This window comes from Coregonus clupeaformis, chromosome 19 (genome assembly GCF_020615455.1).
Source record: "Coregonus clupeaformis isolate EN_2021a chromosome 19, ASM2061545v1, whole genome shotgun sequence".
NCBI lineage: Eukaryota > Metazoa > Chordata > Actinopteri > Salmoniformes > Salmonidae > Coregonus > Coregonus clupeaformis.
Genome location: NC_059210.1, coordinates 50618288 through 50752305, shown reverse-complemented (window position 1 = coordinate 50752305; position 134018 = coordinate 50618288). Strand labels below are relative to the sequence as shown.

Here is a 134018-nt window from a genome sequence, read left to right as displayed (position 1 = left end):
TCAGAGCATCCCAAACATGCTCAATGGGTGACATGTCTAGTGAGTATGCAGCCAATGGAAGAACTGGGACATTTTCAGCTTCCAGGAATTGTCTACAGATCCTTGCGACATGGGGCCGTGCATTATCATGCTGAAACACGAGGTGATGGCGGCGGATGAATGACACTACAATGGGCCTCAGGATCTCGTCATGGTATCTCTGTGCATTCAAATTGCCCTGTTCACAACGTTGACATCAGCAAACGGCTCACCCAACCGACGCCATACACGTGGTTGGACGTACTGCCAAATTCTCTAAAACGACATTGGAGGAGGCTTATGGTAGAGAAATGAACATTCAATTATCTGGCAACAGCTCTGGTGGAAATTCCTGCAGTCAGCATGCCAATTGCACGCTCTCTCAAAACTTGAGACATCTGTGGCATTGTGTTGTGTGACAAAACTTTTTAGAGTCGCTTTTATTGTCCCCAGCACAAGGTGCACCTGTGTAATGATCATGCTGTTTAATCAGCTTTTTGATATGCCACACCTGTTAGGTGGATGGATTAATTTGGCTAAGGAGAAATGCTCACTAACAGAGATGTAAACTAATTTGTGCACAACATTTTTGAGAAATAAGCTTTTGTGCATATGGAACATTTCTGGGATCTTTAATTTCAGCTCATGAAACATGGGACCAACACTTTACATGTTTTGTTTATATTTTTGTTCAGTGTAGTTGACTTTCTCCTGCACTCTCTCTCCTCATTCATAAGTTTATTATTGAAAAAGTGTCTGTCATGACATTGTAATACATTTGGTCTCCAGTCTATGGCTACAGAAAAAACACATAAGCAACTTCTCTTTCTACCGTCTCTCCAACAGCACCCTGGAGAGGGGCAGTGGGCATGGACAAGCTAAATATTTTGCGCCCCTGCCTTTGGCAAAGTGGGCGCTGCTGATCATGGGGCGGCATTAGCGCTCACCTAAATAGCCCTCATGCCACTGGGTGAGAGAAGTTATAATTGTTTTTAGGCGGAATAATGTGAGGTGTTATGTGTTGTTGGAGGTGTGTCTTGGTCAGTTTAGCTTGGAAAATGCCGCCCTTGTCAAACTGCCGCTCAAGGCTGCTGATTAATCCTGCCTAATGGGCGGGCCAGCCTTGGGGCCTAATCATAGAATTATATTTAGAATCCCTATGAATTCAATAGCATCTCTGTGGGCCTAGTCATAAAGATTTATCATTTAACTTGTATTGTCATTTAATGTATTTCCTTTTATTGTGGCATAAACACAACTAGTCATGATGTTTTCATCTGATTGTCAAACAATCACTTCAAAGGGCTCCTTTACTACGCTGTTAAAAATAGCTGTAATTTTACAATAAAATCGTACAATAATGTACTGTATTCATGTTTTTACTGTAAATGGCTATGCCTGTTGGGTAATTTTTTGACTGTTCTGTAAATATGACTGTAAATTCAAATCAAAGCGGGATTTTACAGCCATCGCGCAGCATTCTAGGATTGCCACTGCCAGCCAGCCATCTATTTTGAATTCGTAAATTTTACAGCGATCGACAACCTACCAACAAGGGCATCAACGAACAAGGTATGGATTTTAGGGCCCAGATAGTGGGCGCACAGGAGCAGGCGTTTATGTTCCTGAATATGATGTGCAGATATGTAGAAGACTAACAGATGAACTGTCAGTATATTCAGTTGAACTGTTGACGATAATAGTTGCCCTCCAGTGGGTGGAGGACGTACAACCTGTTATAATTATAGTATGCTCAGATTCTCTGTCTGTATTGAATAGTTAATAATCTGATAAATCTAATAGGAGTGACCTACTATTGGAGGTATTAATGTTATTATGGCGAATTGAGAGAATGGGTTTAGTAGTGAGATTCTGCTGGGTCCCAGCACATTCGGATGTGGAAGAGAATGAAATTGTAGATCAGTTAGCCAAAAGAGCTTTGAAACAAGATATAATTGATATTAATGTTCCAATGGGTAGAAGTGAGGCCAAATGTATGATCAGAGCCATTTTGATAGATGTGTGGCAGAAGAGATGTCTGAGCAAAAGGGCTGGCATTTATGTGCCCTCCAAAGAAAGTTCGGTGGACCAAGATTCAAAGGTCAGATTAGGAAGGAAGAGGTGGTGTTTGCTCGATTGCGCTTAGGACATTGTATATTGAACTCGTCATTACATCTGGTTGGCAAGCAGTGTATGGTTGATGAAACGGTGGAGCATGTGTTGTTATATTGTTGTAAGTATGTTGAAGAAAGGGAAAGATTGAAGTGTAGGGTCATAGAAGTTGGACGGGGTTGGTGGGGGCATTGGAAGGGATTTTGGGGATTGGGGAGGGTCTATTATAAGTTAGTAGGGCTCTTTTTTATTTTCTCAGAAGTACTGAGTTAGGTAGGATGATTTAGAAATGTTGTAAACTGTGATTGACCACACATTCCAGCACAGTAGGTGGCAGCATGCACCTTTAACGTTGGTTTGCAGACCGCCATTATATCATAGAAGAAGAAGGTATGGGTTTTTGCATACTTTTATGTGAACATAATATACTGAATGTGTGCCTGTCCCATCCTTTCAGGCTGTTGGTCTGAAGTAGGAATAAATAGATTTAAACAGTGGAGTATGGTAGTTATTATTATTATTATTGTTATTGTTTTTTGTGAGTTTAGTGTTAGATGGTAGGGTATTTGTGGTATTTTTTATTTTTTAAAGCAAAGTATAATGGAGTTCAACTCCAGTCTAGTAGGTGGCGGTAATGCAACATTTATTGGATGCCAACCACCGTTAGGCTGTAACGTAACAAAATGTGGAAAAAGGGAAGGGGTCTGAATACTTTCAGAATGCACTCTAGGCAGCATGCTCGACTTCCTATTCACTAACTTGCAGATAGTGGGGTTTAGTACTGTGATTCAGAAGTGTGCAGGATTTGTGCAGCGGTGTACACTCCATGGATGGTGTTGATATGTGATATATTGTTTTAGGCATTTCATTGGTTTTAGGCATTATGGTTGTAGCTCCACCTTGCTCTCCGATAGGCCAGACAGACATTAATTCCGTACATTAATTAAACCTACCCAGGCCTCTTACACCTACTCGACCTCTACTTAGAGGCTGTTTCTGACGGTGCCTCTGATGAAGGCACACGCACACATCTATTGCTTACATCTATTCAATTGTTCTCCCTCTTTCTCTCTGTTTTATTGTTTTAGAGGCTTCATGGGCATCAACCCACACATGGGCTCCAAGGTGGGTTCTGGGAAGGTGATGAGCAGAAATTCTGGAAAAGTTGTGGAGAAAAAACGAGCCACTTGTAGTGTATTAAGATTATGTCTTTGTTAAATGTTTTTCATGAAGAAATGGAATGTTGGTTATGTTAGTATCAAAAGGCAATGTTTAGTGTAACGTCACATACAACAGACAGGAAGTGTGTGTTGTAGACACGGGGATTGGACAGTAGAGGGAGCCACCCACATCTTGGAAGGTTATATATACTGGGGGAACAACGACGGAGGGGTAGAAAGCATTAAGATTCATTTGGGACTGCTTCTCCGGATCCGCGGGTCTGTTAACTTATGCTGTAACCTCGTGGTATTAATAAAAGCCTCTAAAACACGATACAGCTTAAGTGGATTCTTTGATCGACAGCAATACCCACCAGCATTCGACGCGATACCACACACTATTAATCTACGTGTTAACCCTTTTGAAGAAGACGACAGACTGTGAACCAATGGGAACAGTTCAAGGAGCTGTCAGGAACAGTTCCGGCACCAATTCTTTTGTTTTACCACTGCCGTTCCTATTCCTCGATTTGTTTGTAAAATTGTTTTGTGCAATATTAGGCTTTATTCATTGTGTGACAGCCTATGTAATTTGCTAGGTTATTTATTGTTATCAAATGTGATGTTGATAATGGTGTTTTACCGGAATAAAAGTAGCTTAAGCTACCGCCGGAGACAACTCTCATCTGGATATACCTGCTGATCAGGTCTTATATTAGATGGAATTTGATTGTTCAGGTTCACCATCAGCAATAGTTTTGGTAGTTTTGCTTTAAACAATCAGTGTATATGGTAATTTTTTTATATACAGGGTAAAGTTGATAATTTCATAACGATAACTGTTTTTTCACAGAATTTCAATGTTTTGAAGTGAGTCAAAAATCTGCATTAGTACTTCAATGCACATACACTCACACACACTTAGGAATTACGTAGTTAATACACTTTTGTTTCATATTCATAATTAAGCAATAAGGCCCGAGGAGGTGTGATATATATGTGTGGTGCCTTCGGAAAGTATTCAGACCCCTTGACTTTTTCCACATTTTGTTATGTTACAGCCTTATTCTATAATGGATTAAATTTGTTTTTTCCCTCATCAATCTACACACAATACCCCATAATGACAAAGCAAAAACAGGTTTTTAGAATTTTTTGCTAATTTATTAAAAATAAAAACGGAAATATCATATTTACATAAGTATTCAGACCTTTTACTCAGTACTTTGTTGAAGTACCTTTGGCAGCGATTACAGCCTTGAGTCTTCTTGGGTATGACGCTACAAGCGTGGCACACCTGTATTTGGGGAGTTTCTCCCATTCTTCTCTGCAGATCCTCTCAAGCTCTGTCAGGTTGGATGGGGAGCATTGCTGCTCAGCTTTTTTCAGGTCTCTCCAGAGATGTTCGATCAGGTTCAAGTCTGGGCTCTGGCTGGGCCACTCAAGGACATTCAGAGACTTGTCCCGAAGCCACTCCTGCGTTGTCTTGGTTGTGTGCTTAGGGTCGTTGTCCTGTTGGAAGGTGAACCGTAACCCCAGTCTGAGGTCCTGAGCGCTCTGGAGCAGGTTTTCCTCAAGGATCTCTCTGTACTTTGCTCTGTTCATCTTTGCCTCGATCCTGACTAGTCTCCCAGTCCCTGCTGATGAATAACATACCCACAGTATGATGCTGCCACCACCATGCTTCACCGTAGGGATGGTGCCAGGTTTCCTCCAGACGTGACGCTTGGCATTCTGGCCAAAGAGTTCAATCTTGGTTTCATCAGACCGGAGAATCTTGTTTCTCATGGTCTGAGAGTCTTTAGGTGCCTTTTTGGCAAACTCCAAGCGAGCTGTCATGTGCCTTTTACTGAGGAGTGGCTTCCGTCTGGCCACTCTACCATAAAGGCCTAATTGATGGAGTGTTGCAGAGATGGTTGTCCTTCTGGAAGGTTCTCCCATCTCCTCAGAGGAACTCTAGAGCTCTGTCAGAATGACCATCGGGTTCTTGGTCACCTCCCTGACCAAGGCCCTTCTCCCCCGATTGCTCAGTTTGGCCGGGCAGCCAGCTCTAGGAAGTGTCTTGGTGGTACCAAACTTCTTTCATTTAAGAATGATGGAGGCCACTGTGTTCTTGGGGACCTTCAATGCTGCAGAAATGTTTTGGTACCCTTCCCCAGATCTGTGCCTCGACACAATCCTGTCTCGGAGCTCAACGGACAATTCCTTCGACCTCATGGCTTGGTTTTTGCTCTGACATGCACTGTTAACTATGGGACCTTATATAGACAGGTGTGTGCCTTTCCAAATCATGTCCAATCAATTGAATTTACCACAGGTGGACTCCAATCAAGTTGTAGAAACATCTCAAGGATGATCAATGGAAACAGGATGCACCTGAGCTTAATTTCGAGTCTCATAGCAAAGGGTCTGAATACTTATGTAAATAAGGTATTTCTGTTTTTTGTTTTTAATACATTGTGTCCTCCTCCCAGAGTGCAAAGAACCTTGGCGTGACCCTGGACAACACCCTGTCGTTCTCCGCTAACATCAAAGCGGTGACCCGATCCTGCAGGTTCATGCTCTACAACATTCGCAGAGTACGACCCTACCTTACACAGAAAGCGGCACAGGTCCTAATCCAGGCACTTGTCATCTCCCGTCTGTATTACTGCAACTTGCTGTTGGCTGGGCTCCCTGCCTGTGCCATTAAACCCCTACAACTCATCCAGAACGCTGCAGCCCGTCTGGTGTTCAACCTTCCCAAGTTCTCTCATGTCACCCCACTCCTCTGCACACTCCACTGGCTTCCAGTTGAGGCTCGCATCTACTACAAGACCATGGTGCTTGCCTACGGAGCTGTGAGGGGAACGGCACCTCCTTACCTTCAGGCTCTGATCAGACCCTACACCCAAACGAGGGCACTACGTTCATCCACCTCTGGCCTGCTAGCTCCCCTACCTCTACGGAAGCACAGTTCCCGCTCAGCCCAGTCAAAGCTATTCGCTGCTCTGGCACCCCAATGGTGGAACAAGCTCCTCCATGACGCCAGGACAGCGGAGTCACTGACCACCTTCCGGAGACACTTGAAACCCTACCTCTTTAAGGAATACCTGGAATAGTATAAAGTAATCCTTCTTCCCCCACCCATCATAAAAAATTAATTTAAAAAAGGTGGTTGTCCCACTGGCTATCCTAAGTTGAATGCACCAATTTGTAAGTCGCTCTGGATAAGAGCGTCTGCTAAATGATGTAAATGTAAATGTTATTCGGTTTAACACTGTCTCAATCTGTTTTGAATGGACTTGTTAACAGTCTTCTAAAAGTTTACTTCAGAGATGCATATGGAAAAAATAAATGTTCTACAATATGGTCAGTAAATGTGTGAATCTCATTTGGTTTAATTTGTGTTTAATTTTCACAGAACAATAAAATGTTCAGTTTAGAAATACACTGTAGGTGAATAAAGACAGAAAAATAGATTTGCACCTTCAATTTCTTTCCATTCATGTTCACTGTCTTAATGTTACAAATGTAACTTAATGTATTTACTGAAATAATTATCTTGTAAAATTACAATATTTTATTGTCAACAGAGTAGCCGGGAAAATATGGTAAATATAACTATTTACAAGATTTTACTGTATTATTTATCCTGTGAATTTACAGTAACTTACTGGCAGCTAGGTTGAGATTTTTGCAGTTCGTTCCAGTCATTAGCAGCAGAGAACTGGAAGGAATGGCGGCCAAAGGAGGTGTTGGCTTTGGGGATGACCAGTGAGATATACCTGCTGGAGCGCATACTACGGGTGGGTGTTGCTATGGTGACCAATGAGCTAAGATAAGGCAGGGATTTGCCTAGCAGAGATTTATAGATGACCTGGAGCCAGTGGGATTGGCGACGAATATGTAGTGAGGGCCAGCCAACGAGGTCACAATGGTGGGTAGTATATGAGGCTTTGGTGACAAAACGGATGGCACTGTGATAGACTACATCCAATTTGCTGAGTAGAGTGTTGGAGGCTATTTTGTAAATGACATCGCCGAAGTCAAGGATCGGTAGGATAGTCAGTTTTACGAGGGCTTGTTTGGCAGCATGAGTGAAGGAGGCTTTGTTGCGAAATAGGAAACCAATTCTAGATTTAACTTTGAATTGGAGATGCTTAATGTGGAAGGAGAGTTTACGGTCTAACCAGACACCTAGGTATTTGTAGTTGTCCACATATTCTAAGTCAGACCCGCCGAGGGTAGTGATTCTAGTCGGGCGGGCGGGTGCAAGCAGCGTTCGATTGAAGAGCATGCATTTAGTTTTATTAGCGTTTAAGAGCAGTTGGAGGATACGGAAGGAGTGTTGTATGGCATTGAAGCTCGTTTGGAGGTTTGTTAACACAGTGTCCAATGAAGGGCCAGATGTATAGAAAATGGTGTTGTCTGCATAGAGGTGGATCTGAGAGTCACCAGCAGCAAGAGCGACATCACTGACATACACAGAGAATAGAGTCGGCCCGATAATTGAACCCTGTGGCACCCCCATAGAGACTGCCAGAGGTCCAGACAACAGGCCCTCCGATTTGACACATTTAACTCTATCTGAGAAGTAGTTGGTGAACCAGGCGAGGTAGTCATTTGAGAAACCAAGGCTATTTAGTCTGCCAATAAGAATGCGGTGATTGACAGATTCGAAAGCCTTGGCCAGGTCGATGAAGACGGCTGCACAGTACTGTCTTTTATCGATCGCGGTTATAATATCGTTTAGGACCTTGAGCGTGGCTGAGGAGCACCCATGACCAGCTCGGAAACCAGATTGCATAGCGGAGAAGGTACGGTGGGATTCTAAATGGTCGGTGATATGTTTGTTAACTTGGCTTTGAAATACTTTCGAAAGGCAGGGCAGGATGGATATAGGTTTATAACAGTTTGGATCTAGAGTGTCACCCCCTTCGAAGAGGGGGATGACTGTGGCAGCTTTCCGATCTCTGGGGATCTCAGATGATACGAAAGAGAGGTTGAACAGGCTAGTAACAGGGGTTACTAAAATTTCAGCGGCTAATTTTTAGAAAGAAAGGGTCCAGATTGTTTAGCCCAGCTGATTTGTAGGGGTCCACATTTTTCAGCTCTTTCAGAACATCAGCTATCTGAATTTGGGTGAAGGATAAGCGGGGGGGGCAAGGGCAAGTTGCAGCGGAGGGTGCAGAGCTGGTGGCCGGGGTAGGGGTAGCCAGGTGGAAAGGACGGCCAGCCGTAGCAAAATGCTTATTGAAATTCTCGATTATCGTAGATTTATTGGTGGTGACAGTATTTCCTAGCCTCAGTGCAGTGGGCAGCTGGGAGGAGGTGCTCTTATTCTCAATGAACTTTACAGTGTCCCAAAACTTTTTGGAGTTAGTGCTACAGGATGCAAATTTCTGTTTGAAAAAGCTAGCCTTTGCTTTCCTAACTGATTGTGTATATTTGTTCCTGACTTCCCTGAAAAGTTGCATATCGCGGGGGCTGTTCGATGCTAATGCAGTACGCCACAGGATGTTTTTGTGCTGGTCAAGGGCAGTCAAGTCTGGGGTGAACCAGGGGCTATATCTATTAAAGGGGGGGGTGTAGAAGCTGGGGGTAGAAGCTGTTAAGAAGCCTTTTGGACCTAGACTTGGCGCTCCGGTACCGCTTGCCGTGCGGTAGCAGAGAGAACAGTCTATGTGGCTGGAGACAATTTTTAGGGCCTTTCTTTGACTGCCTGGTATAGAGGTCCTGGATGGCAGGAAGCTTGGCACTAGGGATGTACTGGGCTGTACGCACTACCCTCTGTAGTGCCTTACGGTCGGAGGCCGAGTAATTGCCATACCAGGCAGTGATGCAACCAGTCAGGATGTCTCGATGGTACAGCTGTATAACGTTTTGAGGAACTGAGGACCCATGCCAAATCTTTTCAGTCTCCTGAGGGGGAATAGGCTTTGCCGTGCCCTCTTCATGACTGTCTTGGTGTGTTTGGACCATGATAGTTTGTTGGTGATGTGGACACCAAGGAACTTGAAGCTCTCAACCAGCTCCACTACAGCTCTGTCAATGAGAATGGGGGCGTGCTCGGTCCTCCTTTTCCTGTAGTCCACAATCATCTCCTTTGTCTTGATCACGTTAAGGGAGAGGTTGTTATCCTGGCACCACACGGCCAGGTCTCTGACCTCCTCCCTATAGGCTGTCTCATGGTTGTCGGTGATCAGGCCTACCACTGTTGTGTTGTCGGCAACCTTAATGATGGTGTTGGAGTCGTGCCTGGCCATGCAGTCATGGGTGAACAGGGAGTACAGGAGGGGACTGAGCACGCACCCCTGAGGGGCCCCCGTGTTGAGGATCAGCATGCCAGATGTGTTGTTACCTACCCTTAACACCTGGGGGCAGTCCGTCAGGAAGTCCAGGATCCAGTTGCAGAGGGAGGTGTTTAGTCCCAGGGTCCTTAGCTTAGTGATGAGCTTTGAGGGCATTATGGTGTTGAACGCTGAGCTGTAGTCAATGAATAGCATTCTCACGTAGGTGTTCCTTTTGTCCAGCTGGGAAAGGGCAGTGTGGAGTGCAATAGAGATTGCATCATCTGTGGATCTGTTGGGGCGGTATGCAAATTGGAGTGGGTCTAGGGTTTCTGGGATAATGGTGTTGATGTGAGCCATGACCAGCCTTTCAAAGCACTTCATGGCTACAGACGTGAGTGCTACGGGTCTGTAGTCTAGGCAGGTTACCTAAGTGTTCTTGGGCACAGGGACTATGGTGGTCTGCTTGAAACATGTTGGTAATACAGACTCGTTCAGGGACAGGTTGAAAATGTCAGTGAAGACACTTGGTCAGCGCATGCTCGGCGTACACGTCCTGGTAATCCGTCTGGCCCTGCGGCCTTGTGAATGTTGACCTGTTTAAAGGTCTTACTCACATCGGCTACGGAGAGCGTGATCACACAGTCGTCCGGAACAGCTGATCATCTCATGCGTGCTTCAGTGTTGCTTGCCTCTAAGCGAGTATAGAAGTAATTTAGCTTGTCTGGTAGGCTCGTGTCACTGGGCAGCTCGTGGCTGTGCTTCCCTTTGTAGTCCATAATAGTTTGCAAGCCCTGTCACATCCGACTAGCGTCGGAGCTGGTATAGTAGGATTCAATCTTAGTCCTTTATTGACGCTTTGCCTGTTTGATGGTTCGTCGGAGAGCATAGCGGGATTTCTTATAAGCGTCCGGGTTAGAGTCCCGCTCCTTGAAAGCGGCAGCTCTACCCTTTAGCTCAGTGCGGATATTGCTTGTAATCCATGGCTTCTGGTTGGGGTATGTACGTACTGTCACTGTGGGGACGATGTCATCGATGCACTTATTGATGAAGCCAGTGACTGATGTGGTGTACTCCTCAATGCCATCGGAAGAATCCCAAAACATATTCCAGTCTGTGGTAGCAAAACAGTTCTGTAGCTTAGCACCTGCATCATCTGACCACTTCCGTATTGAGCGAGTCACTGGTACCTCCTGCTTTAGTTTTTGCTTGTAAGCAGGAATCAGGAGGAAATAGATATGGTCAGATTTGCCAAATGGAGGGCGAGAGAGAGCTTTGTACGCGTCTCTGTGTGTGGAGTAAAGGTGGTCTAGAGTTTTTTTCCCTCTGGTTGCACATGTAACATGCTGGTAGAAATTAGGTAAAACGGAATTAAGTTTCCCTGCATTAAAGTCCCCGGCCTCTGGATGAGCATTTTCTTGTTTGCTTATGGCCTTATACAGCTTGTTGAGTGCAGTCTTAGTGCGAGCATCGGTTTGTGGTGATAAATAGACAGCTACGAAAAATATATATGAAAACTCTCTTGGTAAATAGTGTGGTCTACAGCTTATCATGAGATACTCTACCTCAGGGGAGCAAAACCTTGAGACTTCCTTAATATTAGACTTCATGCACCAGCTGTTATTAACAAATAGACACAGACCACCAACCCCTTGTGTTATCGGAGGCAGCTGTTCTATCTTGCCGATGCACGGAAAACCCAGCCAGCTGTATGTTATCCATGTCGTCGTTCAGCCACGACTCAGTGAAACATAAGATATTACAGTTTTTAATGTCCCGTTGGTAGGATAGGCTAATAGGACTAATAGGACTGATGGTAGAGGCGGGTTACCCACTCGCCGTCGGAGTCTTACAAGGCACCCCGACCTACTTGCATAAAAAGGTTGGATAGAAACCTGGTTATAGAGATAGAGGACTCATCATGGATATAACTGCTTTTAGCATAGACATTGCCATTGAGGGCTTCCACCATTTTAAAGTAGTCAACTGGGTGGGGATTCCTATGAGTTTGGAGCAATCAGCAAATAAAGAAGTAGAAATTGACTACTTTAAAATGGAGATCACCTCAATAGCTCTACCCATGCTGTCACAGATGCTATCATGGCAGATACAAAGATGAGTCCTCTATCTATCTCTATATGTTACAGGCTTTTCCATTTTGTATTTCAAGGTTGGACGTTAGCATGTTGGGCGCACCAATTGGTGTCACCTTGTTAGTCAGTCTGTATTACACCTGTGCTGGTTGGTCATCTCGTTAGAGGGAAGGTGTTTCACCTGTGCTGGCCCAGGTGCTATTTAAGAGTGGCTGGCCCGGTACTCCAGTTGTCTTGAGAGAAGGAGGGGTGAAACTTTTCATTGGCGCTCCCGATTTGTTTTCTAGACAAGCAATCCTATATTTGATTGTTTTTGTTTTGCTCCACTTTTTGGTTTGCTTTATGTCTTTAAGTTTTGTGTGGATGTTTCTTTTGTTTGCTTATTCTTGGGCAAATTTAGTGGGCGCTCATGCTGGGCATCTTTTAAGTCCCAGTTGTTGTTGCTAGTTAACTTTCAGTGGAAACCCCCATGAGTGTCTTTCTGAACCCCTCCTAAAACCCCATGTGTTTCGTTTTGGTTGTGGTAAGTGACTCTTTGTTAGTTTTCTTTTCTGTTTGAGTGACAATTTTTGGTTTTCTTGCTGGAGAACGTAACAAAATTGGGGCTAGTCCAGGATTTTGTTCCCATGAGTATGGTAATCACCTATTCTGAAGCTCTGCTGTGCCCAGATATTTGTGTTTTGAAAGACACTTTTGTGGTAGAATTCCTGTCACTTACATAAGATTGGTGGAATAATTTTGAAAGTTGCATAAACACAGGTTTATAAAATAAAAACCATGGACTTTAAGCTGGAAGCATTTGTGGAAAACCCTATATGGGAGATGTTAGATAAATGTACAAAGGTGAATCTGTTCATCATTGCAAAGCATTATGACGTCAAGGTGGCATCTGATGATCCAAAAGCAGTAGTCAGAGTTATTCTATACTGCTTTGGTGGAGGAGGAAATCCTTCCAGAGAGGGAGGATGATTAGAAGGGTCCTACGGGTGGTAGAGTACACCCCATAGACATGTAACTGTGAGCGGTAGAACTAAAGGAAAAATGTTAACAGAAATTAGAGCTTGAGCACAGGGAAAGACAAGATGAGTGTGCAGCCAAACAACAAGAAAGTGCAGCCAGACTAGAACAAGAAGAATGTGTGCATGCCATTCGATTAAAAGAGTTGGAGCTGGAAGCGCGACAAAGGGAGATAGATCTGGAAGTACTCCAAATCAAGTCAGGCCATCCTGCACCCTCAGAGTTTGATCTTGGTCGGAACAGTCGGCTTGTACCGCCTTTCATCAAAAAGGAGGTGAATGTATATTTTACTCTGTTTGAGCGGATTGCCACATCCCTAAAATGGCCACGAGATATTTGGTCACTGCTCCTCCAAAGTGTTCTTGTGGGAAAAGCTAAAAGTGTACGCCGCTTTATCTCTTGACCAAAGTTCAGATTATGGCACTGTTAAAGCAGCTATCTTTCGGATTTACGAGTTGGTCCCAGAGGCATACAGACAACAGTTCTGTAAATTACAAAAGACAGAATCACAAAGCCATGTTGAGTTCGCAAGGGAACAAGCATGTCTTTTTGATCAGTGGTGTGGTTCTCAGGAGGTCAAGGACCTTGAGGTTTAAAGACTCTCATACTTCTCGAGCGGCTCAATAATTGCCTTCACGAAAGGGTTGCTACCTACATTTTATGAGCACAAGGATCTCACTCTTGAGAAAGCTGCAGTGCTGGCAGATGAGTTTGTGTTGACACATAAAACTACCTTCACAAACAAAGCACCCAGTAGTTATCCATACGCAAAAAGCAATCGAGAGAAGGCACCTCCTACTGCGAGGTCTCAGTCCATTTCTACAGTGCCCAAAGATAAAGATTGGCAGAAAACTGGTTTTACGTATCCACCAGTTTGTCATTACTGCGGTGAGAAAGGAGACATTGTCTCTCAGTGTCCTTAGTTGAAACAGAAAAATGAGAGAGAGAAAAGCTGTTTCTTCTAGTGGTAGCACTCCAGCCCATTAAGTCTCTGTTTGGGCAAACAAGATTTTGGATCAGATGTGTATGAACCCTTTGCTTCAGATGGGTTTGTGTCTCTGCAGAGTGGCGATGCTGTTAAGCAGCCAGTGAAGATACTGCGAGACACTGGGGCAGCCCAGTCCTTCATTTTGGAGGGTGTTTTGCCTTTGACACTTCAGCAACTGGTTACAGTGTGTTCGTACAAGGCATGGAGATGGGTTGCATGGAAATTCCTTTGTATGATGTGGAACTCGAGTCTGATCTTATTTCTGGTTCCGTTGCCGTGAGGCCTAGCCTAACGGTGAACGGGGTCTCATTCATTTTGGGAAACGATTTGGCTGGAGGGAAGGTTGTACCAAATCCTGTTGTTTGAAAGGAACCCAGAGTAGAAGAACCTGATGGGTTATCAGAAAAGTATTCTAGAGTGTTCCCAGTGTGTGCCGTTACACATGCTTGATCCAAGATGGCGTAGTAGTGCAGTCCTGTTTTTGTTGTGTGTCTGTAAATAGCCTGTTTTTTTTGTATTTTTCGTACATATTTCCCTATCAGACTTTTCATCCTTCTACAAAATATACTTTCCTGCAACCCGCCTCACTCAATGTGGAACGGATTCTACTATTGACTTACCTTTTATCTAGAATCTCCAGTTGAAACTAGCTAGCCAGCTAACTAGCTACTTGCTATTAGCCACAGTTAGCGGTATTTCACCCAGAACATTGGATTTTTCTGCGGGAATAATTTAATCACTGGACATTAATCACCGGATCGCAACTAGCTAGCCGCAACCGAATGGATGTTGCTGTCTGGCTAATCACCACTGCCCCCGATGCAAGCACCAGTTAGCCTCGAGCTAGCCTAGAGCCAGGCTCATATCTACCTCTAGGTCTACCGGACGGGAGTAGCCAGCTAACTAGCTGCTTGCTATCAGCTACCGTTAGCGGTTTTTCACCATTGTCCGTGGCCTGCACCACCCACCAGCCAGCTCTAGTCTGGACTATTATTCGGCCAGTCTGCACTGTCTGCACAGAGCGTTATCGACCCAGAACATATCAGTTTTTCTGCCGGAATCACTGAATCACTGGACCTTTAACTCCGGATTCATCGCTACCAGCTAGCTGCAACAAAATGGACGTTGTGGTCTGGCTAATCATCCTGAGCTAGGCCCATCTCCCGGCTATCTACCTCTCTGTCAACCGGACGGGACCACCTAGTGTTGACACGGAGCCCCGCCGATCCTACACGACTGGTCTGCCGACGAAATCGTCTGATGTGATTACAACAGGCTTCCCGTTACGACGTCGACCACGAAGATTCCATCTGCTAGCCCCGGCCCGCTAGCACACACTAGCCGTGGCCTCTTGCTCGCTAGTGCTTTAGCAGCCCCCAAACTACCTCCGAACCATCCTATTGCTGTTCACTGGACCTTATGACAACTCAGCTATACAGCTGATGTCTGCTGGACTGTTCCTTTTTACGGTACCGCATCCTGTTTATGTTTAGCCTCAGCCCAAACTGTGTTGTCATTACCAGCTGTTGTCTTAGCTCTCTCAAATTACACCTGTGATTGCTTTATGCCTCTCTCCCATCTCAATATGGTTAGCTTATTGTTGTTTCGGTTATTTCTAATTGTACTATCTCACTGTAGATCCCCCAGCCCAGCTAAACCTGCCTTAGATAGCTCCTTTGTCCCACCCCCCATACACGCGGAGACCGACTCAATTGGTGCCTCCAGTGATGCTATCTCTTTCATTGTTACCCAACGCTTAGGTTTACCTCCACTTTACTCATATCCTTCCATATCGTTGTCTGTACATAATGCCCTGAATCTTTTCTACAACGGCCGGAAATCTGCCCCCTTTATTCTATGTACCCAACGCACTAGAAGACCAGTTCTTAAAGCCTTTAGCCGTATCCTTATTCTAGTCCTCCTCTGTTCCTCCGGTGATGTAGAGGCTAACCCAGGCCCTGCAGCCCTCAGTATCACTCCTACTCCCCAGGCGCTATCATTTGCTGACTTCTGTAATCGCAAAATCCTTGGTTTCCTGCATGTAAATATCAGAAGTCTACTTCCTAAGTTTGAGTTATTCACTGCGTTAGCACACTCCGCCAACCCTGATGTTCTAGCAGTGTCTGAATCCTGGCTTAGGAAGGCCACCAAAAATTCTGAAATTTCCATCCCCAACTATAACATTTTCCGTCTAGATAGAACTGCCAAAGGGGGTGGAGTTGCAATCTACTGTAGAGATAGCCTGCAGACCTCTATCATACTATCCAGGTCTGTGCCCAAACAGTTTGAGCTTCTACTTCTAAAAATCCACCTTCCCAGAAATAAGTCTCTCACTGTTGCCGCTTGCTACAGACCCCCCTCAGCCCCCAGCTGTACCCTGGACACCATATGTGAATTGATTGCCCCCCATTTATCCTCAGAGTTCGTACTGCTTGGTGACCTAAATTGGGATATGCTTAATACCCCGGCCATCCTACAATCCAAACTAGATGCCCTCAATCTCACGCAAATTATCAACGAACCTACCAGGTACAACCCTAAATCCGTAAACATGGGCACCCTCATAGATATCATCCTGACTAACTTACCCTCTAAATACACCTCCGCTGTCTTCAACCAGGATCTCAGCGATCACTGCCTTATTGCCTGCGTCCGTAACGGGTCCGCGGTCAAACGACCACCCTCATCACTGTCAAACGCTCCCTAAAACACTTTAGCGAGCAGGCCTTCCTAATTGACCTGGCTCAGGTATCCTGGATGGATATAGATCTCATTCCGTCAGTAGAGGATGCCTGGTTGTTCTTTAAAAGTAATTTCCTCTCAATCTTAAATAAACATGCCCCATTCAAAAAAATACAGAACTAAGAACAGATATAGCCCCTGGTTCTCCTCAGACTTGACTGCCCTTGACCAGCACAAAAACATCCTGTGGCGTACTGCATTAGCATCAAATAGCCCCCGCGATATGCAACTTTTCAGGGAAGTTAGGAACCAATATACACAAGCAGTCAGGAAAGCAAAGGCTAACTTTTTCAAACAGAAATTTGCATCCTGTAGCACTAACTCCAAAAAGTTTTGGGACACTGTAAAGTCCATGGAGAATAAGAGCACTTCCTCCCAGCTGCCCACTACACTGAGGCTAGGAAACACTATCACCACCGATAAATCTACAATAATCGAGAATTTCAACAAGCATTTTGCTACGGCTGGCCATGCTTTCCACCTGGCTACCACTACCCCGGCCACCAACTCTGCACCCTCCGCTGCAACTTGCCCATGCCCCCCCCCCGCTTCTCCCTTCACACAAATTCAGACAGCTGATGTTCTGAAAGAGCTGCAAAATCTGGACCCCTACAAATCAGCTGGGCTAGACAATCTGGACCCTTTCTTTCTAAAACTAGCCGCCAAATTGTCGCAACCCCTATTACTAGTCTGTTCAACCTCTCTTTCGTAACGTCTGAGATCCCCAGAGATTGGAAAGCTGCCGCGGTCATCCCCCTCTTCAAAGGGGGTGACACTCTAGATCCAAACTGTTACAGACCTATATCCATCCTGCCCTGCCTTTCGAAAGTATTTGAAAGCCAAGTTAACAAACAGATCACCGACCATTTCGAATCCCACCGTACCTTCTCCGCAATGCAATCCGGTTTCCGAGCTGATCATGGGAGCACTTCAGCCACGCTCAAGGTCCTAAACGATATAATAACCGCGATCGATAATAGACAGTACTGTGCAGCCGTCTTCATCGACCTGGCCAAGGCTTTCGACTCTGTCAACCACCGCATTCTTATTGGCAGACTAAATAGCCTTGGTTTCTCAAATGACTGCCTCGCCTGGTTCACCAAATACTTCTCAGCTAGAGTTCAGTGTGTCAAATCGGAGGGCCTGTTGTCTCGACCTCTGGCAGTCTCTATGGGGGTGCCACAGGGTTCAATTCTTGGGCCGACTCTTTTCTCCGTGTATATCAATGATGTCGCTCTTGCTGCTGGTGACTCTCAGATCCACCTCTACGCAGACGACACCATTTTGTATACATCTGGCCCTTCATTGGACACTGTGTTAACAAACCTCCACGAGCTTCAATGCCATACAACACTCCTTCAGTAGCCTCCAACTGCTCTTAAACACTAGTCAAACTAAATGCATGCTCTTCAATCGAACGCTGCTGGCACCCGCCCACCCGACTAGAATCACCACTCTGACGCGGGTCTGACCTAGAGTATGTGGACAACTACAAATACCTAGGTGTCTGGTTAGACTGTAAACTCTCCTTCCAGACTCACATTAAGAATCTCCAATCCAAAGTTAAATCTAGAATTGGCTTCCTATTTCGCAACAAAGCCTCCTTCACTCATGCTGCCAAACATGCCCTCGTAAAACTGACTATCCTACCGATCCTTGACTTCGGCGATGTCATTTACAAAATAGCCTCCAACACTCTACTCAGCAAATTGGATGTAGTCTATCACAGTGCCATCCGTTTTGTCTCCAAAGCCCCATACACTACCCACCACTGTGACCTGTACGCTCTTGTTGGCTGGTCCTCACTACATGTTCGTCGTCAAACCCACTGGCTCCAGGCCATCTATAAATCACTGCTAGGCAAATCCCCGCCTTATCTTAGCTCATTGGTCACCATAGCAGCACCCACCCGTAGTCTGCGCTCCAGCAGGTATATCTCACTGGTCATTCCCAAAGCCAACACCTCCTTTGGCCGCCATTCCTTCCAGTTCTCTGCTGCCAATGACTGGAACGAATTGCAAAAATCTCTGAAGCTGGAGACTCTTATCTCCCTCACTAACTTTAAGCGTCAGTTGTCAGAGCAGCTTACCAATCACTGCACCTGTACACAGCCTTTCTGAAATTAGCCCACCCAACTACCTCATCCCTATATTGTTATTTATTTTGCTCTTTTGCACACCAGTATCTCTATTTGCACATTAATCTCTTGCACATCTAGCATTCCAGTGTTAATACTAATTGTAATTATTTTGCACTATAGCCTATTTATTGCCTTACCTCCATAACTTGCTACATTTGCACACACTGTATATATATTTTCTGTTGTATTTTTTGACTTTGTTTTTTTACCCCATATGTAACTCTGTGTTGTTGTTTTTAATCGCACTGCTTTGCTTTATCTTGGCCAGGTCGCAGTTGTAAATGAGAACTTGTTCTCAACTGGCTTACCTGGTTAAATAAAGGTGAAATAAATATGCTATGTATAAGAAAGTCAGCGGGAGCAAGTCTAATGTTGAGGAGGATGTCAGCAATCCCACCATGGTTGATCTGTCCGTGACGTTTATGGGTGATCCTGATTTCGCTAAACCTCCTGAGTTGACTTCTCCTTTGAAAACCCCAAAGGTGAGCAAGTTTGTAGGACCACTGAAGGAAGTGAGGGTCCTTACAGTTGATACTTCGATGTCTAAAGTAAAGATGTTTCCCTCTCCCCTCTTTTTGCTGAGATACATCCAGACGAGGAGTTTGATGAAATTGTGTGGGTTACTTTGACAGAGATGGCATTCTGATGAGGAAATGGCATTCTTGCGCCATTTCTGGGCAAGACGATTGGCCCAGTGTATCTCAAATTGTCGTTCCAGTTACACTTCCACAAGAGATACTGAGGTTGGCTCACAATGGTAGTATGGCAAGCCATCTTGGGGTCAACAAGACGTATGACCGTATCTTGTGAAACTTCTTCTGTCCTGGTCTGAAACAGGATGTTGTGGCTTGCTGTAAATCCTGTCGCGTTTTCCAGCGGACGGTTAAACCGAACCAAGCTGTACCGGTTGCCCCTTTGCAGCCTATTCCTGCCTTTGACAAACCTTTCAGCAGGATTCTGGTGGACTGTGTTGGTCCTTTGCCCAAAGATAAGAGTGGTAACCAGTTTCTCTTGAGTTTGAGAGACTGGGATGAAGGGGTCCCTCTTGTGCTGTTTGCAGTGAGAATCTGGAGAAGGCGCAAACATAAATGAAAGTTTGGTACGATCGAAAGGCCTGAAACCGCACTTTCGATGTGGGAGACACAGTCCTGGTTTTGTTGCCCATCCTGGGGTCACTGTTGCAAGGTCGCTTTTCAGGCCCTTACCCTACAGTGCAAAAAATTGGTAATCTGAATTACATCACCACACCGGAGTGCAGGAAAAAAAACCTGGCTGTGTCATGTCAACATGTTGAAACCACTCTTCACCCGCTACGATTGGGCGGCGAAGTCGGTGGAAACTGGAAGTGATGTTCTGCCTGTGGACACGGCTGTCACCATTGACTATAGTCTTCCTCAAGAGTATGAGGAAAGCCCAATACACCCTGTGCCAGTTGGACGGTTGAGTAACTCAGATATGTCTTTTTGGCACACTTGTCTCCGGAGGAAAAAGGCTACATTGTTGCACTGCATTTAGAATATCAGGATTTATTCTCAGATGTGCCAACTCAGACAAATGTACTAGAGCATGACATTAACGTTGGACTCTGACCCAATCAAACAAATTCCACTGAGGAAAATCACGAGAGGAAAGTTACTACGGATATTTCAGAAGTTTCCTCTTTAAATCAGACATGTCTGTGGTAAGGGCCTCCTGTAGCTCAGTTGGTAGAGCATGGCGCTTGCAACGCCAGGGTTGTGGGTTCGATTCCCACGGGGGGCCAGTATGAAAAATGTATGCACTCACTCACTGGAAAAACGCGTCTGCTAAATTACTAAAATGTAAATGTCAGGACAACTTGGTTGCTGATTGTCTCTCAAGGGTGGACAGTCAATAAGTTTTGCGTTTAGCCAGTGTGTAGCCCTGGCTCACAATTTATTTTGACTCCACATTTTGCAGTTTTGGAAATGAGTATTGTTTTGGTTGGGCTCGTTCCAAGGGGATGAGAGTTATAGAAGCGTACGTGAAAAAATATATACAGCAGTCAAAAGTTTGGACACACCTACTCATTCAAGGGTTTTTCTTTATTTTTACTATTTTCTACATTGTAGAATAATAGTGAAGACATCAAAACTATGAAATAATACATATGGAATCATGTAGTAACCAAAAAAGTGTTAAACAAATCAAATTATATTTGAGATTTGAGATTCTTCAAAGTAGCCACCCTTTGCCTTGATGACAGCTTTGCACACTCTTGGCATTCTCTAAACCAGCGTCATGAGGTAGCCACCTGGAATGCATTTCAATTAACAGGTGTACCTTGTTAACAGTTCATTTGTGGAATTTCTTTCCTTCTTAATGCGTTTGAGCAAATCAGTTGTGTTGTGACGCGGTAGGGGTGGTATACAGAACATAGCCCTATGTGGTAAAAGACCAAGTCCATATTATGGCAAGTACAGCTCAAATAAGCAAAGAGAAACGCAGTCCATCATTACTTTAAGACATGAAGGTCAGTCAATCCTGAAAATGTCAACTTTGAAAGTTTCTTCAAGTGCAGTCGCAAAAACCATCAAACGCTATGATGAAACTGGCTCTCATGAGGACCGCCACAGGAAAGGAAGACCCAGAGTTACCTCTGCTGCAGAGGATATGTTCATTAGAGTTAACTGCAACTCAGATTGTAGCCCAAATATATGCTTCACAGAGTTCAAGTAACAGACACATCTCAACATCAACTGTTCAGAGGAGACTGCGTGAATCAGGCCTTCATGGTCGAATTGCTGCAAAGAAACCACTACTAAAGGACACCAATAAGAAGAAGACTTCGCATGTGTGGTTCCCACCATGAAGCATGATAGTCCCACCATGAAGGCACACTTAACCAGCATGGCTACCACAGCATTCTGCAGCGATACGCCATCCCATCTGGTTTTGGGCTTAGTGGGACTATCATTTGTTTTTCAACAGGACAATGACCCAACACACCTCTAGGCTGTGTAAGGGCTATTTGACCAACAAGGAGGGTGATGGAGTGCTGCATCAGATGACCTGGCCTCCACAATCACCCGACCTCAACCCAATTGAGATGGTTTGGGATGAGTTGGACCGCAGAGTGAAGGAAAAGCAGCCAACAAGTGCTCAGCATGTGGGAACTCCTTCAAGACTGTTGGAAAAGCATTCCAGGTGAAGCTGGTTGAGAGAATGCCAAGAGTGTGCAAAGCTGTCATCAAGGCAAAGGGTGGCTACTTTGAAGAATCTAAAATATATTTTGATTTGTTTAACACTTTTTTGGTTTCTACATGATTCCATATGTGTTACTCCTCGGCCAGAGCATCCAGGTGCGCTCTGAACGAATGGACAATCTGATAATGCTCTGAATTACAGGAACAGTCTGCAGGAAACTACCGTAACGCCCATGACGTGCTGTTCAGTATGTACACTGAGCTGCAGACACAGAAGATCAGAATCCCTGCTGAGATGAACACCAACCTCATGATCCTCCACTCATACATCCTGGTTAAGGTAGAACTACACCACCAGCATCCTCTACTGTTATACCACTACACTACCCAGCATCCTCTGCTGCTATACCACTACACTACCCAGCATCCTCTACTGCTATACCACTACGCTACCCAGCATTCTCCATTCATACATCCTGGTTATGGTAGAACTACACTACCCAGCATCCTCCAGGGGCCTAGCCCGAACCATGAAAAACAGCCTGAGACCATTCGTCCTCCTCCACCAAACTTTACAGTTGGCACTATGCATTCGGGCAGGTAGCGTTCTTCTAGCATCCGCCAAACCCAGATTAGTCCGTCAGACTGCCAGATGGTGAAGCGTGATACATCATTCCAGAGAACGCGTTTCCACTGCTCCAGAGTCCAATGGCGGCGAGCTTTACACCACTCCAGCCGACGCTTGGCATTGCGTATGGTGATCTTAGGCTTGTGTGTGGCTGCTCGGCCATGGAAACCCATTTCATGAAGCTCCCAACTTCTTGTGCTGTTGCTTCCAGAGGCAGTTTGGAACTCGGTAGTGAGTGTTGCAACCGAAGACAGACAGTTTTTATGCGCTACATGCTTCAGCGGTCCAGTTCTGTGAGCTTGTGTGGCCTACTACTTCACGGCTGAGCCGTTGTTGCCCGTAGATGTTTCCACTTCACAATAACAGCACTTACAGTTGACCAGGGCAGCTCTAGCAGGGCAGAAATTTTACGAACTGACTTGTTGGAAAGGTGGCATCCTATGAATGTGCCACGTTGAAAGTCACTGAGCTCTTCAGTAAGGCCATTCTACTGCCAATGTTTGTCTATGGAGATTGCATGGCTGTGCTCGATTTTATACACCTGTCAGCAACAGGTGTGGCTGAAATAGCCAAATCCACTAATTTGAAGGAGTGTCCACATACTTTCGTATATATAGTGTACAACTACACTACGGAACATCCTCCACTCATACATCCTGGTTAAGGTAGAACTACACTACCCCGCATCCTCCACTCATGCATCCTGGTTATGGTAGAACTACACTACTGGGGGCCAGTTGATGATACCTGATGCTGTGATTATGGATTGATTGATGTATGGATTGATGTATTGACTGGTTGATGTATTGGTTGATTAATGTATGGTTTGGTTGATGTATTGGTTGATTGATGTATTGACTGGTTGATGTATTGACTGGTTGATGTATTGGTTGATTGATGTATTGGTTGATTTATGTATTGACTGGTTGATCTATTGACTGGTTGATTGATTGATGCATTGGTTGATGTATGGACTGGTTTATGTATTGTTTGATTGATGTATTGTTTTATTGATTGATTGATGTCTATGAAAATGTATGCACTCACTAACTGTAAGTCGCTCTGGATAAGAGCGTCTGCTAAATGACTAAAATGAAAATGTAAAATTTAGGAGCGCACTCCAGTTTGATTTTACAAACACACCCTTTGTCACTCACACTTGGCACTTTTGGTGAATGAGTTGGTTCCACCAGTAGCTTTCCTGCGGATATTGGTTGAAAATCTCTTGGTATGGACAAAAACATGTAGCACTGGTCAAGCATTTAAACTAAAGGCGGCCGCATGCTTCCCATCCGAAACAGTTCGTGCATATATTATGACATTTTGTGCCGGTTTTTGTTCTTTTTGGAGTTCTGTTTTGTGGCTGTTCGGCATACGACTGTTTTTTATCGGAAGCCGAAATATACGCCTCTTCGTCCGTGATTGGTCAACTGTAGGAGTGACGCGAGTTTCTGCTTCTTGTAGATTCTGGGCGAAATTCAGTGTGGATTCAACATGGCGAACGACAACATCGAGCATCGATTGACCGAGGATGTACAAAAGTACTTTCACCAGTACGATTCTAGCCATGCATTATAGAAAGACCAGCATGCAAATTCCAATTAATGGAGGGAGATTGCGGAGACGTTGGGGTCGGACCCAACCACTCGTTGGAAAAAGTAGGGGTAGGGTTCACGACAAGTTCGTCAAGGCAAAGAAACAAGGGCGCAGTGGAGATGCCGGTGGAAGCGCTAATTCAGAAATGTTGCTGCTGTCTTGTTCAGCATGTGAAGACTTAAAGCAACATGCCGTCTTCACCAAAGAATGGGGTATGTTGTATTTTCTATTGTATTCGACGAAAAGAGTAGCTATGTTTTGCTAACAATAGTTAGCCAGCGGCAAGCTGCATACTCATGCAGGGAAAGCAAGCAAGCCAACCAACTAAACTAAAGATCTTTACAACTTGATCAAACATCATGTCATAGAAAGAAAATCATAAGCTTCCCATATTGGTAACGTCAAAGTTTGGTAGTAAGGTCCAAATAGTCATAATGCTGCAAACGTTTGAGCACAGTTGAGTAACTACGGCAGGCCTACTGAACTCAAACGTTTGCAACATAGTCTATTGAAGTCTCGGTTAATGATTTGATGTTCATTAATGTTTTGGATATGTGTACTAAATAGGACTCAACTTTTATTTAAGGCACAAACGCCAGTGAATGGAGACAGAGCCTGGTTTTGTTCTCTACGCCCCAGCACTGCCTGTTCACCGGCCCCAAGCACTACCTCTGCCCCCAGTACTGACTGGTGATCGGCCCCCAGCCCATCTCCCGCACTAAAGTGCAGTGTAGAATTAGAAACTATCTCCATGCAGGACCTGGGAAGCTCTATCCTGAGCCAACCTCCAAGACCTACTCCACTGGCTTGCTCCTCACAGATGCCACAGAGCAGCAGCAGTAACAGGGTTGTGAGGAAAGAACTGCAGACACAGTCCTTGACACATCACTTAAAGGCATTGCAAATGATTGAAGACTTATCAAGATCTGGAGACCTTCATGCACCAAGCCACCAGCTTGTCCCAGAAGTAAAGAAAAAATAATTTCAGACTTTACTTTGATACCCTTTTCACTTGTTGTCCTTTTTCTTCCTCTCCTCACCCTGCACACTGCTCTCCAGACATGCCTAATTTCCCCCTTCTTCTCATCCTCTCCACAGGGTCCTGGCACCTATAGCTGATTTAATGGATAAACTTGCGTTGCTCATAAATATGTATCTACACTCTTGACCCTTCTGTTGTTTACATGTCTGGTCATAGCAGACACTTTTGTATTGGGGTTTCCTTTTAGAAGCAAGAAAATGTTTATTTGTGTGCTGAAAAAGCTGTTGGCATTTAATCTCAATACAATGCGTTCTATTTGTACATCAAGTGTTGACAATGTGCTAGGTACACCAAATTTAGTAGATCCCTGGAAATTCACACAAATTCCATTTGACAGTCAAGTGTTTGTGTACACTTATTCTAGCCGACTGCCGAACTGAAGCATGCTGACGCCTTAATTCTAGGGACACAGTTATCCAAGGGCAGAGGTCTTTTATGTATCCCTATAGTTCCTCATATGGGACAAAAATACAGGTAGCCTAATCATGGAACACTAAACATCAAGTAGTGCTCAGACTGGCCTCATTACCATAAACTAAAAAGTCTATGGCAGAATCGCCAACAGTTTGACAATAACGATCTAGTGCCATCTACTGGTATGTAGCGATTACCCATAAAAGGAATATTAACAAATCAGGGCATGAGTTCAGAAGTTACTGGGCCTGCAGGGAATCCACTGATGCAAATGCTACGGTTACCATCAAGCCATTTCTATAACAGAATTGATGTGGAACCCAGATGCACAGGATATCAAACTGCTATTTTGTTTGAGACCCTACAGAAAATATTGGAAACAGGAAGAGTAATTGAATTTAAGCGCTTCTCACCCCAGGCACAGAATAAAATTAAAAACAATCCAACACAGAACACTGTATGCAGACAACAATCAAGGCACAGGTGTCATCAGATACAGTGGACAGGAGAACAGAATGAACACGTCTGTAGCTGTGCCTTAAACAAGGCCAGAGACTCTACAGCCCTGACAATGACTAGAGGTGCACTCCACAGCAGAGGAGCCGTACAACTGAAAGCCATGTCACCCATAGTTTAGTCTGAAGGCAGCTGGACCTGGAGGAGTAAAGGGCATGTGTGGGGTAGGAAGAGGTCAGACAGGTACTGGGGTCCAGAGTTGTGGATAGCTTGGTAGGTGTGAACCGGGATTTTAAAGTCAATGCGTGAGCATATGGAGAGCCATTGGAGGTTGAACAGCACAGATTTTGTGCGCTCACAGGGGGTGTGGGTGAGGACACGTGTTGCACAGTTCTGGACATATTGTAGCCTTCTTAGGCACTTGGCAGATGCGCCAACAAACAAGGCATTACAATAGGCCAGACTGGATGAAAAAGGCGTGGATGAGTCTCTCACCTGCAGATTGTGACAGCATAGGTCGAACTCTGGCAATGTTCTGTAGATTGAAAGATTAGACTTCGGTCACACTTGATGTGGGCCTCAAACGAGAGCGGACAATCAAATATCGCCCAGGTTGTGACAAAACATTATGGAATCATGCTTATTAAAAAAAAGTTTATTAAACGTCTGTACAAAACATGAATTAATCAATTATATACAAAGATATACCCATCCCATTCAAGTATTAGAGGCAATGGTTTTCAATTGGGGCACCATTGGCTAAACTCATTCACCATCCTCATCTTCAGCAGGCAGTGGTCTGGATCTGAAAGGCGAGTGATTGACATTAGTTAGGACAGCAAATATGGCATCAATGCTGTTTTGCCCATAATTACATTTTAACTGGCTCTGCAGTGCACTGAAAATCGTACAGATGCATCCTGAAAATGTGAAACCTGGCTCATCACCTGAACTTGCATACATGCTTACAAACTGTTTGCTAGATGTACATCCAAACTTGGTTCAATACATTTCCAGAAACAGCAGGACTGTACTTGTAACCCATTGATTCTGCTTTGGCAAATACCTCCACTAGGCACAGGTATGTAAAAAAAAAAAAAACTTCCGGATCTGTTCCCAAAACGTTGCATTTAACAATCAGAACGTGTTCTTTGTATTGGCAACGTTTTTGGAACAGATTAAATAAATTATGAGTATAACTTCTGCAAGCACTCAAGTGGTACGCATTTTGGGGCCACTTTTAGACTAGTCCTAAAAACGAAGCTTAATAGAATGAACGTACTTCCTGGATGACTTGGACACTCCACTGACTCCAGCCTCTTCATCAACTGACTGGGGGAGGTGGTTCTCCTTCTCAGGCTTCCTGCTGGGCCCACCAAAGAAATCCCCAATTCCCTTCTGCCAAGTTGGGGTGGGCCGAGGACACACAGGATTACCACCAGCAAATTTACTCTTTGCTGCAAAACAATGCCAGCATTACATCACAATTTAGACATTTGCCATGAGTCCTCACCACTGATGAAAATATGAGCAAGAAACTCATCTGGAGGCAATACATTTACTTCATTTAGCAGACGCTCTTAGCCAGAGCGACTTACAATAGTTGTTTGTCATCTACCAAAGACTACATTGAAATATGGGGTTATTAGCTAGTCAACGTTACTTTTTTAGGGTGAATGAAATGTTGACTCACCAGGTGTGCCTGCTTGAGAGCTGCTTGATGCATTAGTAGAACTCGAGGCACCCAATGACTTCCTGGGTGCAGATGCAGCCACAGCTGAAAATGTATAAATGAGTTAGCTAACAAGTAATTTTAACAAGCAAAGTATTAGCTATATTGCAATGCAGAGTTTAATCTGATCTGGCAATGTTTTGCAAAGTAATCGACACCGCCATATGTATTGCTGGCTTCCTTAGTTTGGGCGGCGAAATTGCCGCCAGATTGAGGATAATGATTTCCAATAGTTTGCCAACGTTAGCGAACCAAAGACGCTAATAAAGACATGTTACGTCAATTCTTTATCCAATCTTTAGTTGTACAGTAACGATCAAAAACGTTTAACTTATTGATGCAGGTGAAGTTTAGGGTAACAATCCAATCCTGCACAAATGATGAGACGTGAGAACATAGCTAGCTAGATAATGCAACATCCGGCTGGGATGCGTGCAATCTGTGTTCACGATTCTATTGAAATGGCGGGAGACCGGCATCTAACCCGGTCAATGAAGTTAGCAAAATCACTGAAATCGAACATCAAGTTAATTAAAGATAGAATAAATGTAGGAGTGGCAATTATGTTCGCAAAACTTCAGTTGACTACGGTAATTAAGTAGTTAACGTTAGCGATTCCAGTTTCGCACTCAGAATAACCAGCAAGCTAATTACATATTCATCAGGTTTTGATTGCAGAACATTACCTTTTCTGTAAGTTCCGGGGACACTGTCTGCCTTCGTCCTCACCATGTTCTAATTTTCACCAATAAACCTGATACAAACGGGACGTGGACCTTCACTGGCGACTCCACGAAAGCCCAATGTTAATTCTGCTTTCCCGCCTAGGTTTAAATCACGAGTGTGTGTGTGTTTTGGCTCCTCTGACGTCATTGGTTAGTAACTATTTCCCTCCCCTTCACGAAAGCCTCGCAGAGTTTCTAAACCCAGAGGCGCAACATCGCAAGACTTCCGGGAACACTTACGAAACAGAGCAAGCAGACCAGGCCGGGGTTTGTGAAGTCAATGAGAGAAGCAAACATTTTACATTTACATTTTACACATTTAGCAGACGCTCTTAACCAGAGCGACTTACAGTTAGTGCATACATTTTTTTTCTTCATACTGGCCACCCGTGGCAATCGAACCCACAACCCTGGCGTTGCAAGCGCCATGCTCTACCAACTGAGCTACACGGGACCACAAAAATGTCTTCGTTAGTTGTTGATTTTCTCGAAATCTAAAGGCACAACCTAGATTCGAGACAATGTCTTAAGTAGTTGAACATGTTATTACTCCAACCTCGTGAAAGTGACACGTTTTAATTTTCGTCAACAGATACTTTATATTGAAAGAGTGCCGTATTTGACGGACTGCATATGCGCAGTTTGGCGCGAGACGATCCTTAGACCACAGATAGTTTAAAAATGTTTTGCTTAGACCCGATGACATGTTTCTGCGCATGAGCTTCGCTAGCCAACGTCGCCATGACATCGCCTACAGGTGTGATCGGGGATTTATATTGGAGAAGCAGTTTTAGCATATCTTCTTACTGTACTATCTTTGGCTTCGCCTCTGGCAGCTTAACACACACACCCCACTAATCGACTAATGCAGTGGTTCCCAACCAGGTTCTAGGGGGTAACTGCCCCACCCCCTTTTTGAGTAAAGTAGTAATATGTTGGATGAGTGTGTTGGGGCCAACTGCCTTTCTACCTGTCATTTAGACAATGACTAGCCCAGTTACCACTAGTTTATGCTAACTTGCTAGCTAGCAACTTCACTAGCAGGAAATGCTAGCCAGCTAGCTAGTTAGCATAAGCTGCTAGGAGTGCTAGCTAGCAACCATACTACCAGATCGTCTGAGGTAAAATACATTAAAAAGATAACGTAACTTAATTGCAGTTGTAAATGTTTCCACTAGTGACTGATAGCTTTACAGTTGTTACTTTATAGCCTTTTAGCTATTTTACACAGCATTTTATGTCATATTGCTGGATCGCTAGCTACGTTTTTAAGAGAGAGTTTTTCAATTGGCATCTCTCCCTCTGTTTTAAGTCACAGATGGGGACTGGATTAGGTGTGAGCAGTGCAGGAGGTGGGCTGATGAGTTGTGCTCCAATTTGATTGGGGATAGCTTTATTTGTGACCTATGTACAAATTAGAATTGTGCAATTTGGGCTCCCGAGTGGCGCAGCGTTCTAAGGCACTGCATCTCAGTGCTTGAGGCGTCACTACAGACTCCCTGGTTCGATTCCAGGCTGTATCACAACCGGCTGTGATTGGGAGTCCCATAGGGCGGCGCACAATTGGCCCAGCGTCGTCCGGGTTTGGCCGGTGTAGGCCGTCATTGTAAATCATAATTTGTTCTTAACTGACTTGCCTAGTTAAATAAAGGTTACATAAAAATGGTGCAATAGAGCTTCTGGATATCAGGACAGTGATTGCTCACCTCGTATTGGACAAATATTTTTTTCTTCAACAAGTCGGATGCGAAGGATATCCTACAGACACCCGACAAGGCCCAAATCCCCGTCATTCGCATGAGAAAGAGACAGAGATATCGTGGACGTAGGTCGGGGTGCCTTGTAAGGATCCGACGGCGAGCAAGTAAACTGCCTCTTCCATCAATCCTATTAGCCAATGTTCAATCATTTGAAAATAAATGAGACAACCTAAGATTAAGGTTATCCTACCAACGGGACATTAAAAACTGTAATATCTTATGTTTCACCGAGTCGTGGCTGAACGACGAAATGGACAACATACAGCTGACGGGATATACGCTACATCGGCAGGATAGAACGGCTGACTCCGGTAAGACAAGGGGGGCGGTCTGTGTATATTTGTAAACAACAGCTAGTGTATAAAATCTAATACTAAGGAAGTCTCTAGGTCTTGCTCGCCAGAGGTAGAGTATCTCATGATAAGCTGTAGACCACACTATTTACCAAGAGAGTTTTCATATATGTTTTTCGTAGCTGTCTATTTATCACCACAAACCGATGCTGGCACTAAGACTGCACTCAACAAGCTGTATAAGGCCATAAGCAAACAAGAAAATGCTCATCCAGAGGCCGGGGACTTTAATGCAGGGAAACTTAAATCTGTTCTACCTAATTTCTACCAGCATGTTAAATGTGCAACCAGAGGAAAAAAAACTCTAGACCACCTTTACTCCACACACAGAGACGCATACAAAGCTCTCCCTTGCCCTCCATTTGGCAAATCTGACCATCTCTATCCTCCTGATTCCTGCTTTATAAGCAAAAACTAAAGCAGGAGGTACCAGTGACTCGCTCAATACGGAAGTGGTCAGATGATGCAGGTGCTAAGCTACAGAACTGTTTTGCTACCACAGACTGGAATATGTTTTGGGATTCTTCCGATGGCATTGAGGAGTACACCACATCAGTCACTGGCTTCATCAATAAGTGCATCGATGACGTTGTCCCCACAGTGACAGTACGTACATACCCCAACCAGAGGCCATGGATTACAGGCAACATCCGCACTGAGCTAAAGGGTAGAGCTGCCGCTTTCAAGGAGCGGGACTCTAACCCGGACGCTTATAAGAAATCCCGCTATGCCCTCCGACGAACCATCGAACAGGCAAAGAGTCAATACAGGACTAAGATTGAATCGTACTACACCGGCTCTGACGCTCGTCGGATGTGGCAGGGCTTGAAAACTATTACAGACTACAAAGGGACGCACAGCTGCGAGCTGCCCAGTGACACAAGCCTACCAGACAAGCTAAATCACTTCTATGCTCGCTTCGAGGCAAGCAACACTGAAGCATGCATGAGAGCACCAGCTGTTCCGGATTACTATGTGATCACGCTCTCCGTAGCCGATGTGAGTAAGACTTTTAAGCAGGTCAACATTCACAAGGCCGCAGGGCCAGACGGATTACCAGGACATGTACTCCGAGCATGTGCTGACCAACTGGCAAGTGTCTTCACTGACATTTTCAACATGTCCCTGACTGAGTCTGTAATACCAACATGTTTCACGCAGACCACCACTAAGATAACCTGCCTAAATGACTATCGACCCGTGGCACTCACGTCTGTAGCCATGAAGTGCTTTGAAAGGCTGGTCATGGCCCACATCAACACCATTATCCCAGAAACCCTAGACCCACTCCAATTTGCATACCGCCCCAACAGATCCACAGATGATGCAATCTCTATTGCACTCCACACTGCCCTTTCCCAGCTGGACAAGAGGAACACCTACGTGAGAATGCTATTCATTGACTACAGCTCAGCGTTCAACACCATATTGCCCTCAAAGCTCATCACTAAGCTAAGGATCCTGGGACTAAACACCTCCCTCTGCAACTGGATCCTGGACTTCCTGACGGGCCGCCCCCAGTTGGTAAGGGTAGGTAACAACACATCTGCCACGCTGATCCTCAACACGGGGGCCCCTCAGGGGTGCGTGCTCAGTCCCCTCCTGTATTCCCTGTTCACCCATGACTGCATGGCCAGGCACGACTCCAACACCATCATTAAGTTTGCCGACGACACAACAGTGGTAGGCCTGATCACGACAACGATGAGACAGACGATAGGGAGGAGGTCAGAGACCTGGCCCTGTGGTGCCAGGATAACAACCTCTCCCTCAACGTGATCAAGACAAAAGGAGATGATTGTGGACTACAGGGGAAAAAAAGAGGACTGAGTACGCCCCCATTCTCATTGACGGGGCTGCAGTGGAACAGGTTGAGAGCTTCAAGTTCCTTGGTGTCCACATCACCAACGAACTATCATGGTCCAAACACACCAAGACAGTCGTGAAGAGGGCACGACAAAGCCTATTTCCCCTCAGGAGACTGAAAAGATTTGGCATGGGTCCTCAGATCCTGAAAAAGTTCTACAGTTGCACCATCGAGAGCATCCTGACTGGTTGCATCACCTCCTGGTATGGCAACTGCTCGGCCTCCGACCGCAAGGCACTACAGAGGGTAGTGCGTACGGCCCAGTCCTGCCATCCTGGACCTCTATACCAGGCGGTGTCAGAGGAAGGCCTTCAAAATTTAAGACTCCAGCCACCCTAGTCATAGACTGTTCTCTCTGCTACCGCACGGCAAGCAGTACCGGAGCGCCAAGTCTAGGTCCAAAAGGCTTCTCAACAGCTTCTACCCCCAAGCCACAAGACTCCTGAACAGCTAATCATGGCTACCCGGACTATTTGCACTGCCCCCCCACCCCCCCACCCATCCCCCTCTTTTACGCTGCTGCTACTCAGTTTATTATTTATGCATAGTCACTTTAACTCTACCCACATGTACATATTACCTCAATTACCTCGACTAGCCGGTGCCCCCGCACATTGACTCTGCACCGGTACCCCCCTGTATATAGTCTCCCTACTGTTATTTTATTTTACTGCTGCTCTTTAGTTATTTGCTTTTCTTTTTTATAAAAAAGTAGCATTGTTGGTTAAGGGCTTGTAAGTAAGTATTTACATTTTACATTTGAGTCATTTAGCAGACGCTCTTATCCAGAGCGACTTACATCCAGAGTGAGTGCATACATTATTTTTTTATTTTTCATACTGTAATGTCTACACCTGTTGTATTCGGCACATGTGGCAAATAACATTTGATTTGATAAGAGTTACCACATCAATGTTACACTGAGTGAAGTTGTTATTAAATGTTATATTCCAATGGTATTTTAATGTTATTAGTTATATTCCATTCCAATATTATATTCCAATGAATATTTTTTTAAATGAATTATAAACAACTATTGAAAACCTTTTGCTCCTGAATATCATTTTAAAGTGCTGGGATTTAAAATCTTGCATTATTCAAATAATATTTAGTGCAATTGTACATAATGGATTGTATGGAAAAGGAACAACAAAGAAAGAACAAAGAAAGTTAATGTGCAGGTGAGTTAAAAATAGTGACTTTACATCAAATCTCCTCATAGTGCGGATATTAATGGTGACATGTGCAACACCATTTATCCCCCCCATATTTTATTAAAATAATTAATATAAGACAACTAGACTTAGCTTTTAAGTATTACTTACTGAAGAATTTCTAAATGAAACGGACTAAATGGATTTTAAAACCCTATGCCATATTCTTCTACTGGGGTAACAGTTATCCCGGTACTTTAAAAAAAGCGTCTCTTTTCTAAAACCAACATTTCATGAGATAACTAAAAAAGTGTACACTGTAGCCATTTATTTCCATTTATAGTTTATCCACCTAAGCATGACCTTCATCCACATAACAGTGTAGTAGGGTACTAGGGGGGGCTAGTTACCCCCTAGTACCCTACTACACTGAACAAAAATATAAACATAACATGTAAAGTATTGATCCCATGTTTCATGAGCGGAAATAAAAGATCCCCGAAATTTCACATACACACAAAAGGCTTCTTTCTCTCAAATGTTGTGCACAAAATTGTTTACATCCCTGTTAGTGAGCATTTCTTATTTGCCAAGATAATCCATCCACCTGACAGGTGTGGCATATCAAGAAGCTGATTAAACGGCATGATCATTACACAGGTGCACCTTGTGCGGGGGACAATAAAAGGCCACTAAAATGTGCAGTTTTGTCACAAAACACAATGCCACAAATGTCTCAAGTTTTGAGGGAGCATGCAATTGGCATGCTGATTGCAGGAATGTCCACCAGAGCTGTTGCCAGAGAATTGAATGTTCATTTCTTTACCATAAACCGCCTCCAACGTCATTTTAGAGAATTTGGCAGTATGTCCAACCGACCCACAACCTCATGTGGGAAAGCGGTTTGCTGATGTCAACATTGTGAACAGAGTTCCCCATTGTGGCGGTGGGGTTATGGTATGGGCAGGCATAAGCTACAGACAAACACAATAGCATTTTATCGCAATGGCAATTTGAATGCAAAGAGATACCGTGACGAGATCCTAAAGCCCATTGTCGTGCCATTCATCCGCCGCCATCACCTCATGTTTCAGCATGATAATGCAAGGCCCCATGTCACAAGGATCGGTACACAATTCCTGGAAGCTGAAAATGTCCCAGTTCTTCAATGGGCTGCATACTCACTAGACATGTCACCCATTGAGCATGTTTGGGATGCTCTGATCGACATGTAAGACAGCGTGTTCCAGTTCACGCCCAATATCCAGCAACTTCACTCAGCTTTTGAAGAGGAGTGGGACAACATTCCACAGGTCACAATCAACAGCCTGATCAACTCCATGTGAGGTGTGTCGCGCTGCATGAGACAAATGGGGGTCAAGCCAGATACTGACTGGTTTTCTGATCCACGCCCCTACTTATTTTGTGACCAACAGATGCATATCTGTATTCTCAGTCATGTGCAATCCATTGCTTGAGTCCTAATTTATTTATTTAAATTGACTGATTTCCTTATATGAACTGTAACTCAGTAAAATCGTTAATTGTTGCATGTTGCGTTTATATTTTTGTTCAGTATAGGTTGTCACTAGTTACCACAGCCACAAAGTCAAAATGGCTATATCGTAAAATGTCATAAACAAAAAAATACAATACTTTTTTTTTGTTTTTAAGGTAATGGACACCTGACCTTATATTTAAAGCCTTTTGGAATGCACATTTTACAGTAAATAAGAAGTGATATTTCATGGGGACATAAAAGGCACCGCATGGTAGGAATGACCCACTTGTGTTATGTGACTAATGATTTGTTGGCACAGATAGTTTGTTTACATTTTTACTGTTGTGGCTAGATGAAGTACGCCTACAGCTCCATCTAGTGGTCATGTCGGGGACAACAGTTGTATAGCCTAGCTCTAACCCTTTTCCTAACCTTAACCTCATTCTCCGTAACCTGCTACGTTAATTTACCAAACCTGCTGCGTTAATTATCCTAACTTGAAATGTAAAACAAAGCATCTGTGGCGACAAATCATCAGTATCACCACACCGGTACTTCGAGGGTTAATTTTGCATGGTCTGAGTAGAGACAAATCCTTAGCTCTGTGCTAGTTGGTAGAAATCTTCACCATGATAGAATAGAATAGATCATTTATTGTTCATTGCCCTTCCCAACACCCCCAGAGCAGAATGGCATAAGGAGCTATATACCACAAAAGAAAAACATTAAGTCAATCAAATCGAACAAGTTTATTCTCTGAAAGGTCTTGTTTACAGCTAGGCATAAGTGTGTGTGAGGAAGAGGGGGAAGCAGTGTGGGGCAGGTGTGCAAAAATACAGTATGAGAGGTACAGTTGAAGTCGGAAGTTTACGTACACTTAGGTTGGAGTCATTAAAATTCGTTTTTCAACCACTCCACAAATTTCTTGTTAACAAACTTTAGTTTTGGCAAGTCGGTTAGGACATCTACTTTGTGCATTTTTCCAACAATTGTTTACAGACAGATTATTTCACTTATAATTCACTGTATCACAATTCCAGTGGGTCAGAAGTTTACATACACTAAGTTGACTGTGCCTTTAAACAGCTTGGAAAATTCCAGAAAATGATGTCATGGCTTTAGAAGCTTCTGATAGGCTAATTGACATCATTTGAGTCAATTGTAGGTGTACCTGTGAATGTATTTCAAGGACTACCTTCAAACTCAGTGCCTCTTTGCTTGACATCATGGGAAAATCAAAAGAAATCAGCCAAGACCTCAGAAAAAAAATTGTAGACCTCCATAAGTCTGGTTCATCCTTGGGAGCAATTTCCAAACGCCTGAAGGTAACACGTCCATCTGTACAAACAATAGTACGCAAGTATAAACACCATGGGACCACGCAGCCGTCATACCTCTCAGGAAGGAGACGCGTTCTGTCTCCTAGAGATGAACGTACTTTGGTGCGAAAAGTGCAAATCAATCCCAGAACAACAGCAAAGGACCTTGTGAAGATGCTGGAGGAAACGGGTTCAAAAGTATCTATATCCACAGTAAAACGAGTCCTATATCGACAACCTGAAAGGGCGCTCAAAAGGGAAGAAGCCACTGCTCCAAAACCGCCATAAAAAAGCCAGACTACGGTTTGCAACTGCACATGGGGACAAAGATCGTACTTTTTGGAGAAATGTCCTCTGGTCTGATGAAACAAAAATAGAACTGTTTGGCAACAATGACCATCGTTATGTTTGGAGGAAAAAGGGGGACGCTTGCAAGCCGAAGAACACCATCCCAACCGTGAAGCATGGGGGTGGCAGCATCATGCTGTGGGGGTGCTTTGCTGCAGGAGGGACTGGTGCACTTCACAAACTAGATGGCATGATGAGGAAGGAAAATTATGTGGATATATTGAAGCAACATCTCAAGACATCAGTCAGGAAGTTAAAGCTTGGTCGCAAATGGGTCTTCCAAATGGACAATGACCCCAAGCATACTTCCAAAGTTGTGGCAAAATGGCTTAAGGACAACAAAGTCAAGGTATTGGAGTGGCCAACACAAAGCCCTGACCTCAATCATATAGAACATTTGTGGGCAGAACTGAAAAAGCGTGTGCGAGCAAGGAGGCCTACAAACCTGACTCAGTTACACCAGCTCTGTCAGGAGGAATGGGCCAAAATTCACCCAACCTATTGTGGGAAGCTTGTGGAAGGCTATCCGAAACGTTTGACCCAAGTTAAACAATTTAAAGGCAACGCTACCAAATACTAATTGAGTGTATGTAAACTTCTGACCCACTGGGAATGTGATGAAAGAAATCAAAGTTGAAAAAAAATCAGTGTCTCTACTATTATTCTGACATTTCACATTCTTAAAATAAAGTGGTGATCCTAACTGACCTTTGACAGGGAATTCTTACTAGGATTAAATGTCAGGAATTGTGAAAATCTGAGTTTAAATGTATTTGGCTAAGGTGTATGTAAACTTCCGACTTTAACTGTATGTGTGTGTCTGCACACATTAATATTAATGTGTGAATGTGTTATCTTTGTATAATATGTGTGTGTATTATCTATGTGAGTGTTTAGGCTCTATTCCACCCCCTGGCTGCTGGTGGATGGATGCCCCCCTCCCAGTTTGAAGTGTCTGAGCCTCTCTGGGTTGGTATGGGTGGAGCGGGCTGGGGCGGCGGGCAGGGGGGGCAGCAGGGCCTGGCTGGGGGGCAGGATGTGACCCCCCTTTCTGGACAGGATGTTGATCTCCTGGCGGAGGGCGTTGGCCTCCTGGGCTTGACTCTGGACCAGCTGGTACAGCCTCCGCCTCTCGTCCTCCTCAGCATGCCGACGGCCCTGGAACTGGGCACCCTGACACACCCACATGGCACGTGAGTTTCAAGTTTGGGGAAGCAAATATTCATCATAAAAAAATGCACCTTTATAATATAGCATTCCATGCATCATCGCATTTGCAGACTTATGTAAGATGGCCTACTATTCCTAATGTGATGAGTAGATTGGATAGTCATAATTTAGGCTAATAATATAACTCAATCACTGTTCTAAAAAAAATACTGTTCAATGCATGGCTAAGCGCGTAGTGGCGTAGAGCAGGGATCATCAACTAGATTCAGCCAATTCTTTTTATTTTTTATTGAGCGTATGGATGGTCAGGGGGCCGGAACATAATTACAAGTGAGTTGTAGACTGCAAATTGACCGCAAGAAGCCCAAACAGATAATATTTGACTAAAACATAATCATTTCAAACCTTGCTTAGAACTGTATATACGATCACATACAGTATATCTCTCTATGCGTGGGAATACTTTGGAACAGATTTCCAAAATTAAAACCACTTGGAGCTGATTTGCTGTTGTTTTTACAGTCTTATGTCCAACAATAAAATCACTTGGAGGGCCAAATAAAATCACCTGTGGGCCAAATTCGTCCCACGGGCCGCCAGTTGGGGAACCCTGGCGTAGAGTATAGGCCTAGGCTATATCAGATACGTTTCTCCTCCTTTCTTTGCACGGGGAAAAATGTGCCCTTTTATAAACACATTTCATGCAATTCTACTACACTTTTTATGACTGGAGACATTAGCAGAATCTTTTTTAATACAACAAAAATTACTGGTTAGCCTACTCTGCTGACACTGACAAACACATCAATAAAAATGACGTTGTCTGATCCATATAATAGGCCTACGAGAAGGGGAGACACAAATACAATGACGTCACTCTAACCTGTATGTAGCTCTGTCCTTGAGTTGTTCTTGTCTATTATTGTTCTGTATTACAGTGAGCTCCAAAAGTACTGGGACAGTGACATTCTTTGTTGTTTTGGTTCTGTACTCCAGCACTTTGTATTTGAAATGATACATGACTATGAGGTTAAAGTGCAGACTGTCAGATTACATTTTAGGATATTTTCATCCATATCTGGTGAACTACTTAGAAATTACAGCACTTTTTGTACATAGTCCTCCCCATTTTTAAGGGACCAAAAGTATTGGGACAAATTCACTTATGTGTATTAAAGTAGTAAAAAGTTACGTATTTGGTCCCATATTCATTGCACGCAATGACTACATCAAGCATTTTTGTTTGTTTTGATTGTGTTTCAGATTATTTTGTGCCCAATAGAAATGAATGATAAATAATGTATTGTGTCTCTTCCGACTGTAGGCTATGCGACTTAAAACAATCCACAGATTATTTTTTTAAGGAAGCTGATGATCCACTGTGGCCAAATCATGCTTTCTGGTGTAGGAGCCTATTTTGGCAATTTAATTAAATTTACTTTAGGGGAAGCTTAGCTATAGGCCCTGCCTATGCACAGAAGGTCACGCACACACACAGAGGCACGCTGTTATTTACTGCATATAAACATTTACATTTACATTACATTTTAGTCATTTAGCAGACGCCCTTATCCAGAGCGACTTACAGTTAGTGAGTGCATACATTTTTATTTTTTATTTTTTTATACTGTCCCCCTGTGGGAATCGAACCCACAACCCTGGCGTTGCAAACGCCATGCTCTACCAACTGAGCTACATCCCTGCCAGCCATTCCCTCCCCTACCCTGGACGACGCTTAGCCAATTGTGCGCCGCCCCATGGGTCTCCCGGTCACGGCCGGCTACGACAGAGCCTGGATCTCTAGTGGCACAGCTAGCACTGCAATGCAGTGCCTTAGACCACTGCGCCACTCGGGAGTCCAGACATGTCATATCGTGCATACACACTATCATAAAAGCACTTTCACATAAATTATGAAAACACACACACGTACAGTACCATCTTGCTCTGCCTGGTGTTGAGTTTGTCCTCCATTTCTTTCTTCTGGCTCAGCAGGCTGTTCATACTGAGGAGACGCTCGGTGTGATGCCTTGTCACCTCTGTCACCGCATGACGGGCCTCTGTCACTTTCACCTGACACACACACACACACACACACACACACGTGTGTATCATAAACAAACACCTTAAACACACACATACGAAGGTGTATCATAAACAAACACCTTACACACACACTCTGCCATACCTCCCACTGTCTGAGCTCCTGTGTGTAAGCAGCCTCTCGGACTCTGCTCTCCTGCCTCATCTCCTCCAGGTTTCTGTTTCCAGACAGAGTCTGTAAGGCCTCCAGGTCCACCACTTTCCCAAACTTCATCAGCATCAGCTGCTCACAGCGCGCCTCCAGACCTACACACACACAGGGTTTACCGTAAACAGAGAATGTATGCGATGCACAGGATGCAATCGTGATCTGCAGTATCTTATTTTTAACTTAAGTGCCGTGCCTGGTATTTAGAACGATCTGTTTTCAAATGTTCTCCGCAGTTTTGTGCCCCCAGTCCCCCTCAGCCTACTCTGTATCTTGGCCTCCATGTCGTTGCGGTCGTGGATGAGCTGGACATGCTGCTGCCTGGCCTGTCTGTAGAGGTCTCTCTGTTCACTCTTCTCCACCTGCAGTTCTTTAATCCTCTCCTGTAGTCCTCCCAACGCCACTGTGTTCAGCACCAGAGCTGGGGCCAGGCTGCACGGCACCACCCCATTGCTCATAAACTCTATCTGGTACACAGAGGGAGGGAGAAACCATTAATTCTGTATTTTCTAATATGGGTTGTTGACTTAGTTTTATTACTTATATCGATCACTAATAACTAAAGGCATGATGACATGTGATGATGTACGAGTGAACAAGGACAGTCACGTTTCTTACAAACGTGTTCCCTCAAATCCTCTCCTCACTTCTCTTTGATGTTTTGAGGAGGCGAGGAAAGGACAGGGGGAAAGGATGCCAGGAATTGAGGCAAGACAATTGAGAAAGACCCAGAAAGCGAGATAGACTTCTCTCCTCTCCTCACCTGGTGCAGTCTGAGGGGAACCACCACATCCAGCTCATTGAGCTTCTGTTGTTTCTCTCTGTTGAACAGCTCCAGGTCTCCCTCTGCTGCCTTCAGACTGCCATGAACCACTTTTTCCTACAACATACAGTCACAATACAGACTGGATGAAGGTTAAATGAATGTCAAGAAAGATAGAAAAGAAGACAGAGATACACTGATAAGGAGGTGTTGAGAAAGATCATGATGAGTGGTTAACAAGAAAAGCTTTGGGAGTGGAGGATGAGATGAGAAAAGAGGAGTGGAGAAGACAAAGGGGGAACAGTGGATAATGACAAGATGGAGTGGTTGACGGGAAAACGGAATGTATGGAGATAAAGAGAGGAGAAATAGAGACAGAAGAAATGGAAGAAAATGTAAGAGGAGAGAGGATGGGAGGAGGTTAAGGGAGTGGAAGATAGGAAAGGGGTCAGAGAATGTGCACCTTCTTGACGAGGGAGTCACACTCCTTCCTCAGGTTGTCTGCAATCTTCTTCTCCTCCACCAGCAGCTCCTCGAGGTCCAGACGACGCTCACGCAGCTGCACCGTGTTCTCAAACAGCTCCGAGTCACAGTCTGGGGGAACACACACACACAGACAGGTAGACAGACAGACAGACACAGTTAGAGTGCATATCTGTGGCTAAATAAGGGAGCACAATGTGGTGTATAACTGAGAATACTGTAAGGTGAATGGTAGCGACTGACTTGGGGGGCAGACGCTGTCATCCAGAGGACCACCGCTCTCTGAGCCACTGTCATCCTCATCATCATCCCAGTCAGACTCTTCATCAGATTCTTCATCACTGTCCTCCTGCTCCTCTGGTAGAAAACAACAACAGGATGAGCTGGGCACTGATAAACCATACACTCAACACACACAATCACACTTTCAGAGGGGTCCAGGACTTCACTTACCGTCATTGCCGACCTTCTCTTTCTTCTTGACGCGTTTGATCTTCTTCTTGAAGACCCTGGTGAGGAAGTCAGCAAACTTGTTGTTCTCCCCTAGAGAGCCCTGGAAGGTGGCAGCTATGGCCCTCTCTCTCTCCTGGAGCTTGGAGATGTCCCTCCGCTTCAGCTCCAGTGCCTGCTTACACTCCTCCAGCTTAGACTGGGAGGAGCAGGGAAGAGGAGAGAGATGGGATGATGGTCATGTGGAATACAGAGACACACACACAAACCTGAAACACCTGCCTTAGCATACACACACACACACACACACACATACATACATACATACACCCCTTCCTTCCCTCCCAGGTACCCTGAGGTCTTCCTCTTCCTCCACGCAGGCATTGAGTCTCTCCTGCAGGGAGTTCTCTCTCTTCTCAAACTCTTTGAGCAGCAGCAGCTCCTGGAACAGGGTGACGTGGCGCAGGTCAGCCAGTTTCATCTGGATGTCCAGCCACAGCTTCTCATGACGCAGCAGGCACAGCTCCGCATCAAACTGCCACACTGACGACGACATCTGAGAGGAGAGGGTGAGAAGAATGGGGTAAAGGGAAGAGGAAGGGGAATGGGAGTGAGGGAGGGAGAGAGAGAAATAAGGGAGAGGGGAAGAGTGAGGGGAAGAGTGAGGTTGGCTTGGTTTCAGTTGACAATTTGATGCCAGAGAGCCTGGATGTTGCATTGGGGGCCTTTGCACCCCACCTGGAAAATAAACTATGGGAAAGGCTGACCTGTTCCAGCAGAGAGTCCTCTTCATACAGAAGCCTGATCTCCTCCACCTCCCTCATCTCCTCCTCCAGCTCTGTCACCCCAGCTTCCTCCACCTCCCTCTCTCTCCTATCTGCAGGTGTATGGTAGGGGGTCTCCTCCTCTCCTTCTATCTCTGCCTCCAGCTGTTCCAGCAGAGTCTGGCCCCCCTCTGGTTCCTGGCCATGGGTACAGGCCCTGTGGGTAGGATTGGCACAATAATCGTTATCGCTGAATTATTAGGGGGGGTTGGGGGGGGGGGGTGCACATGTTCAATGCAATGTGATAGTAGTTAGTTACTGTATGTTTATGTCTCTATAATATTTCGAATATTTAGTTTTTTTGTGGGACAAAAAAATCAGTTGGATCAGACTGACCTTTAGACTTAGGAACGTGATAACTGTTTTTTATCAATGATCTATCATTGATGAGTTATTATGAACCTACAGTAAGCTCTGCTCCGTTCCTAGTCCCAGGCCAGACCTACCTCTGAGCCCTCAGGGCCCCGTAGCGCTGCAGGGTGGTGCGGGTGTAGCGTAGCTTCCTCTCAGGGGTCTCCTCGGGCAGCAGGGAGGGCAGGGTGGGGGCCGGGCTGCAGAAATGAGGCGCCAGGCACTCCTGGACAGCCTGTAGCTGCTGGGCTTGGGAGCGTAGGCGGGACACAAGTCTCACCTTAGTGTCCCTTAGGGCCATGATGCGACTGTTCATCTGGGTCTTCCTCTCATGGATCTGACAGACACAGAGGGACAAACATAAATAGGATTATCCACTAACATCATCATTGTGCTAACACCAGGCAACCTCCCAACCACATTCTGTTATTTGGTCTTATCTAATATATTAGTTTGGGCGGGGGTCAGGTACAGAGGTCACCAGGTCTATTAGTGTATTACATACAGTACATTTGGTTTTGAATGGTAAAGATTGAGAGGAAGTGTAAAGTGTGAGATGTAACCTAGTACCTTCTCCTCTAGGTGGACCAGCTGAGCTCTCTTCTTCTCTGCGTTCATCCTCAGGTGTTCTGGGACCGTAAAGTCTTTGGCCGTCTTCAGCTTGAAGTCGCCCATCTTCTCCGTAGCCAATCGGATAGCTCGCACATCTTCCGGATCCTCACAGTTCTCATTGGGCTTTGCTGCGTACCTAATCAGTCACATAGAGATACAGTCATGTAGGGAAGAATGAGGACAGTGATTCTGAAATGGAGACTAAGAAACTTCAACAGAGGCCATATGATAACAGACTCACAGTTCAGCCCACTCTTTCCTCCTCTTCTCTATCTTAGCCCGGGCTCGCTCTGCCTTCTCCGTAGCCTTGCGGAGTTTCTCTGCCTGGCGGCCAGCCAGCTTGCTGCCCCCTGGACGCACCACATGGGGCGCCATAACAGCCTCCCCACCCAGGTCCTCCTGGTCCGCTGGCCAGAGACACACACATTATTTCTCTCTCTCTCTCTCTATCTCTATCTCTCTCTCTCTCTCTCTCTCTCACCTGTGATGTTGGAGCTGTCTTTGCCGACCTCAGCTTTGTTCCTCCAACGTTCCTGCCCCCCTGCCCCCGGGCCCCACACCCTTTCCCTCTGTTTCAGCTCGTGGAACCTCTGGGACAGTGCCAGCAGACGATAGGTGGAGATCCTGTGGTCGCTCTGGAACGCTACCACAGTAACTGTGTCCGACTCCAGAGAATCCCAGAACCTGGAAGAGCCAGTGGGCAAATCTGAAATGTCACCCCATTCCCTAAGTGCACTACCAGGTGAGAGTGCAGGTTGAGTGGTTTCTGGTTGAGTACCTCTCCTGTAGTTTCTTGAGTCCGATGCGGTGGCGTTCCTCCTCCCAGGCCAGCTCCTTCCTGGCCTCTCGCACCCTCTGGGCCGTCATCCTCTCGGTCTCCTCACGGAACCGCCGGTCCAACTCCAGCTCCTACACACACACACACTAGATTCTCTTGGGCTGTGGCCAGAAATATGCTACAATTTATTAGGTTAATCACAGAAACATTCAAGTGCCTTTTGGTTGGTTATGATACATAAACACTGAGGGACAAAGGTGTGGATTTAGGGTGTAGGGGTGTATGGGTTTGTTTGTGTGTGTACCGTGCGGTGCAAGCGGACGTGTTCGGGCAGACCCTGGTTCTTCTCCAGTAGCTGTTTGAACTGGCTCTGCAGCTCGGCCAGCTTCTTACGTCTCTCCACCTTCCTCATCTCAGCCTCCCGACGCATACGGTCCATTTCCAACTTCTGCTTAGCCGTCTCAATGCTACAGAGAGGGAAGTGGGGGAGAGAGAGAAATAGAGGAGGGGAAGAAAGAGAGAGGGGTGTGTGACAGAGGGGGAGAGAGAGGGGCTGGTTTGCCTTTAGCCAGGTGTGTCTTTGTTTGTTTGTCTCTCTAGGTATCTCCCTCACCTGTATGCCGACGGGTCTTCGATATCCTGGGCCACACCCTCCATCTCAACGCCAACCTGTTTCACCAACAACACACAGTCAACCACTGAACTGGCACTCACTTGTGTTATGCATGTGTTTATTGTCCCATTCGCTTCCTCCATCCCTCTATTCTTCCCTCCCTCCCTGCCCCCCACTGACCCGTGGTGAGGGGACTTTGGCCTTGCTGCGCTGCAGGGCTTTCTGCAGGTCCTCCTGGGGCAGCAGGCTAAAGGAGAAGATGTTGCCGTCCTCCCCCGTCGTCAGGACAAACTGGTCGTCAAAGCTACAGCGCAGCTGGCGCAGCTGTCCATACTGGTTGTCATGGACGCTGAGAGCCCAGAAGGCCTGCATGGAGGTGAGGTGGAAGTCAGATGGCTGCAGAGGGTAGGCCCGGACACTGCCTGACTGCATGCCACACAGCAACAGCTGCCTGCTGGAGCTGGGACAGAGAGAGACCACAACAACCGGTCAACATATACACACATAAACAGAACATCTACAAACCTCAGCAGTTACAACATTACACAACACAGACACACTGATAATGAAAATGTTTACAGCCATCAGTTGTGTAGTCCCCTAACCTGAAGGTGATGGTGCGGATGGGGTCCTCGTCTGTATTCTGGACAGGCAGGAAGGTGAACGGCTCATCCTGGCGCTGCAACGGGTCCTCACCCTGCTGCTCGGAAAACTTACAGTGGTACAGGAACCCCGAGTCATAGCCTCCCTGAGAGAGAGCGAGAGAGAGAGCCTGGTGTTCACCCTGCTAATCCGCACACTCCACTGGCTTCCAGTCGAAGATGTATCCACTACAAGACCATGGTCCTTGCCTACGGAGCAGCAAGAGGACCTGCCTGTTCCTACCTTCAGGCTATGCTCAAACCCTACACCCCAACCTGAGTACTCCATTCTGCCATCACTGGTCTCTTGGCCCTCCTACCCCTACGGGAGGGCAGCTCCCACTCAAAGCTATTTTCTGTTCTGGCACTCCAATGATGGAACCAGCTTCCCCCTGAAGCTAGGACAGCAGAGTCCCTGCCCGTCTTCCGAAAACATCTGAAACCCTACCTCTTCAAAGAGTATCCTAAATAATCCCACAGCATTGATCATCCTTGAGATGTTTCTACAACTTGATTGGAGTCCACCTGTGGTAAATTCAATTGATTGGAAAGGCACACACCTGTCTATATAAGGTCCCACAGATGACAGTGCATGTCAGAGCAAAAACCAAGCCATGAGGTCGAAGGAATTGTCCGTAGAGCTCCGAGACAGGATTATGTCGAGGCACAGATCTGGGGAAGGGTACCAAAACATTTCTGCAGCATTGAAGGTCCCCAAGAACACAGTGGCCTCCATCATTCTTAAATGAAAGAAGTTTGGAACCACCAAGACCTCCTTCCTAGAGATGGCCGCCTCGCCAAACTGAGCAATCGGGGGAGAACAACCTTGGTCAGGGAGCTGACCAAGAACCCGATGGTCACTCTGACAGAACTCTAGAGTTCCTCTGAGGAGATGGGAGAACCTTCCAGAAGGACAACCATCTCTGCAGCACTCCACCAATTAGGCCTTTATGGTAGAGTGGCCAGACGGAAGCCACTCCTCAGTAAAAGGCACATGACAGCCCGCTTGGAGTTTGCCAAAAAGGCACCTAAAGACTCTCAGACCATGAGAAACAAGATTCTCCGGTCTGATGAAACCAAGATTGGCCTGAATGCCAAGCGTCACGTCTGGAGGAAACCTGGCACCATCCCTACGGTGAAGCATGGTGGTGGCAGCATCATGCTGTGGGGATGTTTTTCAACTGAAGGGACTGGGAGACTAGTCAGGATCGAGGCAAAGATGAACAGAGCAAATTGCAGAGAGATCCTTGATGAAAACCTGCTCCAGAGTGCTCAGGACCTCAGACTGGGGCGAAGGTTCACCTTCCAACAGGACAACAACCCTAAGCACACAGCCAAGACAACGCAGGAGTGGCTTCGGGACAAGTCTCTGAATGTCCTTGAGTGGCCCAGCCAGAGCCCAGACTTGAACCCGATCAAACATCTCTGGAGAGAGCTGAAAATAGCTGTGCAGCGATGCTCCCCATCGAACCTGACAGAGCTTGAGAGGATCTGCAGAGAAGAATGGGAGAAACTCCCCAAATACAAGTGCGCCAAGCTTGTAGCTTCATACCCAAGAAGACTCGATGCTGTAATTGCTGCCAAAGGTGCTTCAACAAAGTACTGAGTAAAGGGTCTGAATACTTATGTAAATGTAATATTTCATTTTTTTGGGGGGCAAACATTTCTAAAAACCTGTTTTTGCTTTGTCATTATGGAGTACTGTGTGTAGATTGATGAGGGAAAAAAACAATTGAATCAATTTTTGAATACGGCTGTAACGTAACAAAATGTGGAAAAAGTCAAGGGGTCTGAAGGCACGATATGTGGTTGTCCCACCTAGCTATCTTAAGATGAATGCACTAACTGTAAGTCCCTCTGGATAAGAGGATCTGCTAAATTACCAAAATGTAAATGTGAAATGTAGAGGGAGAGAGCGAGAGAGAGATGGCCCCGGTTAATGTGTGTGTGTGTGTGTGTGTGTGCGCGTGTGTGTACCATGGAGAGCCAGAAGGCCCCGGGTTGAGAGTAGAAGCCACAGCAGAGGGGGCTGGGGGGGTCGGGGGTGTAAAGAGGGGGCAGCTCTTCCTTTTCCTCCTCCTCTACCTCCTGCAGCTCCTCCTCAGTGGGCTCAAGGCCCTCCTCCTTGGCTTTCTTCAGCTGCGCCTCTCTCTCCTTCTGCCTCTTCTCCTTCAGAGCCTGCCTGCGCGCAATCTCCTCCTCCCGCTGAAATACACACACTCACAATTACACACCCATGCCGGAGTTGAACCAAAAGAGCTGTACACAAAGCAGATAACAGATATAATGTGAGCGTGCTTTTGTACGTTTCCTATTAGGCATGCTTCTGTGTAAACTGTGTTTTGTATCTAGACAGCTTTTATGTGATGTGTATGTTTTATTGATTCCATGGAACCCATGACTACCTGCAACGTGTTACTGAGTGGACTATCCTGGATAAATATATAAAATGAAACGTGTTTACAGTACAGTTGATCTCAGACAGTGAGGGCCAGACCTTGATGTGTGACTTGATGCTGCTGAAGGTGAAGTGTCTTGTGGGAAGGCCAGAGATGTGGTAGGTGGTGCCATGGTTCTGGGCCTCCGGGTCTGGAGACTGGACCTCCACTACATGACCACTCTTACACAGGACCAGCAGGGTGTTGTTGTCCTGAACACACACGCACATATATACACACACACATACACACAGAAGAAGGGTTCTAACTTATTAACCTCATGTGCCATTGCCTTGCGTACATTTCTGACTGATCTGGGATCAGACTTACATGTGACTGGGGCGACCACTCCAGCCCCTGTACAGGTCCTGGTACTGTGACAAAGCCGATGGGGTCGTACCTGTCCCCCACAGTGAAGAAGAACACAGTGCAGTCCATACTCTAGAGAGGGAAAGAGGGAAGGAGGGATGGTGGAGGGGAGAGGATTATTGATATTTGTTATTATACCCATCCAGTTTGCTTTAGGTCTACAAGGGGAGTGTCTACAGAAAGGAGCTAATGATTGATTTCACATTGGCTAATAGTCTGCGGCCCTCCCTACCCCAGTAGCTAGGATCTCTCCGTTGCGTTCGTATGCAATGGCCGTCACAGGTGCATTGTGGGGTTTGAAGGCCTGTTTGAGACGGAGCTCGGCGTGTCCATAGCGACTGCGCCCGGCAACCACCCGTAAACTCTGGGGATTGTAGAGCTCCAGCAGACGGACCACCCCGTCCTCAAAGCCCACCACCACCAGCCCTCCGCTAGGGTTCACCTATACACACAGGCAAGGGCCACACAGAACAATCTCAACGCACAGTAACCTACACAGATAAGCAAAGCACGTTGAGACCTAAAGACAACAAGGCACTACATAAATGATTATGTTACCATATACAGTGCATTCGGAAAGTATTCAGACCCCTTGACTTTTTCCACATTTTGTTACATTACAGCCTTATTCTAAAATGGATTAAATACTTTTTTCCCCTTATCAATCTACACACAATACCCCATAATGACAAAGCAAAAACAGGTTTTTAGAAATGTGTGCAAATGTATTACAAATAAAAAACAGAAATACCTTATTTACATAAATATTCAGACCCTTTGCTATGAGACTTGAAATTGAGCTTGGGTACATCCTGTTTCCATTGATCATCCTTAAGATGTTTCTACAACTTGATTGGAGTCCACCTGTGGAAATCCTACATTTACATAAGTATTCAGACCCTTTACTCAGTACTTTGTTGAAGCACCTTTGGCAGTGATTACAGCCTTGAGTCTTGGGTATGACACTACAAGCTTGGCACACCTGTATTTGGGGAGTTTCTCCCATTCTTCTCTGCAGATCCTCTCAAGCTCTGTCAGGTTGGATGGGGAGCGTCGCTGCACAGCTATTTTCAGGTCTCTCCAGAAATGTTAGATCGGGTTCAAGTCCAGGCTCTGGCTGGGCCACTCAAGGACATTCAGAGACTTGTCCCGAAGCCACTCCTGCGTTGTCTTGGCTGTGTGCTTAGGGTCGCTGTCCTGTTGGAAGGTAAACCTTCGCCCCAGTCTGAGGTCCTGAGCGGTCTGGAGCAGGTTTTCATCAAGGATCTCTCTGTACTTTGCTCCGTTCATCTTTCCCTCGATCCTGACTAGTCTCCCAGTGCCTGCCGCTGCTTCACCGTAGGGATGGTGACAGGTTTCCTCCAGACGTGACGCTTGGCATTCATCAAGTGCCTTTTACTGAGGAGTGGCTTCCATCTGGCCACTCTACCATAAAGGCCTGATTGGTGGAGTGCTGCAGAGATGGTTGTCCTTCTGGAAGGTTCTCCCATCTCCACAGAGGAACTCTGGAGCTCTGTCATAGTGACCATCAGGTTATTGGTCACCTCCCTGACCAAGGCCCTTCTCCCCCGATTGCTCAGTTTGGCTGGGCGGCCAGCTCTAGGAAGTGTCTTGGTGGTTCCAAACTTCTTCCATTTAAGAATGGAGGCCACTGTGTTCTTGGGGACCTTCAATGCTGTAGAAATGTTTTGGTACCTTTTCCCAGATCTGTGCCTCGACATAATCCAGCTGTACTGACAATTCGTTCGACCTCATGGCTTGGTTTTTGCTCTGACATGCACTGTCAACTGTGGGACCTTATATAGACAGGTGTGTGCCTTTCCAAATCATGTCCAATCAATTGAATGTACCACAGGTGGACTCCAATTAAGTTGTTGAAACATCTCAAGGATGATCAAGGGAAACAGAATGCACCTGAGCTCAATTTCGAATCTCATAGCAAAGGGTCTGAATACTTATGTAAATAAGGTATTTGTTATTTCTAAAAAACTGTTTTCGATTTGTCATTATGGGGTATTGTGTGTAGATTGATGATTTTTTATTTAATCAATTTTAGAATAAGGCTGTAACGTAACAAAGTGGAAAAAGTCAAGGGGTCTGAATACTTTCCGAATGCACTGTAGTCAAGTCTCACATACATACCAGGCGTGGCGCCCAGGTCAGTGTTGTTCCACCTTGTTTGTAGCGGCTGGTTGTTAGTTCTTTCTTCGCAAGGAAGTCAAAAATCCTGACTGAGCCTGAGAAAGAGAGGAAGAAAGAGAGTGTGTTTGGAACAAATTGACAAAAAAAATGATGCGTTTCTATAATCTGGGCTGTGTGTGAAGTAGTGTACAGTGATAGGTGTCTCTCACGGTCTAAAGCGGTGGTGGCCATCAGATGGCTGGTGCTGGACACATCCATTCCCTGGATCACTCCAGCATGGAAGGAGAACAGACACTCTGGGTCCTGGGTCTGCACACACAATATAATGGAGTCATTTAATACAAGACCCAATACAGACAGTCCCACACACACACTCAAACACTGTGCTGATGGAAAGTGCAACTCACAATGTTGGAAAATGAAAGATCCAGTTTCCAGATGCCTCCATTGGAATCCTGAGAAGAGATACATTTGACACGCTATTTAATAAAAAAAAAGTATTGTTTCTGAGGAGTCCCAAACTTGATGATGGTTGTAGGACTTTAGGGTAAGTGTTGTTGTATGACCCTTGAAAATGATGGTTGTAGGACTTTAGGGTAAGTGTTGTTGTATGACCCTTGACCCCTGCCCTCTGACCTGGGCGAACCAGATGAAGGAGTCTGGCAGGCAGCTTTTGACCATGGAGGACAGGCTGACGTTGCGTCCGATTACCATCTCGTTCATGGGCTCAATCTCAAACAGACCCCTGTCATCGTTACAGTCTGCCGTGTCAATGCTCTCAAAGTCCCAGCCCTGCACGGTGTGGAGAAAGATATTACACAGCGAGCAAACAACTAAACTGTCCCCAGATCAGTTGTTCAGGCCTGCATTTTAGGGTTAGCAGAGACCACTTAGACTGAGGCTGAGAGGACTGTATAGTATCTGAAAGGTTACCCTAATGGCTCCGTCGGTGCCGATGGTCATGAGCTCCCCCTCATCCAAAGCAAACTGCTGGATGGTGCCAGCGTGGCACGTCCTGCCCCCCTTACGGCATATCTCCACCTTAATCAGGCCCCCGTCCCACAGCAGCATGTTTCCCCACTCAGACCCCGACACTACCTGGCACCCAGACAGAAGGGATGTCATCAGGACAACATAGAACAAGAGAAAATAGAATATTGCTTTGGGTTCGGGTCAATTTCAATGATGTATGAATAGCAGGAATTGAATGATAAAAGCAGTGGACAGACCTTCCCATCGGGCAGCTCCACATAACCCTCGATATCTGTGAGGGCAGTCTTCCCAAACCTTCCCAGAAGCCCTTGCAGTTTGAGACCAGTAAAAGTGCTGGCCATTTTCCAAAACCTGGAAGAATGATTGAAAAGAGATCAACTCACATGGTGTATGACACTGTACACATAATACACAATTTTTGTATTTGTTGTCAATATTTCATTTTGAAATCTGTTTTCTCTCCACCCAGCTTTCTATAAAGCACTTTGTGACAAATGTATAAAAGTGCTAGTACGAATACATTTTGATCAATTGATTGCTACTAACTTGATGTGTCCTGATCCGGAGGTGGTGAGTTGCCCAGGATTGTCAGGTGAGAAGGTGACCCTGTAGACGTCCTGTGAGAAGGCCTTGCAGCGCAGCATCACCTGTTCATGTCTCCATTCCCACAAGGTCAGCATGTAGTCCGGAGCACTACCCACACTGGCCAGCAGGGTGCCCTCACGGTTAAAGTCCACAAAGCTATATGCCTGCCCTGTCCCACCTAACGGGCAGGGATTCAAACCAAATGTCTTGATCATTGATCATATTCTTTATACATTGTTTGAAAAAAAAAAATTCAACACCATAATGGGTGTGCGTGCCTGTGTGCATGTTGTACAGTTTCCATACCTCTGAGAATGCGGTAGGGTCGTAATGAGGGATACTCATAGATGACGATGTTGGGCTGGTCTCCCTTCTCTGCCACAGCAAAATACCTATTACTGGGGTGGGCCTGCAGAGAAACACAGTTACAGATGGGGTTATAAATGAGGGTGTATCAAGGTTATCCAGGGCCAGTGTTTGTGTGTGTGTGTACCATGACGGCGCCGATGCCTCCCCCACTGCAGGAGCGGAGGTAGCGTTGCTCCTTGGTCCGGACGTCCAGGAATATGAGCAGGTTTCCAGCCACGAAGGCCAGCGTTCGCTCATCCAGCAGCTGCAGGTTGGCTCTGCGCCCACAGTCATACCCAAAAGAGTGACTGGAAGAATGTTAAGGTGCAACGCAAAAGCAACGCAATACACAAACATAATATCATGAACATGACTGGGTTGTGTAGACTTCTACGCAGAAACTCTGGCACATGGCATACACAGTGTTAAAAGATACGTAAGGTGCAGCAGGTTCTCTGGGATCTCCGAGTCTGCAGTGATGACTGGTCTGGAGTACAGCTCATCATAGTTGTAGTACATGTCCTCAGGGAGTTTCTTCATCCCCGTTCGCTCCTCCTCTTCCTCCACAGCATCACTACTCCCACCTGGCTGCTGCTGCACCTGCTCAGAGGCTGCATGAGCTGAAAAGAAAGATTGCTGTCACTCATCAGGCCATGGTCGAGATGTAGGCACACCATAGTGAAACATTTTGCCATGAAAAAAAAATCTGTGTTCTTATTGTACAAGTTCCGGTAGTTACCTCCCTGTTTCTAAACGGTTTCTACCTACTGTACACGACCCAGCTCTCTCATGAGGGAGCTACCTACAGTGGGGGAAAAAGTATTTAGTCAGCCAACAATTGTGCAAGTTCTCCCACTTAAAAAGATGAGAGAGACCTGTAATTTTCATCATAGGTACACGTCAACTATGACAGACAAATTGAGGGGAAAAAATCAAGAAAATCACATTGTAGGATTTTTAATGAATTTATTTGCAAATTATGGTGGAAAATAAGTATTTGGTCACCTACAAACAAGCAAGATTTATGGCTCTCACAGACCTGTAACTTCTTCTTTAAGAGGCTCCTCTGTCCTCCACTCGTTACCTGTATTAATGGCACCTGTTTGAACTTGTTATCAGTATAAAAGACACCTGTCCACAACCTCAAACAGTCACACTCCAAACTCCACTATGGCCAAGACCAAAGAGCTGTCAAAGGACACCAGAAACAAAATTGTAGACCTGCACCAGGCTGGGAAGACTGAATCTGCAATAGGTAAGCAGCTTGGTTTGAAGAAATCAACTGTGGGAGCAATTATTAGGAAATGGAAGACATACAAGACCACTGATAATCTCCCTCCATCTGGGGCTCCACGCAAGATCTCACCCCGTGGGGGTCAAAATGATCACAAGAACGGTGAGCAAAAATCCCAGAACCACACGGGGGGACCTAGTGAATTACCTGCAGAGAGCTGGGACCAAAGTAACAAAGCCTACCATCAGTAACACACTACGCCGCCAGGGACTCAAATCCTGCAGTGCCAGACGTGTCCCCCTGCTTAAGCCAGTACATGTCCAGGCCCGTCTGAAGTTTGCTAGAGTGCATTTGGATGATCCAGAAGAGGATTGGGAGAATGTCATATGGTCAGATGAAACCAAAATAGAACTTTTTGGTAAAAACTCAACTCGTTGTGTTTGGAGGACAAAGAATGCTGAGTTGCATCCAAAGAACACCATACCTACTGTGAAGCATGGGGGGTGGAAACATCATGCTTTGGGGCTGTTTTTCTGCAAAGGGACCAGGACGACTGATCCGTGTAAAGGAAAGAATGAATGGGGCCATGTATCGTGAGATTTTGAGTGAAAACCTCCTTCCATCAGCAAGGGCATTGAAGATGAAACGTGGCTGGGTCTTTCAGCATGACAATGATCCCAAACACACCGCCCGGGCAACGAAGGAGTGGCTTCGTAAGAAGCATTTCAAGGTCCTGGAGTGGCCTAGCCAGTCTCCAGATCTCAACCCCATAGAAAATCTTTGGAGGGAGTTGAAAGTCCGTGTTGCCCAGCGACAGCCCCAAAACATCACTGCTCTAGAGGAGATCTGCATGGAGGAATGGGCCAAAATACCAGCAACAGAGTGTGAAAACCTTGTGAAGACTTACAGAAAACGTTTGACCTGTGTCATTGCCAACAAAGGGTATATAACAAAGTATTGAGAAACTTTTGTTATTGACCAAATAATTATTTTCCACCATAATTTGCAAATAAATTCATAAAAAATCCTACAATGTGATTTTGTCTGTCATAGTTGACGTGTACCTATGATGAAAATTACAGGCCTCTCTCATCTTTTTAAGTGGGAGAACTTGCACAATTGGTGGCTGACTAAATACTTTTTTTCCCCACTGTATGTGTGGACTCTAGACAGAAAGGTCATAAAAAGAGCACTACTACCCTGAGCTTTGTCTTGTGAAGGGTCCTCTGCTTGTGTATGTGCTTCCTGTGCACCTGCTGATGGGGAAGTTGTGTTGTTCTCTGGAGGTGGCTGAACATTTTCACTTTCCGTTTCCCCAGAAGGTTCCTGCTTTCCTGTGGGGTCACCTGTTATAAGGAAATGATCAGAAAGATTCAGTGCATCAAAAAGGCAAATAGGCCTTGTTAAACACTTCCAAGAAGAGGCTGAAGTTTGTTGACAGTTTGCAGACCAAATGTCTTATGTTGACAGGAGTCTTATTTATATTGACAGTGTGTAACATATAATGCAAATATGCATATACACTTCATTTAAATGAATGAGCTACAATAATTGAATGTCACCCTAACGTAAACTGCAGCTAGCAAACAAGCTAGCTAGCTAGAATTGCTCATTCCTTTGACCCCAGCTAGTACTTTCCATCGTCGTTATGATTGGGTAAATAACTAAATGTGTCTTTGATTGTACCTATTAATTTCAAAATTCAGTGACCGTAGTCTAAATGTATAATTAGTTAAGCTGTGAACTTATATATATTACCTTGTAAATTGTCTTCATCTGTCTGTTTCTCAGAAGAGTCCATCTTTGTTTGGCGTTGACTCGTTGCCGGGCAACCCTGGGACTTTGTAATCGCAAAGCATGCTGGTTATGTAGTCACCCACTCCCACTGAAGCTTTGGGACACGTTCAGGTATGAAGTTTACTCAGAATATGTTAATAAATAAATCAGATAGTCTTACATTCAAAAAATCACTTTGTTTTTGGTCCATTGTTTTTGTTCCATTTCATTTCGTTTTTAAAGATCACATTTTACAGTAATTAAGTCATAAAAGAGAAAGTTTTGATTAATAAGTAGCATTAGGCTTACACGTTTGACAGGATTATAGATGTATATACTACATTGAGAGAATAATCATAATGAACAAAAAAGTAAAATAAAAAACGTATTAAGAACAAAACTTAAAGGTCCAGCTGTTTTTATCTCAATATCAAATAATTTCTGTGTAACTTTTATTGTGATTGTTTTAAATTAAAATGGTCAGAAATAAACAAAAATAGCTTCTTGGCAAAGAGCAATTTCTCAAGCAATAATTTTTCTAGGACTGTCTAGGAGTGGTCTGAGTGGGGAGGGGAAAACTGAAAACTAGCTGTTATTGGCAGAGGTTTGGAACTCTCTTTCTTATTGGTCTATTAAAGGCCCTGTGCAGTCAAATTTGATTTTCCTGTGTTTAATACACTGAGTGCACAAAAGATTATGAGCACCTGCTCTTTCCATGACAAACTGCCAGGTGAATCCAGGTGAAAGCAATGATCCCTTATTGATGTCACTTGTTAAATCCACTTCAATCAGTGTAGATGAAGGGGAGGAGACAGGTTAACTCTTAAATGTAATGGCAAAAATGTAGATTTCCGCCTAAATAGACGTAACTGCTATTCATGTGTAATTTCATGATTCTGACATGCAAAAACATGGTATATTTGGAAAGAAGATATCAGGGAGATTATGAGGACATGATCAGAAGATATATAGGAGTTACATAGTTGAAGAATACACAAGATCAAGCACACACAAAATAACTTTTTTTATTTTGAAAGTCATCTTTCATTGACAAGCTATGAGTGAATTATTGATGACTAGAGCTGGAAACACATCAGATGGCTTCCACAACATGTGAACAATATCAGAAAAATAAAATGGGATTGATGGACCTAACAACTAGAAATGGGCAGATGTTTTAGTAAGTGGTGTCAGGTGTGGTCACGGGACATTTCCAAGTGTCCCTAAACCTCTCCAAAGTGGCATATGTCTGTAAATTAGATAATTCCAGTGCTATTACATATTTACAATCCCTAAATGCTATTTGTTTAGTATAAAAACACAATTTCTACCATATCAACCTCACGCAAACTTTGTGATGGTGTTATGGGGTATCCAGGGTACATTCAAGTGTCCTTTCATCCTCTCCAAAGTGTCCAAATGTGGTAATCGCACTGTTTTTGCACACTGGGTGTGCCTAAAAGTTATTGTTCACTATAAAAACTAAATTTCTACAACACCAACCTCTCTCAAACATTGTGGTGGTGTCGGGGTACATACAGGGGATATGGATGCCTACAGTGCGTAAGCAGACATCATATTTTTGATGCGCAAAGATAGTCACTCGGTGGACATTCGATGTTGCCATTAAGTCATACATCATCAGATAACATTGGCAATAGGCTAGATTTGTTCCTACCAACCTAAGGATACATGTGATACCCCCCCCAATGTAGCTATAGCTTAAACACAGACCAAATTGAAGCTTACCTTGTAAGATGTTTGCTGTTTGGTGAAAACGTTGTGTAAAATAAACATTTTGACTCTCGGGGCTGGTAATCAATAACGGTATATCACAGGCAGACAAATAAGATATCCTCATGATCTGTGGAGTCCCGGCTTTCGGTGTGTGTCAACGTATTCTGTGTTTATTTAGTTTATGCTTCACAACGCTAACCGGAATGTAGGTAGCAGCCATCTTGAAATGAGGTAATCGGCTCGGCCCAGTGTTGCCAACTCCTCAGTAAGGAAAGTAGCTATTGGCTGACCTAAAAGTCGCTAAATGACGTCATCACATCATTTGCATAATTGGCCATGTGCATGTAATTGTGATGGATGCTGTAGGAGAGAGGAATAACGTTGTGGGAGAGACAAAAAGTGAGTAAAAACACCCTACATTTACATCCCGCCCTGAATGTAAGCCAGAGCGGGATCAGCCAGCGGCGGCTTCCCGCATGCACGATTCATTTGCAGTCTGGACGCGGAGAGGTGAACATCTCCTGCTCTGACTGCAGCTGGGAGGGACTGCTGCACGAGGACTGGGCCGCCTATGAGTGCTTTGGGACGGGGGTGGGGCCCAGGGTGGGGCCCACGGCAGCACCCGCTGCTCGTTGAGAAAAGTAAGAACGATACGTGCTTTCACGTCAGTCTCCAAAAGTCTCCAATAACACCAGAAAAAGTCGCTAAATTTGTCGCTATGATTTTTAAGCCTTGAGACAATTGAGACATGGATTGTGTATATGTGCCATTCAAAAGGTGAAATGTGCCTTTGAACGGGGTATGGTAGTAGGTGCCAGGCGCCCAGGTTTGAGTGTGTCAAGAGATGCAACACTGCTGGGTTTTTCATGCTCAACAGTTTAATGCGTGTATCAAGAATGGTCCACCACCCAAAGGACATCCAGCCAACTTGACACAACTGTGGGAAGCATTGGAGTCAACATGGTTCAGCATCCCTGTGGAACGCTTTCGACACCTTGTAGAGTCAATGCCCCAATGAATTGAAGCTGTTCTGAGGGCAAAGGGGAGTGCAACTCAATATTAGGAAGTTGTTCCTAATGTTTTGTGCACTAAGTGTATATATTTCCACACTATGAGGTTGGAATAATACTCTGAAATTGTGAAAATTATGATGATGCCCTTTTAGTGTAAGAGCTGCCGGCCAAATGACACCAGGCAGGCCAAAACTCTATTCCACCAAAACAGGCTGAAATTTCAGGTCTTTTCAAACAACTCTTCCACTAAAAATGTTCACAATTTCACAGTATTATTCTAACCTCATAGTGTGTAAATGAATATATAACACAGGAAAATCACGTTGACTGCATGGGACGCAATATCCTGACAGATGATTCCAAACCAACCCCAAACCCAGGATAGAGGGGTTCAGTGAATGTTTTATGCACTCTGTGGAGGAGGGTCACTTTTTTAGAAACGCTGTAGAAGGACAGAGTTCCTGCCTTGTAGTCCAGGTACACTCCTACTCTGGAGGTGCAACGGGATCGTATTTTAGTCTTAACATTATCATGAAGGAAAGAACAACTGGTGGGAGAGCATTCTAAACTCCAAGACTGATCATTACCTCCAAACCTACACTCATTACCCTCTCCTTTCCTCCCAAGAGCCACATATGAGACTGCCACAGCAATCCAGCCTCGAAGTTCAGCCTCCCAGTAGCAGTTTCCAGATAAACCCTCTCTACACAGCACTTGGTCATAGTGGGTAAATCTGTCTGGATGATCAGGATAGGCTTGAGTCTCCCCTTCACTCCATGTCACCTTGCTGTTCTTCTCAGACAGATGCAGTGTTCCACATGCTGTGTTAGGATCCACTGTGAGTTGGCAGGGATCTGAGAGAGTTGAAAAAAATTATAATATATATACACTACCGGTCAAAAGTTTTAGAACACCTACTCTTTCAAGGGTTTTTCTTTATTTTTACTATTGTCTACATTGTAGAATAATAGTGAAGACATCAAAACTATAAAATAACACATATGGAATCATGTAGTAACCAAAAAAGTGTTAAACAAATGTGAGATTCTTCAAATAGCCACCCTTTGCCTTGATGACAGCTTTGCACACTCTTGGCACTCTCTCAACCAGCTTCACCTGGAATGCTTTTCCAACAGTCTTGAAGGAGTTCCCTCATATGCTGAGCACTTGTTGGCTGCTTTTCCTTCACTCTGCGGTCCAACTCATCCCAAACCATCTCAATTTGGTTGAGGTCGGGGGATTGTGGAGGCCAGGTCATCTGATGCAGCACTCAATCACTCTCCTTCTTGGTAAAATAGCCCTTACACAGCCTGGAGGTGTGTTGGGTCATTGTCTTGTTGAAAAACACATGATAGTCCCACTAAGCCCAAACCAGATGGGATGGCATATCGCTAAAGAATGCTGTGGTAGCCATGCTGGTTAAGTGTGCCTTGAATTCTAAATAAATCACAGACAGTGTCACCAGCAAAGCACCCCACACCATAACACCTCCTCCTCCATGCTTTACGGTGGGAAATACACATGTGGAGATCATCCGCTCACTCACACCGCGTCTCACAAAGCACAGACAGTGTCACCAGCAAAGCACCCCACACCATAACACCTCCTCCTCCATGCTTTACGGTGGGAAATACACATGTGGAGATCATCCGTTCACCCACACCGCGTCTCACAAAGACACGGCGGTTGGAACCAAAAATCTCCAATTTGGACTCCAGACCAAAGGACAAGTTTCCTCCGGTCTAATGTCCATTGCTCGTGTTTCTTGGCCCAAGCAAGTCTCTTCTTATTATTGGTGTCCTTTAGTAGTGGTTTATTTGCAGCAATTCGACCATGAAGGCCTGATTCACACTGCTCCTCTGAACAGTTGATGTTGAGATGTGTCTCTTACTTGAACTATGTGAAGCATTTATTTGGGCTGCAATTTCTGAGGCTGGTAACTCTAATGAACTTATCCTCTGCAGCAGAGGTAACTCTGGGTCTTCCATTCCTGTGGCGGTCCTCATGAGAGCCAGTTTCATCATAGTGCTTGATGGTTTTGCGACTGCACTTGAAGAAACTTTCTAAGTTCTTGAAATGTTCCGTATTGACTAACCTTCATGTCTTAAAGTAATGATGGACTGTTGTTTCTCTTTGCTTATTTGAGGTGTTCTTGCCATAATATGGACTTGGTCTTTTACCAAATAGGGCTATCTTCTGTATACCCACATTACCTTGTCACAACACTGATTGGCTCAAACGCATTAAGAATGAAAGAAATTCCATAAATGTACTTTTAACAAGGCACACCTGTTAATTGAAATGCATTCCAGGTGACTACCTCATGAAGCTGGTTGAGAGAATGCCAAGAGTGTGCAAAGCTGTCATAATAATAATAATCATCATCATCATCATCAAGGCAAAGGGTGGCTATTTGAAGAACCTCAAATATAACATATTTTGATTTTTTTAACACTTTTTTGGTTACTACATGATTCCATATGTGTTATTTAATAGTTTATGTCATCTTCACTATTATTCTACAATGTAGAAAATAGTAAAAATAAAGACAAATCCTTGAATGAGTAGGTGTTCTAAAACTTTTGACCGCTAGTGTATATATATATATATATACTTACATTGTGTGTGTGTGTGTGTGTGTGTGTGTGTGTGCGTGTGTGTGTGTGTAGGTGCATGCGTAGGTGCACGTGTGCTCATGATGTGGGCAGTATGAGAAACATACTGTGACTCACATTCTAAGAACTCCTCTCTGGTCTTGGGCTCCAGAGGTCGAACAATTTGCACTTTCATCACTATGGACACACAAACGTACGAAATGTAACTACTACTCAGTCATTTCTTGTGTGATCTTCATAAAAACATAGGCCTACTCTTTGCCTTACCATTTTCAGACATCTTGACTATTTCCTCCTTGCAGATATCATCCAGTTGCACTTTCAGTCCAGAAACCAATTTCTTCACACGTTCAAAAGAAATGTGTGGATTGAAAGAGGGGCTGGGTAGGGCCTCAGAACCAGGAGGGACGGCGAGTGACTGGAAACTCTACAGTGGAAACAGACAATAAAATAACTAAGAAGTCTAGAGACAGTTTCACTTAGATGGCAACTTAGGAACTATGTGTACAGTGTAGGTACGAAGGCAATGATGTCACCTGAAGGAAATGGATGTGATCCTCTGTGTTTGATAGCTGCTCGAGCTCAGCATCTCTCCTCTTCATCTCAGCGACTTCCCGATCTAGCCGCACCAGGAGTCCCTGAACCCGACTCACTGCAATCTTCTCCTGAGCTCTGATCAGCTCCTTCACCTCAGAACGCCTTCGCTCAATGGAGCGGATCAGCTCAATAAAGATCCTGTCACTCTCATCCACTGTCACCTGTGCAGAGCGCTGTTAAGGTAGAGAAAATAGGGTGTATTTCAACCAGCCACTCACCTCTCACCAGGACCCCAGAAAGCTTGTTCCCAACTGGGTCTCAGTGGGATTGGAATGTGGCCCACTGCTCCTTATTGGGCTCCTCACTGATTGACTGCAGGGTCAGGAGAGCCCTGACTGACATGTTAGTGGCCAAGTGCCCTGGAACAAGCTTCGGCTGGTAAAGACTAGACCCCAAAAGATTTGCAGATGCTCCATACAAATTGGTTAGATATAGAGAGTAGTAGAATAAATAGACAAAACTCACCGTGAGTGTTTTCATAGCCTGCCTAAGCTCCTGTACCTCCTTCTCCATCTCCTGGATTCTCTGCTGGTACTGCTGCTGTATTTTCCCCAACTGTTTCTGTGTAGATGACAAATCATATTCCACTAGTTTAATTTGTGATTGTAGCTAGGTTTCCATCCAATTGGCGACAGATTTTCATGTGAATATAAAAAAAAATCTGCATAAAAACAATATGCTAATTTTCCCACCAGAAATGTTTCCATCAAATTGATTTGTTGCAGATAAAAGGCTGTGCGTGATGACAGTGCCCATAAAAATACCCTTTGCGGTTAAATTCCCATGTACCGAATAAAAAATAAAAAGTGAAATGGGTTTCTATCGCATTTTCAACTCTACTTATGGTTTTCTCACAAGAACATGTTGCGTTATATAAAGCACATATAAACTCAACTGCGTTTATTTTCAGCAAACTTAACATGTGTAAATATTTGTATGAACATAACAAGATTTAACAACTGAGACATAAACTGAACAAGTTCCACAGACATGTGACTAACAGAAATTGAATAATGTGTCCCTGAACAAAGGGGGGGTCAAAAGTAACAGTCAGTATCTGGTGTGGCCACCAGCTGCATTAAGTACTGCAGTGCATCTCCTCCTCATGGACTGCACCAGATTTGCCAGTTCTTGCTGTGAGATGTTACCCCACTCTTCCACCAAGGGGGAATGGCCCTAGCCCTCACCCTCCGATCCAACAGGTCCCAGACGTGCTCAATGGGATTGAGATCCGGGCTCTTCGCTGACCATGGCAGCACAGAACGAGCAGTATGGCTGGTGGCATTGTCATGCTGGAGGGTCATGTCAGGATGAGCCTGCTGGAAGGGTACCACATGAGGGAGGAGGATGTCTTCCCTGTAACGGACAGCGTTGAGATTGCCTGCAATGACAAAAAGCTCAGTCCGATGATGCTGTGACACACCGCCCCAGACCATGACAGACCCTCCACCTCCAAATCGATCCCGCTCCAGAGTACAGGCCTCGGTGTAACGCTCATTCTTTCGACGATAAACGCGAATCCGACCATCACCCCTGGTGAGACAAAACCGCGACTCGTCAGTGAAGAGCACTTTTTGCCAGTCTTGTATGGTCCAGCGACGGTGGGTTTGTGCCCATAGGCGACGTTGTTGCCGGTGACGTCTGGTGAGGACCTGCCTTACAACAGGCCTTCAAGCCCTCAGTCCAGCCTCTCTCAGCCTATTGCGGACAGTCTGAGCACTGATGGAGGGATTGTGCGTTCCTGGTGTAACTCGGGCAGTTGTTGTTAGCATCCTGTACCTGTCCCGCAGGTGTGATGTTCGGATGTACCGATCCTGTGCAGGTGTTGTTACACATGGTCTGCCACTGTGAGGACGATCAGCTGTCCGTCCTGTCTCCCTGTAGCGCTGTCTTAGGCGCCTCACAGTACGGACATTGCAATTTATTTCCCTGGCCACATCTGCAGTCCTCATGCCTCCTTGCAGCATGCCTAAGGCACGTTCACGCAGATGAGCAGGGACCCTGGGCATCTTTCTTTTGGTGTTTTTCAGAGTCATTAGAAAGGCCTCTTTAGTGTCCTAAGTTTTCATAACTGTGACCTTAATTGCCTACTGTCTGTAAGCTGTTATTGTCTTAACGACCGTTCCACAGGTGCATGTTCATTCATTGTTTATGGTTCATTGAACAAGCTTGGGAAACAGTGTTTAAACCATTTCCAATGAAGATCCGTGAAGTTATTTTAAGTTTTACAAATTATCTTTGAAAGACAGGGTCCTGAAAAAGAGACTTTTCTTTTTTTGCTGAGTTTATATATAATAATATAAATAATATGCCATTTAGCAGACGCTTTTATCCAAAGCGACTTACAGTCATGCGTGCATACATTTTTGTGTATGGGTGGTCCCGGGGATCGAACCCACTACCTTGGCGTTACAAGCGCCGTGCTCTACCAGCTGAGCTACAGAGGACCACATAACCTGCATGAGATTATTATGGCCAGAAGAGCGAGATCATTTTTATTTGTCAAACGGCAGCCAAGCATTGATGATCATGTCACCAGAATAAGACCCTTGATATTTATTGGAAAAGAGCATCAAGCTCATCCCCTTCCACTTTGACCAGACTGTGAAGTTCATCATAATTGATTTCATCTGTAGCCTAATAAACGGCATGCTTTCCCAATTAGTCATAGTGGGAGGACCACACAACATGTCATCGCGTGACTCCAAGTTTACTTTGATATGATGGTTATTTTATCAACATTTGCGCATAAGAGTTTCCGCAGACATTTCTCGCATAATTCATTTTACCGACACAAACGATCCCACCTTGTGTAGCGTATTTTGTTTTGTCGACATTTGGAAAGTTTACCTGAAAAAGTAGTTTCCATCAGGCCTGTCATTACATGTTTTATCCGACATGTGGGCCTACTTCACTCGCATATTAAGGTTGGATGAAAACCTGGTTTATAGACAGATTTTAATGCGAATATTCTAAAATCCGCATAAAGAAAAATGCAAATTTTCCCTCCAGTGGTTTCCACCAAACTGACTTGTTGCGGAGAAAAATCAGACCGTGATGACGTAGTACACACTAAATGTAATTTTTCGCTTACATTTTCGTGTACCGAATAAAAATCTAACGTTTAATGTGTTTCCATCACATTTTCAACTCTACCGATATTTTTGTCACAATAACTGTTGCGCTAAATAGCAAACGTGCCTACTCTTGTCTTGGCACATGTACTCTGGTCTTGGTACATGCGCTCTAGCCAACAGCTCCTGCAGGTAGGCTACTTCTTCTTCTCCTTCTTCGATGGGGTTTATCGGTGGTTGGCAACCAACGATATGGTGCATTACCACCACCTACTGTACTTCAGTGTGGGCCAGAGACAGGGAGAAACTAAATCCTTCCTACCAGGCCCAATGCTCTTAAAAAAGATAACAAAATATTTGAGACTATACTTTTATAATTAATTTCCTGTATTCCCTTCTCCCTCATACTAGATCTCAGCCTCTCTCTTTTCCTCTGATACTGCCCACACTGTAGCAATACATGCTCCACGGTCTCTGTTTCCTGGCAATAATCACACTTTCCTGTTGGATGCTTTCCTATCACATTTAAAGTCTTATTCAACCTTGACTATTTGCATTGCCCCACCCACCCACATTTTACGCTGCTGCTACTACTCTGTTTATTATTTTACATTTTACATTTACATTTTAGTAGACGCTCAGAGCGACTTACAGTTAGTGAGTGCATACATTTTTCATACTGGCCCCCCGTGGGAATCGAACCCACAACAAATGTAATGTGACTTGTTTATCAAGTGTTCTGCCTTGCGATAATAAATATCATAAAATAATTAACAAACAAAAAACCTCCAAACTTGCTTCTCTTTCTTCTCCATCACCATCTCCTCCCATCTCTGACCCAGTCACAGCACAGCCGAACCGCTGCCACACCAAGTAAAGTTTAATTGTTTATCAACAATTGATACCAGAGCTCCGATCAACCCACGTTACGTCTCAACCATCTCTACCGTTCCCAGCTGACTCCAATGGCTGACTTTCCTCAAATAATTATGCCGCGTTCATGTGCTAGTCCTGGAAGAAGGCTAGTCTACATGATGAGATTATTATGGATAAGAGCGATAATATTTGTATTTGTCAAAAGGCAGTCAAGACATGTCGCCAGAAAAATAAGTTTAATGTTGTCAACTTAAAAGCAAATTAAAGAATGTTTAAATTCAGCATGTGGGAGCGGCTTGTAGGAGCGCCCTGTAAAATGGAAGTCCTAACTGGGAGGAATTGGTTGAATATATATTTCTGCTGTATCAATATTCCCTTAGACATCATAACTTTTTCAGGTCTTAAATGGCACTTAACTGTTAATCTTCAAATCTATCAAAAAGCGAGACTATTTCTAAGGTGATTTTAATTTGATATCTACACCCTCTGTTATATTCAAAGTACAGTATTTGTAAAGTGATTTGTATCTAGAGAACATTCCATACCTGTCTGTCAGTCCTTTCTGCTGCAGCTGACACCGTTTCATGGCCTTTATGTTCATCCATCACACACAGCAGACAGATACACTGCTGATCAGTACAGCAGTAAACCTCCAGCAGTTTGTCATGGTGAGGGCAGATCTTCTCCTGTAGTTGTGTGGAGGCTTCGACCAGCTTGTGCTTCTTAAAGGCAAGCGAGTCATAGTGAGGCTGGAGATGAGTCGCACAGTATGAGACAAGACACACCAGACAGTACTTGACAGCTTTGAGTTTTCTCCCAGTGCAGACATCACACTCCACATCTTCAGGTCCAGCGTAACAGTGAGCAGGAGAAGCTTGGGGTCCTGTCCTCTTCAGTTTCTTCACCACTTCAACCAAGACAGTGCTCCTGTTCAGAACAGGCCTTGGGGTGAAGGTATGTCTGCACTGGGGACAGCTGTAGACTCCTTTCAGATCATCCTGATCCCAGCAGCTGTTGATACAACCCATACAGTAGCTATGCCCACAATGTATAGTAACTGGATCCTTTAGTAGTTCCAAGCATATTGAACAAAATAACAGATCTTGGTCTTTTAAAATGGCCTCTGCCATTTTGTTGCATGCAGACACAGCCTGAGCAGCATGCTATCTGAGATCACTTTCGTTTTCCTTGAATTGAGAGGTGGGAGTGGCAACATTTATGGCGCTGTTTGTGTGCTCAGAATCTGAAGGGGATTTTGGTCCTGAATAAAGGCCAGAATGAGAAATCACAAAAAGATTACTGATATTTTAACAGAAAGAGATTTCAAAGTTCCAGGTAAAGAACTGTAGCCTTTCCATAGATATGTTTTAAATAAATACATTACCAGTATGACCATAAATCATTTGTTTTTGTTTCATGTTTTATTGAGGAGACAAGTGAGCCTAGGTGGCAGTCTGTTTCTGGTCTCTTGTCAACTCCTTATATGGAATTGTTTAGCCCAACCGGTCGCTATTATTCCTTTTACGTCGTCATCTGCGTCTATATATACTAATCTTTGTGTCTGTGCCATTATTGCGTCGGTGCCATCATGGGCAACGGCATTTTAAAGTAGTCAAATGTTTTCTTATTCATTGGCTGATTGCTCCCAACTCCTAGGAATCCCCACCCAGTTGACTACTTTTAAATGGTGGAAGCCCTCGATGGCAATATCCATGCTAAAACTGGTTATATCCATGATGAGTCCTCTATCTAACTCAGCGTCCAACTGAAACGTATACAGCTGGCTATATACTTGTGTCCCCCGGTGACCGGCTCATACATAAAACATCCTCCATTCAGTCTGCAAGGGCGTCGGTTTCCTCCTTAACTAACTTTAATGGTGAGCCACCACAAAAAAAAAGGGGAAGATTTTCCACCACCATGCTAGAGTGGCTAATGCTACTTCCTGATGTTCAGACGATCAGGTTGCAGTAGTTTGTTGTGGGCGGAACGCAGTGTGCATAGCCTGCGGCTGTGTGAACCCATGTATCACTCTGAATAAACAAATACTGTGCCTTTGAATATTTTTTTCTGGTTATGCAACTACAATACAGGCTGGATGTCTAAACAAAGTCAATTCTGAATATCAATAGATTTTTAGATTCATTCTCATCAATGACAACATGCTAGAATTGAGTTATCACTCATCGAAGTCTGGTATCCGGGGTAATCTGGTTAATGATTAAATGATTAAGTGGCTCTTTCCTTGTAGAATGTTGACAGCTGTATAGAACACATTGTATTGCTAAAATGCTCAAATTTAGCTTAATAGCTACACCAACACAGGATAAACTTAATCCCTCATGCTGGCCCTGACCAAACCGGTAAATTGCCCCTCAGTATAGCTGCACTTCTCCACATTGCCAGATGTATAGTCTTCTCCCCTTTTAATGCTCTTATTTTCATCCCTGAAAAATGCCATAAGGTCTGAAATAGACACCAAAGTCAACATACTGTACAAACAATTATCTTGGCTTAGTAATACAAAATGAAGTGTTGATATACTGCTCTGCTAACTAGTTGAATCGTAGTCAGCGGCTAGCTAAGCCAGAGAAAGGGGACAGAAGAAGTTCAACACTTTATTCAATTCATTTCAATACAGCACATGGATTCATCATGGATTGGGTACAGGTCTCTCAGATCGCGCTGGTGAACGTTAGCTGACAGTGTCAGCTAGCGATGACTTGCAGGAGCTTCCTTTAGGAATTTGTAGTCTTGCTGAGATCTTCTCTGTTGCTAATGAGCGTTTTGTAAATTGAGGCGAATATATTGATAAAACTCACCTTGTCCGAGAGAAAATTACATGGTTATCAAAACACCAAGGTAAGTTTACACCAAACACATAGTGAATTTTACAAACACTTCAAATTAAGTATGTGAAAAATTAATGGTGGAAAGAGGTTGGTTTCCGTGTTTGACCGGTAGGTTTAATGGGTATTATGATATGTCCACCGTGGCGGACTATTGCCACGTTCAAAACAGCTGGGAACTCCGAAAAAGAACGAGCTCCGACTGGGAAAAATCGATTTGAACAGTCACCCAACTCGGGAACTCTGGCCTCTTTCTAAAGCTCCGACTTTATGTCCTGAAAATCACTTCTTCTTCTTTGGTATAATGGCGTTCGCAACAATTATATGTGCATTCCACCACCTACTGTACAGATGGATAATAAGAATCCAAAAAGGAAATAAATAAATTCCATACAAACTATCAGTAACAAAATGTTAATTAAAGTAAATCAGCATGGTTTTCTGTTTTAATCAGGTCCCTACACAGGCTCAGAAGGATCCTGTGATGGCGGGACATTTCCTGGCGACAGTAGTCATTGCAGTGCTTCTGCCGTTAAGTCTTGAGGCCCAAAAACTTATCGGCTGCAGATATGATGTCCAGCTTCTTGGACACTTGTGCATTACAATTAATAACTGTGGCTATAAATGCTACAAAATCCACCTGTATCCAGATGACTTTATTGACGTATAACATTAGCAACTGGTTGTGGTGCATCCACCGCCATATCTTCTTCAAAACTGTGGACACTTGCCCCTTCAACTCTCTTTACCGCCTCCACATAGGACATTTGCTGTACAGCCCTGATCCTTGACACCTCAACCTCTTTCACCCTAACAGGGCACTCAAGGAATTCGGAAATATGATCCCCACCACAGTTGCAACATTTTACATTCACACTCTTCAATAACATATTCATTCCGTCTGCAAACACTTTACACATGGCCAAACTTCTTACACGAACGTTCTTACGGCGTATCTTATATATATCCCAACTTTACATAGGGTGGTAAACACTCAACCATCAATAATACAGAAACGTTGCTCCTTTTCCCCATTCTCCATACGGGTCAAGCGACGTGCATTAACTACTCCTGGAATTTTTAGCCTAAGATATTGATTATCAATGTCCAAAGGGACGCCAGAGATAACATATTTTACCGGTGCCCTGCTCCGAAAATCAAAGCTGTTCACTTCATGCATCGATAATTCCGCGAGCCACAATGCACACTCCTTTTGCTCTTTAGATACACACGATATCAACACCATACCACTCCTGGTTACTTTGACTGCATCTACTTTCCCCAACGCCTTCTTCACCATCCTCGTGACTTCAAAAGGGTTTCCCAAATAAACATCCTTATCCAAAAAACGTACTCCAACAAGCAGCGATTCATCAGACTCATTTTCCACATATTTTTTTGCCCTTTTTGTTCCATTCTTGGACTTCACTGTTGTCCAGTTATCTTTCTCGCTAACTGTACTCGACGTCCTTTCAGTTTCAAACGACACTTCTGCTTCCGCCATCTCCCCTTCTCCCTACCCTGAAGATCACTGACGTCATGATTGAAACTCTTTTTCTTGTTGTTTTGAACTCGGCAAAAAAAATTTGATTAGGCAAAAGTACAAACCAATCTGGGACCAGGCTAAATTGAAAGTTGGGAAAAGGTTGGATTTGAAAATGAAAGGACTGTCTTGATAAGTAGATTTGGGAAATTGTGGAGGTCTGCTGAATCAGTCATCATTCTGATATCAATGTATGACCACTGTCCATGAAGGAGAGGAAAGGAGGAAAATTGGGGTCGCGGGATTTTGGGCAGAACGCGAGATTTCCCATGTGACCAAGGGAACCGTGTTTTGTTGCTGGCTGGCATGACTTTCTAAACCACTATCTCGCTAGCTAGCACGTGAGCATATTTGCAATTCGCATGGAGCTTCCAGAGCCGATCAGAAGACGTTTAGGAGACTTTTCCAGAACTGTGTTTGTTGATCAGAGTCATACTCAACCATCTCCCGAAGATGTCACGTTTTTGGGGCACAGTGAGTGGACACTTGGATGGATTGGTAGCTGAAACGCTAGCTAGCGCTTGTCTCAACTAGTACTGTAGCTAGCTAAACAAGCCATTACCAACCCATTATCCATAGGTACCAGGCAGATATTATTTACATCTGTTGGGCCGGCCGTGTATAGGTTATCTACTAACTAGCTTACTAGCAAGTAGGATACGGAAAGATAACGTGAATCCTATTGTTTTACGTTCCCAGACAGTGAGGTTGTCTCCAGCCTGCCTCTCCAGATGTCACTGTTCTTCAACATGTGTTTTTTCCCACTGTGGTGGATCAGCGAGGTGGTGATGCTGCACCTCAAGGTAACTCACCTCTAGAATTTAGATGCACTCATACTCTATGTACCTAAATGTAACCAGTATCTAAATAAACCCCTTTGCCTTTTTTTTCTTGTTTCAGTATCCAGCCCTTCCTGACTACTATAAGTTCATCCTCATCACCATTCTCATTCTGATGACTCTCATAGAGGCTATCAGACTCTACCTAGGCTATGCAGGAAATTTGCAAGAGAAGGTACACACTTTCACTGTCTCCTTAATTCTTAAAGGGCGACTGTACTTCCTGATTTGGCCTCATTTTAGATTTGGTTCATTAAGAAATTCTAGTGGCCATGACTGAATTCAAAAGTGAGTTGGTTTCAGGGTATGGTTTGATATGGGTGTCTCGTGTGTGTTTGCAGGTGGGAAGAGTTATCCAAATGATTAAGCCAATTAGCTTCATCCGACTGGTGTGCAACCCTGGCAAAATTGGTTTGGATAGCCTATTTCTGGGGCTAGTTGGGGACCGTCAATATATTACTAATGTAAATGAGACAATATTTTCATGTTGCACACCTTTTAGTTTTCTCATTAAATGCTTTCAATATTTGTATATGAATTTCTACAATTTATAGTTGGTTTGAGGTTTTTAAGTCATTGAAATTTGGAGCTATTGGAATTTTAACATATTATCCCATGTACATTGTGTAATTTACAGATGGTCCCTAACTAGCCCCATAGGTATATCTAACGTCAACCCAAATTTACCACAGGCATTACGATTGGGTCGCTGCACTTCAAATTGACGATTACTTGTGTGCTGACAGCTGTGAGCAGGTTTGAAACAAACCCAACTTTCATTTACTCTGTTTTAGACGAGACTGACTTTATGGCCAAAATTATCGTATTTATTTACATTTACATTTTAGTCATTTAGCAGACGCTCTTATCCAGAGCGACTTACAGTTAGTGAGTGCATACATTGCTCTATCAACTGAGCTACATCCCTGCCGGTCATTCCCTCCCCTACCCTGGACGACGCTGGGCCAATTGCGCGCCGCCCCATGGGTCTCCCGGTCGCGGCCGGCTACGACAGAGCCTGGATTTGAACCAGGATCTCTAGTGGCACAGCTAGCAGTGCGATGCAGTGCCTTAGACCACTGCGCCACTCATTTTGACAGTATAATAAATATTTCTGACCTATATCAATGCCACAGGCTGTTTTCTAAATGAGAAGTTGGTTTTTATGGGCAGTTGCTCTTTAAGCCATAGGCCACCTCTGGGGTTGGCCCATGGTTGGAAAACACCTCACAGAGAACTGGTCTTGGGTGATTGTTTACGGTCTCTCTCTCATGACAGGTTCCTGAGCTGGCTGGTTTCTGGCTCCTGAGTCTCCTGCTGCAGTTTCCTTTGATTCTGTTTCAGCTCTTCAACCAAGCCATTCTGATCCAACCTCTGGAGAGAGGGGTTCACATCATTCTGGCCCTGTTCATACTCACACAGGTGAGGTTGCATGCCTGTTGCCTGTTCCTACCATGGTAACTAGATTACTGTCCAATTTGACGACATTGGGGTAATTTAAACCCTGTTCAAACCAGAAACCCTGGTTTATTCTCTCTGTCGTGTATAAAGGTTGTGTGTCTGGGGTCTCCCGAGTGGCGCAGCGGTCTTGAGGCGTCACTACAGACCCGGTTTCGATCCTAGGCTGTGTCGCAGCCGGCCGCGACCGGGAGACCCATGAGGCGGCGCACAATTGGCCCTGCGTCGTCCGGGTTAAGGGAGGGTTTGGCCGGCCGAGATGTCCTTGGGTTAAGCGAGCAGTGTGTCAAGAAGCAGTGGGGTTGTGTTTTAGAGGACGCATGGCTCTCGACCTTCGCTTCCCCCAAGTCCGTACGGGAGTTGCAGCGATGGGACAAGACTGTAGCTACCAATTGGATATCACGAAATTGGGGAGAAAATGTTTTTTTTTTTTTTTACGGTTGTGTGTCTGTTCTAACACAGTCCTTTTCTCTCTCAGGCCCTCTCTGGCTTTGTGGCTCTGCGTGGGATGGTCAGACACACAGAGAGCCACTTCCACCTCAGACAGTTTGATGGGGTTCAGGACCTGAGGGCAGCCTGACTGCTCTGCTGAGCTGACACGCAGAGATAGAGGTACTCAGGTGTAAATCTCCCATTGATGTTGATTATCATTAAGGAGAAATTTGAGTTGCTTAAGTGTATCTCAAGTTAGAATTCAGCTCTGTGTTTTATCAGTGGACCATGTTCAGCCATTTACACAGATGTATTTTATTGATGTTTGTGCCTTGAGTGATTATTTTTATTTTTGTATTGATGTGAAGACAATAAAGGTTTGGGGTTTTAGACACGTATCTGTTTCACAATGTTTATGCTACAATAATATCAGGTCTGAATATGACGTTGCTACGAGCAACACCGCAGATATTGAGATGAGTGAGATGCAAGACTTTGCTCTCACACCGTCACACACAGTATCTGCGCATGTGCACAGGTTCTCTTCACGCTGTTTACAGTTGTTCAGGAAATGTTCCCACTATGCCGTTTACTTTCTGCATCTACATCATATCACTTATTCTATCTTTAATGGGACAGTATTTTCTGGACTGGTGTTATTTTATGATGTGGACATGATACTTTGATCAATGAGTTGACTCTTGATTAACATAAATAATTTACTGCATAGATAGTGACTCAATCTGATTATGCCTTCAATCGATAAACGGAAAATAAATAATTGACACTATGAAAAATGTATACAAAATATTATAAAAAGTTAAATTAGGTTTACAACGACGTGAAGACTAAGAAAGGCACACAATCAAGACAAAAATAAATGTAATTTCTATATCCACCTGAAAGGCAATGTGCTGTACATGTTAAAGCACATTCACACTGCACCTTAGACCAGGGCTAAGAGCAGTGCTTGACTTGCAGGAGCTCACATTTAATTGGATATATCCATGATAATAATATTGTTGTATGTTTTCGCCAGGATCAGAAAACTTGATGTCTCGTTCGTTCACAGCATTCTCTGTACAGGGGCAAGATCGAATTTCAAAAGTTTAACATTGTGACCCGTGTCGGATAGGCAGATATACAAACCATCACTGTTGGAAATGCAAGGCTAGTAGAAGCAAGAGGAAATAATGTTAATAGATGTCTAATTGATTATAACATTGGTCGCGTGTCAGAGAATGTTGGTCGCATGTTGTGTTTGTCCATTAGCCAGGGTTTTGGAATACAAGTGTGAATCCTTAGCCCAGGGCTAAAGCTTAGCCCAGGGTTAACAAATGCTTCAACACAGGCTAAGCTATTCCAGGGCCAGTCTAGCCTGGGGCTAAGCTAGCCCGGGGCTAAGAACAATGCAGTGTGAAAAGGCCTTTATTGTCCCATGGTCAAAATAGTTGCAGAAACTCCCTCTAGTCTCCATCCATCTTCAAGGGTTCATATCAGCAGTCTGTCTGATACATTTGCCAATGTGTGTCCCTGCCTGGTTCTCAGCTCAAAAGGTGCTTTATTGCGAGCGAGGAGAGGCAGACCTTGACAGTCTGGCGACCATCCTCTCCTCCAGATCTGCCCCTGTCCCTGCCTCGGACCCCTCTCCCATTGGCTGAGATTCTGGAGCCTACGTAGACTGTCTCGCTTTGGGGGCCGATGATCTATCTGGGAGTGGGTGGTCGAGGACATCTGTGGTAAAACGCCCATTTCCTCTTCATCCTCCTCTTTCAAGGTCTGCTGGTCCAACCTGAGGAGAAGAATAGTACCATTCAGAGTACCGTATTTTCCGCACTATAAGGCGCACTTAAAAGCCTTTCATTTTCTCAAAAAACGACAGTGCGCCTTATAATCCGGAGCGCCTTATATATGGATCAATTGGTTAATTGGTTGATCCATACTGGTTGTACACGGCGCTCAAGGCGCTCTGTCAAAATGTTTCAGTATGAAAAACCAATAAAACCAATTTAATAAAAATGAAATGTTTCAGTACGACTGGTAAACTACAAAGCCGCACCGCTTGCAGCATTACGGCTACCGTAGTCAGTAAACACCGGTACTGTGCTTACTCACAGTCCCACACCACTTGTGTGTGTATAAAGACCCCAAAATGGCACCTTTCAAGAGACACGCTTACGACGCAGAGTTCAAGCTCAAGGCTGTCGGTCACGCAGTAGAATATGGGAATAGAGCAGCAGCGAGAGAATTCAACATTAATGAATCAATGGTACGAAAGTGGAGGAAGCAAGAAGATGACCTGCGCCAAGTAAAGAACACTAAACAGAGTTTCCGTTCAATTCGGACACTGAAGAAGAAGAATTCGAGGGATTCGTGGACGGGGAAAGCTTTACGTGTTATACGTAACTGAACAATGTTGAGTTATGCACTAACGTTTGATTTAGTGGTATCAGACTGTTTCTTTTACTACGTGTTTACTGAATCAGGGAAAAGTTCCCCTCCACGTTTGGGAGAAGAGTTAGCAAGGCAGGAGATATTGTTAATATGCACATTAACGTTTGAACAACGTTACCATGGGAGTGAATGGAGTTGTCAGAACGCTTAATAAAGTTTGACTTTTTCTGACTGTTTTGTTGACATTCCCTTTAGCACAGCTCCATCTAGTGGATGCATAACGCAACCCCAGTCAAACGTTTGACTTCAGTATCTTCTATTCAATGCGCTTTATAATCCGGTGCGCCCTATATATGAAAACAGTTCTAAAATAGGCCATTCATTGAAGGTGCGCCTTATAATCCGGTGCGCCTTATAGTGCGGAAAATACGGTAGACACATTCCAAAATTAGCTTTGAATGTAGTTTTTAGAAGTACTAGCTGCTAATACAAAGAACAATGTAAAACTGGTATAACCCAAGGGGTGGCATACCCTTTTAGTACCTGTGGTTGTTGTTCACACTCGCTGCTGCTGCTGCTGCTGCTGCGTCTCCACCAGACACACGCCTGCCTGCTCCCCCCCTCAGCGGCTCTCTCTGCGGGGCCCTGCCTCTGTACTCCAGCCCCTGTCTGGTCCCCCCATGGACAGTTATGGCTACAGAGAAGAGAGGGAGGGAAAAGGGGATATAACTGGGGCAGGACAACAGCGGGTGAGAGATATATACAATACCAGTCAAAAGTTTGGACTCACCTACTCATTCCAGGGTTTTTCTTCATTTTTACAATTTTCTACATTGTAGAATAATAGTGAAGACATCAAAACTATGAAATAACACATGGAATCATGTAGTAACCAAAAAAGTGTTAAACAAATGAAAATATATTTTATATTTGAGATTCTTCAAAGTAGCCACCCTTTGCCTTGATGACAGCTTTGCACACTCTTGGCATTCTCTCAACCAGCTTCATGAGGTAGTCACCTGGAATGCATTTCAATTAACAGGTGTGCCTTGTTAATTTGTGGAATTTCTTTCCTTCTTAATGCGTTTGAGCCAATCAGTTGTGTTGTGACAAGTTGGGTTGGTATACAGAAGATAGCCCTATTTGGTAAAATACCAAGTCCATATTATGGCAAGAACAGCTCAAATAAGCAAAGAGAAATGACAGTCCATCATTACTTTAAGACATGAAGGTAAGTCAATCCGGAACATTTCAAGAACTTCGAAAGTTTCTTCAAGTGCAGTCGCAAAAACCATCAAGCGCTATGATGAAACTGGCTCTTATGAGGACCGCCACAGGAAAGGAAGACCCGGAGTTACCCCTGCTGCAGAGGATAAGTTCATTAGAGTTACCAGCCTCAGAAATCGGCATTTTTGGTTCCAACCGCTGTGTCTTTGTGAGACGCAGAGTAGGTGAACGGATTATTTCCGCATGTGTGGTTCCCACCATGAAGCATGGAGGAGGTGTGATGGTGTGGGGGTGCTTTGCTGGTGACACTGCCAGTGATTTATTTAGAATTCAAGGCACACTTAACCAGCATGGCTACCACAGCATTCTGCAGCGATACGCCATCCCATCTGGTTTGCGCTTAGTGGGACTATCATTTTTCAACCGGACAATGACCCAAAATACACCTCCAGGCTGTGTAAGGGCTATTTGACCAAGAAGGAGAGTGATGGAGTGCTCTATCAGATGAACTGGCCTCCCTCCACAATCACCTGACCTCAACCCAATTGAGATGGTTTGGGATGAGTTGGATCGCAGAGTGAAGGAAAAGCAGCCAACAAGTGCTCAGCATATGTGGGAACTCCTTCAAGACTGTTGGAAAAGCATTCCATGTGACTACCTCATGAAGCTGGTTGAGAGAATGCCAAAAATGTGCAAAGCTGTCATCAAGGCAAAGGGTGGCTACTTTGAAGAATCTAAAATATAACATATATTTTGATTTGTTTAACACTTTTTTGGTTACTACATGATTCCATATGTGTTATTTAATAGTTTTGATGTCTTCACTATTATTCTACAATGTAGAAAATAGTAAAAATAAAGAAAAACCCTTGAATGAGTAGGTGTGTCCAAACTTTTGACTGGTACTGTATATCTGGAGTCATTGCCAGATATAGAATACAAAGAAACATACAGTGAGGGAAAAAAGTATTTGATCCTCTGCTGATTTTGTACGTTTGCCCCACTGACAAAGAATGATCAGTCTATAATTTTAATGGTAGGTTTATTTGAACAGTGAGAGACAGAATAACAACAAAAAAATCCAGAAAAACGCATGTCAAAAATGTTATGAATTGATATGCATTTTAATGAGGGTAATAAGTATTTGACCCCCTCTCAATCAGAAAGATTTCTGGCTCCCAGGTGTCTTTTATACAGGTAACGAGCTGAGATTAGGAGCACACTCTTGTTACCTGTATAAAAGACACCTGTCCACAGAAGCAATCAATCAATCAGATTCCAAACTCTCCACCATGGCCAAGACCAAAGAGCTCTCCAAGGATGTCAGGGACAAGATTGTAGACCTACACAAGGCTGGAATGGGCTACAAGACCATCGCCAAGCAGCTTGGTGAGAAGGTGACAACAGTTGGTGCGATTATTCGCAAATGGAAGAACCACAAAAGACCTGTCAATCTCCCTCGGCCTGGGGCTCCATGCTAGATCTCACCTCGTGGAGTTGCAATAATCATGAGAATGGTGAGGAATCAGCCCAGAACTACACGGGAGGATCTTGTCAATGATCTCAAGGCAGCTGGGACCATAGTCACCAAGAAAACAATTGGTAACACACTAGGCCGTGAAGGACTGAAATCCTGCAGCGCCCGCAAGGTCCCCCTGCTCAAGAAAGCACATATACATGCCCGTCTGATGTTTGCCAATGAACATCTGAATGATTCAGAGGAGAACTGGGTGAAAGTGTTGTGGTCAGATGAGACCAAAATGGAGCTCTTTGGCATCAACTCAACTCGCCGTGTTTGGAGGAGGAGGAATGCTGCCTATGACCCCAAGAACACCATCCCCACCGTCAAACATGGAAGTGGAAACATTATGCTTTGGGGGTGTTTTTCTGCTAAGGGGACAGGACAATTTCACCGCATCAAAGGGACGATGGACGGGGCCATGTACCGTCAAATCTTGGGTGAGAACCTCCTTCCCTCAGCCAGGGCATTGAAAATGGGTCGTGGATGGGTATTCCAGCATGACAATGACCCAAAACACACGGCCAAGGCAACAAAGGAGTGGCTCAAGAAGAAGCATATTAAGGTCCTGGAGTGGCCTAGCCAGTCTCCAGACCTTAATCCCATAGAGAATCTGTGGAGGGAGCTGAAGATTCGAGTTGCCAAACGTCAGCCTCGAAACCTTAATGACTTGGAGAAGATCTGCAAAGACGAGTGGGACAAAATCCCTCCTGAGATGTGTGCAAACCTGGTGGCCAACTACAAGAAACGTCTGACCTCTGTGATTGCCAACAAGGGTTTTGCCATCAAGTACTAAGTCATGTTTTGCAGAGGGGTCAAATACTTATTTCCCTCATTAAAATGCAAATCAATTTATAAAAAAATGTACATGCATTTTTCTGGATTTTTTTGTTGTTATTCTGTCTCTCACTGTTCAAATAAACCTACCATTAAAATGATAGACTGATAATGTTTTTGTCAGTGGGCAAACGTACAAAATCAGCAGGGGATCAAATACTTTTTCTCCCTCACTGTATTTAGGATTTCCTAAATATGACAAACATTCTGCTGCGCACTACGGTCTTTCCGAGTTCCTTAAATGACAGAAGTTGTGGTTGAACATAGCACAGTCCTGGTAACTGTGAGGATTTGGAATTACTGTTAATTCTTTTACAGGAGATGTGGTGCATATTAGACTATTTTCTTTAATTTTATTGTAATATATTGTGCTCATCTATACCAATCATTGTTTAACGGCTCCTTCCATTCCCTTTCTTCTGCATTTGGTATGGCTCTAACATGTACAAGGTTTAGTGCATTTTCCCAAGGAATAACTACTTCTCCAACACTTCCCCCTGGAAATGTAGCACTAAGTACTACATCAAATTGTTTATCTAAGTCTTGGGCGGTTATCCTTATGTCTATTATCCACCTGTCTTTTTCTTTGATTATCTTATGGTCACACTACCCCATGTAATTTCCCCATAACCCTTGTGCTGGTTCCTCCTACACCAATAACCAGTCGACCCTCGTATTTTAATAGCAATCCCTTTCTGTATTTTAGTTATGGTTCCTGCCTGTGCAGGAATATACATTTGAATCCTGTCTATATCTCTATGTCTTGATATTTTGCTCTTCACTACTGTCAGTATGCTATTCGCCTTATTTTTAGGGGAACTAATCAACGGCAGAGAAATCAATGATGAGGATATCTGGTGCGTCTTGGATGTCTGGAATATCTTGGAGGTCTAGGATTTCTTGGAAGTCTTGGAGGTCTTGAAGGTATGGGATGTCTTGAAGGTCTGGCTCTCCGCCGAGGGAATCAGCAAGAACACGTAGCTCATCAGTAATTGCCATCCTCCCCCATCTCCTGATTCTTGCCAGCTCCAGCATCCTCAGCTCCCTCATCTCTAAGTCATCGGTTCCCTCGTGGTACTCTGGTACAATGGTTTTAGATTATACCCGTCACGCTCCCCTCTATCCGTACCGCCGTTGGTGTAACCTGGATGATGATATATGGTCATTTTAGCTGTTAACCTTCTTCCGTCACTAGGGTCTCCGGATCAGCCAGAGTCCCTCTCAATCCATCGACATCGGTCTGCGAAGAGTGTCCTTCTATCAGCCTACCCATAGGGAAGCTCGGAGTTACTACTGCAAAGACACAAACACAGACAAACACAAAAGACAACAATGCTACCCAATGGCGGGGCCATCTTCCTCTCCTGGGGTTGGAACACTCCTATAGTGGGAAACATGGATCTAAGTATCTGTGTCTGCCACTTTTACCATCATTGAGGTAGCCAACAACACCTTTTTTATTTATTTTTTATTTTTTATTTAACCTTTATTTAACCAGGTAAGCCAGTTGAGAACAAGTTCTCATTTACAACTGCGACCTGGCCAAGATAAAGCAACCTGGTACGGGCCCCTCCACATAGGGTCTTTCCAGCTCTTCCTTCTGTAAACTTTTACCGTCAGGGCGCAGAAAATGCTCAGATTCTCCTACTCAGTTCAGCAGAGTTACCTTCACCCATGGGAAGAAAGTCTTAAGAACATTGTTAGGTTAGGTGAAACACAGAATGCTACTTATGTCCTCTCTTCTGTCAGGAGAAGCTTTGAGATTATGAAGCGCACCTGCTTGCAGCTTGTTGCAGTCCACTCATTTCATAGACAGACCACCTCTACACCCTGCCTCCTATCACAAAAAAAAAGATTTAACCTAACCCATAACACATTATTACTACTGCTCATATCCTTAATACAGTTTGCATATTTTACCACAAAAACATTAAAACCTCTGTAAGCCCAAAATACATTACAACCATTAAAACCCCTGTAAAACCCCTGTAAGCCCAATTTTCCCCCTTTGGACACATGCATCACATCGTGATTCATGTGTTCAAAAAACAAAACAACAACAATATTGCTTGTTAAACCAAAAATAATAACTGAACTGTTTTCTTTTTGTCCTTTCTTGTCAGCTCTTCCAGCTGCAACTGTCCTAGTTCTCAGAATCTCTCCACTGTTTCGCCAATTTCCGTTCATCCCTCCTATATTTCTCCATTGCGTGGATAATATGGTCACATAATTCCTTGGGTGATTCTGACGTTAGTCCCTCTGTCTCACTCTGTCCTTGATCAGAGTCAGCATACTGTCTAAATTCTTCACCTTCCTCATCACTTGTCCTCTCCACATCCTTTTTCCCCATCATACTCTTGTTCATCCATCCCATAATTTTCCAGTTCCTGTAACATACCCCTCAGTCCTCCATAACAGTCTATATCTAAATGTGATTGTTCTCCTCTTCCTGGTGTGAAAACCTGCTGCTTCCTTTTTTCCTCTTCCATCTCTACATTCCCTGTTATTGAGACTAGACCTGTGACCTGAGAATACTGCCCCCCTTCCATGTATGGTGGTGGTGTATTTAAGCCATCCTTTTTTGGTTCACTCTCCCTCTCCATTATTATCCTTCTATCCTTGGCTATGCTGTCCCTCCAACTCTTTCCTTCCTCACAGAATATTTTCAAGATTTCTCTCTTTCTCTCTCTTCTTCTTTCCAAAAAACGAGATTATCCCTTGCCTTTCTTTTAATATTCTTCTTATCCTTTGTTCCCTTGTCTCATCTTCCATTAACATAAGACACTCACTCCCCTGTGCTTTCAAACTATACTCTTATTTTCCTTTGTTCCCTTATCTTATCCCAAACCTATAAAATAGCCCCCTCACTTTTCCTGTCCCTAGGTATTTTCCCAGTACCCTATTCGTTCTAGGTCGCTAGACCACACCCTACTTTCCCCGATCAATATCCTTACTCTACTTTTCAAAAACCCTCTCGTTGTATTAACGTACTCTATTTTCCACGTATCTGAACTTTTCTATCTGTTTCCCTGGGGTTCTCCTTCTAATCTTCCTTTCGGCTTTTATTCCTAAACCTTGGCTTTCAGCTTTCTCTTTTACTTGTTTATATCTGGACTGCTAGTCCCTATCCTACATTCTCCTATCTAGATTTCTATTATTAATCTCATCCTGGTCTCATTACCTAGGTAATAGCTGTTTCGCATTAGCTTGTGCCTTTTTCTGATAACGTTATAATTGTAGCCTATTGGATTAATTTAGTTAAAATATAAATGTATTGTTTAACAAATCTAGGTCCCACTATAAATTAGTGCTATTCCATCAGCATAATAGCTAAAGCTACTTGCAATCCACTGGTCCACGTAACGAAAACAAATTATTGTTTTAGAATTCCTTAACTACTTACGCAAACTATAGAATAACGTAATAACAATTAGAATTCGTCAAATAAATATTTTCCATTCAACTATTCAGACTTCTACTTCAATAATAATAATAATAATATGCCATTTAGCAGACGCTTTTATCCAAAGCGACTTACAGTCATGCGTGCATACATTTTTGTGTATGACTTCAAATGCCTCTTACAGCTCGATTCTTACTTGCTAGACTGTCTCTCTTTTACCCGCGAACTAAAACATGGCATTAGTACAGTCTATTCCCAAACCACCAATAACTACTAGTATATTTGCATTCATATTACTAAAAGACATTACTTTCCTCTGTCTACCCAAACAATTCACTGTTGAATATCTAACTTCCCTATTAAATTACTTTCCTTTGTTATCAATTCAAATCACGGCCTCAGCTCTATCGCAATTGCCAGTCCGCTATCCAATTCCTGTAACTGTCCTTTCTGATTACGCTCTAATTAATAAAACAAATACTTGCTATCATTGACAAGCATACATTTAATTCACATCCATATTCAATTCAATATTCCAATTTACAACTATTTCCTCAGTAGTTTTTCAAATTATCAACTCATTTGGCGCCACAGAAAATAACTATCTTTCTCCCCCCCCCCACTATTCCTGTTGAATACGGGAGTCGTTCACTTCAAACCCCGCAAACTTCTAAATCCCAGTCTTACACTCTAATCAGAAAATCTAAATTTTTGTCAGTAATGCAGAACTATGCTTCATTGAAATGACAAGTAAATCCTCCTTTATTCAAATGATAAGGATCTGTAGTTTCAGTATCTGGCACCTACCATAATAATCTGAAAATAGCTTTAAAGGACACAGATCTCACAAGCTCATCGGAAATAACTTCGCAGTCAACGAGTCAAACCTACATTCATTGATTTGAAACAGATCTAACGAATTTACTCAACTGGATTACGTTCTTCCCCCCTAATATACTAAAATTCCTTTACTATATCAACTCTGCTTCTGAAATGATATAGTTATTATAATGCTTAATTTTATTTATATCACATGATCTATGTATAGTCTCCCACCCCCCACGTACGTCTACGTGTTTGGGCGTGCAAGCCAGCACTTATATACAGTGGGGAAAAAATGTATTTAGTCAGCCACCAATTGTGCAAGTTCTCCCACTTAAAAAGATGAGAGAGGCCTGTAATTTTCATCATAGGTACACGTCAACTATGACAGACAAATTGAGAAAAGAAATCCAGAAAATCACATTGTAGGATTTTTAATGAATTTATTTGCAAATTATGGTGGAAAATAAGTATTTGGTCACCTACAAACAAGCAAGATTTCTGGCTCTCACAGACCTGTAACTTCTTCTTTAAGAGGCTCCTCTGTCCTCCACCCATTACCTGTATTAATGGCACCTGTTTGAACTTGTTATCAGTATAAAAGACACCTGTCCACAACCTCAAACAGTCACACTCCAAACTCCACTATGGCCAAGACCAAAGAGCTGTCAAAGGACACCAGAAACAAAATTGTAGACCTGCACCAGGCTGGGAAGACTGAATCTGCAATAGGTAAGCAGCTTGGTTTGAAGAAATCAACTGTGGGAGCAATTATTAGGAAATGGAAGACATTCAAGACCACTGATAATCTCCCTCGATCTGGGGCTCCACGCAAGATCTCACCCCGTGGGGTCAAAATGATCACAAGAACGGTGAGCAAAAATCACAGAACCACACGGGGGGACCTAGTGAATGACCTGCAGAGAGCTGGGACCAAAGTAACAAAGCCTACCATCAGTAACACACTATGCCGCCAGGGACTCAAATCCTGCAGTGCCAGACGTGTCCCCCTGCTTAAGCCAGTACATGTCCAGGCCCGTCTGAAGTTTGCTAGAGTGCATTTGGATGATCCAGAAGAGGATTGGGAGAATGTCATATGGTCAGATGAAACCAAAATAGAACTTTTTTGGTAAAAACTCAACTCGTCGTGTTTATAGGACAAAGAATGCTGAGATGCATCCAAAGAACACCATACCTACTGTGAAGCATGGGGGTGGAAACATCATGCTTTGGGGCTGTTTTTCTGCAAAGGGACCAGGACGACTGATCCGTGTAAAGGAAAGAATGAATGGGGCCATGTATCGTGAGATTTTGAGTGAAAACCTCCTTCCATCAGCAAGGGCATTGAAGATGAAACGTGGCTGGGTCTTTCAGCATGACAATGATCCCAAACACACCGCCCGGGCAACGAAGGAGTGGCTTCGTAAGAAGCATTTCAAGGTCCTGGAGTGGCCTAGCCAGTCTCCAGATCTCAACCCCATAGAAAATCTTTGGAGGGAGTTGAAAGTCTGTGTTGCCCAGCGACAGCCCCAAAACATCACTGCTCTAGAGGAGATCTGCATGGAGGAATGGGCCAAAATACCAGCAACAGTGTGTGAAAACCTTGTGAAGACTTACAGAAAACGTTTGACCTGTGTCATTGCCAACAAAGGGTATATAACAAAGTATTGAGAAACTTTTGTTATTGACCAAATACTTATTTTCCACCATCATTTGCAAATAAATTCATTAAAAATCCTACAATGTGATTTTCTGGATTTCTTTTTCTCATTTTGTCTGTCATAGTTGACGTGTACCTATGATGAAAATTACAGGCCTCTCTCATCTTTTTAAGTGGGAGAACTTGCACAATTGGTGGCTGACTAAATACTTTTTTCCCCACTGTATTATTCCACTTTTATCCACTCTCTACTAATCAATTACCCGCACATAACATACATAATATTCTAATATATTCATATTAACCAAACCATTCGTATTTCTAATGATTCTTTATCGCCACAAGTTAGTTTACCCTAATCTAGTCCCAGCGGAACATCAACTTAATTACCTAGACCCCCGTCCCTCAGTCATAACATCCTCTCCATCCCATCATCCAAACCTCAGAGTATGACTCATTTTCCACATTTATCCCATCCTCATTTCACATTCACACAACGTTGTTCTCAAACACGCTTAATCACTATTTGCATAACCTACAGGAATATTTTATTCTACCAACGGGCCCCAATTTGGAATGTTAACCCTATCACAGTTATTATTTTACTGTGGTCAATTTTACCATAATCCTATATTACTTCTACATTTCCCAACTTTAATTACCCCCTAAAAGCTTGACCGAAATTCTATGTGTTGACGTCATATGATCACCCCCGTACACGTGACCTGTTCCTCCAACAGGATTTGTCATACCCCTCCGAGAAAAGACACACACACACACACACACCTTCTGATCTTCTCCTCCCAGTAACTCACGTTAGAAAATGAATATCCACATACTATTCATTCTCCTCTTCCTAATGGGAATGCCCTTTCTCCACCAGCTTTTAGAAGCTTCAAACGACCTCAAATATAGTCCCTTTCCTGTCACTTACAGAAAATACTATTATTTGCAGGATTTCTTTTTATTGTCCGATCACTCACACAGATAAACAGCCACTCGCACTTAAATGAATCAGACAGAATGACCCGCAGGACGACCAAATGTATCAGGCGTTTGAACAAAGCTAATTGATCAAGCTGACCATATGAGCAACCTGAATGAGACAGATGAAACATACAACTTAATCACAAGTGAATGAACCACAGCCGCTCAAACAAACCATTCCCCCGTACGAGATGAGCAGACCTACTCTATCTTATTATTTCTCTATACTTTGAAGCCCTGGTGGCGTTCACAACCGTTCACCTACCTGAGATGAACGGCGCGACTTCCAATTTATGGTGTCACCTACAGCGGATGACCTACTTTTTTACCCGATTTAGCTGTCTAATTTGTGCATCACCTCAACCAGGATAATGCACACAGTTAGCCACAAAGAATGTTAACTATATGTTCATGATTAACTCAGTTTTATCTCATAGTCCACTAAACAATTTCCAACACTGTCATCAAGGCAAAGGGTGGCTATTTGAAGAATCTCAAATATGAAATATGTTTTGATTTGTTTAACACTTTTTTGGTTACTACATGATTCCATATGTGTGATTTCATAGTTTTGATATCTTCACTATTATTCTACAATGTATAAAAATAAAAATAAATAAAAATAAATAAAAAACTTGAATGAGTAGGTGTGTCCAAACTTTTGACTGGTAGTGTATGGTGCTTTCAAAACAAGGTCGAATCATGATGACGTCATTGATCTTCAGGTCGTAGCTCTAGAAAGAGACCCGACTTCCGGATTTACAATTCTGAGTTGGATGACCGTTCAAAATGTATTTTCCCAGTCGGAGTTCATTTTTTCCCAAGTTGTCTTGAACTCACTGAAGTCAAGTTTTCGTAGTGCCGAGTTAACAGTTGTTTTGAGGGTGGCACAAATCATGTGTGGTATCTGAGGAATTTATGACTTTGCTAACGTTTTCAAATGGTATCTTGGAGGATGTTGATTCAGCTTAGGGAAGCATCTGGGGAGCAGTTTTATAGGGGCACCCCATAAAACAGAGGAAGTCTCATGGGATTGGTCTGTATGGGAAACCACCCATATCATGGTAAAGATTATAAATACTTGGTTGAGACAAAGGTCAGAACAACATTATTTTCGAGTCATTGTTCTCCAGATGCCTGCAGACGTCTGTAAACTTATGCTGAAATCTTGTGATATAAATAAACCTTTATAATCAAAGTACAGTGTAAGCGGACTCCTTGGTCTCACAGCAAAGATTAGCATTATTCTTTATAAACAACACATGCTTCATTGACAGCATGGCCAATGTTGAATGTTTATAATTTTAAACTTGGAAAAGAGACCCTTAATCCCAGATTTGGGACCACACAGCCACTCCACTGAATAGCAGGCTAGTGATTGCTTTGCAATGCTTGCAGTTAGCCACTGATTCCTTCCAAACCACTCATTATTGAATTTGCGATTTCCAACTTGTTGTGTAATGTTTATGTCCAATGGCCGATGAGCACCGATATATTTATCTATAATTTATGTTCATTATTTATCTTCATATGACAAGGAATAAAAAGGATTTGCCAGTAGATTGTCAACTTGATTCATGATGATGACTGCTAGCTAAGATTTTGAAAGTATGATGTTGACATGATCAGGCCAATCAAAGCTACTGTAGATATAACGTGATTTGACATCATTTTATCTGTGGCCAATGACCTTGAGCCTTCTTGGATGGGCACTTCTAATGTAACTCTATGGCAGCACCCAAGGGGCTTGAATTTTCGAGCTCTACCCTTAGACTTGGCGGTGAGGTACTATCCCCACCAGTGACAGAACACTGAGCAACTAGAGAACATTACCAACACCTACGCTCTGTATTTTCCGCTGGCTGCCCCACCACCACAGAAACCACTGATCTAGGCTGAAACACCTGCATTTTGGAGCTGCCTTACTCAAGAAAGCAAAAAAGAGACCATGTTTGTATGTGGATTTATTAACTCAATGATAAAAATAAAAATACATGTTTTACATTGTTTGCAAACTGATATGTGACACGTATTAATGCCAAAATAACATGCAAAACAGGCAAGCCAAAACATAGATATATTTTATATTATTTTTTATCTAAAAATGTGGAGCAGAACCACCGGCCCTGAACGACGGGTCGCCACTGGTCATTTCAACACATTTATTTTATCAAATCGTAGCCTACAGTAGCCTACAATGGCATATAAATTAATAGGCTACTTGATGGCCAAACAATAATTCTCCACATTTAATGTCGTTTCATTGAGGACTTTTCCCCATAACAGAAACACGCGAGGGAATTCCATAACTTCCATTTCACATTTACACTCGCGCATAATGACAAGTTAAATAGCCTGGCTACAATTGTAAAAAGTTGTCACGACCTGCATGTGTGCTGCTCTGTCTCCTCTCACTCACATGACTCAGCCGATAGTGTATTTAGCTACACACACAGCCCTCCGGCACCTCCCCACCACTCAATCAATCACTCACCAACAGCATTGCCTGATAGTCAGCAGCAGCATGTCACAGTGAAATACATTTTTTTTTTAAAGAGAATTGCCATGGCGGTCGCAGTGTAATTTAGAAGTAGGCCAAAACCCTGCAACCCACGACCAATACATTAGGCCAATTGACAGTAAAACCACGAATTCCTATAGGAATTCCTAGGTATAACGAATCAAACCCAGATCAGACATAAATACAGCACAAATATCGTATTATCAACATTTCAATAAATGAATAGTATTTTACTTACTGGTACGCATTATGATTCTGTATTATTATTTTGTTATTATTAAGGCACTTTTAATTATATCACACCGCCCTCCCGTCAAAGTATCCACATCTCATCTGAGAAGGTCACATTATAGGATTAATATATAATGTACATATATGTGATTAGTGATACTTCAGTCAATATAGGATATGTCATGGGGTGCATTTTGTATTTAAAAATATTTCCATAAACTGAACGCTGAACCGATCTTGTCGTACTCCACTCCAGCAGGTGGTGATAAAGCAAAATGTGTTACCTCCTGCCAGATGAGGTGCGCGCGGAAACGGACAGAAACCAGGAACTAGCTAGCTCGGATGCTACTAAACGTAATCTAAAATGTCTAAAATACAGCTGTTAAGAGTGTTTCTCAATGAGCGATTAAGTGCTGCTGCTGAGGAGATATTAGGGGCAGTTGAAAAAACGATAGCAGAAGAAGTTTCCCGTTCAAATGAGGAAAATGACCGTCTACAGAGGCTGCTTGAAATAGCTCTCATAAAGCTAAACAGATCAGGTTTGTAATTACGTCTGTCTATTAAACCGTTATTGTATGGAAGTGGATAGAAAATATCACATTAGCTTTTACAGGTACATAGTTATGTCGTTTATGTCTGAATTGGCATAGAGCTCGCCCGTTTGTAGTCCTAAAAACCGGAAATGAGTTATCTCTGGTTCGTTCAGCCGTTCCTACGGAGGGACATGAATGGGGAAAGAATGCAGTACGGTAGGGTCTGATGCTTCTGAAATAATGGGGTTTTGGGATAAACGCCGAAAATAAGGTCCGAGGTTAACACATGCGTAGGAGATCTTATACAGTGCGTTTTGTTCTATGAGATGATATCAGTCAGTTAACATAACCTTTATGAATTAAGAAGCCTTTATGTGCTTCTTTTGATTACATACATGCTTCACAATTCACAAAAACTGATTTTAGCTGATGAAGATGATCTCATAGAACAAAACGTATAAGATCTGAGCCTGTGTTTATGACAGACCTCATTTTCTGTGTTTATCCAAAATCCCTACCAAAAAAAACCATTCATTTCCCCCATAGGCTTTGGCCAGCAAGCCATTACTATTGCTCTCTATTGTAGGCTTACAGGTTTTCTATATCGCATCCTTCCTTTCTACTTGCCTCTAGACATCCTCCAACAGTCAGTCTCGGAACAGGTTCCCCCTGGGCAGCAGCACTGTGTGCAGGAATGGAGCCCCAGTCTCGGACAGGAGGACCCAGAGCCTACGCAGATAAAGGAGGAACAGGAGGAACTCAGGACCAGTCAGTGGGAAGAGCAGCTTCAAGAGCTGGAAGATGATACCAAAGATGCCATATTCACTTCTGCCTTTATGGAAACTGACTGTGAGGACCCAACTCTGCACTCATATCTTTATCAAGCCCAGAATGAGGGAAAAGAAGAGAGAGACTCTCTACCCAGCACCTCAACTGCACATATCAAAACAGAAACTGATGGAGAGGACTACAGAGTATCAGAACCAACCAGTGATTCTCAGCCCATCTATGCAGGAAATCCATACTGTTTTGCAGCTCAGAGTGAAAACGTTGATGGGATAGGAGTCGGAGGGCCTCCGTCAGGTTTTAAACCAGTCAAATCAAAGACAAGATGGACAGTAAAAAGACAAAGCTCCCACATTAATACTAAGGGTAGAAAATCCACAGAGTCGTCCAATCTGAAATCATCCAGGCAAAGGGATAATGCTCCTTGCCGTTGTAAAGTGTGTGGAAAGTCTTTCCAGTACATGGGTTCATTAATGAAACATGTGCAAACTCATACAAATGAGAAAGAACATATTTGTGGTGTGTGTGGAAAATGTTTTGAGTCCACAGAAAGTATGAAACATCACATCCAAACTCACATTGCAGATAGGATGTGTTGTCATGTTTGTAGTAAATGCTTCACTAGCAATAGGGATCTGATTGTGCACATGAGAACCCACACAGGGGATAAACCGTATCAATGTTCTGATTGTGGCAAAGAATTCAGCGTTCGCAATAGTCTGAAAAGGCACATGAAGATTCATGCAGGAGGTAAAGGATATAGCTGCAGTCATTGTGACAAGTGTTTCAGCACTAGCTTCCGTCTGACATTTCACATGATGAGGAGTCACAGGGGCGAAACCATACAGGTGTCCTGTATGTAGAAAAACTGCTTTACCCAATCATGTGTAATCAGAAAAGTCACACTGGGGAAAATGTGTATGAGTGCAATGATTGCAGTAAATATTTCAGTGACAGTGGCTGCTTAAACTTCTAAAAAGTCCACACAGGCCACTGTCATGTACGTTGCTCACCTAGATCTGTGTAGTCCTAATGCTGGAGTAACTCGCCATTGTGAGGCCTTTGAATGAGCCTGGCTCTCAAAAAGAGACAACCTGTGTGTTTTTGGAGTTATATTATGGTGGGAGGAAAGGAAATAAGCTACTAATGGTAATACATCTGAAACATAATAAAAGTACTGTGAATTCAAGTATGTTTTATTCCATTGAAATTTGTTGAGCTACTTTTGAATGCCCAATAACTATAATAAGCACAAAGCATATACTCAGTTTGGACAGTATGTGTAGGGAGTTGAATTTTAGTTAGTGGAATTGTAGACAAGAATAATTGTTGGCAAAGTACATAGTCAACCACCAGGCTCTGTACATATGGACAGTAATTTAAATGGTTATAGACAAAATATACCACAGTGACACTTGTCTCAATACTATGCTGACACTGATGTTCTCTTCCAGGTATGTCAGGCTTAAAAATATTTATGTAAATGTGCAGTTAGTTGCTATTCCAACTGAAGGAACTCTTGGTCAGGCAGCAGATACCTCTGAATGACGGCCATCACATCTTTTTCAGTGCTGTGTTCAAAGTCATGTCTGTTCTTGAATGGTAAATGTCCAGCTAGCTCCCACAGAGCCACATTGAAGGCAGATTCATAATTGGCACCAAAGCAGGACCTCTTGGGCCACACAACAATAGGCATACCCCTCCTGGCACTCACATCAGACTCCCCACCTCAGATGAAAAACAGGTTGTGCGCCTTGTTCCCATCCACCAGTGAGTCTGTGACCAGACTAATGGCATGGACAACTTTCTCAAGGTCCTCAGTTTCAGTGTAGAACATAAAGCCGGTGGGGAAGTCTGTCAGACGGTAAGCGTACCTCCTGGTTCATGTAGTATCCGTGGAGATGATTGACCGATGCAAAGGCGTCAAGACTATTTAATCCCACCCAGAAGCTCGGGTCAGAACACAAATTCAAATCCGATTTGGATGGCAGTGGGGGTCAGGACCTGTGGAGAACACTGGGTGGGCTCTGGAACTAATAAACAGTGGCCAAATTTCCAAAGGTCTAACACTGACCACCACCATCATTCTTCAGAGTTCATTACCTGGGTGTCCATTTACTTTACAGGGGCCCCCACCTTTGTGATGAGTAAGCAAATGGAGCCTACTTCACATCTCAAAAATTACTTCCTCTGGATTGATTTTGTTGAAGTTGAACTGATTGGTGTCCAAGTTTTGTTTGATGCTTAATATTTCCTGAGGCTGTCTTCTAGATCCCTCTTTGAATGTTCAGTTTGGGCCACATAGTGAGATGGCCCAGGTAAAATGTGTGTCTCCAAGTCGCCCAGGTGATAATGGAACAGCCCTCTCTCTGCCCATCCTGTCGGTCCAGCCGGTTTGTGGTATTGTGTCAAATTTAGACAGAGGACGTTCGGTCATCAAATCCAGACCAACAAACATTGTCAACAAAATCCCAGTTACTGTAGCTGAAACGTGTTGGCGACTTGCTGTTCTCCATTTGGCTGTAAGAAAGGTTAACATTGGTAGCTACACTGAACAAAAATATAAATGCAACATGCAACAATTTAAAGATTTTACTGAGTTACAGTTCATTTAAGGAAATCAGTCAACTGAAATAGATTCATTACGCCCTAATCTATGGATTTCACACCACTGGGAATAAAGAAATGCATTTGTTGGTCACAGATACCTTAAAAAAAAGGTAGGGGTGTGGATCAGAAAACCAGTCAGTATCTGGTGTGACCACCATTTGCCTCATGCAGCGCGACACATCTCCATCACATTGATTATGGCCTGTGGAATGTTGTCCCACTTCTTTTCAATGGCTGTTCGAAGTTGCTGGATATTGGTGGGAACAGGAACACGCTGTTGTACATGTCAATCCAGAGCATCCCAAACATGCTCAATGGTTGACATGTCTGGTGAGTATGCAGGCCATGGAAGAACTGGGACATTTTCAGCTTCCAGGAATTGTGTACAGATCCTTGCAACATGGGGCCGTGCATTATCATGCTAAAACATGAGGTGATGGCGGCAGATGAATGGCACGACAATGGGCCTCAGGAGCTATGTCCCGTAGCTTATGCCTGCCCATACCATAACCCCACCGCCACCATGGGGCACGCTGTTCACAAACTGCTCGCCCACACGATGCCATACACTCTGTCTGCCATCTGCCCGGTACAGTTGAAACCGGGAATCATCCGTGAAGAGCACATTTCTCCAGAGTGCCAGTGGCCATCGAAGGTGAGCATTTGCCTACTGAAGTCGGTTACGACGCCAAACTGCAGTCAGGTCAAGACCCTGATGAGGACGACGAGCACGCAGATGAGCTTCCCTGAGACGGTTTCTGACAGTTTGTGCAGAAATTCTTCGGTTGTGCATGCCCACCGTTTCATCAGCTGTCCGGGTGGCTGGTCACTGACGATCCCGCAGTTGAAGAAGCCGGATGTGGAGTTCTTGGGCTGAAGTAGTTACACGTGGTCTGCGGTTGTGAGGCCGGTTGGACATACTGCCAAATGGAGACCGCTTATGGTAGAGAAATGAACATTCAGTTCTCTGGCAACAGCTCTCGTGGACATTCCTGCATCTGTGGCATTGTGTTGTGTGACAAAACTGCACATTTTAAAGTGGCCTTTTATTTTCCCCAGCACAAGGTGCACCTGTGTAATGATCATGCTGTTTAATCAGTTTCTTCATATGCCACACCAGTCAGGTGGATGGATTATATTGGCAAAGGAGAAATGCTCCCTAACAGCGACATAAACACATTTGGGGACACCACCACTCAACACACCCTGTAACTCTTCGGAATTCAAATCTCGTATACCCAAATACTTCTCTGCAGCTACCACCACAACATCTATTTTCTGTCATTTACGTTCAATTTCTGTCGTACAGTTGATAACCATTGCTATGAACGCTAAGAAGCCAACCTTACTGAAGCATACTGTATATCACTTGTTGGGCTATCCCTCTGTTCTGGCACAGATCTACTACTCACAGGGATCCTCTCAGGATCCCTCACCCTTGACCCATCCTCTACGTTCTTCACTGCCTCAGCATATGACACCTTCTGCACGACTCTAGCCACCTCAACCTGCCTCTCTCGCACCAGACAATTCTGATCCCCAGCAACATGGGCACCCCTACAGTTGACACACACAACTTTGTCCACCGAAACTACACAATCCTCTATTACATTTACATTTTAGTCATTTAGCAGACGCTCTTATCCAGAGCGACTTACAGTTAGTGAATACATTTTTATTTATTTATTTTATTTATTATTTTTTTACTGGCCCCCCGTGGGAATTGAACCCACAACCCTGGCGTTGCAAACGCCATGCTCTATCAACTGAGCTACATCCCTGCCGGCCATTCCCTCCCCTACCCTGGACGACGCTGGGCCAATTGTGCGCCGCCCATGAGTCTCCCGGTCGCGGCCGGCTGCGACAGAGCCTGGATTCGAACCAGGATCTCTAGTGGCACAGTTAGCACTGCGATGCAGTGCCTTAGACCACTGCGCCACTCATGCCCTCTTGCATACTTCCCACATCTTGGAATCTCCCTCCTACAAACTGTTGCACCTGAAACAGCGCAGTGGATTCGGCACAAAAGCTCTAAAAGGATAACTGATATCCTAACATGACTTTGTCGGGTAAAAACTCTGACTCAAAAGGACTGACAGTGACTCCTCTGTATCACCATGCTTACCACCGGGTCTGCGTAGCACCAAACGGCAGGCATCACAAACACCAGGAATCTTCAACTTCAATTGCTCCACCTCCACACTTAACGCTACTCCAGAAATCACTCCTTTCAATGATGCCATGTTCCTAAGAGCAAAGCAAGAAACTGATCTTGACAGGGGGCAGTGGCATGAGTTCAGCTAAACTTAAGGTATGGCAAAGTGGGGTGTGTAGAAATACATCCTCCAGTTGAAGCTAATTTACTGTACCTCTAAACAATTTTAAAACTCTAAAATGCTATTTGGAGAACAGTAAAAACAAACAAATGTTCCCCAGACATTATCACTACAATATTAGGTTTATATTAGGTTTAAAGGTCTGTGGAATGGCATGTACAATGTACTAGTCAACCTCATACATAGGCTACATTGACTCATTTAGCCTACTTGTGGAACAGTGCAACATGAAATAGATGCATAATACAGGCTATCAAGGCTGACTTCAAATACCGACATCAATGTCCCCTGTAGCTCAGTTGGTAGAGCATGGCGCTTGCAACGCCAGGGTTGTGGGTTCGTTTCCCACGGGGGGCCAGAATGAAAATGTATGCACTCATTAACTAAGTCGCTCTGGATAAGAGCGTCTGCTAAATGACACAAAACATTTTTTAAATGTAAATGTGAAGTAACCGAAGCATAAAACAGTTGATTGCGAATGCAAACTATGCCAGATAAATCCTACAAATGCATACATCAAAGGAATTACTTAGGCCTACAATCGACAAGTACGCATAAATGAAGAATGAAGAAAAATCTACACATTAAGGCTGCGCCCGTGATTCAGCACCACCTTGGTACAGGTAGGCATAGTGGAGCTCTGTGGGGTGTGGCTGAATGCACAGCGCCTCTGTCTAGTAGCCAGCTAGAATTAGGCTATTTAGTTTGTGGGCAGTTAGACATTTTCTGGGCACAGTTGAGTAGCCTACAATGCTTATATGAAAATCATAACTGGCACGCAGATCTTTAGAAATTGTAGGATCAATTGAAAATTGTCACTCATGAAAAAGGTTGCAGACCCCCTGCTATAGGCCATATGAAGCCACCCTTGTGGAACGGTGCATACAGTGTACTATGCCAGTGTTTTTGTGTCATGTGCTTCCCACCAAAATTGTTGCTCTGCATTCAGAGATGTTCCTTATAATGTGTGCGCCCAGTTCATTTTTGTATTTGCCGGTCTGCATTATTTGCCAGGGAAGGGAAGCATTCTGCAAATATTGAAGCACTGCATCAACAAGGTGTTTCTGAGAATATTGAAACAATGAATCAACGATTGAGGCTGCAGACCACTAATACAGGATTGGTAAAGGCCCAGCGCACTACTTTTGTGAAAAAATGCACCCCTTCTTCCCGCGGCTATGACCCCCATCTCAATTTTTAAACCATCTTCCTCATTCAAATCCAACCTCTGCTTTCCTCATTCTCTTCGACCTCTTCCTCCTCCTCAGAAATCCACCTTTCTGTGTCCCTGTCCCAATATTCCTCTTCTCCCGACTTTGCTTGCGGCCGGTGGCATCCCGACATAACTCCCATCTCATAATCGTCCTGCTCACCACAGAAACGTGTCTTTGCTGGGCGCCAACATTTTGAGAGCATGGGCAGTGGCCACACTCAGAAAAACGACCCCCAAACTCAACTCTGTTCTACTCCTGTTCTATCAAACTTCTGGGGAACTCATAGCAAAATTCTTGCTTGCCACATATAGTGCCTTCGGAAAGTATTCAGACCCCTTGACTTTTTCCAAATATTGTTACGTTACAGCCTTATTCTAAAATGGATTAACTAAATACAAATCCTCAGCAATCTACACACAATACCCCATAATGACAAAGCGAAAACAGGTTTTTAGAAATGTTACCAAATGTATTAAAAATTGAGCTCAGGTGCATCCTGTTTCCATTAATCATCCTTGAGATTTTTCTACAACTTGATTGGAGTTCACCTGTGGTAAATTCAATTGATTGGACATGATTTGAAAAGGCACACAACTGTCTATAAAAGGTCCCACAGTTGACAGTTCATGTCACAGCAAAAACCAAGCTATGAGGTCGAAGAAATTGTCTGTAGAGCTCCGAGACAGGATTGTGTCGAGGCACAGATCTGGGGAAGGGTACCAAAAAATTATGCAGCATTGAAGGTCCCAAGAACACAGTGCCCTCCATCATTCTTAAATGGAAGAAGTTTGGAACCACCAAGACTCTTCCTCGAGCTGGCCGCCCGGCCAAACTGAACAATCGGGGGAGAAGGGCCTTGGTCAGGGAGATGACCAAGAACCTGATGGTCACTCTGACATAGCTCCAGAGTTCCTCTGTGGAGATGGGAGACCTTTCCAGAAGGACAACCATCTCTGCAGCACTCCACCAATCAGGCCTTTTATGGTAGAGTGGTCAGACGGAAGCCACTCCTCAGTAAAATGCACATGACAGCCCGCTTGAAGTTTGCCAAAAGGCACCTAAAGACTCCCAGACCATGAGAAACAATATCCTCTGGTCTGATGAAACCAAGATTGAACGCTTTGGCCTGAATGCCAAGCGTCACGTCTGGAAGAAACCTGGCACCATCCTTACGGTGAAGCATGGTGGTGGCAGCGTCATGCTGTGGGGATGTTTTTCAGCGGCAGGGACTGGGAGAATAGTCAGGATCGAGGCAAAGATGAACAGAGCAAAGTACAGAGAGATCCTTGATGAAAACCTGTTCCAGAGCGCTCAGGATCTCCGACTGGGGCAAAGGTTCACCTTCCAACAGAACAACGACCCTAAGCACACAGCCAAGACAACGCAGGAGTGGCTTCGGGACAAGTCTCTGAATGTCCTTGAGTGGCCCAGCCAGAGCCTGTACTTGAACCCGATCGAACATCGCTCCCCATCCAACCTGACAGAGCTTGAGAGGATCTGCAAGCTTGTAGCGTCATACCCAAGAAGACTCGAGGCTGTAGTCGCTGCCAAAGCTGCTTCAACAAAGTACTGAGTAAAGGGTCTGAATACTTATGTAAATTTGATATTTCCGTTTTTTTTCAATTTTTGCTTTGTCATTATGGGGTATTGTGTGTAGATTAATGAGGAAAACATTTTTTTAAATCAATTTTAGAATAAGGCTGTAAAATAACAAAATGTGGAAAAAGTCAAGGGGTCTGAATACTTTCCAGAGGCACTGTATGAGGAAGCTATAGAAAAAGGAAAGCTACCAACCTCATTGAAACAAGGTATCTCTTATCCATAAACCACATAAGGACATATTATTTATTGATAATTGGCGTCCAATTAACCGCTTAAACAACGATAAGATACTATCTTTCATTCTAGCAAAACAGTTAAAATATGGTCTTTGTAGTTTAATTAATGAGTGCCAATCTGGATTTTTGAAAGGGCTGGTCTTGGACTTGATGGAATATAGTGATTTATTAGATGACAATCCTGTTATTCTATTTTTGGATTTCAAAAAAGCATTTGTTAGCCAGGAGTTTATTTTAGATACATTGCACTATTTCAAATTTGGTAATTTTTTTATCAACACAATTAAAACTCTTTATAATGGTGGTAATAGTTGTGTTATGTGGTCCTCTGTAGCTCAGCTGGTAGAGCACGGCGCTTGTAACGCCAAGGTAGTGGGTTCGATCCCCGGGACCACTCATGCACAAAAATTTATGCACGCATGACTGTAAGTCGCTTTGGATAAAAGAGTCTGCTAAATGGCATATTATTATTATTATTATTATTAAACTTTCCGTGGATCCTCACCTAGATTTGATATTCATAAAGGGATTCGTCAGGGCTGTCCAGCGTCACAATTTGTATTCCTGTTAGTATCACTAATTTTTGTTCAATGGTCACCAAGAGTCAATTTGAAGGAATTGTTGTATGTGATAAAGAGGTGAATATTTCCTAATTTGCCGACGATACAACCCTGTTTTTGATAAATTAAAATCAGGTTCCAGTAGCCCTACATATAGTAGAGCAATTCTCTCAAGTGTCAGGTTTGGTATTGAATATTGCAAAATGTGAAATTTTAGCACTTAAAGATGCAGTGAGTCCTAGAATATGAGACATTTCTGTCAAAGATAACGAAATTAAACACTTATGTAAATCCCGTAATTGAATCTATAAAAAATAAATGTAATTCATGGTTGGCAAGAGATTGATCTCTTCAGGGTAGAGTTCTCCTGTCAAAGGCAGAGAGAGGGTTTATCTCAAGTTTCTTATCTTTTTACATCTTTAGAGATTCCCAAGTCTGCATGTACCACTCTCGACAAATTAGTATCCAATTTCATTTGGAAAAATAAGCCACACAAGATCAGGAAGGATGTCATTACCAACAACATTTTAATTTTAATTTAACATTTGATGGTGGTCTTAATGTTTTAGATTTTACGCTGTTTAACCAGAATACAAAACTGAACTGGATTAAGAGGTATCTCAAAAAACCTTACAGTCTTTAGAATATAATACCACATTTTATTTTCTAGAAAATTAGGGGGCTTAATTTTTTACTCCAACGACCTTATGCTGTGGGTAATCTTCCTGTTAAATTAGCAACATTTCATAAACAAGCTCTAATGTGCTGGTCCTTGTTATGCAAGCACAACCTCTCTCCACACAAATATTGTATTTGGAATAACAGTGATATTAGATATAGAAATAATACCTTTCTTTTTCATAATTGGTTTAACAATAACATCTTCGTGGTTAATCAACTTATAAATGATAATGGTCATCTTTATACTTACAAAGAATTATTAGCCAAATATAAATTTTATGTTGTGTTAGGAATATTACATTTTAATGAAAGCTATTCCCAATGGAATCCTTACTTTACTGAAGGATGGATAAAGCTTTTCATTACATGCACCAAGCTACAGTGATAGTGTAGAAATTAATGGCATCAATATATTAGAAAAGAAATTTAGTCCAAGAAATTATTAACAGGAAGTTTACCCCTGCTGCAATTTTTCAATGGGCATCTTCATTTGATGTGAAATGGCAGCGTGCATGGACTAATCCACATAAATATGTGATAACTAATAAAGTAAGAGTAAGTCTCTTACAAGATCCTTCAAATATGTTATCCTTGTAATAGTCTTATTTCAAAATATGTAATTAATGTAGAAAAGGAATGTAGCTTTTGTGAATTGGAAAATGATTTGCATAGTGAAATATTTTGGACAGATATGAAAATATATATTAGTGATGGGTAAACCTATAAGCATTACCAAATGTGATATTATTTTATATTTTACATACATGCACAGTTACTGCCAATACATTGTGAATTAGTTCATTTTATTGGGAAAATGTTTCATCCATAAAATGAAGTTGAAGGGAAAAAATGTTTATTTAATATTTTTCTAATTCATTTACAATATTATATAACATCCCTAAAATATATAAATACTACATTATCAAGTGTCTACAGTATTTGACAAAATGTAACTTGTCTATAGCATAATATACTTTTTGTGTCTCTCTGGATTTATTTATAATTTATATATATTTTTGTTATGTGTGATATCTGTATATTGTTTTGTACAATGTTCGTGTAATGCAATAAAAATTAATAAATATAAAACTCCCTTTAGCTCTCTCTTGGTACACAGCTCACCGCAACTGGCTGTGGAAGGCTGGTAGCGGTTTGTAGTGAGGGCGGCACGTGGTCGCCATCTGGTGTTGTGTTGGCGCGCTATATGCAAGTCTTGTTACTATGGTAATGTCAATCACATTACATCCGCACATATCACAATGTGCTTATACAGAAACGCAGCCTAAAACACCAATGAGCAAACAATGCAGATGTAGAAGCACGGTGGCTAGGAAAAACTCCCTAGGAAGAAACCTAGAGAAGAACCAGGCTCTGAGTTGTGGCCAGTCCTCCTCTGGCTGTGCCCAGTGGAGATTATAAGAGTACATCGCCATTAAGGCCGGATCGTTGTTCAAGATGTTCAAACGTTCATAGTTGACCAGCATGGTGAAATAATAATCACAGTGGTTATAGAGGGTGCAACAGGTCAGCACCTCGGGTGTAAATGTCTGCTGGCTTTTCATAGCCGAGCATTCAGAGGTCGAGACGCAGTTACCGTAGAGAGAGAGGGTCGAAACAGCAGGTCCAGGACAAGGTAGCACGTCTGGTGAACAGGTCTGTGTTCCATGGGCGCAGGCGCAGAACAGCAGGTAGCACGTCCGATATTTCTACTTAATATTACATAGATTCCGGAAAGGGAAGTGACTACTTTGGAAAGTTATCGAAGCAGAAAGTTTTCTTTCTCAGAAGTTAGCTAGCTAAACAAACAGAAGGAAAACAACATGGGAACAACAGCAAGTCAATTAAGGAAGGATCTTCTCTCAGAATATCAGGTGACATAAGATATCTAACATTAATTAGCTATCTAGCCAATAAAGTGTACACAAGTTGTTGGCCAGTGTCGTTACTAGGTTAGGGAATAACTAACGTAGATAGCTAACGGTATCTAAAAGCTAATAAAGTTGTTTTTAGCCAGACAACTATTTGGCTATGTATCGTTACTTTCTGCCCTCAAAGAGTCGCGGCTCAGCTTGAATTTTTGCCTATATTAACTAGCAAGTGCATTTTCAGCTTTTGACGTCTGTTGTTAGCTAACGTTAGCTAGTAGGACAACTTGTTGAGCGCATTGCACAAAACTGATAAAAGCAAGAAGTTGGGGTAAAAAAGTATATCAATGTGCAATGTGTGTGGTATATTTGAAAATAATGTACCAACACTTCCCTTCCAGGAGCTGACATTTCTTACAAAACAAGAAATTCTGCTGTAAGTAACTAGCTTAATTCACAATTATTTCAATTTACTGATACTATTATTTTCAATATCCTATTTGATACAAATACAGTATATAAATACATAGGCTCTGGCAAAATGGAGCCTAACGTCCTTGACAACAAAGGGCTAAAGTCCAATTTACAAGGAAATTTGATAGGCAACATGGATTTACTTTACATGTTTGAACTAGGTTGGAATGGTTTGTCATTGTAGATCTATTGCGAGAGACTTGATGAACAATGAACATACATACAGGCAGCGCTAAGGTTGTGTGATGCATCTTTTCTGTAGGGCACACAAGAGATTCAGTGAACTCCTTTCCAAAGAGGACAGAAACCTCACCAGAGTGCCCATGGAGAAAGTCCTTTCACTGACAGAACTCAAGGTGACAAGATTGCAATTTAAATTCTACTCCGTTACTAATACTTGAATGTTGTTTAAAAACATTGTAACATGTTAGATTTCCTTTGGTCCCTAATGTTTATGTTCTGTCCCCACCCTTTAGTCCAACCCTTTCAGGAAAAGGATTTGTCATGTATTCTCAACATCTGATATGAAAGATGGAAGTCTCACCTTTGAGGACTTCCTTGATCTTTTGAGTGCCTTCAGTGATTCAGCTACACTGGAAATCAAGTCCCACTACGCATTCCGCATTTTTGGTAATACAATTGTTGGGAATTCTTGGGGTATATGTATGTAATGTATTCATGGATGTCTGGCAGTGTGTGGGGTGCTGGTGAAAACATAAAAGGGGCATTGTTTTGTCTGTTCAGACTTTGATGACGATGGCACTCTGGATGGTGGGGACCTGGAGAAGCTGGTGAACTGTCTGACTGGTGAGACTGACGACACAAGGCTTACTCCTGAAGAGATGAGGCAGCTCATCAGCAATGTAAGTTTACAGATTAAGGCCACTATTGGTTCTTCCCAATGTGGGCCTACCTCAAGGAAGACCTGCTGTGTATGATATAGTCAGGTCTGCTGTGTATGATTTCAGGTCTCCATCTGCAATATCCAAGGGTAAGGCAACTACTTATTTCCTTTTCAATATTGCAGATTCTTGAAGAGTCAGATATAGACAAAGATGGGACAGTGAATTTGTCAGAGTTCCAACACGTCATCTCGAGGTCGCCAGATTTCGTCAGGTGAGTTGAAATCTGATTAGAATATCTCTCCATAATCTCTACATTGTAACTATGTACCCCCCTCTAATATTCCACATTTTTCTCCAGTTCTTTTAAGATTGTGCTGTGAAGTCTACGAATAACAGACACCAGGATATGGATGCTTTGGATTCTGTTCTATTGACACTAAGAGGACCTCTTATTTTATCATTGTAATAACAATAACTTTTAGAGATTTTGCCTTAAATTATACGGCGTGGCTTTTCCCCCCGGACTAAAGGTCCCGAATCTTCTGAACATGTGCAGATCACGTACTGCGCATGTTTCTTTACCTCTACTTTACATATACATTTTTGTGGTCACCTTCCCTTCACAGTTCTCATTGACAATCGTGAATGATAGAAATAGTAATGGCGCATGCACCAACTCCACCGTTGGACAAAGCCTAAGGGGAAATGAATGGCGTTTTTGGATAAATGCCAAAAATAAGGTTAGGTAAACACAAGCTTAGGAGATGTTATACATTTTGTTCTGAGATAATTAATCTTAAATCAGCTAACATCACTTTTTGTGAATTTTGAAGAAATTATATAATTTTAAAAAGCACATAGCACAAATGCTTCATAATTCATAAAGGTCATGTTAACTGACTGCTATTATCTCATGGAACAAAACATATAAGATCTCCTAAGCCTGTGTTAACCTCAGACCTTATTTTCAGCGTTTATTCCAAAATCCTATTCTTTCCCCATTAATTTTTCACATAGGGATGGCTGAACGAACCAGAGGTAACTAATTTCCAGGGTTTTAGGACTACAAGCTGGTGAGCGCTATGATAATTCTTCAAGTTTTACCAGTGAAACGTCCATGCAGCATCTGCATACCAACCATTTGATCTCAAATCAGTTTAATGGGATATGCATTTAGATCTTCTTGAGTTAGTGTTGTTTCGAATGATGGGCAAGTGAGCTAATTTTAGAGCAGATTATGTTCAACTGTAGCATAGTTTAGGCTACCTGTGTTTTTGCCTAGTGGCCACATGAGGAAAAATGTGGTGGTGTTTTTTGTCTTACAGTAATGTTAAACTATTATATTCGGTTCTGTTTTGTAGAATACTATCATTGTGATCTTGCAGACATTGAATCAGCTTTGATCAAAGTAGCCTGTTCTCTATGAGTAGATCAGAGACTGTGCGTAAAGTAGAGAATTTTTCCAGGGGAAAGAAGGTCTGGGAAAAGTCTGATCCACGGCCTAAATTATATTTGTCTGTAGATTAATATTTTCTATATCTGTTTGAAAATGTATTTTAACAATGTCAGTGCAATAACAGCTCTTAACTGTAAAACTTTTTTAAATCTATAAATAGCTAGAATAAAAGTAATCAAGTCTTAGTCACTGACTTTACTTTATTTGTCTGAAAAAATAAACAGCTAATCAATCAATCTGTGTACCGTCCTTAGTGCTCAACTCCTACAGCCAGTTTTTCCATTCAATGTAGTCCTTGGTTACAGAGGATAAAGGATATTTGTGTCAGGATGGAGAGAGGGGTCCTTTTTGATAGCAGAAACAAAAGTGTTCCATGGCCCACACACTACATCCACTACACGCAGCCCTTGGTCCTTGAAAAACTCTACCCGTCTTGGCTCGTCTGAACTGCTCACAGTCCCCTGTCCCAGCTGGCCGTATTCACCTGAAACGTTGGCAAATGCAAAGCTTGTAGCCGTGCATATGAGAAAAGGCCATGTCTATCCATTCATTGATATGAATTCCTAAGTGAAATACATAAGGTCTATTTATGCAATACACAGGCCTACTCAAAGCCACCTAGACTAGAATAGGTGACATTTGACATTTAAAGCTTACCCCAGCCCCAAGTGTAGAGATCACCTGTACCTGGAAAATAAATAGAAAAAAACTCATCTCTCTGAATTAGCAGTTTGCGGCAACTTGTGTGAAAGGCTCTTACTTGTGACTGCCGCAGTGTGGCGCGACCCACAGCTGATCTTGCTGACCTCACATGACTGAGTGACATCCACCAGGGCTGGGAAGGCCTGGATTGATATGAACACTTCGTTGCTGCCCTCCTCTTGATCTTTACATGTGCTGGCACCACCTAAACAACATACAGCAGTCCAGATAGACAATATATCAATATTATGTTCTATATCTACGCCTGTCCAGAACCTCAATGTAGGTGTTTTGCAACGCAGCCAATTTGGGGTTTATGTAAGTATCATCCATTTGCCTGCATGAACACTGAATATTAAAACAAGCTGAGCTGGTGGATCTGCCCTCCCAAAATACAATACAGATTTCAGACAGGCAGACCTGTGCCCTGGCTCTTCTGCTGCTCTCCTCTTAGGGCTCGTGATGGCAGTCCCAACTGGCCACTCTCATTCCAGCCCCACACGTACAGGTCTCCCCCAGCTGTGGACCAGACTAGTGATCACATTGACTGACTAATGTAATGCAATCACTCTACTTTGTATCATTCTTTTGTATGTTCCATCCCAGTCAGTCCCTCTTACCACTGGTGCAGACAGAGTGCCAACCCCCGGCGGCCACAGTGCTCATGGGCATCCCCAATAGTGCCTCCATTGCTCTGGGCTCCTCCTGCGGGCTCAGGTCCCCATGTCCCAGCTGCCCATGGCTGCCAACAACACCAGGGTGCAAGGTTTTCAGAACATTTATTTAATACGCTGTTGTGTTCATTCTGCCATGTCTGATGTGCCCAAAATAATACATCAGTAACCTATGAAAGCTGTGCTGAAAAAATGCCTATTGACTAAACTGTTGTACAGTATTTGTTAATTCCATTACTAAACATGACATTTGTTGTCTACCTGCCAGAGCCCCAGGTATAGATGTCTCCAGAGGCAGTGAGGAGGACTGCGTGCTCTGTGCCCAGTGCCAGGCTAACAGCCAGTAGTTGTGGGGAAAGTGGGCGGTAAAAGGGAGGGTTGGAAGCTATGTACCCTCCTGGAACTAATGGGAATGCAAGTGAGGGCCCTACAAAACACACAAGAATACATTATGGTTACAACATTATTGAAATTCAACTATTGATTAGAGCTTCATTATATTTGCCACACACCTGTACTGTACATGGACCTGAGTGGGGGAAATAACAATATTTACTTAATTCTAGGGGTTGTGGGTGGTACCAACTATGCTGCTGTTCAACCTACAGCTCCAGTCAGTATGAATCAATACCAGTATTGTCTGGAATCTCCATACTCCACCCTGGTTTCTTCTCATTTCGCTCAGAGTTCCAGCACTCTACTCTGTCTGTGAAAGACAGGGCCAGATATCCCTCGCTGATATGTGCATCCTGGCACCCTCGGCTTTCCTCTACACAGCCGCCACACCCTCTCTGACTGGGGATCCCTACTCCAAAACCTGCCAGACACAGCCTTCCATCATCTGAAACGTAAAGAAACGATACAGCTAAGTGGAAACTTTGAAACTGTCCATATAGGTTGGCGAATTGAGGTACATGGATGCAACTTCATTGATTTGTTTATGCTGTGGAAACTTTAATACAGTTATCACCGTTAAACTGCGGTCTCTGGTTGAGCGGTCTGCATGGACTGCACATACTTGCAGAGTTCCAATCACGAGAAGGCATCCCTTACAAAAAAAGATTGCAGTTTTGTAACTGATGTCGACTGTGGCATTTTTGTTGCAGAATATGCAGTTATACTGCACTCGAACTGCAGTTACACTGCAAAATTACTGCAGTAAAAAAAACGTATTTTGGACGCAGTATTTGCAGCTTACTGCAGTTATACTAAACTCTTAACTGCAATATTTTTTCGTAAGGGATGATAAAGTTGAGTACTCTGTAACGTTACTCACTATTTGAATGCAGAGCTGCTCTTCGACTCCAACTCGTCCTGATCCGCGTATCAACATGGCTACTATGTTGACAGATTTGGACAGGCTCCTCTTCCAAATTCCGACAAAGAATATCGATACATATTGGGTTAGTCACGTTGGCATCTGCGGCACTTTCACCATCAGTCAACTTTTCATTCGCTCGTATTTGCCCAAAGGCGTTGAAGCCAAATCCAAACCAATTCATCAGCAACTGTGTGTTTCGCGGTAATTTAAATAAACCAATCCGTACGCGAGCCCCAGCGATGGAAGATCAGCGCCACAGATAGAACAATGAGACAGATATTTCACCGGATGTATAAATATGAAGCATCCGCTTGGCGTTTCCAGTCACTGTGAGAGGAAGCCCACTGGCCAGTAGTGGGAGAACATAGAACGAGATGGGTTTTGGCCGACATCCTGCAAATTTTCTCATCGATTAAACATTTGATCTCAATACAATTTTCTGTTCCCAAAACAATAATCTGTTATGAACAGAGTGGACTACGTTTTGTAGACTTTACCCTTTGCAAAAGTTTTTAAAAATCGCGTTGTTGAGAAGGAGTGCGAATTGAGTTATTGCACACGCGCACTTCAGAGTAGGCGTTCCCTAACGGAAACATGCAGATGATGCTAGAACGCGCCAATAGGATCTCGCTAGCTCCTAGCTCGTGCATGGCTCTGCCCACCTATGACTAATTTGTTCCCATTGTAAAAACGAAAGGCTGTGGTCTATCTTGGTTTAGTTATAAAACATATTTGTCAGCGCATTCTTCTTCTTCTTTGGAGTTTAAGGCGGTTGGCATCCAATATGTTGCATTACCGACACCAACTAGACTACAATATAAATCCATTAGGCTATACTTTGTAATATATATATATATTTTTAAATAATATATATATATATATATATATATATATATATATATATATATATATATATATATATATATATATACAGTACCATTCAAAAGTTTGGACACACCTACTAATTCCAGGGCTTTTCTTTATTTTTACTATTTTCTGTAGAATAGCGCTGCTAAAACACTCAACCACTGCTACTCCAACTTCTGCGATGCCTACAAGGCCCTCCCCTTCCCTTCGGCAAATCTGATCACGACTCCATTTTGCTCCTCCCTTCCTATAGGCAGAAACTCAAACAGGAAGTACCCGTGCTAAGGACAGTTCCACGCTGGTCTGACCAATCGGAATCCACGCTTCAAGATTGTTTTGATCACGCGGACTGGGATATGTTCTGGGTAGCCTCAGAGAATAACATTGACGAATACACGGATACGGTGACTGAGTTTATTAGGAAGTGTATAGGATATGTTGTACCCACTGTGACTATTAAAACCTACCCTAACCAGAAACCGTGGCTAGATGGCAGCATTCGTGCAAAACTGAAAGCGCGAACCACCGCATTTAACCATGGCAAGGTGACTGAGAATATGTCCGAATACAAACAGTGTAGTTATTCCCTCTGTAAGGCAATGAAACAGGCAAAACGTCAGTATAGAGACATGACGTGAGTAAGACGGCATCCCTAGCCGTGTCCTCAGAGCATGCACAGACCAGCTGGCTGGAGTGTTTACGGACATATTCAATCTCTCCCTATCCCAGTCTGCTGTCCCCACTTGCTTCAAGGTGTCCACCATTGTTCCTGTACCCAAGAAAGCAAAGGTCACTGAACTAAATGACTGTTGCCCCGTAGCACTCACTTCTGTCATCATGAAGTGCTTTGAGAGGCTAGTTAAGGATCATATCACCTCTACCTTACCTGACACGCTAGACCCACTTCAATTTGCTTACCGCCCCAATAGATCCACAGACGATGCAATCGCCATCGCACTGCACACTGCCCTATCCCATCTGGACAAGAGGAATACCTATGTAAGAATGCTGTTCATTGACTATAGCTCAGCATTCAACACCATAGTACCCTCCAAGCTCATAATTAAGCTTGTGGCCCTGGGTCTGAACCCCGCCCTGTGCAACTGGGTCCTGGACTTCCTGATGGGCCGCCCCCAGGTGAAGGTAGGAAACAACACCTCCACTTCGCTGATCCTCAACACAGGGGCCCCACAAGGGTGCGTGCTCAGCCCCCTCCTGTAGTCCCTGTTCAACCATGACTGCGTGGCCAAGCACGACTCCAACTCAATCATCAAGTTTACAGACGACACAACAGTAGTAGGCCTGATTACCAACAATGATGAGACAGCCTACAGAGAGGTGAAGGCTCTGGGAGTGTGGTGCCAGGATAATAACCTGTCCCTCAATGTCGACAAAACAAAGGAGCTGATCGTGGACTTCAGGAAACAGTAGAGGGAGCACAGCCCTATCCACATCAACGAGACCGCTGTGGAACAGGTGGAAAGCTTCAAGTTCCTCAGGGTGCACATCACTGACGATATGAAATGGTCCACCCACACAAACAGTATGGGGAAGAAGGTGCAACAGTGTCTCTTCAACCTCAGGAGGCTGAATAAATTTGGCTTAGCACCTAAAACCCTCACAAACTTTTACAGATGCACAATTGAGAACATCCTGTTGGGCTGTATCACCGACTGGTACGGCAACTGCACCACCCGCAACTGCAGGACTCTCCTGAGGGTGGTGCAGTCTGCCCAACGCATCACCGGGGGCAAACTACCTGCCCTCCAGGACACCTACAGCACCCGATGTCACAGGAAGGCCAAAAAGATCATCAATGACAACAACCACCCAAGCAATTGCGTGTTCACCCCGCTATCACCCAGAACGCGAGGTCAGTACAGGTGCATCAAACCTGGGACCGAGAGACTGAAAAGCAGCTTCTATCTCAAGGACATCAGACTGTTAAATAGCGATCACTAGGCGGCTTCCACCTGGTTACGTAACCCTGCACCTGGTCATATACATAGACTTGAAATCACTGGCTACTTTAATAATGGAACACTAGTCACTCTAATAATGTTTACATGTATATACTCTATTCTATTGTACTGTATTTTAGTCTATGCTACTCCGACATTGCTCATCCTAATATTGATATATTCCTTAATTCCATTCTTTTACTTTTAGGTTGTGTGTATTGTGTGTACTGCTGTGAATTGTTAGATATACTGCACTGTTGGAGCTGGATACGCAAGCATTTCGCTACACCTGCAATAACATCTGCTAAACATGTGTATGTGACAAATACGATTTGATTTGATCAAAACTATGAAATAGCACATATGGAATCATGTAGTAACCAAAAAAGTGTTAAACAAATCAAAATATATTTTATATTTGAGATTCTTCAAAGTAGCCACCCTTGGACTTCCGGCAATGGTGAAGCTCTAAGAAGATGTGTCATGCCTAGCGTCCCGAATTTTAGAAAATGTTTAAGGCATTTTGACACGGTTGACCTGTTCGTTAATAGTGAGTTGGAAGTTAAAACATATTTTTTATCGCCAAAACAAAAGATGCACAATCTTGCAAAGCCTTAGACGAGGCATAGAAATGTGCCCCCCTCTGACAGCCCGTCTTCGGCGGAAGCTAGCTCGGAAGATGCACCAGCATGGTTCAGAATGGACATGGACAAGGGTATAACAGAAATCCAAGAGACACTTTCAGAACGCCTCATCAAACTCCACGAAGACCAGAAAGTCACAAAGGGACGAGTGACAAAGTTAGAAAAAGATCATGCTGACCACCAGGCTGCCATCCTGGATATCAGCGAGGATGTGGATCAAAAGTACAAGAAGTTGGAAGACGCCATCTCTAAACTCAAGGAGAAATCCAAAAGCGCTTGAATTTGAGATTTCATGGTTTCCCGGAGGCCGTGGAGGGAAGAGACGCCATCTCCTTTCTACAGGAATGGATTCCCAAAATTCTGGATCTTCCCCCTTCCGCGCACCCACTGGAAATCGAGAGGGCCCATCGCACGCTACGGAGGCGGTTGCCTGGCCAGGTTGCACCCAGGGCATTTGTCATTACATTTCTACGGTACCAGGACACTGTCCGCATCCTCTCTGCTGCCCGAGCAAAGGGAGAGCTCAAGTACGGAGATTCCAAATTCATGATCTTTCCGGATCTTTCTCCCAAACTACACAAGAGGAGGATGGCTTTCTCCCCACTGAAGAGGCTTCTGCGGCAGGCTGGCTTGGCATACGGCCTGCGCTACCCGGCAACTTTGTGGATGGAAACCAAGAATGGTGAGCGCATAATTGACTTTATGAAGATGGCTGAAACATACATGAGGAAAGAACTCCCTGACTTGTTTATGCCTACTACATCATGAGGAACTGTCTTTTGAACTTGGATACAGTGGATAGTGAACTGTTAGAACATGAAGAAACAACTAAATGACTCATAGGATCGACTGGCTGGCACAGCTGGCTGGCTAGATGGCTAGCGCGATAATGACTGGCAAGGTAACGTTGGATCATAGTTAATGTTGGCTGCGCTATTTAGCTTGCTCGCTAAGTTTACAAGGGTGTGACCATAACTATAGCCACACTATGCCATCTTGTCTGTATACTTTTATTTTACGCATAGAGGTCCAGTCAGGTTTGGTTAAATTGTTATGTGGCTTTAGACTGGGTTTCAAGCCTAACTATGTTTATATTACTTCAGGGAATTTTAGTTACTATTACGTTTGTTGGCTTGTTTATTGTTAGAGATGTTTTTTTTATTTTTTTATTTTTTCCCCCCACCTTTATTTAACCAGGTAAGCCAGTTGAGAACAAGTTCTCATTTACAACTGCGACCTGGCCAAGATAAAGCAAAGCAGTGCGATAAAAACAACAACACAGAGTTACATATGGGGTAAAAAAACATAAAGTCAAAAAATACAACAGAAAATATATATACAGTGTGTGCAAATGTAGCAAGTTATGGAGGTAAGGCAATAAATACGCCATAGTGCAAAATAATTACAATTAGTATTAACACTGGAATGATAGATGTGCAAGAGATGATGTGCAAATAGAGATACTGGGGTGCAAATGAGCAAAATAAATAACAATATGGGGATGAGGTAGTTGGGTGGGCTAATTTCAGATGGGCTGTGTACAGGTGCAGTGATCGGTAAGGTGCTCTGACAACTGATGCTTAAAGTTAGTGAGGGAGATAAGAGTCTCCAGCTTCAGAGATTTTTGCAATTCGTTCCAGAGATGAATGCTAGCGTTAGTGATAGCGAGGCAGGGATAAGCTACACACTGGCTGGCCGCCTAATTGCCAGTTAGCTGATAGCTTTACAGTTGTGTGTACATGTGTGTGTATATATAAAGTACCAGTCAAAAGTTTGGACACACCTACTCATTCAAGGGTTTTTCTTTATTTTTACTATTTTCTACATTGTAGAGTAATAGTGAAGACATCAAAACTATGAAATAACACATATGGAATCATGTAGTAACCAAAGAAGTGTTAAACAAATCAAAATATATTTTATATTTGAGATTCATCAAATGGCCACCCTTTGCCTTGATGACAGCTTTGCACACTCTTGGCATTCTCTCAACCAGCTTCACCTGGAATGCTTTTCCAATAGTCTTGAAGGAGTTTCCACATATGCTGAGCACTTGTTGGCTGCTTTTCCTTCACTCTGCGGTCCGACATCGTCCCAAACCATCTCAATTTGGTTGAGGTCGGGGGATTGTGGAGGCCAGGTCATCTGATGCAGCACTCCATCACTCTCCTTCTTAGTAAAATAGCCCTTACACAGCCTGCAGGTGTGTTGGGTCATTGTCCTGTTGAAAAACAAATTATAGTCCCACTAAGCCCAAACCAGATGGGATGGCGTATCGCTGCAGAATGCTGTGGTAGTCATGCTGGTTAAGTGTGCCTTGAATTCTAAATAAATCACATACAGTGTCAACAGCAAAGCACCCCCACACCATAACACCTCCTCCTCCATTCTTTACAGTGGGAAATACACATGCAGAGATAATCCATTCACCCACACAGCGTCTCACAAAGACACGGCGGTTGGAACCAAAAATCTCCAATTTGGACTCCAGACCAAAGGACACATTTCCACCGGTCCAATGCTCGTGTTTCTTGGCCCAAGCAAGTCTCTTCTTATTATTGGTGTCCTTTAGTAGTGGTTTCTTTGCAGCAATTTGACCATGATGGCCTGATTCACACAGTCTCCTCTGAACAGTTGCTGTTGAGAAGTGTCTGTTACTTGAACTCTGTGAAGCATTTATTTGGGCTGCAATTTCTGAGGCTGGTTACTCTAATGAACTTATCCTCTGCAGCAGGGGTAACTCTGGGTCTTCCATTCCTGTGGCAGTCCTCATGAGAGCCAGTTTCATTATAACGCTTGATGGTTTTTGCGACTGCACTTGAAGAAACGTTCAAAGTTCTTGAAATGTTCAGTATTTACTGACCTTCATGTCTTAAAGTAATGATGGACTGTCATTTCTCTTTGCTTATTTGAGCTGTTCTTGCCATAATATGGACTTGGTCTTTTACCAAATAGGGCTATCATCTGTATACCCCCCCACCTTGTCACAACATAACTGATTGGCTCAAACGCATTAAGAAGGAAAGAAATTCCACATATTAACTTTTAAGAAGGCACACCTGTTAATTGAAATGCATTGCAGGTGACTACCTCATGAAGCTGGTTGAGAGAATGCCAATAGTGTGCAAAGCTGTCATCAAGGCAAAGGGTGGCTATTTGAAGAATCTCAAATACACTGCTCAAAACAATAAAGGGAACACTAAAATAACACATCCTAGATCTGAATGAATGAAATAATCTTATTAAATACTTTTTTCTTTACATAGTTGAATGTGCTGACAACAAAATCACACAAATTATCAATGGAAATCAAACTTATCAACCCATAGAGGTCTGGATTTGGAGTCACCCTCAAAATTAAAGTGGAAAACCACACTACAGGCTGATCCAACTTTGATGTAATGTCCTTAAAACAAGTCAAAATGAGGCTCAGTAGTGTGTGTGGCCTCCACGTGCCTGTATGACCTGCCTACAACGCCTGGGCATGCTCCTGATGAGGTGGCGGATGGTCTCCTGAGGGATCTCCTCCCAGACCTGGACTAAAGCATCCACCAACTCCTGGACAGTCTGTGGTGCAACGTGGCTTTGGTGGATGGAGCGAGACATGATGTCCCAGATGTGCTCAATTGGATTCAGGTCTGGGGAACGGGCGGGCCAGTCCATAGCAAAGAATGAGGGAGATAAGTGTCTCCAGGGAGAGAAATGCCACCCCACACCATGACTGACCCACCGCCAAACCGGTCATGCTGGAGGATGTTGCAGGCAGCAGAACGTTCTCCACGGCGTCTCCAGACTCTGTCACGTCTGTCACATGTGCTCAGTGTGAACCTGCTTTAATCTGTGAAGAGCACAGGGCGCCAGTGGCGAATTTGCCAATCTTGGTGTTCTCTGGCAAATGCCAAACGTCCTGCACGGTGTTGGGCTGTAAGCACAACCCCCACCTGTGGACGTCGGGCCCTCATACCACCCTCATGGAGTCTGTTTCTGACCGTTTGAGCAGACACATGCACATTTGTGGCCTGCTGGAGGTCATTTTGCAGGGCTCTGGCAGTGCTCCTCCTGTTCCTCCTTGCACAAAGGCGGAGGTAGCAGTCCTGCTGCTGGGTTGTTGCCCTCCTACGGCCTCCTCCACGTCTCCTGATGTACTGGCCTGTCTCCTGGTAGCGCCTCCATGCTCTGGACACTACGCTGACAGACACAGCAAACCTTCTTGCCACAGCTCGCATTGATGTGCCATCCTGGATGAGCTGCACTACCTGAGCCACTTGTGTGGGTTGTAGACTCTGTCTCATGCTACCACTAGAGTGAAAGCACCGCCAGCATTCAAAAGTGACCAAAACATCAGCCAGGAAGCATAGGAACTGAGAAGTGGTCTGTGGTCACCACCTGCAAAACCAGTCCTTTATTGGGGGTGTCTTGCTAATTGCCTATAATTTCCACCTGTTGTCTATTCCATTTGCACAACAGCCTGTGAAATTTATTGTCAATCAGTGTTGCTTCCTAAGTGGACAGTTTGATTTCACAGAAGTGTGATTGACTTGAAGTTACATTGTGTTGTTTAAGTGTTCCCTTTATTTTTTTGAGCAGTGTATAAAATATATTTTGATTTGTTTAACACTTTTTTGGTTACTACATGATTCCATATGTGTTATTTCATAGTTTGGATGTCTTCACTATTATTCTACAATGTAGAAAATAGTAAAAATAAAGAAAAACCCTGGAATGAGTAGGTGTGTCCAAACCTTTGACTGGTAATGTATATATTTTTTCCTTTAAATATTTTAATTAGAGAGTACTAATGTTGCTGTCCCCACTACAACAAACATTTAATTGAAATACTGTAGAATTCCATTCATTCCCATGGAGGACCGCTCCTACTAGGGAGAGCCAATGTGGCCAACCGGTGGCTTCAAAGCCTCTCAATGGCCAATACAAAGCATCAGCAATCTAGGGTTTAAATACATAATTGGTCCTATTGCCCATGTCACTGGGTCCTTGCAGAAGCACAGACACCATCTGAATGGCATGCAGCTCACTCTCCAGGCCAAGGCAACCAAAGTGCTGCCTGCTCAGAACAGAACAATAAGAGTAAAGGTATCAGAGTAGTTTTCACACACACACACACAAGCAGCTTGTTTGGATTTGTACTGACAATGAAAATAAGATGTTCACAGTTCATAAACATAAAATATATGACTATACAACCTGGTGGGAGGCATCAACAGACTCGAAAATCAAGCCAGAACAAAAATTCTCACTGGACGTATTCCTTACAGAGTTTATTGAAGTTCTACCTCTCTGCGTCACTCTTCAGGTCATCATAGAGTTTGCTGAGCAGCACAGAGCAGTTTATTTGGGAGTTGTTTATGTGGGGAGGTCCCTCAGACCCCTCGGGGACTGTCCCTGCTACCTCCAGGATCTTCTTTAGCCCTGCACAGGAGAGAACAGAGCTATGGTTGATCTTATACACCTTGATAGTCCAAGTTACATGTACATCTGATTCAAAATACTATACAGTACTATGTGAGCCTAATCTGCATGACTGCATCCACCAAAGAGGAAAGTATAACATGCTCTGTCTCTAACCCTAGTGTATGACCCACAGTGTGAAGGAGTTGTCTGGGTTCCTCTGGGACTTCCTCTGGGTTCCTCCCGGACATGCAGCTTGCTGGCATCATCTCCACCAGGTGGTGCAGCATGGAGCGCAGCTCACGAGACAGCGCTGTATGGCACACATACACACAAGCACACACAAACGCATGCACAAATATATTTAAGTCAGTCACCTTTCTTTTCTTAATCTGTTTTATTGACAAGCCACAACCTGTAACCGAAATACGTTTTCTCACCAGGCAGTATGGCCTCATCCTTCCCTCTGATCTCACTCTTCATGCCCTCGGTCAGGGCCTCGAACATCACCTGCAGCAGGTGACAGGCAGCCAGGGACAAGGCCGATGCCCCAGAGCCCATCACCCAACACAGTGGCTCCATACCCAGTTCATTCACTACGGCCATTGGCTGAAGGCGAAGACAGGTGATCTAGGTCATGGTTGAAAGCAATGTCTCTAGAATCTCTATCTAAATAATGTCTAGTGCTTCATATGGAGAAGCACTAGATGTAATGTGGCTTGCCTTTGCTGAGTGAGGGCAGTAGAACTTACTCTGGACTGGTGGCCGGTACACGGGCCAACCAAGGTCCTGAGAGCAGACAGGACCCCCTCATCCTGCTTGGAGACTAGCAGCCTCTGGATCAGCTTCACCCCGTCGTTATGGAAGATCTGCTCGGCTCCCGCCTCCACACTAGACAGTGCCACCAGATTCTGAGAAGCCTGGCATGGACATACAGGTACAGATAGTGAGCACAATACTGTCACGATCTGACAACATCTGACAACATATCGTCCAACTTCTCTCCGCAATATCACTTCTAGGCAAATCCCCGCCTTATCTTAGCTCATTGGTCACCATAGCAACACCCACCCGTAGTATGCGCTCCAGCAGGTATATCTCACTGGTCATCCCCAAAGCCAACACCTCCTTTGGCCGCCATTCCTTCCAGTTCTCTGCTGCAAAATGACTGGAACGAACTACAAAATCTCTGAAGCTGGAGACACTTATCTCCCTCATTAACTTTAAGCATCAGTTGTCAGAGCAGCTTACCGATCACTGTACCTGTACACAGCCCATCTGTAATTAGCCCACCCAACTACCTCATCCCCATATTGTTATTTACATTGTTATTTATTTTGCTCATTTGCACCCCAGTATCTCTATTTGCACATCATCTTCTGCACATCTATCACTCCAGTGTTAATACTAAATTGTAATTATTTTGCACTATGGCCTATTTATTGCCTTACCTCCATAACTTGCTACATTTGCACACACTGTATATAGATTTTCTATTTTCTATTGTGTTATTGACTGTACGTTTTTGTTTATTCCATATGTAACTCTGTGTTGTTTTTGTTTTTAATCGCACTGCTTTGCTTTATCTTGGCCAGGTCGCAGTTGTAAATGAGAACTTGTTCTCAACTGGCTTACCTGGTTAAATAAAGGTTAAATAAAAAAAATATATGATCCTAGCATGGTCATATGGCGGAATGTTAGAGCAACTGTACTATGGGTTGTAGCCTCAATGGCGCTGCTCATGCTGTCACAGACACTATAATGGCACAGATATAAAGATGAGTCCTCTCTTTCTATGCACTGACCTTTGTGACAGTAGCTACTTTTTTATGTTCTTCCTGGTGTGGGTGCACGATGATGACGATTAGGCAGCGGCTCCTCCCTCTACACATCCATGACCTTAAAAGGCAGAGAATCTCCAAATACTTCCTTTGAAAATAACTGTGACTTGCTTTGCTCTCTGGATCAGGGTGTTGTTGAAAGGAGTGATAACTTGGGTGACGTTAAGTGTTGAGGAGGGTCAACTGAAATTGAAGATTCCCAGTGTCTGTTATGCCCAACGTTTGGTGCGACGCAAACCTGGTGGAGAGCGTGGTGAAACAGAGAAGACACTGTCTGTCCTACTGAATTTTTTATGCAGTCTTTACCCGACAAAGTCAAGTTAGGATGTGTCAGTTCTCACGTGAGAGCTTTTGTCCCAAAGCCATTACGGTGTTTTAGCTTATGGTCATGTTGGAGCAGTGTGTAGGAGGGCGATTCCTAGATATGAGAAGTGTGCAGGAGGGTTTGAGACAAAGGAATGTGTAGTAAAGGTGGAAAAAGTTGTGTGTGTTAACTGTAGGGTTACACATGGTGCTGGAGATCAGAAGTGTCCGGTGAGAGAAAGGCAGGTTGAGGTTGCCAGGCTCAGAGTAGTACAGGTGTCGTATGCTGTGGCAGTGAAGAGAGTAGTAGAGGAAGATGGGTCCAGGGTGTGAGTGGGTTGAGGCCAATACAGAGTGATAGGAATAACATGTGCTTCAGTAAGGTTGTTTATTTAGCATTCATAGCCATGGTGATCAACTGTACGGCAGAAATGGAATGTAAATCACAGAAAATAGATGTTGTGGTGCCAGCTTCAGAGAATTTTACTGCAGAAGAGTTACAAGGTGTGTTGAACAATAGTGTCCTGTCCTCCCAGGCTGCCTGCCTGGTGTAGGATCAGATAGGGCCAAAGTGGTGGAATAGTGGTGAGGTTTAAATGGGTGCAGTGTTAGTTGGTAGGGTAATTTTTTCACAAAGTGTAATGAATTCTCACTCCAGAACAGTAGGCTGATACACAGCCTACACAGTAGGTGGTGGCATGCACCTCTAACCTATGTTTGCAGACCACCATAATACCATAGAAGAAGAAGAAGAAGAAGAAGAAGAAGAAGAAGAAGAAGAAGAAGAAGAAGAAGGCTTTCAAAGTTGAACTGCAAAATTACTGCATTAAAAAAAACACCAGTCAGGCAGCCTTTGGACCCGCACAGTTGAACTTCTCTCTCCAGCATTTAATTTGGTAAAATGTTCATTGCAATCAAGTTATGAGTTGGACCAGTACTTTGAATTATTTTTACATAGGGACTGATAGAAAAAAGATGTGACATTTCAGAAAATGTTTTTGGATTACTATTCACTCCTCTCTGTTTTATATGCTAGAATATAGGGTTGTATTTGTTGTCTTTTTCCACTGAATACATACAGAGGCCTATATACAGTTGAAAGCGTAGATCAATGTCACGGTTTCGGCCGAGGCTGCTCCTCCTCCTGGTTCGGGCAGGCTTCGGCGGTCGTCGTCCCCGGAGTACTAGCTGCCACCGATCTATGTTTCATGTTCGTTTGGTTTTGTCTTGATGTTGTACACCTGTGTCTTGTTAGTCCTCGTTAGTGTCCTATTTAGTTCTCGTTGTGTGTGTTTGTCTTTGTGTGTGATTGCTCTTCTGTTTTGTGTTGGAGCTACGTACTTCCCTCCAGTGTTTTGGAGAGTTTTTCGCACATGTTAGTGCGCCGTTTGTTTGACGCCTGTGTGCGCCGTTATTTCGCCTTCGGGCTTATTGTGCTTATTTTCTACGTGAATATTGCACTAAAGTCTTTTGGACTGAGCTTCTGCGTCCTGCGCTTGATTCATGCACCACACCCACCTTCAGCACCCCTTGACAATCAAAGCCCGGTGCCTTACATTTATATCCATTAAGTCTGGGGTGTCTAACTCATTTTCCCCCGAGGGCCGCATTCGGTCTTCAACGACGTCCAGAGGGCCGCAGTGAAAGTTTGTTATATTTCCTTGCCGTCAAAATTGGCAAAAAATTGTCCTCTATCCATAGTTTTTGGTATTTTCAATGCTCCCTGACTGTCTAGTGATTTATTAGCGAGCTGGACAGTCAAGAAATTATATCATTTCTACACAGTTTCGATTTTCTTGGGGTCATTTTAAAGTATATTGAGTTCGTTCCCCCCACCTGCGGACCATATGTTTGACACCCCTGCTTAAGTAATAAATGTGAGGGAATGTGCAGTTCCCCCAGGATATGAGAAGGCTTTCACAATCCCCAATGTCCCAACTAGCCTAACTCTTGTAATAACAAACACAGAGACAAAATATAAGGATTCACCAATTATTGTTTTTATCAGGCCTGTATTGTTGCATTTAATTTAGTATGCAGCATAATATTTCATTATGATAATGAAGTCATGACAAAAGGCAGACCATATAAATAATATGGTCCTATGATCCAAGATTCTATATATTTACCTGAAGCAGACACCAAATAAAGGGCATTATGAGCCCTCTTGCTTTTGTCAGATAACAAATACCTTAGATCTTCTCCTTGTTTTTTAAGCAAAAGTATAGAGGCAAAGTAGCTTACTGTGTCTCATACAGTGCATTCAGAAAGTATTCAGACCCGTTCACTTTTTCCACATTTTGTTATGTTACAGCCTTATTCTAAAATGGATTAAATTGTTTTTTTCCCCTCCATCAATCTTCACACAATACCCCATAATGACAAGCAAAAACAGGTTTTTAGAAATCTTTGCGAATGTATAAAAAACCAACAACTGAAATATCACATTTACATAAGTATTCAGACCTTTTACTAAGTACTTTGTTGAAGCGCCTTTGGCAGCGATTACAGACTTAAGTTTTCTTGGGTATGACGCTACAAGCTTGGCACACCTGTATTTGGGGAGTTTCTCCCATTCTTCTCTCCAGATCCTCTCAAGCTCTGTCAGGTTGGATAGGGAGCATCGCTGCACAGGTATTTTCAGGTCTCTCCAGAGATGTTCGATCGGGTTCAAGTCCGGGATCTGGCTGGGCCACTCAAGGACATTCAGAGACTTGTCCCGCAGCCACTCCTGCGTTGTCTTGGCTGTGTGCTTAGGGTCGTTGTCCTGTCGGAAGGTGAATCTTCACCCCAGTCTGAGGTCCTGAGCGCTCTGGAGAAGGTTTCATCCAGACGTGACGCTTGACATTCAGGCCAAAGAGTTCAATCTTGGTTTCAAGGGGGGGGGGTTTAGTTACAATAGTTTGTAATAGGTGCCTTTATCAATATTACCGGGATAAAGAGGAGATTCTTACCTGTTGCAGGTCTACAGTATTCCCCTCAAATACAAGGCACAGTTTAGAGTAGAGGTCTTCTTGGGTCCAAAAAGTTGGACCTGAACCGAGAACAATCAAACCCGAATGGACCCGACGACAACCAGACCTAGACCCGATACGCACCCTAATGGGTCCGGGTGTAGACCAGACTCGATTGGATCTGAATGACCAAAATATTATGTTTATCAGCCAAGTTGCTCTTCTGGTTCACGAATGGGTCTTTGTATGTTGGCTAGGCCTTCTATAAGTCAATATATTAACCTTATTGGCATAAAATAAATATGCTATAGGCTATGCAGAGCCATGGTCGGGGTACATTCAGGTCCACTCGGGTCTACATCAGCTGTAGTTACCAGTGACGATCAAACAGGTCCCGACCCAGACCTGAGGGAAAAGTTTTAATTTGGATTTGGGTGGACCAGTTTAGAGCCTAAGTATTGTACTTTGTGTGGATCATGTATGCTGTAGTGCAGGAACCTTACCTGGCATTCAACAGGGAATGCTCACCTAGGGATCTGCTTGCCACATGACAAAACCCTGCAAGCCCTGGCCATCCCTATCTAGTCCCTTATCATCCTTTATCTAATACTTCCTCCCATCCAGTCATCATCCATCACTGGTAGATAATTAGCTGAAGGCATTCTATATTTAGATCTCCTATTACTCTGTAATAAAAACGAATTACCTTTTTAATTTAACAAAACAACACGATCTCAGGTAGAGCAAATGTTATCAAATCATCTTTCATCATAGTGTGCCAAGTTCATATAGCGTGGCAACTTTTCTGAGCGTGCATAAAACTCGCCTTAAAATATAAATTGTTATTTATGAACCATATGAGTCTTTTGACCAATCATCCAATAGTGCAGGGGGCTAGTGCATGTTTCTTCAACCTTTTCTTGCCCAGGGACCCCTGCCCTTGCAAACTGGCAACCCAGGGACCCCCATCATATTATTGGGGATTTATTATTCTCCTAAATTGATGGGATGACTAACTTAGAAAGAATGCATTCTTGACTGGGCTAATGTAGGTTGTGACACCTGGCAAGCTGTGATTGATGTGAAGAGCTGTTTTAGGGGGTAAAGGGAGATAGGGATTTGTGTCTCCAAATGCTAGACAATACTGGTTCTTTGTGATCTGTGAACCATCCTTGGATGTAGGAATGGTGTCTAAGGGAGCTGGCTCTTCTCACTATGACAGGTTGTTATGATAAACGTATGCCTGGTAACAGAAGAGGCTGACAACAGGGGTGCATCAACGGATAGGCTGAGTAAGTCTAAACCACGCTCAAGTCTTTACTCTAATTGGTCAACAGAGAGGTGGGAAACTCTCTCTGTCAGAGTATTTGAGCAAGAACCGAGAACAATGGGTTAGTTCTCTGGGGTGCCCTGCGAGGTATTTCAGAGAGCCTGTATATACGAAACATCATATTTACCATTGAAGGTTTTTGCATTAATTAAAATAACTAGTATATCTTAGAAGTCGTGTTGACCTCTTTTGTTCCTAATACCAGATTTGAATTGACGCGACTTTGACAATATGTTAGCAAAAATGTTTTATCACGTGAAAAATGTGAATGATAATGGCAAGGAGAAGTAATCAACATTTTTAAATTAATAGATTTGGTAGATAGTTGTTCATTATTTTGACCTCCCCACATTATAATTGGAAGAGGAAGCGTAAACTCAAATAGCCTAGAAAGATAACTCCAAACACATTTTCGCTAATAGCAGCTGTTTAGCTGGTTAAACAAAGGTTAGCCATGTGTTGGCAAAAATGTATGTCCAAGTCAAGAAAGCTTACCAGCAGACAGCTGCACTTGCCACTACTGGTTCTTGCAGGTGCTTTTTCAAAGCCTATTTAAGATACTCTGGTTCAGCTGTCTGGTTAGACTGTAAACTCTCCTTCCAGACTCACATTAAGAATCTCCAATCCAAAGTTAAATCTAGAATCGGCTTCCTATTTCGCAACAAAGCCTCCTTCACTCATGCTGCCAAACATGCCCTCGTAAAACTGACTATCCTACCGATCCTTGACTTCAGCGATGTAATTTACAAAATAGCCTCCAACACTCTACTCAGCAAATTGGATGTAGTCTATCACAGTGCCATCCGTTTTGTCTCCAAAGCCCCATACACTACCCACCACTGTGACCTGTACGCTCTTGTTGGCTGGTCCTCACTACATGTTCGTCGTCAAACCCACTGGCTCCAGGCCATCTATAAATCACTGCTAGGCAAATCCCCGCCTTATCTTAGCTCATTGGTCACCATAGCAACACCCACCCGTAGTCTGCACTCCAGCAGGTATATCTCACTGGTCATCCCCAAAGCCAACACCTCCTTTGGCCGCCATTCCTTCCAGTTCTCTGCTGCCAATGACTGGAACGAATTGCAAAAATCTCTGAAGCTGGAGACTCTTATCTCCCTCACTAACTTTAAGCATCAGTTGTCAGAGCACCTTACCGATCACTGCACCTGTACACAGCCCATCTGAAATTAGCCCACCCAACTACCTCATCCCTATATTGTTATTTATTTTGCTCTTTTGCACCCCAGTATCTCTATTTGCACATAATCTCTTGCACATCTAGCATTCCAGTGTTAATACTAATTGTAATTATTTTGCACTATAGCCTATTTATTGCCTTACCTCCATAACTTGCTACATTTGCACACACTGTATATATATTTTCTGTTGTATTTTTTGACTTTATGTTTTTTTACCCCACATGTGTTGTTGTTTTTATCGCACTGCTATGCTTTATCTTGGCCAGGTCGCAGTTGTAAATGAGAACTTGTTCTCAACTGGCTTACCTGGTTAAATAAAGGTGAAATAAAAAATAAAAAAATAAAAAAAGATACTCCAGTGAGTTGAGAAATAAGGTTGAGATCATAGAAAATTATATATTCTCATATTTTCTACTGTAGGTAGCTATGTAAAAATATATTTGTTTCACTTTAAAAATATATATATATATATATATATTTATATATATATTTTCGTGGGCCCCTGCAGTACCTCGCGGACCCCATGTTGAATACCCATGGGCTAGTGCACTGCTCCTCTGGTTGAGTAGCTAACGTAGCTACATCTCACAAAGCTTTGCAGTTCTGAATCGCGCTACTAGGCTAAAAGCTTTACCAAAGTAGCCCCCACACTGACACACATATCCAATCTCGGGCTGACGGTGAAACAGAGAACCAACCATTCCGTAACTATGGATAACCGTTCACGGGCATCATATAACGGTAATTCTTGACGTGTCCCTACAACAGCTATTCGGGATGATTCGACTCTGACTGGTAGGTTATCATTCCTTTGACACTTAGCTAGCTAACGCTAGCTAGGCTAATGCTAGCTAACTGGTTGTGTAGCCATGTGACTAGCTAGCAAACGTTACAGCGTTTTAGCGAGGGATTGTGTCCAGCAGTTAAGTGTCGGTCAGAGAAGAAAGTACAAGCTTCGGTAACTGAAGGCTTGCTGAAGAAAGATGGCAAGCTTGCTAGCTAATGCAGCAAGGTAACTAATGCAGCAAGGTAACTTTACCTGCTAGTTATCTGGCTAACAGGCTAAGTTGTTATGGTAACAGACAAACGTCAACCTGTCATTCTAGCTGCTATCTATCTATCTATCTATCTATCTATCTATCTATCTATCTATCTATCTATCTATCTATCTATCTATCTATCTATCTATCTATCTATCTATCTAATCTATCTAATCTATCTAATCTATTTTATCTATCTATCTAATCTTAGCTACCAACGTCAGGCATGACAGCAAGAATCACATTTTATGGTGTCTGAATGATATCCGATTTCACCCCTTGAGCGACCTAGCTAGCTAACTCATTTGAAATTGAATGACAGCTGAGCTTTGACTAGCTAACTTAGCTAGCTGCTGCACTGATATCTGTTAGGACTTAACTAGCTAACTTAGCTAGCTGATTTAATGATTACACTAGACAATTATTATAACTAGCTAGATCCTTGATATATTGATACTGGTTTGCTTCACACCTTACACTAACGTTAACCCACACACAGGGAAATCACCATGACCTATTGAGCTTTATACCACTTCACTGATTGCTGCTGTTTTCATTCACAGGTTACTATACATTTCCACAAACAAGGATATTTACCAACATCGGTTTCCATCGTCTCAGTATTGATGAAGGGGAATCAGCAGTCAGTGGCCCCATCATTTCCATTTGTATTTAAAGCATAAATCGTGTTACTTTGGCACTGCTAATATCACTCTGGAGCCTGGCATTTCCATGTTAAGAGAGTTTGAGTCATCATCATGCACAGATGGCCCAACAAATCATTTTTGAATTGGGACCCATTTAGTTGTTTTGCAGCCAGCGTAGGCAAGTGTTTGGGTTTATCATCCAAAATCCCCATGGCAAGGCAAAGTCACTGACATCCTGTGAGTTGATAGGATTAAGATCATACAGGATTTGCACGCGGAGGGAAGTAGGAACACCTGTTTTAGCTAGCGCTCTGAAATCCAGGCCACTGCGCTCAGCTTGGTTGTTTTGCTTTTTGGTATACATTTACTTATCATCATCCGTCTGTGACTCTCTCTCTCCCAAAAACGTGCATTCAGCCTGTTACTGAGTGCTGACAAGCGTTATTCTGTTGCCTGGAAAGCGGAATTACATTTTATTTTTTGCCATGCCACGTTAAACTGAGATTATCTCTCCGGCTTCAGAAAAGGACCCTAGGACATAATTTAAACATCATGCGAACGTGACCAACGGAACTCATCCTCTTTTTTTAGTTTTTTGCCACTGTTGGTATGCTTCGGCTTTGTCACAGAGAGCATCGCAGTGACATTTGTCACATTCAAAGTCCTGAAGTGCTGTAAGCCAAGCAAAAAAGGCTATCTAAAGAGCTGCTGGTACCTGTAGCCAAGTCCCTCTCTCATTCATTCCTGTTTCTCTGCAGCTCTGTGCTTACTGTTATGGCTTTGCCCTGGTGGCCAACTGAGTGAAATGGGACTCTGGCTGTGCTGAATGATTAGACGCAGCCCTGGGAGTTGGACTGGACCAAAGGATCGCGCACACACACATACGCACACAGACACACACCAGACACGCGGAGACAGTAGGTTCCCTGTTTGAGCCCCTGCTGTTTAGAGCTTGTTTTTGTGTGTGTGTGTGTGTGTGGGGGGGGGTTCTCCTCTGCAATCTCAAAGGTTTGGAGGATGGTTGAGCACAAGGGCCACTTTGAAGGAGCCCGGCGGTGGCTGAGGTTTGGCGGGAGCTGACAGACTGTTTGCCAGCTACTGCTGATTAAGTACCCTGTGTCCCTCACTGCCTCTAAACCCCTACATCCCCCTCCTCTGCCAACCGTTCCGCCCCTGACTGCTCTGGTGAATGGAGGTCTAGAGGAGCACAGGCAAGGTTGGAAGGGTACCGTTGCTGACGCTTTTCCAGTCGGGCACTTTTTGCGCTCCATGGACTGCGTTCCACTCTGTCCTCATTAAGGACCCTTTCCCTCTGTCTTGGGAGTAAATACTACAAGTCAAGGTTGTTTTTTCTCTCCTAAAAAAGCTTTTCTACGGGCTGAAGGATGAAGCTGAAGAAGCAGGTGACGATGTGTGGAGGAGCCATATTCTGTGTGGCCGTATTTTCCCTGTACCTGATGTTGGACAGGGTCCAACACGACCCTGCAAGGCGACAGAACGGCGGTGGGAACTTCCCAAGGGTAAGACATTATCTATAGACATAGCACCGCTTGTTAGTTAGCTTGTTAGTCTCTAAATCCTTGTCTGCAATCAAACACCATGTTGTTGTGATACATCTCACTGTGGTGTTAAAAGCCAGAGGCAGTACCTTCGAAACAGTTTTGTGAACACTTTTCCTGTGATATTGAGTTACATCAAAGCTTTAATTAACAAACGTTAACATTTATTGGTGAGATGCACACATGTTTGAATAATTAATATCTCTAATCTATACATAATTTATTTTGTACTGTAACCTGAGAGGCAGTCAGTTAGTTATTTTCATAAACACACCTTATGTAGAGTCTAGATGCCCAGCCACCACAGCTGAACTGTTTGGCAGCAACAAAGCTTTGTGATTGATTATGTTTACAGACCTGCTCCAGCAATAGTGTGTATATTGAGGCCTGGATTTGATTGTTTCTGACAGGATTTTAGTGATGTTACCCCAAACTAGTTTTGCAGTATTTTCTGTAGAGCTTTCGATGTGGCAGTTGGCTTGAATAGAATCCATAAATATACAGAACACAAATATAAATGCAACATGCAACAATTTCAAAGATTTTACTGAGTTACAGTTCATATGAGGAAATCAGTCAATTTAAATAAATTCATTGGGCCCTAATCTATGGATTTCACATGACTGGGAATACAGATATGCATCTGTTAGTCACAGATACCTTTTAAAAAATGGGCCTCACAATGGGCCTCAGCAACTCGTCACAGTATTTCTGTGCATTCAAATTGCCACCATACCATAACCCCGCTACCACCATGGGGCACTCTGTTCACAATGTTGACATCAGCAAACCGCTCGCCCATGCGACGCCATAGACGTGGCCTGCCAATTTCTCTAAAATAACGTTGGAGGCGGCTTATTTCCTTTGGGGATGGGACAGTGAAGTAGTGTCAAATAAAACAATTAAAAATATTTCTCACATGCTTAGTAAACAGGTGTAGACTAACAGTGAAATGCTTACTTAAGGGTCCTTTTCCAACAATACAGAGTTAAAGATAAATAGAATAAGAAATAGAATAAATACACAGTGAATAACGAGTAAAAATAACATGGCTATATACAGGGAGTACCAGTACCGAGTCGATGTGCAGGGCTAAGAGGTAATTGAGGTAGCTATGTACATATAGGTAGGGGTAAAGTGACTAGGCAACAGGATAGCTTGTAGCAGCAGCACAGGGAGTGTGAAAGTGTGTGTGGCGTAAGTATGCATGTGTGCGCATGTTATGGTTGTGGTCCTCTGTAGCTCAGCTGGTAGAGCACGGCGCTTGTAACGCCAAGGGTAGTGGGTTCGATCCCCGGGACCACCCATACACAAAAATGTATGCACGCACGACTGTAAGTCGCTTTGGATAAAAGCGTCTGCTAAATGGCATATTATATTATATATTATTATTATGGTGTGTGTGTGTTGGGGTGTCGGCGTAAGTATGTGTGGGTAGAGTCCAGTGTGTGTGTAGACTCAGTGCAAGGGAGTTGGTGCAAAAATCCATCCATCCATCCATCCATATAGGCTAGCTAGTCCTGTTTAGCACCCCCTGTGACGTTCATCCCCATTTTTCCCCCGGGGTCCTTTTCCTCCTGCGTTCTAGAGCCAGATCTCTGTTCTGCAGAACCGCATAGAACAGCTGGAGCAGCTACTGGAGGAGAACCACCAGATCATCAGCCACATTAAGGACTCTGTTCTGGAGCTGACCGACACCGGCGCTGTGTCCCCCAGTGGACAGCTGCCCTTCCGCAGTGCCAATGGCTCCTGGATCCTGCCCTTCGACGGACGCCCCACCTTCCTCTCCGTCAAGCCCCAGGACTGCCAGTTTGCCCAGGGCCGCCGCGGACAGACCGACCTGCAGGTGACCTGCTCTCCAGGGACTGTCTGGTCTGGGAGGAACTCTGTTGTTCTGTTGGCCATCAGTAGGCCATACAGTTGAAGTCGGAAGTTTACATACACCTTAGCCAAATACATTTAAACTCAGTTTTTCACCATTCCTGACATTAATCCTAGTAAAAAATTCCCTGTATTAGGTAAGTTAGGATCACCACTTTATTTTAAGAATGTGAAATGTCAGAATAATAGTAGAGAGAATGATTTATTTCAGCTTTTATTTCTTTCATCACATTCCCAGTGGGTCAGAAGTTTACATACACTCAATTAGTATTTGGTAGCATTGCCTTTAAATTGTTTAACTTGGGTCAAACGTTTCGGGTAGCCTTCCACAAGCTTCCCACAATAAGTTGGGTGAATTTTGGCCCATTCCTCCTGACAGAGCTGGTGTAACTGAGTCAGGCTTTTTCAGTTCTGCCCACAGATTCTCTATAGGATTGAGGTCAGGGCTTTGTGATGGCCACTCCAATACCTTGACTTTGTTGTCCTTAAGCCATTTTGCCACAACTTTGGAAGTATGGTTGGGGTCATTGTCCATTTGGAAGACCCATTTGCGACCAAGCTTTAACTTCCTGACTGATGTCTTGAGATGTTGCTTCAATATATCCACATAATTTTCCTTCCTCATGATGCCATCTATTTTGTGAAGTGCACCAGTCCCTCCTGCAGCAAAGCACCCCCACAGCATGATGCAGCCACCCCCGTGCTTATTGGGATGGTGTTCTTGGCTTGCGAGCATCCCCCTTTTTCCTTCAAACATAACGATGGTCAAACAGTTATATTTTCATCAGACCAGAGGACATTTCTCCAAAAAGTACGATCTTTGTCCCCATGTGCAGTTGCAAACCGTAGTCTGGCTTTTTTATGGCAGTTTTGGAGCAGTTGCTTCTTCCTTGCTGAGTGGCCTTTCAGGTTATGTCGATAAAGGACTCGTTTTACTGTGGATATACAGTGGGGAAAAAAAGTATTTAGTCAGCCACCAATTGTGCAAGTTCTCCCACTTAAAAAGATGAGAGAGGCCTGTAATTTTCATCATAGGTACACGTCAACTATGACAGATAAATTGAGATTTTTTTTTCCAGAAAATCACATTGTAGGATTTTTAATGAATTTATTTGCAAATTATGGTGGAAAATAAGTATTTGGTCACCTACAAACAAGCAAGATTTCTGGCTCTCACAGACCTGTAACTTCTTCTTTAAGAGGCTCCTCTGTCCTCCACTCGTTACCTGTATTAATGGCACCTGTTTGAACTTGTTATCAGTATAAAAGACACCTGTCCACAACCTCAAACAGTCACACTCCAAACTCCACTATGGCCAAGACCAAAGAGCTGTCAAAGGACACCAGAAACACAATTGTAGACCTGCACCAGGCTGGGAAGACTGAATCTGCAATAGGTAAGCAGCTTGGTTTGAAGAAATCAACGGTGGGAGCAATTATTAGGAAATGGAAGACATACAAGACCACTGATAATCTCCCTCGATCTGGGGCTCCACGCAAGATCTCACCCCGTGGGGTCAAAATGATCACAAGAACGGTGAGCAAAAATCCCAGAACCACACGGGGGGACCTAGTGAGCTGGGACCAAAGTAACAAAGCCTACCATCAGTAATACACTACGCCGCCAGTGACTCAAATCCTGCAGTGCCAGACGTTTCCCCCTGCTTAAGCCAGTACATGTCCAGGCCCGTCTGAAGTTTGCTAGAGTGCATTTGGATGATCCAGAAGAGGATTGGGAGAATGTCAGATGAAACCAAAATATAACTTTTTGGTAAAAACTCAACTCGTCATGTTTGGAGGACAAAGAATGCTGAGTTGCATCCAAAGAACACCATACCTACTGTGAAGCATCATTCTTTGGGGCTGTTTTTCTGCAAAGGGACCAGGACGACTGATCCGTGTAAAGGAAAGAATGAATCGTGAGATTTTGAGTGAAAACCTCCTTCCATCAGCAAGGGCATTAAAGATGAAACGTGGCTGGGTCTTTCAGCATGACAATGATCCCAAACACACCGCCCGGGCAATGAAGGAGTGACTTCGTAAGAAGCATTTCAAGGTCCTGGAGTGGCCTAGCCAGTCTCCAGATCTCAACCCCATAGAAAATCTTTGGAGGGAGTTGAAAGTCTGTGTTGCCCAGCGACAGCCCCAAAACATCACTGCTCTAGAGGAGATCTGCATGGAGGAATGGGCCAAAATACCAGCAACAGTGCGTGAAAACCTTGTGAAGACTTACAGAAAACGTTTGACCTGTGTCATTGCCAACAAAGGGTATATAACAAAGTATTGAGAAACTTTTGTTATTGACCAAATACTTATTTTCCACCATAATTAGCAAATAAATTCATTGAAAATCCTACAATGTGATTTTCTGGATTTTTTTTCCTCATTTTGTCTTTCATAGTTGACGTGTACCTATGATGAAAATTACAGGCCTCTCTCATCTTTTTAAGTGGGAGAACTTGCACAATTGGTGGCTGACTAAATACTTTTTTTCCCCACTGTAGATACTTTTGACCCTGTTTCCTCCAGCATCTTCACAAGGTCCTTTGCTGTTGTTCTGGAATGGATTTGCACTTTTCGCACCAAAGTACGTTCATCTCTAGGAGACAGAACGCGTCTGCTTCCTGAGCGGTATGACGGCTGCGTGGTCCAATGGTGTTTATACTTGCGTACTATTGTTTGTACAGATGAACGTGGTACCTTCAGGCGTTTGGAAATTGCTCCCAAGGATGAACCAGACTTGTGGAGGTCTACAATTCTTTTTCTGAGGTCTTGGCTGATTTCTTTTGATTTTCACATGATGTCAAGCAAAGAGGCACTGAGTTTGAAGGTAGGCCTTGAAATACATCCACAGGTACACCTCCAATTGACTCAAATGATGTCAATTAGCCTATCAGAAGCTTCTAAAGCCATTACATCATTTTCTGGAATTTTCCAAGCTGTTTAAAGGCACGGTCAACTTAGTGTATGTAAACTTCTTACCCACTGGAATTGTGATACAGTGAATTATAAGTGAAATAATCTGTCTGTAAACAATTGTTGGAAAAATTACTTGTGTCATGCACAAAGTAGATGTCCTAACCGACTTGCTAAAACTATAGTTTGTTAACAATACATTTGTGGAGTGGTTGAAAAATGAGTTTTAACGACTCTAACCTAAGTGTATGTAAACTTCCGACTTCAACTGTATGTGTGTGTAATTGTTAACATGCTGTCTCTTTTCTATGTGGCAGATTTAAGGTGATGGGTTACAGATATCATGTGATTTGCCTCTGTTCTCTCTACCCCCCAAATAATTATTTGTTATTTTTTACTTTGGCTTATATTCTAAACCTAAGGCAGAGATAAGTCAGCCATCTTTGGTCTGTTGCCTTCCAGATGCTGGACATATACTCCCTGTTGAAGTTTGACAATGTGGATGGGGGTGTGTGGAAGCAGGGCTTTGAGATCCTCTATGAGCCTGGGGAGTGGGATAATGAACCGCTGCAGGTGTTTGTGGTCCCTCATTCCCACAACGACCCAGGTGAGACATGGCTCTAAAGCAAGGTTCTTCAGGGCACATCGTAGCAAACAACGTAGCAAAAGACGAAGGAAGGCAAAGTCTAGGGAAGCAAAAAAGTGATAGAAAAAAATTGTTTTTCCTTTTTTTATTCTAAGCAAAAAACTAAACCTTGATTGAGTTATTACCTGCAATATTAAGCAGATGACCTGATTGACAAATGGAGTGACACAATGACATTAGAATGCCAACTTCTAAGCTATTTTTAGATTAGAATGGCTGTGTATTGGCACAAGATTTGATTTTAGCCAGAGACTGACAGTTCCATTAGATTTGTTTACAGCCAGTGCAAGGCCAGCTAGCTAACTTGACAGTTATTGACTTGTTGACCATGGTAGAAACTGTCAAGTTTTGTCATTCAATAACAGGAATAGCCATTCAATATGGTTCCATTTTAATTAGTATAGACTTTGCTCTTTACCAAGATGTCACTGAGTAAATGTTCACATCTTGTCCTGGGTCTGTGGAGAGCTATGAGAGACCACTGAGACTGTTGTCAGTGAATTCAAAAAAGCAGTTTTCTTTGTTATGGGATGTTCTCTCTAAAGGCCAGAGCTTTTAAGGTTTAACAAGACTGCAGGTGAAGTGAAGTAGGTCAAACGGCAGGACTGGCACAGAGTCAGTCCTGCAGACAACGCAACGGTAAAAGGCCCCTTTCACTGTCGGTCCTCTAGTCTAGTTGGTTGATCTACTTTCTACCAGTCTGTGCATCCAGTGGCGTGGACTACTATGGTTTAGTCTGTTAGCATAGTGCTCTATAGATGAGTTAGTGCTAGGCTACTCTGTTGATGTATTGTAGAGTAATCAACTTCTCTCCTTTCTGAGAGATTCATGGACTTTTTGCCTGTGTCTCAGCCTCTTTGACAATACATTCAAGAAGTTCATTGTAAGGCACAGTTACTGTTCTGTTTAAATAATAAAACCGGGGTGTTAGTTGTAATACTCCACAGCTCTGTTTTGGTTGGTACTGTACCACTGACCTGCTTTTACCCCTCTTGTCATGGCAAAATCCAAAATACATGATAAGAAATAGTACAGTACTGTGTCTGTCAGGGGGGTCGATGGTAGATTCACTCTTCTGACTTCTTTATTCTTCATCTTCTATTCATGTCTGAAACTGTATTGTTGCGCTCATCACCTCTGTGCTGCGATCTCGTGTCCCGACAGGCTGGATCAAGACATTTGATAAGTACTACACAGATCAGACGCAGCACATCTTCAACAACATGCTGGTCAAGCTGACTGAGGACCCACGCAGGAAGTTCATCTGGTCTGAGATCTCCTTCTTCGCCAAGTGGTGGGAGAGCGCCGACATGCACAAGCAGGAAGCCATGCGCAAGTACGTATCTCACAGTCACAGCACTAGCTCTCAAACATCTTACTACAACACAGTTTAAGTCTGCCACTGTTGGTTCTTCCCTAAAGTATTTGAGCCGTCCTTTGAGGATTGCCCACACAGGGAAGAGTCAATAGTGGCAGTCTTGGTAGATTTTAATTAAGTTGTTGTAGTGTAGTAATACAGTATTTGACATGTGTATATATGATATTATAAATACCTCTCATGCGACTCGTAATTAGACTAAGCAATTAGCCTATTAAAATGTTTATCTGACTCCATAAGAAAAATAGCAATATGCAAGAGACTTTAGTTGAGTTACAGTAATATGCAATGAAGAAATGTCTGAGAATGGAATTCTAAATACAAGTGTATTTAATTACTTTATCAAATGAATGATAACATAAATACAAGGCATAAGCTTAAGTTACAAAGCATTAACAAGCATTATAAGGCATTCTAAGCATGGTCAGAGAGAGAGAGACAAAGAAACCAAGGCTTGTGCCATGGCCAAGAGCTCATGGAAGAGAGAGAGAAAGGGTGTAGGTATCTCACCACAGCAAGTCAGGAACAAATAAGAAAGAACAGAGAATCTAAGACCCTTTTATAAGCATCTGAGTTGTTTGCATTCAAAAACTGAGTTGTTGACCAGTAGTATTACTAGTAGTAAAGTTAACCTCGAATCAGATATCAGATCTACAGGATGTAACCTCTGCTTCTCAGAGGTGAGACAATGGGGGTTGGCAAGATCAACACAGAGAATGCTGAATTCCTAAGACAACACAGAGGAATTTCTTGCATACAGTTGATAAGAAAAGTCACTTCGGGGGCTGGCCCTACATTGTTGTTTTCTGTAAGCAGGAACTCGCCCAGCTGTGAATGTCTACCCAACTTGCAAAACTGTATTTTTTCAGTATCACTTACCGCAGTGTAAACAACCTGCCAGGCCACATTAGCAGCGTGATCTACAGTAATTAGCTAATGAGCTCCACATCTCCCTTGGCAAAATAGCTTGTTATTTGGTTGAAGCGGTGGCTCTGAGTAAGCGTTGGCTTTTCAAATAATTTTATTTGTCACATACTTCGTAAACAACAGGTGTAGACTAACAGTGAAATGCTTACTTACGGATCCTTTTCCAACAATGCAGAGTTTTCCTCACCTCTCTACTGTGTGGATGTCTTAAATCCTCTATCTGTCTCAGGCTAATCCTGGGAGGGCAGCTGGAGATGGTGACCGGAGGCTGGGTGATGACTGATGAGGCCAACGTTCACTACTTTGCCATGATTGACCAGCTCATAGAGGGCCATCAGTGGCTGGAGAAGAACGTGGGTAAGGGACACGCTTCCCCTCTCCGAGATGCCTTCTCTCATTCATGCAAGGGGTTTTGCCAGCTGTAATGTTTGAAGCAGAAGCATTGGAAAGTTAATATGATTCAAACTCTGAGTGGATAACTTTGTAACGACACCTTTGCGCATATTGTGTGAAATCCTGTATGACTTCGGTCATAGTCCGGTTGCAGTAGGAGTTCCATTGT

At 43.6% G+C, this 134018-nt stretch overlaps 8 protein-coding genes, 1 long non-coding RNA gene and 1 pseudogene across 21 annotated transcripts in view; 5 read left to right on the top strand and 5 right to left on the bottom strand.

Moving 5' to 3' along the window:
• The first annotated feature begins 23765 nt into the window (after window positions 1-23765).
• Window positions 23766-25098, top strand: LOC121532220. The gene is made up of 2 exons (XR_005994262.2): window positions 23766-24142; window positions 24517-25098. It is a non-coding gene; the product is annotated as an uncharacterized LOC121532220 (long non-coding RNA).
• Window positions 25099-26482: 1384 nt separating this feature from the next.
• On the bottom strand, window positions 26483-28417 carry LOC121532219 (PCNA-associated factor). Its single transcript, XM_041838024.2, has 4 exons — window positions 28261-28417; window positions 27536-27619; window positions 27125-27299; window positions 26483-26647 (listed from the first exon to the last, which is right to left on the bottom strand). The coding sequence occupies exons 1-4, from the start codon at window positions 28304-28306 to the stop codon at window positions 26608-26610; spliced, it is 345 nt and encodes a 114-aa protein (XP_041693958.1). The 5' UTR covers window positions 28307-28417; the 3' UTR covers window positions 26483-26607.
• An 8936-nt stretch (window positions 28418-37353) lies between these two features.
• Window positions 37354-55478, bottom strand: LOC121532218 (cilia- and flagella-associated protein 44). Of its 3 annotated transcripts, none has more exons than XM_041838021.2 (35): window positions 55405-55478; window positions 54846-54992; window positions 52849-53032; window positions 52558-52720; window positions 52371-52473; window positions 52026-52242; window positions 51716-51830; window positions 51420-51584; window positions 51123-51278; window positions 50894-50941; window positions 50696-50795; window positions 50487-50581; window positions 48577-48786; window positions 48306-48416; window positions 48035-48187; window positions 47515-47742; window positions 45502-45644; window positions 45077-45356; window positions 44897-44952; window positions 44588-44750; window positions 44284-44414; window positions 43987-44189; window positions 43747-43912; window positions 43464-43641; window positions 42989-43230; window positions 42486-42699; window positions 42071-42274; window positions 41722-41917; window positions 41512-41625; window positions 41249-41379; window positions 40786-40902; window positions 40288-40489; window positions 39960-40120; window positions 39705-39844; window positions 37354-37774 (listed from the first exon to the last, which is right to left on the bottom strand). In XM_041838021.2, the coding sequence occupies exons 1-35, from the start codon at window positions 55445-55447 to the stop codon at window positions 37495-37497; spliced, it is 5559 nt and encodes a 1852-aa protein (XP_041693955.1). In that variant the 5' UTR covers window positions 55448-55478; the 3' UTR covers window positions 37354-37494. The 3 variants fall into 3 exon arrangements, with proteins under 3 accessions (XP_041693955.1, XP_041693956.1, XP_041693957.1); XM_041838022.2 differs by having other exon boundaries at window positions 39710-39844; XM_041838023.2 differs by having other exon boundaries at window positions 54900-54992.
• Window positions 55479-58323: 2845 nt separating this feature from the next.
• Window positions 58324-67265, bottom strand: LOC121532217 (tripartite motif-containing protein 16). Of its 2 annotated transcripts, XM_041838018.2 has the most exons (7): window positions 66719-67265; window positions 65880-66595; window positions 61850-61945; window positions 61324-61557; window positions 61055-61214; window positions 60905-60964; window positions 58324-59026 (listed from the first exon to the last, which is right to left on the bottom strand). In XM_041838018.2, exons 2-7 carry the CDS (start codon window positions 66462-66464, stop codon window positions 58491-58493), a joined length of 1671 nt encoding a protein of 556 aa, XP_041693952.1. In that variant the 5' UTR covers window positions 66465-66595; window positions 66719-67265; the 3' UTR covers window positions 58324-58490. The 2 variants fall into 2 exon arrangements, with proteins under 2 accessions (XP_041693952.1, XP_041693953.1); XM_041838019.2 differs by lacking the exon at window positions 66719-67265 and having other exon boundaries at window positions 65880-66685.
• A 1744-nt stretch (window positions 67266-69009) lies between these two features.
• Window positions 69010-72845, top strand: tmem17 (transmembrane protein 17). Its single transcript, XM_041838017.2, has 5 exons — window positions 69010-70200; window positions 70426-70529; window positions 70627-70740; window positions 71844-71987; window positions 72502-72845. Exons 1-5 carry the CDS (start codon window positions 70089-70091, stop codon window positions 72601-72603), a joined length of 576 nt encoding a protein of 191 aa, XP_041693951.1. The 5' UTR covers window positions 69010-70088; the 3' UTR covers window positions 72604-72845.
• Window positions 72846-88253: 15408 nt separating this feature from the next.
• On the top strand, window positions 88254-90564 carry LOC121531421 (zinc finger and SCAN domain-containing protein 2). Its single transcript, XM_041836664.2, has 2 exons — window positions 88254-88595; window positions 89223-90564. Exons 1-2 carry the CDS (start codon window positions 88421-88423, stop codon window positions 90236-90238), a joined length of 1191 nt encoding a protein of 396 aa, XP_041692598.2. The 5' UTR covers window positions 88254-88420; the 3' UTR covers window positions 90239-90564.
• Window positions 90565-90799: 235 nt separating this feature from the next.
• LOC121531420 lies at window positions 90800-91874 on the bottom strand (annotated as a pseudogene).
• An 8407-nt stretch (window positions 91875-100281) lies between these two features.
• Window positions 100282-102742, top strand: LOC121531419 (calcium and integrin-binding protein 1-like). Its single transcript, XM_041836662.2, has 7 exons — window positions 100282-100485; window positions 100881-100915; window positions 101216-101309; window positions 101430-101583; window positions 101698-101816; window positions 101981-102069; window positions 102157-102742. Exons 1-7 carry the CDS (start codon window positions 100435-100437, stop codon window positions 102176-102178), a joined length of 564 nt encoding a protein of 187 aa, XP_041692596.1. The 5' UTR covers window positions 100282-100434; the 3' UTR covers window positions 102179-102742.
• Window positions 102743-103434: 692 nt separating this feature from the next.
• Window positions 103435-106409, bottom strand: LOC121532214 (RCC1 domain-containing protein 1-like). Of its 6 annotated transcripts, none has more exons than XM_041838011.2 (9): window positions 105907-106398; window positions 105601-105678; window positions 105262-105471; window positions 104892-105057; window positions 104577-104698; window positions 104377-104475; window positions 104015-104161; window positions 103912-103941; window positions 103435-103738 (listed from the first exon to the last, which is right to left on the bottom strand). In XM_041838011.2, exons 1-9 carry the CDS (start codon window positions 106130-106132, stop codon window positions 103554-103556), a joined length of 1263 nt encoding a protein of 420 aa, XP_041693945.2. In that variant the 5' UTR covers window positions 106133-106398; the 3' UTR covers window positions 103435-103553. The 6 variants fall into 6 exon arrangements, with proteins under 6 accessions (XP_041693945.2, XP_041693948.1, XP_041693946.2 ...); XM_041838013.2 differs by having other exon boundaries at window positions 103616-103761; window positions 105907-106409; XM_041838014.2 differs by lacking the exon at window positions 105262-105471 and having other exon boundaries at window positions 105907-106397.
• A 16598-nt stretch (window positions 106410-123007) lies between these two features.
• The window catches only part of LOC121532213 (alpha-mannosidase 2x), a 22316-nt gene continuing 11305 nt past the window's right edge, over window positions 123008-134018 (top strand). The window contains exons 1-7 of one of the 5 annotated variants that reach the window (XM_041838007.2): window positions 123008-123257; window positions 124066-124145; window positions 125516-125669; window positions 127297-127554; window positions 130968-131112; window positions 132316-132487; window positions 133686-133813. In XM_041838007.2, coding sequence (XP_041693941.2) covers window positions 125535-125669; window positions 127297-127554; window positions 130968-131112; window positions 132316-132487; window positions 133686-133813 — 838 coding nt within the window. In that variant the 5' untranslated portion in view covers window positions 123008-123257; window positions 124066-124145; window positions 125516-125534. Of the gene's footprint in view, window positions 123258-124065; window positions 125670-127296; window positions 127555-130967; window positions 131113-132315; window positions 132488-133685; window positions 133814-134018 lie in introns of all 5 variants that reach the window. The other 4 variants (XM_041838008.2, XM_041838009.2, XM_045204997.1 and 1 more) reach the window with 4 other exon arrangements.

Excerpts from the sequence above, each read along its gene's own strand:
- LOC121532219 (XM_041838024.2), bottom strand. The coding sequence starts at position 28,306 with ATGGTGAGGACGAAGGCAGACAGTGTCCCCGGAACTTACAGAAAAG. Across the intron at positions 27,300-27,535 it reads CTCTCAAGCAGGCACACCTG|CAAAGAGTAAATTTGCTGGT; the intron begins GTGAGTCAACAT and ends ATTGTTTTGCAG. Across the intron at positions 26,648-27,124 it reads GTGTCCAAGTCATCCAGGAA|ATCCAGACCACTGCCTGCTG; the intron begins GTACGTTCATTC and ends CTCGCCTTTCAG.
- LOC121532218 (XM_041838021.2), bottom strand. The coding sequence starts at position 55,447 with ATGGACTCTTCTGAGAAACAGACAGATGAAGACAATTTACAAG. Across the intron at positions 47,743-48,034 it reads GCATCAAGTCACACATCAAG|CGGGAGGAGGAGATTGCGCG; the intron begins GTCTGGCCCTCA and ends TGTGTATTTCAG. Across the intron at positions 42,700-42,988 it reads GGGGCCCTGAGGGCTCAGAG|GGCCTGTACCCATGGCCAGG; the intron begins GTAGGTCTGGCC and ends TCCTACCCACAG.
- LOC121532217 (XM_041838018.2), bottom strand. The coding sequence starts at position 66,464 with ATGGCAGAGGCCATTTTAAAAGACCAAGATCTGTTATTTTGTTCAATA. Across the intron at positions 61,558-61,849 it reads AGGCTATGAAAACACTCACG|CGCTCTGCACAGGTGACAGT; the intron begins GTGAGTTTTGTC and ends CTACCTTAACAG. Across the intron at positions 59,027-60,904 it reads CAGAGAGGAGTTCTTAGAAT|ATCCCTGCCAACTCACAGTG; the intron begins GTGAGTCACAGT and ends CAACTCTCTCAG.
- tmem17 (XM_041838017.2), top strand. The coding sequence starts at position 70,089 with ATGGAGCTTCCAGAGCCGATCAGAAGACGTTTAGGAGACTTTTCCAGA. Across the intron at positions 70,201-70,425 it reads TGTCACGTTTTTGGGGCACA|ACAGTGAGGTTGTCTCCAGC; the intron begins GTGAGTGGACAC and ends TTACGTTCCCAG. Across the intron at positions 71,988-72,501 it reads CCCTGTTCATACTCACACAG|GCCCTCTCTGGCTTTGTGGC; the intron begins GTGAGGTTGCAT and ends TTTCTCTCTCAG.
- LOC121531421 (XM_041836664.2), top strand. The coding sequence starts at position 88,421 with ATGTCTAAAATACAGCTGTTAAGAGTGTTTCTCAATGAGCGATTAAGT. Across the intron at positions 88,596-89,222 it reads CATAAAGCTAAACAGATCAG|ACATCCTCCAACAGTCAGTC; the intron begins GTTTGTAATTAC and ends ACTTGCCTCTAG.
- LOC121531419 (XM_041836662.2), top strand. The coding sequence starts at position 100,435 with ATGGGAACAACAGCAAGTCAATTAAGGAAGGATCTTCTCTCAGAATAT. Across the intron at positions 101,584-101,697 it reads CTACGCATTCCGCATTTTTG|ACTTTGATGACGATGGCACT; the intron begins GTAATACAATTG and ends TTGTCTGTTCAG. Across the intron at positions 102,070-102,156 it reads AGGTCGCCAGATTTCGTCAG|TTCTTTTAAGATTGTGCTGT; the intron begins GTGAGTTGAAAT and ends ATTTTTCTCCAG.
- LOC121532214 (XM_041838011.2), bottom strand. The coding sequence starts at position 106,132 with ATGAATTGGTTTGGATTTGGCTTCAACGCCTTTGGGCAAATACGAGCG. Across the intron at positions 105,679-105,906 it reads AGCAGCTCTGCATTCAAATA|GGATGCCTTCTCGTGATTGG; the intron begins GTGAGTAACGTT and ends TTTTTTTGTAAG. Across the intron at positions 104,699-104,891 it reads TATACCTGGGGCTCTGGCAG|CCATGGGCAGCTGGGACATG; the intron begins GTAGACAACAAA and ends TGTTGTTGGCAG.